This window comes from Pelobates fuscus, chromosome 13, assembly GCF_036172605.1.
Source record: "Pelobates fuscus isolate aPelFus1 chromosome 13, aPelFus1.pri, whole genome shotgun sequence".
Taxonomy (NCBI): Eukaryota; Metazoa; Chordata; class Amphibia; order Anura; family Pelobatidae; genus Pelobates; species Pelobates fuscus.
Window position 1 is genome coordinate 8214534 of NC_086329.1, and position 144179 is coordinate 8358712.

Below are 144179 nucleotides of genomic sequence, written 5' to 3' on the forward strand. Positions count from 1 at the left end.
GATTAATTTGGATTTATCTCCCGTTGGGAAGCCTCAGACAATGCCACAATGGTATCTACCAAGCCCATATCTATTCTATACCTCCCATACTCCTTTCAACCGATGGCAAAAATACTTTTGGTAGGAGGAATTGGCTGTACCAGCATTTTGTCTTTGAGCTTTTGGTCCTAAGCTCACAGGAAGGGTCTTTGTTCTTACTTAAAACAACTAGGGTCAGAGTCAGCGGTCAACTTTTCCAAATGATCTTTATTGGTAAAAGAATAAGATGTTGCTTGATTTTCTTTTTTATTTGCGCTGGCACTAGAACCCTTGCCGTTGTCACTTTTGGCAAATGAGAACATTCAGGTATTCCATTTAAATATAACCAATTACAAAATCTAAGCACCGGCTGGTCATCTACTCTCAACATAAGACCCCCTGTCTTATCTCCCGGAAGGAATTGGATTTACCATTGCTTCCTTACTAATTTTAGACAAAATTTGGATAAATCAGGAACAACCCTCACCTTTTCATTCCCCACTCAGTATATGTTACAAACGCTTATTGTCTTTTTACAACACTACCGTAGAAATCTGACTGCTATATGATATCCAACATTGTTGGATAACATTTATTATATAAGGGGTACATTTATTTAGTTGTATAATTGGAGGCAGCAGGTATAACTGGTGGCTTATCATAGGATGTGTTTTTTTTCTCCTGTTTACATCTTACGGTCTATTAAAACCTCTGTAAAGATTTTTTTTGAACTGTAAACATCATTGAAATAGGTGGTGCCACTATTTCCATAATATAAAATGTTTTAATCTTGTTTACTGTGCTATTTCATTTAACAGGTGCAGTCCATATAACCTCTAGTATAAGGCCATATAATAGGAGCCCGGTGTCAGATATATTATGACTTTATTACATGATATCACAGCCCTGGTCTTACTAGAGCTGAAAAGCTTTCCTAAGAGGAGAAGTAATGATTAGAATGGTGTCTGTGAAATGTCAGGTGTATAGAATGCAATGCTATGAACATCAAATAAGTATATCTGAACTAGGATTTTCAGTTCCCTTTAATTAGTTCATTAACAGGACTTCTGTTAACAAGCGTACGTTAGAAGAATTAACGGTAAGTTTACACAATCTGCAGCATGCATAAACAATTAAAATATATATATATATATATAAAAAAAAACAAGCAGCAGGGTCATTGTTATTTGACAGGTCAGGGGATTCAGCTGGGAGGGTGTTTGAATCGGTCCATGGCCTTTATAGAACCCCATTTGTGTCTCCAGCCTGGATCAGCCCCCTCCTAGCAACGCCCTGATACGCAGCATCTTAAAACACAAAAATCTTTCATATGAGACTTTACAAACTGCTCTGTAATTCACTGCTCATTTTTGCAGCCAATTTCTATTTAACAGAACAAAGTATTCTAACTAAGGCCTCGATGTAAGAAGCTTTCTAGATATAAAGCAATACACAGAAGTCATTTTTGTAGATAAATCATTTGGAAAGCTTATTAAATCGAGGCTGTAACTGATCCAGCAACAAAACTGATCCAGAATAGAGAAACAGCCACAGCTTCATGATTTTAAACACTTGTACAGTAACTACTTCTGAAACATTTGTTCTATGCAGTTCATCACTAGGATATAGTAACATAAATAACACCAGAGGCAATACAAATGGTAGTGTTTGGACAAAACAAAACTTTACAATCTTTTCTACAGTAACAATGTTTTAAATTAACGATTCAATCAAATAGATGGTGATACACCTCGGTAATTAGCTTATCCAATAAAAATGACAGTTTAAAAAGTGAACATTTCTTTAAAAACAAACACTATATATAGCATTCGCAATGGTGATAACCAAATGTAAGTTCCATCATGAAATGTCACTCTGGATTCCTGCTGTAATGCAGAGAGGCATGGTCTCAAGGTTTGTACCAACCTACAATATATGTTTGGACATTTATCTCACCGATGTTTACAGAGGAACTGTAGTGTCAGTAGGAAATACAAATGAATAAAAATAAAATACAAACAAAACCTCACAATATTTTTGTACTAGCATAAAATGTTTTGTGTGCTGCCACCTTGATCTATACGGATTTTGGCCAAGAAATTGTGTTATAGAGTTGGAGAATTTTTAAGATCACTATTCGAGGATCAACAAATGCGGAAACTATACTGTAGACCAAGGTACCTGTCAGACACTATGTGAGCCATTTTCAGACGACCATATAAAAGTATTAAAACACTTGGACCAGCTCATGGACCTCTGCCTCCCAGTGTACCATCATTGGATAACACAGCAGAAAATTCTTCACAGATGGCAAGTACGTACTCTTCACCATACTATTGAGAATGAGGGAACCCTAGATGGCTACACCCATCATTCCATTCTCAAAAAGTTCCTAAATGTAAAGGTTGAAAGTCCTATGCTATTTTTTCCTTTCTAAATAAACAAGTTGAATAGTTTTTAAAAAAAATAGAGGGCTATTCAAAAAAATATATAAAACCTTAACAGTAAGTAATTTGAATATGCACAGTGTGGCATTGAATGCAAATATAAAATATCCCAAGAATCCCTGCAAGCTACCCATGAACACACGCGCGCATATATCCTGAAATACAATTTGATGTGTGATGCAAATTACTTAAAAAAATAAATAAAATAAAAACTGAATTAAAAAGAAGAAAACACAGGGAATAGATTGAACAGTGGAGAGATGTCAACAAGTTGCCAACTGTAGGGAATTTCTCGGACAAAACAAAAAACTTAAGGGATTTAAAAAAAAAAAAAAAAAATGACACCTTACATTTGCTTATCAATATACCACATTTAACAGTTTAGGGAGCAAATGCCAGTAAATGAAAAATACTTTAAATTAATCATATATCTAAAACAATAGATATATGGACATTTGAAATGTTGAATGGAACATATAAATTGTTATGCGTATTGTATAAGAGAAATGTTCTTCTTTTGGATTGTAAATGTTTAGGCAGGGTAAAACGTTAGCTACTGGGTATTCAACTTTAACTCTTCAAAATGTCACAGTATTTTGTATAATGACGAATAAACGTATTAAGGACAGTAAGATAGTGCCACGTCTAAAGGGGTAATGTAATAAAATGTAATTTTGCCTCTCAATAAATTCATACTAACAACTCAGCTATATGGTATGGATGCAACATGTGGTGCAATTTTGTGCACAGTTTTAATTATGAAGGAGATTATGGAACTGGAAACAGTGAAGAGTAAATAAACGGAAATGGACAATTTGATTTTAAAAAAAAATATATAAGCTAAAAAGTTGCATTGGTTACATTAAGAAAGATGTAAAGCCACGTATATGATTACACTATATAACAAACAAAAAATAAACAAAGTAAACATAGGACGAGACAGTCATCCAATTAGATTGGGAAAAAATAAATTTTACCAACAGCAGAGGACAGGGTCCTCTGCATCAAATCCTTCTGAACATAGATATGTTTATTTCTTGAAATTCAGAAGAAGCCTAAAAAAAAAAAAATGGGTATAGAAAAAGTATTAAGGGATATAATCGTTCTTAAAAGTATTATGAAGATCTTGAGTTAAGCTGGGTTTGTTTGTTTTCTTTTGTATCAATAAATGATACAAACATGTATTAAAATAAATCTGATGGACTCGAGCCTCTTTTTCTGCCTATAATATATAGCATCATACGCAAGCTGTGAAGGCAGAGCTTGCCATGCAATGTATATCTCCTTGCATTGTACGGTATGTAATTATGTTTAACAGAAATATGTGCCATTACCATTAACGGAACCATGGCCTGTATGCATACACATACACAATATTAGAGCAATGAATCAGAGTCAGTTCCCAGAACTGCTAACGGATACGTATGTTTTACGTAACTTGCGTGCACACTGTGCTCTAGCTAAATTTCGTAATACTTAGAGAAAAGTGAATCATCATCAACCTGGCTGTCAGTTCCTCTTTAAATAAACAAGTAAACCTTGTAGGGCACTAGATTCTGATTTAAATGTCCAAACATAATGTGTAGTTTCGAGACCATTCTCTTGTAACAGTTAGTGTTTATAATACATTAACTTGCTCTTTCTTCACTGGTAAATATGTCTGCGATCCACCATTTACTCAGCGAAAGGCACAGCTTATTTCCTATGTTTGTAAAACAACATAACAAAACACGCGCTTACTTTTCATCAGCCACTCTGACAGGGCATACTGTGAAGGTAAAAGTATCGGCAGAACCGAACACCTTTGATAAAGGCTTGACTCGAATTTACATAATAACAAGGATATAAATACATCTTTACATAATTAAATAGTTTTTGTGCCTTTTCTTTCAATACTTACAGAGGTTTGTTTCCCAGCATATACGGCAGTATTTGGAGAAAAAAACATTAGTAACATTTTTGCCAACTGTATTGCCTATTCCAAACAGATGTTTAGAAATCTTAATGTGCTTTAGTTTACTTCATGCTGAAAGTAAATATTCAAAAGAGCACGTCATGAAATAAAATATGATTTGGTGCAAACGTGGGAAATAACATTCTACAAGTCCCATTGCTCGAAGAAATATTCGTTTAAAATGCTATTTGTGGTTTTGTTAACTGGAGTACTGACAAACAGCCCCATCATACACATCATCTGGCCAAGATGGAGGAGGAATCGGTTTTCAAGTAAATATAACTTCTAATATACCTAGCTGAAGGTGGCTTTATATCCCACACAATTAGTGTTAAAACGCAATGTGTGATTCCAAGAAAGTCAATGAAGATTACATGTGGCAGGGTAGCCAATTATGGATCCACACGCACATAGCAACACAGCTAGATTTTTAAATATTACATGGGTCATCCCACATCTTAAAAGATGTAAAATTAAAAAAAATATTAAAAACCACAGAGCACAAGAATAATTGGGTATGTAGTGAACATGTCCTCGTGGATGATTTATAACTGGGCCCCAATTCCTACAGGTACGTGTCTAATGGATCTTACAGGTAATCCAGCCCTGGGATTAATTATTGATATGTAGTGTTCAATTATGTTAGACTGTAATTCAAACAATGTTAATCCTATAAGCCTCTCGTTGCGGCTCATTAAAACTGCACTGTGAATGACTTTTCAATATTGTGTCACATTCAAAGAATGTCCAGTGACATTTAGACTGCAGGTACATTTTAGACTGCTGAGAACAAATTCGGGTGTTGTGTCTCAATGAGTTTCATAAATATCAAGTAAGTTTCAATATGAGAACCATTTTTTTCAGCGATGGCAGATGCCTAGCGATCAGTCGAGTGAGTAATTTTGTGTAGCTCTCTCTTCCTCAGCAGCTCAGCTTGCGAGATGCCGAATTTACCTGCGTGCTACAGCTTCTGAATCATCACTTGAAATTTACCTTCCAAAAAAAAAAAAAAAGAGGAAAAAAAATATTAGTTTTCTTTTCTTTTTTCTGCAATTCACAGTTTAGTAAGTACACATTCATGGACCTGTATATTCACCAACTTGGGACAAAAATTACTTTTTGTAGAAAAGCAGAATGTTTTTATACTGCTTGTATAAAAAAAAAAAAAAAATAGAGAAAAAAAAAAAAAACTATTCAAGATGAATACACAAAACTGCAGAACATGCTTGAAAACGAGACAAATTGTGATGCATTATCCTCGATAAAACATAATAAAAATAAATACTGTATAATTTTATCTTTGTAACTTAGCTTAAAGAGGAAATTAACAGGAAATCCAAAGAAAAGTCTACATATTGACAACTACAACAATATAAATAAAACTCGCATTCAAATTCAATGAAACGATTATGAATAACAGGAAATATTTTAGGTGAGCATAATGTTGGCACCAGAAATGCTTCAAGAGTAGATCGCGTAGATGTTTGAGATTAGAAGTCATTATTCAAATACAGGAACATTCCAGATTAAAATGTTAAGCTAAATTTAACGCCTTTTAAAAGAGACACTGAGCATAAATACCAACATAACTAAAGAGTGATATAGTGGTTACGTTATCTAGAGTCCAAGGTCGCCATCTCCCAGTTTTTCCTATATCTGTTTTTATTTGCCTCTTCAAACTTGGATGGTGATTACTGTATTGAAATAGGCTCCTCACAGAGCTAAAATGTTATTGCTGTAAAATGCGTGGGAAAAAATGTTTCCATGTTTATCACGTCCTGTGTGTCAGGACATCTCTTTCCCCAGTTTTAGGGCGTCAATAGCACCCCTTCACAGTCATATTGTTAATGTGAAATTTATGCTTTCACATTCTCAGTGACAATTGCACCCAGGACAGTGGTGACTGGCTGAGAGTGTTGGGGGTGGGTTTAGCCTATAAAATATAATTGAAAGATGAATTTTCCATATAATAGCTGATTTTGGATAACAAAATGCCATACAATTAGAGAGAGCTTTGCAGGGGTTTCCACATCAGGCAGGGGTGGGGAGGGGGTACTTGTCCACTATTGCCCTATGCTACAGACAACCATGGACTATTGTTAAGGGATCCTATAGTGCCAGGAAAACAAACCCGTTTCCCTGGCACTATAGGCTCTTGGAGAGCCCCCTCCCTCGGCGCTGAAGGGGTTAAAAAAAAAAAACCTTCAGACACTTACCTTAATTGAGCGCCGGGCTCCCTCGGCGCTGGTTACCTCTCCTCCCCTGCCGACGTCTGATCCCGAGTGGAGCCGGGCGCACGCGCATTCAAACCCGCCCACAGGAAGGCATTACTCAATGCTTTCCTATGGGGATCTTATTTGACGCTGGACTCCGTTTAAACTCGTGTAAATTGTGGAAGCGGCCTGTCAGGGAGAAACTGTTATGTTTTCAGCTGCAGGGTTAAAACTAGGGGCAACTGGCACCCACACCACTTCATTGATATGAAGTGTTCTGGGTGCTTATAGTAGTCCTTTAATTATAATTAGTAAATGAATTAATAAAACATGCTTTACTTACATGCGGGCATCGTAGATACTTCTGCTGTCACAATACTTTTAATTCCTAAATTAGACAATCCTCCTCTAATTAATCCACATGTAAATGCCAAGTACTGTGTGAAAGAAGAATTGGAATCGCAATTAGTATACAGAAAGGTAACCGGAAAGAGAAACAATATATAAATGAGCACGATACCCATACATAACATACTAAAACTGACATGCCTGGTACATGTGATAAGACATGGATACAAACATAACCAACACGGCAACTCATAGCACCCTTCCAACTCTTTATTTGTGGGATCTTCCAATCGCTCCCCAACCACCACCTTCCTGTCTCCACATTCTGTTAAAGCTGCACTCAATGTTCAGAGTACGGTTATGGTGCAAAGAGGCCACTAGAGTTGTCCTAGGTTTTTTTGTTAAAATGTAGCAGGTTGAAAAAAAAACAGGGCTGTCGAATAGATCATCCCCTATCTTCATTTACACTTCTGCATTACTGACAACCAACATCAAATCCATCCCATCTGGATGGCAGTGTATAGGGTGACAGTGATGGGCTAATCAGCCCTGTATAATATATTGTAATTGCTATGGTACCAGAAATCTACTGGAATGCACGTGTAAGCATTCTGGAAGAAATCTCAACATTCTCTGATACTCTTGTGAGTGCAGATATTATATGTATATACATGCACTCTCTCACTAGCTTTCACTAGCTAGGTTTTCATTAAGGTGGAAAAACGATAGAAAAACGAATAAGGTGCGCTGTACCTTTAAAAATATATAAATAATTAGTGCATAAATAATTTAAAGTGCAAGTGCAATGTGCAACACGTGAGGGTACCTTCAATAAGGATAAAACACACTTACAATAGCAGCTGGAACATATAGTTCAGTATGCCCTCAGGGTAATATATAAAACAAACACAGAAAGAAAAAATCATAGGGTAATATGCAATACCAGAGATAAAAGACTAGGATATATAGGAGTAACACTCACAATGGTAGAGCAGTGAAAGTCTGCTCTAACTTGAATGGCATGAGTCCTCTTTTCTCAGGACTCAGAGACCTTTAGGATCCATACAGCAGCAGATTCAACCTTTTAAAATAGGTTTATTGATAGACGTATGTATAAATCACAATTCACAGTGATATGCCTCTTACAGCCCGTACAGGAGATATCCCCAAAATAAAAAGCAGTCTCAGGAAACACAGTCCACACTTGCCGGTTTTCCTGCTCGATCGCCGCATACACAATACTTCCGGGTTTCGGAGAAATCACGTGGTAACGTCGTGCATGATGACGCGTTTCGCCCAATCGGCTTCCTCAGATCACGTTCTGGATACTGCTGCCATATCATTCTTATAACAGCCTCTATGGGCGTGTTTTAGTTAAAAGTCAATTTTTATTGGATATTGTTTAAAACCTACTTATGGATCAAATCAGTTTAAAGTCCGATCTTTAAAAGGGTATATCACCTAAACATCGTTATCAATATAGAAAAAAAATCTTTTTTATACAGAATCTCATGCATCTTATACACAGCTCTACTAAACAAATATTAAAACCACAATTCATATGCTCTTCTATTTTGAAAACATATTCAAATATATTGATATATAACTATAAAAATGTATAAAAATAAATAACCATTTATGATTATATAACTATTCTGGGCAACATTATACCGGTTTTACTAACTCATTAAAATATAAATATATTAGGTATATGTGTCCTGGAGATGATAGAACCCAGTATACAGACTGACATCCTACCTTAGAAAGAGAAATAAAACATTTATTATACAATCTTAATACCAACAAACCTATGTATACAAGCGTCTATAAAAGTTATAAAAAATTAAACAAGTCAAATTCAATATTAAGACCTTTTGGTTCTAAAGTGCTTAATTTGTGGACCCATTTCATCTCTTCTCTACCTATGTGTTGTATATGGTCACCTCCACGCCATGATTTTTTCACTTCTTGTATCCCTACAAAGGTTAATCCACTTGGATCTTTATTGTGACACCTTTTAAAATGTGCGGAGACACTGTGTAATTCAAATCCCTTACGTATGTTATTAATGTGTTCATAGATTCTCTTATGTAGTGGGCGTATCGTTCTACCTACATATTGTAGCCCACATGGACATATTAGTAGATAAATTATGTTCTTACTGAAGCACGTAATAAAATCCTTAATACTGAATTCATAGTCCGAATTTTTACTTTTAAATTTATTGATGCCTTTGAGGGTCCTATTTTTACTGCACTTACATCCTACACAGGTCTCATACAGAAGGTATATTGACGATTTGTTCTTTATATGGAGGGGTTCCCAAAGAGATTTGGAGATGTTTCTTAAAGATCTAAATATTAATACCTGGGAAATACAGCCAACTAGTAATTTTAGTAAGTCAGATATAAACTTCTTGGATCTGGAGATTTATATTGAGGATGGCCTTTTAAAAACCAAAAAATTTTTTAAGAAAGTGGATGCAAACAGCTACGTCCTATACAACAGTGGACACTGCACCCCGTGGCTTAATAATATTCCCAAAGGACAACTTCAACGAATTAGAAGAAATTGCACGGATAGGGATAAATTTGAGGAACAAGCCAAGGTTGTAATGGAGAAGTTCTCACAAAAAGAATACCCGAATGAATTGCTGCTAAAAGCCTATGAGGAAGTAAATAAATTGGACCAAGATACGCTACTTTTTAAAAACAGAAATGAAAAAGATAAGGACAAGACCCTCCAACCCCTAGTTTTAGATTTTAATAGAGATTCACATAAAATTAAATCTATTATAAATAAGCACTGGCACCTTCTAAAAAAAGATATAGAATTGAGAAACATTATTCCACAAAAACCTTTTATCACTTTTAGAGGTGCAACAAATCTGAGACAAATACTTACGTTTAATCATCCTAAAAAGGAAAGGCTAGACACGTTTTTAACAGCTAATAAAAAGGGTTTTTATTCATGTGGAACATGTGTAGGATGTAAGTGCAGTAAAAATAGGACCCTCAAAGGCATCAATAAATTTAAAAGTAAAAATTCGGACTATGAATTCAGTATTAAGGATTTTATTACGTGCTTCAGTAAGAACATAATTTATCTACTAATATGTCCATGTGGGCTACAATATGTAGGTAGAACGATACGCCCACTACATAAGAGAATCTATGAACACATTAATAACATACGTAAGGGATTTGAATTACACAGTGTCTCCGCACATTTTAAAAGGTGTCACAATAAAGATCCAAGTGGACTAACCTTTGTAGGGATACAAGAAGTGAAAAAATCATGGCGTGGAGGTGACCATATACAACACATAGGTAGAGAAGAGATGAAATGGGTCCACAAATTAAGCACTTTAGAACCAAAAGGTCTTAATATTGAATTTGACTTGTTTAATTTTTTATAACTTTTATAGACGCTTGTATACATAGGTTTGTTGGTATTAAGATTGTATAATAAATGTTTTATTTCTCTTTCTAAGGTAGGATGTCAGTCTGTATACTGGGTTCTATCATCTCCAGGACACATATACCTAATATATTTATATTTTAATGAGTTAGTAAAACCGGTATAATGTTGCCCAGAATAGTTATATAATCATAAATGGTTATTTATTTTTATACATTTTTATAGTTATATATCAATATATTTGAATATGTTTTCAAAATAGAAGAGCAAATGAATTGTGGTTTTAATATTTGTTTAGTAGAGCTGTGTATAAGATGCATGAGATTCTGTATAAAAAAGATTTTTTTTCTATATTGATAACGATGTTTAGGTGATATACCCTTTTAAAGATCGGACTTTAAACTGATTTGATCCATAAGTAGGTTTTAAACAATATCCAATAAAAATTGACTTTTAACTAAAACACGCCCATAGAGGCTGTTATAAGAATGATATGGCAGCAGTATCCAGAACGTGATCTGAGGAAGCCGATTGGGCGAAACGCGCCATCACGCACGACGTTACCACGTGATTTCTCCGAAACCCGGAAGTATTGTGTATGCGGCGATCGAGCAGGAAAACCGGCAAGTGTGGACTGTGTTTCCTGAGACTGCTTTTTATTTTGGGGATATCTCCTGTACGGGCTGTAAGAGGCATATCACTGTGAATTGTGATTTATACATACGTCTATCAATAAACCTATTTTAAAAGGTTGAATCTGCTGCTGTATGGATCCTAAAGGTCTCTGAGTCCTGAGAAAAGAGGACTCATGCCATTCAAGTTAGAGCAGACTTTCACTGTTCTACCATTGTGAGTGTTACTCCTATATATCCTAGTCTTTTATCTCTGGTATTGCATATTACCCTATGATTTTTTCTTTCTGTGTTTGTTTTATATATTACCCTGAGGGCATACTGAACTATATGTTCCAGCTGCTATTGTAAGTGTGTTTTATCCTTATTGAAGGTACCCTCACGTGTTGCACATTGCACTTTAAATTATTTATGCACTAATTATTTATATATTTTTAAAGGTACAGCGCACCTTATTCGTTTTTCTATTGTATGTTCAGTGATTTTGAGCTATTTTTCACTTTGAGGTGCAGCTTTTTAGTTATACATAGTGTTTCACTGATCTGAAAGTAGTCATATTATTACTTATATCACTTAGCGCCTTCTTTGCTTGTATATATATATTTCATTAAGGTGGGACTACATTATGGGGGGCCATTTAACCTGCACATTGTATGGACCCAATTCACTGATGACATCAGCATCCAGATATAAACTAAAAGAAGTGTGAAAATGAAATGTGTTTCTGGCAATTTTTGGGTGCTGAACAGCGATATTGAGCCCACAACTAAATGCTTAGCAAACTGGTCGTGTGGCAAGTCTAAACTAAACGTGACAAACTATCGACACAGAGCAAGCAACATATTGCCTGTTCCTACAATAATAAATCATACAAAGCATTCATAGCACATATATGCTAAGTTTTTCTATGTGCAGTATTAAGTGCAGTAGCTGCCTCACCCAAATACCTATGTTTAACAATAAAAAACATTGTCACTCGAGTAGATCCAACATTTATTTATAATAAGCAATTAGTATTTCCTAAAGAAACAATCTTTATGAAATATTCACATTGACAGAGTCTGAATTTCACTGAAATTGACAGAGTTGCTCTAAATCCACGCAGTGATTGCTCTGTTATGTAAACCTACTAATGTAAATATCTAATCAGCCAATCGGTGCATAAAAGCTGCAGACAAGGTCAAGAGAATCAGTTTTTGTTGACAGCAAACAATAGAACGAGGAAGTAATGTGATCTAAAGTACAGTGGAATGATTGTTGGTGCCAGGCATGGAGGTTTGAGTAAAACTGGCTCATCTTTTGGGCTTTTGATACACAGCAGTTTATAGAGAATAGTGTTAAAAAAAACAATATACATCCCAGCTGGCTCTAACATGACAATAGGGGATATGTGATCCGAAAACAAGAAAACGGTTAAAACTGGGGCAATCACAATGGAGGCCAATAGAATCAGCATGCAATACGCTCCCAAGATGTAGGTTTAGATATAAGTTGCGTTCTATGCCGGCACAGTTGAAATATGGATTCTTTCTTGTGGGTATTGAATTATACACATGTGCATGTACTAACCATTATTATTCTTAAACCACAACATAAAGTCATCCCATATATACAGCAAGGTTGTTGTTGTTTTTTTTGTTTTTGTTTTTAAAGACAACTATGCCTATGCACAAGCAATTAGCAAAATCATGATTGTTTATTGCTAATTGTGAGCCATGTGATTGTCATAGAATGTGGGAATAACCAGAGCGCACACTGTTACAAAGTCTGTTATTACATTTTACCTAAAGGCCATTCGTTAAAACACACACATTACCTTAGGTGCATGCTCCAAGTACTGCTTTCCTGCAGACATCTGCGTAATTAGACGGAATTTATTGTCCTGAAGCACATATATTCCCTTTACAATAAGACAGAAAAGAGTGATTAAATGTGCACACAAACAAACACATAACACAAGTTTATTGATATGTTTGATATAAACACACACATCGTACCGGTCAAATAATTGGGAATTCAGGTAAAAATAGCAATTTGCTGATCACTCAGTCATGGAAAAACTAAGTCAGGCCTTCATTGTCACAAAACACACGGCAAAAGTTAACAGGTGGATGAGGAACAAAACAGACACCCCAGGCAGCATTTTATTGGGGACAGTCTTATTCACTAAAGTCAGAATTCAAGGTGTACTCAAAATATATTCTCGGCTACTCTGGCCTTAAATTTGAAATTGCCTTTAAATTCTCACTTTAGAGCCCTGTCTGGATCCCTCATGTGTGACAGTGTGGCCGTCCCACCTTATAAAGATTAGCTGGAGAGGGTAAAGTATAAATGGTGTCACAAACCATGAAAAACAAATGTTACAGCTGCAACAACTATTGGAGGCAATCCCGATTTCTCACCTGATGGTTTGTTCTCAGGTTATCAATCTGCTTCTTGAACACAGTAGTCCAGAAATCTTTGCACACAAATTTCATGATATCCAATTCGTCCTTGAACCTTGCTGTATCCTTGGTAAATCTACAATAAAGCATTCAAAGCACAGTTTATTCTAGTTTCATTTCATACAAAGAGATATCGTCATAGTAGGGAGCCGACTCATTTACCAATTACCTGATATATAAAAGGCCTACTTCATCCTCCCTCATGGGACCTGACATCCCCAAATTCTTTATGTGGGTTCCCAAGGCCAACAGGCCAATTTCACGCATCAACTGCCCGGCTATTGCGAACTCTATGAAACTCTGGGATGCTACATCGCTTAAATACGGGTTCTCCACGCAGTCCTCTCCGTTAACTCCTTACCTACGAAACACAGCCTTCAGCCCGGGGCTAACAGCTAGGGATTTTAGGGGCATAGAGAGCACGGGAATCCAACGTCTATGTCAGATATACGAAGGAGGCTCGATAATTCAGTTTGAGGAACTAAAGACTAGGGCGACTTTGCGCCCCTCTGACTTCTTCCGGTATCTACAACTTAAGGACTTCGCTCAAACACCGGCGGTCCGGGCTATAGCATTAACACCGCCTACGTTCTTCGAGAACATGTGCCTTAAGGAGCAATTCCCGAAAGGCCTTATCACTGCCCTATACGCTCACTTAAGTACCTCCACTTCGGAGTGGGGAACACTCACCTATATAGCACAGTGGGAGGCCGACCTGGGCGAAGAGCTTGAGGGGGTGGACTGGCAGGACATCTGGGAGGCCGCTGCGACTTCATCGGTATGTGTCTCCATGCAGGAACAAGCTTACAAGACTATGTTTAGGTGGTACACCACTCCGGTTAAACTTCAAAGGATGCATAAAACACCCACAGACTTATGCTGGAAAGGTTGTGGCAATAAGGGAACATACATGCATATGTGGTGGGAATGCCCGATGATTCAGCAATTCTGGAAACAGATAGCAGAGTTACTGAAGACTATCTTTGATAGAGAGATCACTCTGGACCCATGGGTCTTCCTTCTGGCCAGGCCTATGGAAGGCTGGTCCAGAACGGAACAGCTACTAATTCACAAAGTAAATTTGGCCGCTAGACGGGCCCTAGCACAAATGTGGCTACAAAATACTACTCCCCCACTAAATGTTGTCCTACACAAGATTAAAGATACATTCCTAATGGACAAACTGACGGCCAAGGTCAGAGGCACGCAAGCGAAGTTTGAGAGGATTTGGGCTCCATGGATAGATAGCGGGGTGGGCGGTTGAGAGGGGGGGTGGGCTTGCCCCCATCCACCCCACCCCTCTCGACATGTCTGCACCGGTTGATGCTCCCAAATTTTTTTTTCTCCTGTATGGGACTATAGGGTCCCAACCGGGAAGATAGCAAGCTATACGATACCCCATCAATGTCACACACCTTTCAACCGTCAAAATATGGCTCACCCACTGCCCACGTGTACTGATACTTAACTGTTCAAAGGAGTTAACGGGTCCCGGCACCCCCCTTGCCCTCCCCCCCCTCCCCTAAACCCTTTCCCGATCCCCCTTACCGTCTCCCTCTCTCTCTTTGTTCCTATCGCTATTTTTTCACTATAGACTCCACATGGTCCCTATACCCCCGACTATCTGACGGCACAATCCTCACATTACCTCCACAGAGCTACTGCTGCCGGAAATTAATATGGTTAAACCGCACCCTTACTGAGGCTGCCTTCCACTTAAGGTGGGAGTGGGGAAGTATACTTAAATACCACAAGGCCCAACAGATGCTATCAACATGTCATCCTGGCTATCTCATATCAGGCGTTCGGACCAACCGAGTCTCTTTCTTTCCTCTTTTCTCGTTTTACATTTAATAAAAAATTAAGGTGGAGCACCCTGAACCTGGGTGGCACATTGGGGCGGTAGCACAATCTAGCACACCTAGCGCAACAGGTTGTGTTCTGTTACTATTGTACTCATATGCAACCTATATGTTTTTATGCCTGCCTTGAAGTGCTCCTAATGGTTTATATTGAAAATGTTACTGATGCATGTTATATTGTAACCTTATAATAAATAAAGAATTAAAAAAAAAAAAAAAGGCCTACTTCAGGTGGTGTGGGTTTTAAGGAGGACTAATGAACTATAGTATCAAGACCATCCCTTTGACGGAAAACGTAACATAAGGCAATAAAAGGGTGCATTGTGGGAGTAAAACACTCTAGGCTGGAAGCAACCTCTTCTGGGACTTTTTATTTTTATCTGGTACCCAGTTGATTATTTCTGAGGACATTATCTTGTTTTATCTGGTTTTTTTTTTTTTTTTTTTACTTTTGCCTATAGTGTTTTTATACTTTGGTTTTATATTAACCTATAAGATTGCCTGGCGCACCCTGCATTTTGTTTTTTCTGCATTTCAGGGTCTTTGAGGGAATGCCCTGCCTTATTATTTATATTCACTCTTTGTATGTTTTTTTACACCTCTGTAGATGATTGCTGTACTTCATTCACCTCTGGTACAGGATGTTTGTTTTAAATCAATGATAAAACCTGTAAAGTGACATCTAAACGGACAACATATTTAAAGCTTGTTACCCAGCCATTCTAACTGGGATCCACAGAAATAAGGGCACATTTGAGTCACATAATTCTAGTAAAATCCGACAATGCATTTTATAGTGACAGTGTTAATCCCTGGGTGTAACCTTGACAAGCAGCTTCTCTTTGTCAATGCAGTTTTGTTATTTTAGTGAAAAGGTCTTTCTGCTGTTATGAACACATCATACCCCCTAAAGAAGTGTCTCACCTTATAAAAGAGAAATCTGCATTTTTGTAAAGTTTTGGGGTTGATCCTCCCGCTGTCAGACAGCTGGGAATATGTTCTTCCAGATTGCTCTGCTCCTTATCGGGACACCCCATTGCCCCAAATATAAAAATACTCTACTGTATTCCTCATCTTAACATGTCTATCTACACTAAGTACCTATCTCTTATCACCAATATGATACAAGCCCTGTTTGTTTAGCCTGTTCACTTCCTACTTTAAAAATGTGTAGAGTAATAGCATGCCATGTCCAGATTTAACAGTTTGTGATTCGTGTTTGTTGCTGCTGTCGTGGCACTGCAAGTTTCAATGTATCTCACTATATGCACAACAATAATAAAGAATTAAAAAAAAAATAATATAATGTAACAAAAAGTTGGCAAACATTAAGATCACCTTACACAAACAAACACTTGATAATACTGCTGAGGAAAACGTACACAAAGTTGCTGTCCGATCCAGTGCACTAGGAGTAGATCAACAATAGGATACCTTAGCTTCCGGGTTTGTCAGGTTCTAAGTGCAGAAGAAAAGCTAAAACCAAACGTACCATAATCTGGCCCATAGCCAAGATTGGCATTCTCTCACAAAACCAAACGATAGATTTTGGGTTGTTCTACATACCTTTCTATTAATCCCTGTCCTACTCTAAATCCCATGTTCTCGAGTTTAGTTATGCATCTTCCATTTTCCTGAAGGAAAAAAAAAAAGTGTAAATATAAATATCTATTTTCAAAACGAATATAATTAAAAATAAAGAATATCATCAGGTGAGTAACCAACACAAGTAAAAACATTAACAAATAATTATATTTTAAAAGTATATTTCTACCAATCTAAAAATTGTTAACATAGAAACATAGAATGTGACGGCAGATAAGAACCATTCGGCCCATCTTGTCTGCCCAATTTTCTAAATACTTTCATTAGTCCCTGGCCTTATCTTATGGCTAGGATAGCCTTATGCCTATCCCACGCATGCTTAAGCTCCCTCACAGTGTTGACATCTACCACTTCAGCTGGAAGGCAATTCCATGCATCCACTACCCTCTCAGTAAAGTAATACTTCCTGATATTATTTTTAAACCTTTGCCCCTCTAATCTAAGACTATGTCCTCTTGTTGTGGTAGTTTTTCTTCTTTTAAATATAGTCCCCTCCTTTACTGTGCTTTTTATCCTTCTGAAGATACTGTCTCCAGTACTGCGTACAATACTCCGAGTAAGGTCTCACCAGTGTTCTGTACAATGACATGAGCACTTGTACACTGTTACGCTGTAGGCACTTTGACAAATTCACCTTATTGAAACCGTTATAGTGCCTTCAGTGCTGGCCACCCTGTCCTACCTTCCAAAACACTTTATTTCAATAATTAGAAGGCTTGGAAGCACAGCTTCAAGCTATGCCTCGAAACCCCCTGGGTATTAGATCTGGAAATGTTTCTTCCCGGCTCTCATACCGTAATATACCGTGGCGTCACGCATGCATGTGCAGTGTCATCATGGCCAGACATAGAGAATAATACAATGATTCTCTATGGAGGAAACCGACACTTCACAGTGAGCTCCTTGCATGCATCTACGTTTCCCAATACTCCTCCATTAGGAACAGTGGATTTGCGGTCATCTTGGATACACACCTCCAAGATGACGTAACTGGAGAAGGAGAAAAGGTGAGTTATTCATTTTTATCTTTTAACACATGGGGCGTAAATGAGAAGCGGCATCAAGGCTGTAGCACTATGAATACAGATGTATTCCTAATGCTACATTGTTCCATTAACACAAATAGTCTATATAATTTTACAGAACCCAGTAATTTTCAGTCTAGCTACTATAACTGAAATATACAGTTATAAATATCTGTATTTCTTATAATGCTTGTATTATCACTACAATTAAAGGGTTTCTCCAGTTCAGTGATTTCAAGTGGTCATGTGCCTGGAGACTGTATGTGCAACGTTTCCCCTTTGCTGCAGCAGTTGTATCTTCATGCAGAGTAATTGGATGTCATCCAATGTCAATTCTGTGCAAATTTCTCAGCCAATGAATGCGTAGCAGGATCAGCACCGGCTTCTGCAGAATCCAATTGTTGTAAACCATGCTTCAGACAATCCATGGCGCCCAGCACGACCAGGTCAGAGGGCAGACAATGGTAAAACAGCTTGCCCGATTACAGAGAAAAGGCACCAGTATTCTCCTACAATCATAACCATTACAACAGGCTGTAGTGGTTATGATGTTTGGATGAACCCTTTAAGCATGGTTTGGATATTTTAATGTGCACCAGTTAAAAAATAATAAATATATATTTGGTAGAGAGTCACCTGGAAAAATGTTGGCTGTAAACTACCTCTGCTTAGTGAGCCGGTCATGCAGCATGCTCAGTGCCACTGGTTGCGTATATCTACAGTGTAATAAATCTATTTGAACACAGATTGAGCCAAAACAAACACTATCTATACAAGAAGATAAATGTGTGCAAACATTAGACAGTAGCAGTAGTCTAACCATAAAAGGTGTAATTTAATACAACTGGTTTCTAGAAAGCAAATTGTATATTTGCATTCTGTTTTATTCCCTAACCAGCTGTCTATGATTCCCAGTATATGGGCATTATGAATACAGTATTTTTGCATTCTGTTGGTATTTATGTTATGCTACATTGGAGTCCTTATGTATTTGGCTTTTTTTTCCATTTTCAGTTAACGTGTTCGACAATAACAATAGTTCTGCTTTTACTTTGTATACACTTTTTATTCTCTAAAGACATTTAATTGTTTGAATTTTGTTTTATTTCTGCAAATCATAAACAAATAGACACAATTGTATTTTCAATGTTGCTTTGCCCACCAATCTATACCTAAAATGTCGGTGTTATCTTTAACCCCTTAAGGACCAAACTTCTAGAATAAAAGGGAATCATGACATGTCACACGTCATGTGTCCTTAAGGGGTTAAGGTACTAATAATTCTGGTTCCATACAATACAATGCCAATGTTATATAAATTATATATTAGTATTATTACTTCTGGCATTTAGGAAATGCCAACATATTCCGCAGCACTGTACAATCGGAGGAAGAGTCGGGGTCCTCTATTCTTTCCGCATTAGTTTGTCTATATTGTATGGTCCATCTTCCCCTGATTGTACAGCGCTGCAGAATATGTTGGTGGTTTCGAAATGCCAGTAATAATAATAAAGAATATATATATATTAGTATTATTATTACAGCCATTTAGGAAACCCCAACATATTCCGCAGCACTGTACATTCAGGGGAAGAGTCGGGGTCCTCTATTCTTTCTGCATTCGTTCATCTATATATTGTATGGTCTATCTTCCCTTGATTGTACAACGCTGCAGAATATGTTGGCGCTTTAGAAATGTCAGTAATAATAATAGTAAAAAAATATATGTGTATTATTATTACAGGCATTTAGGAAACGCCAACATTTTGCGCAACGCTGTACAATCAAGGGAAGAGTCGGGGTCCTCTATTATTTCTGTATTAGTTTGTCTATCTTCCCCTGCTTGTACAGCGCTGCAGAAAATTTTGGCGCTTTAGAAATGCCAGTAATAATTATAATAATATATATATTAGTATTATTATATCTGGCATTTAGGAAACGCCAACATATTCCGCAGTGCTGTACAATCGGGGGAGAGTCGGGGTCCTCTATTATTTCTGTATTAGTTTATTGTCTATCTTCCCCTGCTTGTACAGCGCTGCAGAATATGTTGGCGCTTTAGAAATGCCAGTAATAATAATATATATATATATATTAGTATTATTATTACAGGCATTGAGGAAACGCCAACATATTCCGCAGCGCTGTACAATCAGGGGAAGAGTTGGGGATCCTCTTTTCTTTCTGCATTAGTTTGTCTATCTGCCCCTGCTTGTACTGCGCTACGGACTATGTAGGCGCCTTAGAAATGCCAGTAATAATTATAATAATATATATATTAGTATTATTATATCTGGCATTTAGGAAACGCCAACATATTCCGCAGTGCTGTACAATCGGGGGAGAGTCGGGGTCCTCTATTATTTCTGTATTAGTTTATTGTCTATCTTCCCCTGCTTGTACAGCGCTGCAGAATATGTTGGCGCTTTAGAAATGCCAGTAATAATAATATATATATATTAGTATTATTATTACAGGCATTGAGGAAACGCCAACATATTCCGCAGCGCTGTACAATCAGGGGAAGAGTTGGGGATCCTCTTTTCTTTCTGCATTAGTTTGTCTATCTGCCCCTGCTTGTACTGCGCTGCGGACTATGTAGGCGCCTTAGAAATGCCAGTAATAATAATGTATTGATATCATTCGTTTTTTCTGCCAAGGCTCCTAGTGATGGCTTACACAGGAAGCTATCAGAGTGCAGGTAAGTGTCCCCACTTACCCCATCCCCCTGCTCGGGGCCCTTGTACACACAGGACACGATCTCATTGTGCAGCAGCAGGAAGAGAGCCTCGTCGGCCATGTCCTGCTTGTTCATGGCTCACTGCATGGCCGGCCCGGGCTAGCTGGCTACCTGACTGGCTCACTGTGCTAGTGCTCCGCTACGGCCACTGTCAGAACTCCACATCCTCCGCCACCACCCTGCGAGCTCACTTCCGCATCCGGCCGGGAGCGCGGTCACCATGGAAACGTGGCCCATCCGGTGGGCCGGGGAGCATGGTTACCATGGTTACCAGACCTTCAGCCTGGCTGTGATGGCTGCAGAGTGTCCTCTAATGATTATTAGGGGGACCTGCAGCTGGAGAGTCACTCACTGAAAGGGAACCTAGTAATAAAGATTGTCTGCAAGAGCAATAATAATAATAGGACTCAATGCAGGTTAAATTAATAAACAGGGCAGTTAACACAATACTGTTTATATCACAAACTAAAAGGATTTGCCAGGTCCCTGGCCAAAAATGGGTTAAACAATATGGCACAAATTCAAAAACTAATTCTTCATAACTCTCAGATTCACAGGAGAATCCCAGGTATTCCATGGATGCCAGGAACACACCGCGACCTACTGGAAAAATACAATAAAATTAATTATTCACCCCCATGATCACTAAATAATATTATACGGCACCCACCAGAAAATAAAAAAGTCCTAATAATAAAAGATAAAGCAGCGATTGCGGGACTTTTCTTGAATTATTAACCTATTCATGACCAAGTCACATGAAAAAAATAAAAATAAACGATAACCAGGTAACGGTTTTGTTTGTATTCTAGCAGGTATCTTTCAAACACCCTTCCCAACCATAACCACTTCTGACCCCCAAGATGCTAATTTCACTGTAGAAAAAAATGTGACGCACACCCGGAACAGGCATTTCTCAGCAAAGGTGCTGCGGTAGTGACCAAAATGTATACATAATACAGATTAAGGACTGGGCTACTTAAATCACCTATCTCTGCAAACAAATATGGTGATTCAGTTCCATCACATGGCCATATAGTGTTAAGCCCACCACTACTTCACAGTACCCCACTAATTCCAACATGGGAGACAAATTAAATAGTGCTAGTGCTCCAAAAGCTAAAGTCTATTTTAATAATAGATTTGTAAGCGCATTGTGAATAAATATATATATATAAATGCAAAATTAATCATAAAAATGTAAATGAAAAAAAAAATACAGTGTCGAAACTAATTCCACCATAATCACACAAGGCTTCAGTACGATAGAAATGCCTCCAATAATGCTCAAAATACAAAATACTCCATGCATTTTGGCGTATTCTTTGCAAATAGTATGCATTCATTGGGTACCATAATTGGAAAGTGTGAAAAGTAAAAAAAAAAAAAAAAAACATAGCCTCGATGTGCAACAGAGTCCCAGCATCCATATTAAATATTTAAAAAAAAAATATTAAATGGGTAGTATACTGATTTGGCACTATAACATCGAACACTAATTTAGGTTTAATTACAAATCTGATTTTCCACATAAAACATTTTTTTATGCTGAATGCGTGGACTATGGGACTTAGGTTCAGTTGTAATCGATTGCAGATGTTCTAAAGAAAATCATTCATGTGGTTTTCCAGTAGAGTGCCATTCAATTCTTCCGATAGCTCGGCAAGTTCTTTCGACTGTGAATATATCATAGAACGTCATTGATTCTTAAGGAGTTAAATATTCTTCGAAACTGATTCTACATTTTATTCATCTGAAGTGTGTGTGCGTATATAATTTGAAAAATATATATTTGTTCATTTTTATAATACTTTTTTAACTTTTTTGTACATTTTGCATAGTATTTTTGATTTACGGATTGTGAAGATTGTCACGCTACCAGGATTTTTGCATTGCTGTGTGTCCATGTACCAAAGCGACAGCGTGGCTATTTTTTTAGCATTAGGAGACATTTTTATATTACATTCATGTACACTTTTTGTTTATAAAAATTAGTAAAGGACAACTGTCACCTTGAGCCATATACATTCACCTTCGGTCATACCGTGTTTGGAAACCAACAGTTAGCGTCCATGGTTTTCTCTGTTTCTGTGCAGGGAGTGAAGCAGGGAAGACCATAGAGACTAACTGTCGGTTCCAAAAACTCTCTGACCCAAGGTGCATGTATATGGCTGATGGAACCTGACATATATTAAAGGTAGTTGTATACTTTTATTTAAAAAAAATCTTCTCCCTTTCTATACTTAATGCACAGATTATTTTTGAAGTGACAGCTGTCCCTTAAAGTTCGTTGACGCTTCACTGTCGTAACGACACAAGATGTCTATCCTAATGTTTCGTTACGCTGAGGCAGCACATTCTTGGTTTCCTTAGTGCAAGGGAAGGCAACCTTCGGCACTCAAGATGTTGTGGACTACATTGTTGCCTAGTAACACTTCTAGACGGCCACTAGTGGCACTGGCGTTTCGCGTCTCCGCGCTCTGCACAGAACGTTTGCCATAGGGATGCACTGATTCAATACATCTCAATGAGGGGATGCTGATTGGTGCAGTGTGGTTGCATTGGAGCATTGGATTGGCTGAGATCATCAAGACTGATGATCTCAGACAAGGAGGCAGAGTCAGCTGCGGCGTGAAAAGTTAGGTAAAATCACCTTTTAACTCCACAGACAGAGCGCTGGTCACCGAAACAGCTAGGTTAACACTAAACTGTTAGGAATACATGTTTGATCCTTTAATCTCAATGAAGTGGTCTGGGTGCAATGTTAAACATTACCACGTTTTAGATACAGCAATGTTTACATGTTTACATTGCGGGGCTAATCATACATCTGGTAGTCTTCCTAACAGCCACAAGATGGTGCCTCCGCTGCTGGAACCAAGTATTGGCGCTGGAAATTAGTTGAGTAAAATTTATTAAACCTGCAATTTTCAAAATACAATGGGTGGAAAAAGGTCACTATAATGTCAGAAAACATATTCCTGGGGAAAAAAATATATATTTTCTTGACTATAGGTTTCCTATAGTCATTGTTACATTTGTAGATTGGCTATCGTAGCCTTAAACATGTTGCAAGCTGTGCTGGGACATCAAGCATTATTGCTGCAAGTTCAAAAACAGGTTGAGTCCTTACAAAGGGGGCAGGGCCCTCCTGGGACCATAACCAGAACAGCAAGCTGAAATGGTTATGGTGCCTGCAGGATTCCTTTTAAATTAGAGAGACCCCAAAATATCGTACTTAAACATGACAAGGCTGTATGGTGAGACAGTAGCCTTGTAAGATTTTAAACTTAGCTATTTTGCGTGTGAGATGTTTCCGTGTACATTTTATATAAATTCAGATCTTCACAGCAATACCATGATTAAAAAACATGCATGTTCCTGGGGTCCTTCCCAAATTTGCCCCCCGACTATGGTCACAGTGTGGATCTTTCATTGTAAATTTTGACATTCACATTTCACTTCTCTATAATTTGCTTAATTTCACTAAGGGCATTATTTCAGATTAAAATAAGCTTAAATAATACTTTCTGGTTTATTCCTGGAGTCTTTAAATGAATACAATGGTCAATCTCCCCACACAATACATGTGCAAAGTGCTCAGTGTAATGACAATTTACATATTCTAATTAATCTAGATACAAAGAAAGTAAACAGTAAAAATATACTAAGTTATCAGCCGGAGGCCTTTCCTTCGTATTAACAATGAGTAATTATCCTGTGTACAGACAGTGACATGTTCTAGAGGGATCTTTTTATTTATTTTGTAATTGTTTATTTTCTTTGTTTGTTGGTATATTACTGTGTGTTAATTTAGAACTTTACAAGTGTTTGTGGGTGGCTGGGGGGGGGGAGTTAACTTTCTAATCTGCGTTTCTAAATTTTATGATAAAAACTGAGATGACATGATTTTATTTAAATGTTAGTCTCTTCCTTCTTTGATTAACACTTGTTGGACTATTTGTGTATTGTATTATTAGAAGAAACGAACTGACTGTTTATTAACTTTATTCTAAAACAAAAATGTGCATCATTTAATATGAGCAGCGGCCTTGGACTGTAACTCCCAGAAATCCTAAGCAAACTGGGACATATCTGTTTTGGTGCTGCCTTATAATTAAAGGAAACCATGAACACCTGTATAACGAAAAATGATGGCATTTCATGGTACTGGACACATTCAAAATATACGTAACCTTTGGTGTACAGAACCCTGAAATAGCATTCTTTCAGATAAAATACACTTTGGAGTTTTGTGAAATTATCCTGTATGCATTTTATTTATTTTGAACAAGGAGGAGGGCCCTTGCAGGTTTTTACATCATTTGAGTAGATTATATATATTAAAGGCACACACTAAGCACTGTAACCTTTATGGTGTAGTGGTTATGGTACGAGGAGTCCCCTGACGCAGTCCCACAGAATACTGTCAATGATATATTATATGTTGTAGCTGTTATATGTTGTAGCTGTTATATTATATTATATGTAATAGCTGTTATATTATATGTTACAGCTGTTATATTATATGTTATAGCTGTTATATGATATGTTATAGCTGTTATATAATATGTTATAGCTGTTATATAATATGTTATAGCTGTTATATTATATGTTATAGCTGTTATGATATGTTATAGCTGTTATTTGATATGTTATAGCTGTTATTTGATATGTTATAGCTGTTATTTGATATGTTATAGCTGTTATATTATATGTTATAGCTGTTATATGATATGTTATAGCTGTTATATTATATGTTATAGCTGTTATATGATATGTTATAGCTGTTATATGATATGTTATAGCTGTTATATGATATGTTATAGCTGTTATATGATGTTATAGCTGTTATATTATATGTTATAGCTGTTATTTGATATGTTATAGCTGTTATATTATATGTTATAGCTGTTATATGATATGTTATAGCTGTTATATGATATGTTATAGCTGTTATATAATATGTTATAGCTGTTATATTATATGTTATAGCTGTTATGATATGTTATAGCTGTTATTTGATATGTTATAGCTGTTATTTGATATGTTATAGCTGTTATATTATATGTTATAGCTGTTATATGATATGTTATAGCTGTTATATGATATGTTATAGCTGTTATATAATATGTTATAGCTGTTATATTATATGTTATAGCTGTTATGATATGTTATAGCTGTTATTTGATATGTTATAGCTGTTATTTGATATGTTATAGCTGTTATATGATATGTTATAGCTGTTATATAATATGTTATAGCTGTTATATAATATGTTATAGCTGTTATATTATATGTTATAGCTGTTATATGATATGTTATAGCTGTTATATGATATGTTATAGCTGTTATATGATATGTTATAGCTGTTATATTATATGTTATAGCTGTTATATGATATGTTATAGCTGTTATATTATATGTTATAGCTGTTATATGATATGTTATAGCTGTTATATTATATGTTATAGCTGTTATATGATATGTTATAGCTGTTATATGATATGTTATAGCTGTTATATAATATGTTATAGCTGTTATATGATATGTTATAGCTGTTATATTATATGTTATAGCTGTTATATGATATGTTATAGCTGTTATATTATATGTTATAGCTGTTATATGATATGTTATAGCTGTTATTTGATATGTTATAGCTGTTATATTATATGTTATAGCTGTTATATGATATGTTATAGCTGTTATATGATATGTTATAGCTGTTATATAATATGTTATAGCTGTTATATTATATGTTATAGCTGTTATGATATGTTATAGCTGTTATTTGATATGTTATAGCTGTTATTTGATATGTTATAGCTGTTATATGATATGTTATAGCTGTTATATAATATGTTATAGCTGTTATATTATATGTTATAGCTGTTATATTATATGTTATAGCTGTTATATTATATGTTATAGCTGTTATATGATATGTTATAGCTGTTATATTATATGTTATAGCTGTTATATGATATGTTATAGCTGTTATATTATATGTTATAGCTGTTTTATGATATGTTATAGCTGTTATATTATATGTTATAGCTGTTATATGATATGTTATAGCTGTTATATGATATGTTATAGCTGTTATATTATATGTTATAGCTGTTATATTATATTATATGTTATAGCTGTTATATTATATTATATGTTATAGCTGTTATATGATATGTTATAGCTGTTATATTATATGTTATAGTTGTTATATTATATGTTATAGCTGTTATATTATATTATATGTTATAGCTGTTATATTATATGTTATAGCTGTTATATGATATGTTATAGCTGTTATATGATATGTTATAGCTGTTATATTATATGTTATAGCTGTTATATTATATTATATGTTATAGCTGTTATATGATATGTTATAGCTGTTATATTATATGTTATAGCTGTTTTATGATATGTTATAGCTGTTATATTATATGTTATAGCTGTTATATTATATTATATGTTATAGCTGTTATATGATATGTTATAGCTGTTATATGATATGTTATAGCTGTTATATGATATGTTATAGCTGTTATATTATATGTTATAGCTGTTATTTGATATGTTATAGCTGTTATATGATATGTTATAGCTGTTATATGATATGTTACAGCTGTTATATTATATGTTATAGCTGTTATATTATATTATATGTTATAGCTGTTATATTATATGTTATAGCTGTTATATGATATGTTATAGCTGTTATATTATATGTTATAGCTGTTATTTGATATGTTATAGCTGTTATATTATATGTTATAGCTGTTATATTATATTATATGTTATAGCTGTTATATTATATTATATGTTATAGCTGTTATATTATATTATATGTTATAGCTGTTATATGATATGTTATAGCTGTTATATTATATGTTATAGCTGTTATATGATATGTTACAGCTGTTATATTATATTATATGTTATAGCTGTTATATTATATTATATGTTATAGCTGTTATATTATATGATATGTTATAGCTGTTATATGATATGTTATAGCTGTTATATGATATGTTACAGCTGTTATATGATATGTTATAGCTGTTATATTATATTATATGTTATAGCTGTTATATTATATGTTATAGCTGTTATATGATATGTTATAGCTGTTATATTATATGTTATAGCTGTTATTTGATATGTTATAGCTGTTATATTATATGTTATAGCTGTTATATTATATTATATGTTATAGCTGTTATATTATATGATATGTTATAGCTGTTATATTATATTATATGTTATAGCTGTTATATTATTTGTTATATGATATGTTATAGCTGTTATATTATTTGTTATATTATATGTTATAGCTGTTATATTATATTATATGTTATAGCTGTTATATTATTTGTTATATTATATGTTATAGCTGTTATATTATTTGTTATATGATATGTTATAGTTGTTATATTATATGATATGTTATAGCTGTTATATTATATTATATGTTATAGCTGTTATATTATATTATATGTTATAGCTGTTATATTATTTGTTATAGCTGTGAAATGATATAATCTGTATAATTAATTATTGGGAGCAGTAACAGTTGCTATGTCCCTGTATTGGTAACACTGTATCTGTATTATTCTATGGATCCCAGGCATTCTGTCAGTTAATTCCTTCCTGCACACACTCTATCAGTGAATTCCTTCCTACACTGCAGCACTCTCTGCCAGTTAGATTAGCATACATGACCACGCCCCCTGGCCCTGCCTCCCCGCTGATTGGTCGCCCCCTGGCCCTGCCTCCCCGCTGATTGGTCAGGCCGTTCAGTTTGTAGAGGACCCGCCGCTCCCAGGCGCCATTTCCCCACTGTGGCTGCCAGGAGAAGCAGAGCGCGTGTTGCCCTGTAACCCCGCCCCCTGACCCGGAAGTGATTCGGATTCTGCCAGAGCAGACAAGATGGCGGTCGCCGTGAGAACTCTGCAAGAACAGCTCGAAAAGGCCAAGGAGAGCCTGAAACACGTGGACGAAAACATCCGCAAGCTGACCGGCCGGGACCCCGGCGATAACCGGTGAGGAGAGCGGACACCGGGCCGCGACTGGGCACCTCCATCCGGGGAGGGAGACGGGGGGACCGCGTGCTCTCACAGTGAGACTAGGCCCCAGCCCCGAGCCAACAAAATGGGGGGAGACACCCAGACCGGGGAGACACGGGGAGACACCCAGACCAGGGGGAGACACCCAGACCGGGGAGACCAGGGGGAGACACCCAGACCGGGGAGACCAGGGGGAGACACCCAGACCGGGGAGACCAGGGGGAGGAGGGAGAGAGAGACCACGGAGGGCAATGTATGGAGACAGGGAGGGGGAGAGAAAGAGACCACGGAGGGCAATGTATGGAGACAGGGAGGGGGAGAGAAAGAGACCACGGAGGGCAATGTATGGAGACAGGGAGGGGGAGAGAGAGAGACCACGGAGGGCAATGTATGGAGACAGGGAGGGGGAGAGAAAGAGACCACGGAGGGCAATGTATGGAGACAGGGAGGGGGGGAGAGAGAGACCACGGAGGGCAATGTATGGAGACAGGGAGGGGGAGAGAAAGAGACCACGGAGGGCAATGTATGGAGACAGGGAGGGGGAGAGAGAGAGACCACGGAGGGCAATGTATGGAGACAGGGAGGGGGAGAGAGAGAGACCACGGAGGGCAATGTATGGAGACAGGGAGGGGGAGAGAGAGAGACCACGGAGGGCAATGTATGGAGACAGGGAGGGGGAGAGAAAGAGACCACGGAGGGCAATGTATGGAGACAGGGAGGGGGAAAGAGAGAGACCACGGAGGGCAATGTATGGAGACAGGGAGGGGGAGAGAAAGAGACCACGGAGGGCAATGTATGGAGACAGGGAGGGGGAGAGAAAGAGACCACGGAGGGCAATGTATGGAGACAGGGAGGGGGAGAGAAAGAGACCACGGAGGGCAATGTATGGAGACAGGGAGGGGGAGAGAAAGAGACCACGGAGGGCAATGTATGGAGACAGGGAGGGGGAGAGAAAGAGACCACGGAGGGCAATGTATGGAGACAGGGAGGGGGAGAGAAAGAGACCACGGAGGGCAATGTATGGAGACAGGGAGGGGGAGAGAAAGAGACCACGGAGGGCAATGTATGGAGACAGGGAGGGGGAGAGAAAGAGACCACGGAGGGCAATGTATGGAGACAGGGAGGGGGAGAGAAAGAGACCACGGAGGGCAATGTATGGAGACAGGGAGGGGGAGAGAAAGAGACCACGGAGGGCAATGTATGGAGACAGGGAGGGGGAGAGAAAGAGACCACGGAGGGCAATGTATGGAGACAGGGAGGGGGAGAGAAAGAGACCACGGAGGGCAATGTATGGAGACAGGGAGGGGGAGAGAAAGAGACCACGGAGGGCAATGTATGGAGACAGGGAGGGGGAGAGAAAGAGACCACGGAGGGCAATGTATGGAGACAGGGAGGGGGAGAGAAAGAGACCACGGAGGGCAATGTATGGAGACAGGGAGGGGGAGAGAAAGAGACCACGGAGGGCAATGTATGGAGACAGGGAGGGGGAGAGAAAGAGACCACGGAGGGCAATGTATGGAGACAGGGAGGGGGAGAGAAAGAGACCACGGAGGGCAATGTATGGAGACAGGGAGGGGGAGAGAGAAAGAGACCACGGGGGGCAATGTATGGAGACAGGGAGGGGGAGAGAAAGAGACCACGGAGGGCAATGTATGGAGACAGGGAGGGGGAGAGAAAGAGACCACGGAGGGCAATGTATGGAGACAGGGAGGGGGAGAGAAAGAGACCACGGAGGGCAATGTATGGAGACAGGGAGGGGGAGAGAAAGAGACCACGGAGGGCAATGTATGGAGACAGGGAGGGGGAGAGAGAAAGAGACCATGGGGGGGGGCAATGTATGGAGACAGGGAGGGAGAGAGAAGGAGACCACGGAGGGCAATGTGTGGAGACAGGGAGGGGGAGAGAGAAGGAGACCACGGAGGGCAATGTATGGAGACAGGGAGGGGGAGAGAAGGAGACCACGGAGGGCAATGTGTGGAGACAGGGAGGGGGAGAGAGAAAGAGACCACGGAGGGCAATGTGTGGAGACAGGGAGGGGGAGAGAGAAAGAGACCACGGAGGGCAATGTGTGGAGACAGGGAGGGGGAGAGAAAGAGACCACGGAGGGCAATGTATGGAGACAGGGAGGGGGAGAGAAAGAGACCACGGAGGGCAATGTATGGAGACAGGGAGGGGGAGAGAAAGAGACCACGGAGGGCAATGTATGGAGACAGGGAGGGGGAGAGAAAGAGACCACGGAGGGCAATGTATGGAGACAGGGAGGGGGAGAGAAAGAGACCACGGAGGGCAATGTATGGAGACAGGGAGGGGGAGAGAAAGAGACCACGGAGGGCAATGTATGGAGACAGGGAGGGGGAGAGAGAGACCACGGAGGGCAATGTATGGAGACAGGGAGGGGGAGAGAAAGAGACCACGGAGGGCAATGTATGGAGACAGGGAGGGGGAGAGAAAGAGACCACGGAGGGCAATGTATGGAGACAGGGAGGGGGAGAGAAAGAGACCACGGAGGGCAATGTATGGAGACAGGGAGGGGGAGAGAGAAAGAGACCATGGGGGGGGGCAATGTATGGAGACAGGGAGGGAGAGAGAAGGAGACCACGGAGGGCAATGTGTGGAGACAGGGAGGGGGAGAGAAGGAGACCACGGAGGGCAATGTGTGGAGACAGGGAGGGGGAGAGAGAAAGAGACCACGGAGGGCAATGTGTGGAGACAGGGAGGGGGAGAGAGAAAGAGACCACGGAGGGCAATGTGTGGAGACAGGGAGGGGGAGAGAAAGAGACCACGGAGGGCAATGTATGGAGACAGGGAGGGGGAGAGAAAGAGACCACGGAGGGCAATGTATGGAGACAGGGAGGGGGAGAGAGAAAGAGACCATGGGGGGGCAATGTATGGAGACCAGGAGTGAGATCATGAAACCTTGGAATGTGTTGGTCACTCCATTCAATCTAATTGTCGCTAATTGACCTTACTGTATATTTCTGAGCCATGGAGTGGAGGGTTGCAAGGCAGCTTTTTGTACAAAAAAAACCACGTGCACATCTGTGTTTCTATCAACTTAGTTGATGAGTAAATTTTGTTCTTATATGTATGGTTAATGTTTATCTGTTATTCTGTTTTAGGCTTGCACCAGCCAGGCGGTTGACGATCACTGGCCCTAACGCGATTGGAGGCAGAGGTCGTGGTGGCATTGTGCTAAGGTATTACTTAAAACTTTTTTTGTTGAATGTTTAACATACATCCAAAACCTCAGCCACCTCCTGTGACTTTAGATCTGACTGTGCATTGCTCAAGGTGACTCTGGCACCAATGCTTATTAAGGAGAGTTTATGATCCCTACTGTCATAGTTCTATCATTGCTGCCCATCTATCTGTATGCTCTCACTTGTTCCATATTTTTGGAGAAACTACAGGGAAGCCTAATGGCAGTGGCAACCCCCCATAAGTATGAGACGGGTAGAAATTTAAACATAGAAATTGGGAATCTGTGTTAGGGTGTAGGCTTGTTTAAAGCTCTGTGATCAGTGGATCTTTGCTCAGATTAGGATGTAAATATTAAAGTAAGTTGCCATTTTGCTCCATGTAACCACTTCTAAATTTTGTTTGTTTAGGCGTGGACTCTCGGATAGCGGAGGAGGACCCCCAGCTAAGCAGCGTGTTTTTGAAGGTGCACTCAGCAGGTATGTATTCATAAATAAAGCCCCAGAGACTGCTTAATTCAATATTGTACGTAAGAAAATGCATTACACAGGAAGTGGACCTATTTGTCTCATATTTCTATATTCTCCTTTGCAGGCTGGGCGGGGAGCGTCGGCAAAGGAGAGAGTCACGCCATGAGAGCGACGCTGAGGATGAAGATGATAAAAAGGTAAGTCGTATAAATGAATTGTAAGCTGCTGTACAGATTAGTCTCTACATGTGAAATGTGCTAAACTCTTCATCTTTGTTACAGCCAGCATTACAGTCCTCAGTTGTCGCTACCTCCAAAGAGCGTACACGCAGAGATCTTATACAGGATCAGACTATGGATGAAAAGGGCAAACAGAGGTATGCATATGTTAAAGGCTGTCTACCAAGCTGGTGTAGTACTTTCAACCTAACGGGTTGACTCATTTCTTCCTCAACACTTTTTTTTTTTTTTTTAATTCCCTGGGTTTTTTTTTTTGTTTTTACAGATTGCTTGATACAGTAGTAATGTTCTATATGCATGTATCATAGCTTCACTGGTGACAAAGAACCCTGATACTTTTAGATTGGACCAGATGGTTTTATGACCATACTCCCTTCCGACAGGAAATAGTTTTAGTCCAGTTACTCAAATTGGTTTAATTAGTGTCTCAATATGATTATACTTTTGTCCTACACAAATATCTTGTTTAGCAACAATATGTAAATGCTGCCCATTTGTTTTCTTTCATGTTTCTAGGAACCGTCGCATATTTGGTCTGTTAATGGGTACCCTTCAAAAGTTTAAGCAAGAATCCAATGTGGCAGATGAAAGGGTACGTACCTCCTACCTGTTAATATCAATTGATCCAATATTTGTTAAACACGTGTAACCATACATGTATGGCAGCAATGTTTCTTAAAGGGGAAAGAAATGCAGTTTGAGGTGTGTGTGTTTTTTTTTTTTTTTTGTTTTTCTTAAATTTAAGTTGGCCCTTCCCTAACCAAGGAGAGAAGCTCCAATCAGGAGCCTCACATTCTGGGTACTGGGTCCATTCTTGCCCATGAAACGTTGTCTAGTGGAATTTTATGGGAAAATGAATCCGCTGGGAACAGTTCTACTTCTCCTATAAATGGAACTCCTGTATAAATCTCAGCACAGATCTGATCACTTCGCAGTACTCATTCAGTCATTCATTAATTTACAGCAAAAACGACGTCTCGAAATTGAGCAGAAGCTTGAAGTACAGGCCGAAGAAGAAAAGAAACAGGTTGAAAATGAGAGGCGAGAGCTGTTTGAAGAAAGACGCGCCAAACAGACAGAGCTGCGACTACTTGAGCAGAAAGTTGAGCTGGCACATTTGGTGAGTGTATTCTAAAGCTGGCTTTGCAGTTCCTCGTTGTTCATGATGCGTTAAATGCTAAAGGTCTGCGCGTAGTATAATACACTAAACATAAGAAAGCTGTATTGCACGTTGAGGGATGTAAAACCATACAGGCATTTTTTTATGTTCAGATGGCTCAATGCTGGCGAATGTTTATATGTATGCTAACTGCAGCTCAATGGCAGCAGTCACAAACCCTTGGAGTTCACTCGCAACTTTACATGTAGGAGATCTAGTTGGTGTGATAAATTGCAAACACGTCTCACTGTGCGAAATATGCAATGATTTTTGGTGAAATTCACTCTGAAACATGGAGTCTGTGACATGATATGCAGAGAGGTTTTATAAATCATCCTTTGATTTTTTTTATTTATATCTTAAACTTAAATTACAATTATTACAAAGTGTATGTGGATAAAAGGTACCAGTTATCTTTGAAAAAAATGTTTTGTTTTTTTTTGGTTTTCCAGCAAGAAGAGTGGAATGAACACAACAAAAAACTCCTAAAATACATTAGAACTAGGACAAAGCCTCACCTGTTCTACATACCTGGCAAGATATGTCCACTGGCTCAAAAATTATGTGAGGAGTCGCAAAAAAAAATGAATGGTAAGTTCTTTACTAATATCTACTATGGGCCTCTTTTGGTTTGCACCTGTCAGGCCTCAAACAACTTATGCTCATTAGGTTGAGTCTACGATTTTATCTATTCATTATGCTAGCCATTTGGCTAGCATGAATAGATTCGGCAAAAAACCTATTTAAAAATGTTTATTTACCAGCTGTCAGTCAATGCCTTAGCATTGACTGACAAGGCAGAGCAGTAAAGACCTCCGACAGGAGGATCCTCTGCTCTTATCCCATAGCAAACACAGCCTGCGCACTTTAGTTGCTATGGAAACTTCCTAGCTGGTGCTTCTAGTACTGGCTTAAGAAGTTTTAGAACAGTGACATGTCCCTTTTGTTCCGACGTCGGCGTGCAGCAACAAGGCCAACGTGCGGACGTCACAGACTAGATTTGCTCTGCTTGGAGATGCAGTGCAAGTCAAAGAAGACTTCCGGAGTAGTTGAGGTCCACCGGGAAGTGGGTATTTCATGAAGAGTAACGCCTAAGAAGCAACGCTTAATCTGCCTGTGTACTATCCACAGCTTTAGTAGCATGTGATTGATTCATCAGTGGAGCTGTCACTTAATGGGTGGTTTTTTTTTTTTTTGGTTTTTTTTGGGGGGGGGGGGGGGGGTTAGGAAGTAGGTTTTTGTTTTTATCCGGCACCCTCTCGGGTAACATTTGTTTACATGGAAGCACCTGGGAAGAGATTTATCTGAACATCTCACTCTCTGTTGCCACCATCTTCTTTGACCTATCCTCACCTCCTGGCAGGTTTGTCTACCAGGACCAGCAGCGCTGGCATATATTCAGAATTGCTGGATTGTAAAACCAATGTGTATGGATAGTTGTACTAACTTATTGTGTTGGGATTCCAGGGAATTTATCGCGGTCTTGTTGCATGGCCCCCGTACCATTTTTGATAACTGAAGTGCTTAGAATTTCTACTAAGAATAGAGGAATTCTCTGACACTCGTGATCTGAAAAGGGGTAGATGTCTACTCATTGTTCATGCAATTTATTTTTATTTTCGTTTTGACTTGTTCGGTACAATAGATGTCATGTATCATAGCATAATTTATAAATATATGGCTATAATATATTTTTTTTTTCTTTCAACTTCAGCTATATTTGAAAGCAGATGTCTGGAATTTGCAGAGCAGTTAAACAAAATGGAAGCTAAGCCTAGGCGACATTCCATGAGAGACAAAGATCAAGAGAACAAGCAGGATGAAGAGAATGAAGAACAAGAGGATCGTGAAGATGGTAAGGTAGTTCGGCATGAGAAAGAGGTGGAGACAGGTAACCAGTCTAATGATATAGATATGGAGGACACCTTAGAGGAGGAGAAGGTTAATATTAGTGTTAGGGATGTAGAAATGGAACCGGAGACTAAGGTTGTAGAAGATAGTGAAGAATCCAAGCAGAGAGAGGAAAAGATTGAGGAAGAAGGTAGAGTTGTTGTGGAAGAGCCTCAAAGTATTCATGTTGAAGAAAAGGAAATTGAGGTGGAAGATGGGGAAGTAAAGGAAGAGGAGGAGCCCAGTGACCATAAGGAGATCATTGAGGATCAGAAGGCAGTTGAGGTCAGTCAGCCAGATGTGTTAGAAATAGCAGATGAAATGCATGAAATCGGGGACGCAGAAATTAGGGAGGTTGTAGATGATCAGACAGAAGATAAGCCCATCGTTAATAAAGAAATAGACGAGCTGAAGGAACCGGAACCTGAAGTACAAAGTGAATCGCCAGAGAAAATTGAAAAGGCTGTAGAACCAATATTAAACTTCCAACCACCAGACCATTATGAGACTCAGGCTCAGCGGGAGGCTCTCTTAATGGCAGAGGAAGGGCCAGTTGCTGAAAAAGAGGCTGCTGTGGTATCGTTAACTTTGACAGAGGCCCAAATAGAACAGGTGAAAGCTCCATCCACAGAGCAAAAAGAGAAAAGAAGCAGAGGTAGAGCTAGGAATAAAATGGACAAGAGCCGTAGTGCTAGTAGCAGCAGCAGTAGCTCTAGCAGCAGTTCCAGCTCCAGCAGCAGTGGGAGCAGTTCTAGCAGTAGCAGTAGCCAGAGTAGTTCAAGCAGTAGTAGCAGTAGTAGTGGGAGCAGCAGCAGGGACAGCAGTAGTAGCAGTAGCAGCAGCAGTGAAAGAAGTCGGAGCAGAGGCCGAGGGCATGTAAGAGACGAGAAACGCAGGAGGAGTGTCGAGCACAAGAGGAGAGATGCATCGGGTGTAGAGCGAAGTCACAAGTCTTCAAAAGTCAGTAGCAGAGACTCTAAAGGATCCAAGAACAAAAGTTCACGTTCTGACAGGAAGAGGACCGTTTCAGAGGGTAGTCGGTCAGGCAAAAGACCCTCGAGGAGTGAAAGAGACCGTAAATCAGACCGGAAAGACAAAAGGCGTTGACCAGTTTTCATGCCTATTTGCAACTGAAGAGTAATAAATTGCCCCTTTTACAAAGACATGATGCTGCCTTAACAGTTGCATGAGTTGTTGTTTTGGAAAGCACACAAACTTTAAAAAAATATTATTTTTTATTTTTTTTTGCATCATTTTATAATGGGCTGTTTATCAAATCAATGTAAGCAGCAACAACTCGAAATAAAACAGTTAAGGATTTCACAAATCTATGCCTCTTCTTTGTTAGGCCTCTATGAATTGAATTGCTACTTAAGTGTTATTTGATTATATAAACCTTTTCCCCTGCCTGTGGTCATACTTGTATTTTTTTTTTTAATCCTACTAATCCTTCTGCTAAAACATTTTATTGATTTTGTTTTTTACCACATGAATCCTTAGCACCTAGTTAAGTAAAAGTAAATGTTTCAAGATTAACTTTGGTTTACCTTTAAGTCATGGCATTTTCCAGATGAAAATATACTAGTTTTTTTGTTTGTTTTGGGGTTTTTTTCTATATAAAGTGTACATACAATTTTTATTTTTTAACAATTTAGCAAATATTGTCGATTAGTCTAGAGAGAGGGAAAACAATGTCCCTGGTATAAGCCAGAATATTTTTGTTAATATTGTATGGTTTTATATATAATTTTTTTTTGTTGTTGGTATTACCGACTTAAACTGTTGGCCTGTACTTTATGTGGTAATAAAAAAACATTGACAATTATTTGCTGTGTTGATGTGGTGTCCATAAGTTAATGCCTTTTCTTCAACTGAACTGGTCGTGGCATGGAGTAATTACAGTGTTCACTTGGACGTTGTTTGTGTGTTTTTTTTTTTTTTTGTTTTTTTTTTTTTCTCCATTTCTTCATCAAAAGCTGTCAATTGACATGCTGATTCTTTATATCAACAGCCAATTCTTCACAACTTGGAATATTTCTAATTTTTTTGTCATAACAAACCAAATATCCACTAGCGACTGGCTATTAAGTCAAAATGCAGCCTTGGTGTGTATGCAATGGCTTTCAGTGGCCTGGCTAGTAGCAAAGGACTAAGAATTTCTGTTTCTCTTATTTTCTTTGGTTATAGAGTTACATTTGCAATGTCAACCACCCTTCATGTATAGAAATACTTTAAATCAACAGCAGCCCTGATTGTCGATGTAAATCCTGTAAAACATCAAACATGTAAAAAAGGATTTTGTTAGCGACTGTTTTTTCCACCATAGGGCATATTCTATGTAGCGTGCAATGGAGAGGTCTCTGCACCATAACAGTGGTGCACACTGTCTTTCTATAATGTTTTTGTTTATCTTTATTTTGCTCTTCCCTCTTTACTTTCATTGGCTTACAAATGTCATTTATTTGAAGTCTTACTAGAGAGATTGGGATAATTCGAGTCCAACTGACTTACTAGTGTTTAATTGACCGATATAAATCACAATTTTAAAGTCTTATTTAACTAAAACGAGTGCCTTCAACCTATTCCACAAACACATTGACTTCAGGGCTACTTTTTCAGGTGGAAAATCACTGCTTTAAAATCACCAGTTATTTTCATTTTGTATAGATCAAACGTTGCACTTGCTGAAGTTTGAAACCAGTTTTCTACTGTTAAAAATAGTGCTTAGTATATTTGATGTGTGGGTGTTTACATAAATCTATGCAAAAACATTTTACCTCATTTTAATAAACACAAAGTCTGTGCAGGCTTTCTATGGTGGGTTAAAGGTTTGACAGTCTCGATATGGGCTGAACCTAAGGTTTGTGTTGCAATGCCCCTAACATGCAAATCGTAGATTATACACATTTATTCCATCATATGGACAAACAGCTAGTGCAGAGTTGATGTATTTTTAGATAGAAGTATAAATCTGCCAGGTTAGTACAAGCTTTTCTAGCGCTTGTATGATCAGGACAAGCCCACTGGATACTTGGGATGCAGTATTCTGCGGTATTTAACAATCCATGTCTTTACTCTGGAGTCTCAAAAGGTTGCCCCTGTCACCAGCTTTGCTTGTTTCATTATTTTTAGCTGAGAGCAATTTGTCTGTCTTAGAAATAGAAGTCCTCACATGGCCATACTCTTAGCACAGGAAGGCTTTATTTTTTATTTTTTTCTACAAATAGATTTTGGGGTGCAATCTCCATCCTTTTATACAGCGTTCTATACTTACACAGGCTACAACATTATATAAATTATAAAGTAACAATTGGACTGGGTCAACTAGTGGACGAGAAACAAACTCGCTGTGGATGGACATTTTGTATGTCTGGTGTCTGCTTGTGTTACCAAATCATTATTAGACAAAAACCTCAGTAGATGGTTACAAAAGGCTTTGAGTCTCATGCCCAGTCTAAATGGAGTGTACTGGTAATGGCAGAAGGAGCTGTAATTTGGGATATTGTGATTATTTGTGTTGAGACCAAATTATCACTAAGCCTTTAAAAAGATGAGTCTTAAAGGAGGGAATTAGACATGATGAGATTGCATTACTACATATAATGGGAGACGTGCAGTACTGTTCTAGATACATTGTTCTAGATATAATGTTACACATATAATCTACACATACAGTATTATATATAGTTACACATGATATATACACTGTACAGTTCTAGATACATTGTTACACATATAATGCGTACAGTTCTAGATATTATGTTACACATACAGTTTTATATAGTGTTATACATGATATATACACTGTACCGTTCTAGATACATTGTTACACATAATACACTGTACCATTCTAGATACATTGTTACAGACACAAAGTACCATTATAGATACATTATTATGTATATAATATATAAAAACAATATCAGATATAAATAGGTAAAGTTCTTAATAAAGCATCTTGTATAAATAAATCCAAAGCTGTCTTGAGATGGGAGCTAGATTTGGATTTTTCTACACCTTTACAGACCTGGCATTATGCTTGATGCCTAACTAGAATGGCCAAGCACTGCATTAATTTACATGAGCAATATTTGAAAGTAGTCCAAAGATGTTATATGGTCCCTGACAGGCTCTCAAAAATGTATTCCACTCAAGTGAATCAATGCTGGAGATGTCAAAATCTAATAGGTTCTCACATACATATCTGGTGGTACTGTACTAAACTTTTCTCTCTTAAAGGGGATTTTCTTATTCCACATTGATCTACCGTCATCTGATAAAACCAAGAAATATCTCTATATTAATATTTTTGCAGCAGCAAAAATCTGCTTAGCCAGATATTGGAGAAATTCAGCTATTCCAACATGGGCTGATATACAAACAGAAATAAACTTTCAATGTAATGCAGAAAAGCATTAAAAAAAAAAAGAGATACAAAGTCAACTCTGCTATATAAGAATATTTGGGACCCTTGGAAACTATCGTAATCAAGTTTTACCCTGTGAGCTTGAGTAGAAACCACATAATACGAAATCCTCCCTTCCCCGCCCACCGGCCTCCAGCAGCAATTATTAGCTTTAAACTATTTTTTTTTAATTTATTTTGTCTTTAGATGTAATTACGACAAAAGAAATGTTATACCCTTAAGTTAAGTGATTGGATGTGACTCCCCGTTCTATTCCTGAATTACTGTTTATTATTTAATTATCTTTTTTTTTTTGAGATAATGAACTGCATATTAACAATGGTTATTGAATATTACTACAGTCATTTGTCTTTAGGGGCTTTGTATGCTACCTATACATCAATTATATGTTGTTTTATGAGTTTTATAAATCTGTAGAAAACCTAAATAAAGGATAATATATAATAATAAAAAAAAAGTATAGACTCCAATACCCAATGCCTGTACAAAAAGAGAGAGCGACAGACTCCTTCCCCTCACACCGATTGCTAGCTGGTAAATTAAATAGATTACATACTAAAATAACAGCATGGTGGTTTGTATAAAGATTAGAATATAGCTGCTGCATCATCCCTTAATTAACTGCTGCCCACTGCTCTAAACTGTTTCGACTAATAATGGCTCTTCCAGGGTAAACAAGTCTAAGTATAACGGTGGTTTAAATATCCCACCCTCAGCTCCGATTGGATGTTAAAGGGACACTCCAGGCACCCAGACCACTTTTGCCCATTGGAGTGGTCTGGGTGCCAACTCCTACTACCCTTATCTCTGCAAGTGTAATTATTGCAGTTTTTTTTATAAACTGCAATAATTACCTTGCAGGGTTAACTCCACCTCTAGTGGCTGTCTACTAGACAGCCACTAGAGGGCACTTCCGTGTCTATAGCACAGATTTTCTGTGCTAGAGCATTATTGGACGTCCTCAAGCTGTGTGAGAACCTCCAGCGTCACTGAATTCCCCATAGGAAAGCATTGAAAAGCATTGCTGCGCATGCGCATTAGGTCTCCCCGGACGGCGGGTGGGATCAGTCTCGCGGGACATTGGCGGGGGTCTCAGGTAAGTGACTGAAGGGGTTTTCACCCCTTCAGCAACCGGGGATTGGGAGGGAGAGGGGACCTGCAGTGCCAGGAAAACGGATTGTTTTCTTGGCACTGGAGAGTCCCTTTAATTCCACCAACCGGACTGAAGGTCAAAGATGACGTAAGTAATGTTTATTAACCATTTGTAATTAAGGTGATCTTAAGTAAATTAGTGTCATTAAATGACTTGCAATTCTCTTAGTAAAAGGAAAGGAGGTTAAAAGTTAGCGCTAATATTTGTTTGTGTGTGAAAAATGCAAAAAACTAATTTGAATGCCAATTTTGGCCAGTGTTTGTGACTAAAGTGGCTACTAAAAAAGACTGGAGATACCCCATTTGCAATGCCTTGGGTTGTCTACTTTTGCAAATGGTATGCCATCATGGGGGTAATTCTCATTCCTGGGCTACCATACGGTCTCAAAGGCAACGTAACCAATCTGGTGAATTTCAATGTGAAAAAACTGAAGCACAAGGTTTATGTTTGACTCTAACTTTTGAAAACACCATAAAACCTGTACATGGGGGGTACTGTTATACTCGGGAGACTTCACTGAACACAAATATTAGTGTTTCAAAACAGTAAAACATATCACAACAAATTATATTGTCAGTGTAAGGGCAGTTTGTGTGTGAAAAAAAAAAAAAAAAAGAATTTTTACTGATTTCTTTGTTGGAATACATTTTACTGTTTTGAAACACTAATATGTGTACTGCAAAACAGTACCCCCCCCCCAAGTACAGGTTTTAGGGTGTCTTGGAAAGTTACAGGGTTAAATATAGCACTAGCAAATTACATTCTCTGGACCTTCTGCCAGAGAATAGGAGGGAAAAAAAAGTCATTTTAGTGAAGGTTCCTCTTTAAATCCCGATTTACTGTAACCAGATTCTATGTCCATGTCATAACCTCCTGAGACCCAGCCCAGTCACTTGTGTCCTCTGTATTAGACATTTTGTTCACATGCATCTCCTGTTATTCTTTTGAGCTGCTCTGTCAATCCCTGCTGTATTGTAAAGAGGACATCCTGGGATTTCCATTCATATGTCATGGGATGCTGGGACCTTTCTAGGTAGGAAATCACAAAATAAGAAATTGGAAGACAATTGGTTCTGAAGAGGATAGTGTTTCCTTGACAATAGTAAATTCTAGCAGATTTCCGTGTCATAAGACTGCAGCACTGTAGACCCCCCATATGTAGGAAGAATATGTGATTTATGCCACCCGAATGTGTTTTTCTATTATACATAGTGTTGCAGTCATGGCAGGATTTCATAACTGATTGAAACAATGACTCACAGAATAAGATTTCATTTTATGTATTATGTACCACACCCATATCATACAGCCCCGTGCTACTTAATCAGTGGGTTCATTCTGCTATGCAACCGGTGTTTGTTTGTACAAGAGATCGAACAGTGGGACTAATAAGTTATACATTTTGTACGTTAAACAAACTCCATTAGACCAATTACTGTAACAGTCTAGTTCTAACATTTGTAAAAAGATTGCCAACAGCACTTTACAAATGCCAGTAATAAATAATAGTAAAACACATGAACAAACTATACAGAGAAATCACCTAGAACTTCGGTTAATCCTTAGTTTAAATTTATATTAAAGATTTGAAAACGGCATCAAAATTCAGTTCAGACAAGACAAACATAGCAAACAAGGAGGATATATAGTATAAAGAAGTGTCGATTTTTTTATTTATATATATATATATATATATATATATATATTTCTTTGATTGAGGCAATGGCATTAAAGAATACATTACGGAGAGAATGGCGTCATAGCAGATAAACACGTCATGCACGCGGTAAAATAAAAGACAAAGAAATCGAGCTAGTCAAACTCAACCTACTCAGGCTAAACGAACTAGCGCGGACAGCAGTGAGCGTCCTATCTGAGCAGCACAGAGAGCTATCTAGACAAGATAATAACTGTGGAAATGTTACGTTAATTCACAAGAGGAATTCAAAGACATCGTCCCACTATCAACACTGCATACCGCGATGAAAAGACGGACAAACCAGTCGCTATACACTTTCTGTCAATGGGTCATCATCTCCCGTCTTTCCGTTTCAATGCCACTGATTATGTTCCCCCTTTACCCCATGGGGGTGACAGGTCTAAAATATTGCTGCAACGTGAGGCATACTGGATGAACCATTTAAATACGGTATCCCCCAATGGCTTGAATGAAAACACAATATTCTCCATGTTTCTAGAATTATGCATTCAGAGTATTCACATTTTTTTGTTTAACCTTAGTATAGATTTGCTTAATCAAGAAGTTTTTTACAAGATAAGACAGAAATAGTGTTTGTGCATGAATCCCTCACATGCTATAGTATATTTTGTATTTTTTTCTTACTTCATTCATTGTTACTGTATCAATGTGTCACTTTTTTCGCAGTAACTTTATATATGTCCAAGATACACCTTAATAGGTTGTTATTCGTCTCCTTAGCTTATATAAAGCATGCATTTTTTCTTGATTTTCTTGTTTTATTTATTGTTACTGTGCCAACGCGGTACTTTTTTCCTACTCTATATACGTTCTAAGTAGGTGGCTTTGCTTGGGAACATACATGTGAATTCATTTTTGTAACCTTTACTAAAGATGTGTTTTTTCTTGTTACTATATCAAGGTGACACTTTGTTTCATTAAGTCTTTATATGTCCTTAGCACACTGTTATTGGTGGTGGTAATGCTTGGGCACACATATCTGAATTCATTCTTTATTGATATTAAGCATGCATGTCTCCTGCTCTGTAAATATTAAATATCATTTGGACAATTGCTATTTTTTAGGCCGCCAGAACCACTCAGTGATGTTCATTGGGACTGAATTGATTATTATCCTTATTAAGTCCATTTTCATTAATTTTGGTACCTTGAGGACTTCTTACATTTTTTACACTTTGAGATACACAGGTTTTTAAGTTAACGATTGGTTTGTAGTACACATTATAGCCTCAGAGTTATCTTTTCAATCCTCCAGCCCGGAAGAGCTAGTCAATCCTCATAATTTCACTCATGGGTGCTTGGTTGCTCAGCACTACTGTTGCTTAGTTACCCTAACATCCACGGTAGAGACGTTACGGAGTGACGTCACACGTGGTCTCCACTCACTTCCGGGTTCACGATCGGGTGGTGGCGAGTCACTGCACTTTTGATTGGTAAGTGTTCATTTGTAATATGTATATATTTGCACAGTTTAATAATTGTATGTTCTGATCTTGAAAAAGACCTTATAAAGGTTGAAACGGCGATCATTGGAACTATGTAATTTGCACAATAAATCAAGTTTAATTTTCAAATCCAGGAGTGCACCTCTCATTTTTCTGGATATACACATACATATACACGCGGCATGTGTGTTTGTGCTTTAGGGTGCACACCCTAATGCAATGGGCTGCGCTCGCCTATGACAGTAAAGTTATAGATACATTGTTACACATAGAATAGACATATACAGTACAGTTATAGATACATTTGTATGCATATGGTACAGTTATAGATAAATTGTTGCACATATAATAGACATGTACAGTACAGTTATAGATACATTGTTACACATAGACACATACTGTACAGTTATAGGTACATTGTTACACATACAATACACATACAGTACAGTTATAGATACATTGTTACACATATAGCAGACAGATACAATACAGTTATAGATACATTGTTACACATACAATAGACACATACAGTACAGTTATAGATACATTGTTACACATATAGTAGACAGATACAATACAGTTATAGATACATTGTTACACATATAATATACACATACAGTACAGTTATAGATACATTGTTACACATATAACAGACACATACAGCACAGTTATAGATACATTGTTACACACATAATATACACATACAGTAGTTATAGATACATTGTTACACATATAATAGACACCTACAGTACAGTTATAGATACATTGTTACACATACAATAGACACATACAGTACAGTTATAGATACATTGTTACACATATAGTAGACAGATACAATACAGTTATAGATACAGTGTTACACATATAATATACACATACAGTGCAGTTATAGATACATTGTTACACATATAACAGACACATACAGCACAGTTATAGATACATTGTTACACACATAATATACACATACAGTAGTTATAGATACATTGTTACACATATAATAGACACCTACAGTACAGTTATAGATACATTGTTACACATATAATAGACACATACAGTACAGTTATAGATACATTGTTACACACATAATGTACGGCACTTGCTAAATCCAGCACCTTCCAGGAGTAAACTCTCAATTTTCATGTAATAATTCTGGATGGCAAAACAGAGGTAAAAATACCAGATTAAATGTTTTGGCTACTTGTATCTTTGAATTCTCACTTTAGTAGATAACCCTGAGTATGTTATCTCAGGCCGACCCACAGACCTGCAAACTTAACGTAAAATTAGCCAAGTGTTTGAGATTATCGTACTTTTCCTTTCTTGCCCGTCCAGCTGGGTTTGTTAATTAATTCATGTAACTTTCACCCTATAACTATTCATTGTTTTGTTTATTAATAGTATGTGATGACAGTCTAACTAATGAGAGATCTATCTACATGTGTCCTGTAAACAGGTTCGGCTTGCAGGAGACGGATTACCTAAATGTATTTTGGTTTTATTTAACTGTCGAACAATAAACAAAGCACATTTTTTTCTTCTAAAATGTGTGTTCCTGCCCTAAAAAGAATGTGGGAGAAGCAGGCTGCTTGTAGCAGGCCTTGTATTGAGAGTAGGGGTGTGTGTTGCTGCTCAGGTTTTGTCAGGGGTGTGGTGATTTTGGGCGTTTAGCCATCAGCTCTCAGAGCAGCCTTTATAACAAGCTGTAGCAGTAACTGCTAACATTTTCTGGTTACCCCTCAGTCTCCTGATTGTGATACGAGGCCTTCTGTAAGTATATCTTTTATTATTAAACCTTCTTTGGTTAGTTCCCAAAAATGACAGTGTTAATAACTTGTTTGTATGTATTCATAGTTATTTGTTTATATTTTATAAAATATTTTACCAGGAAAGATACATTGAGATTTCTCTCGTTTTCAAGTATGTCCTGTGTCCACAAAACATTGCATTGATACAATAGGATACAATAAAATACAAAAAACAATATTAATAGACAATATATAGAAAATTTGACATAGAACATGTAGGATATATATATATTACTGTTTTATATTCCTGCTTACAGCTTGTTTTGTAACTCTGTGTGTCCCTATAAGTCTGCGTTCTCTCCCTGTTGGTGTTGCAATGTTTAGGCCGCAATAGCAGAGTTAAATAAAATGTTTCCAGTTTGTGTGTTTGTCCGTCTGTAACAGGATCACTGAATAACTAGGTAGTATCCTGACTGGCCTAATGAATAAACCCATTGTGGCAGCAAGCGCTTATTAAACCTCTATTTTCTCCAAGTTACCTGTAAACAAGGGCTGAGATGTGTGGGACTTGGTGTTCTTATTTATAAAATCGTAACTAGGGAACTATATTACACAAAAAAAAAATAATTCACTTTATTAAAATCCCATCTGTATACCATCAATCTAGCTACTACTCCCTGCTAATTGTAAAACCCATAATTTGAGATCTTGCTGCTAGATGGTTCAACCTAGCTCAGAGGATTCTACCTGGCTCTAGAGATATTAACCCTCTCACTGCATGTTGGGTGCAGAGGGAGATATTAACCCTCTCGCTGCATGTTGGGTACAGAGTGTCAGATTGCAGGTTCCATTCTCCTATAAGTAATACATAGAGAAGGGCAGTGTTTACAGATATACGCAATGACTGTATTCCTATGAGAACCCATCCAGTACCGAGTCTACCATCAGCAGCTGTTTGAATAATACTCGATACAGCTCAGCCTTTCTATGCGATTTTTCTCTTTTTTTTTTTTTTTTTTTTTTTCTTTTTTATTCTTTATTTTTGTAGTGCACATAGATATTACAGGCAGGCATGAGGTGCCCCGAAAGCAGTCCTCAGGCATTTTCCTTGCGCAACATGCGGGACAAAAGATTAACAGGCAAAATTTTTTTATATTTTATGCAGCTTGAGTTAGGCTTTTAAAAATGGGTATGTATTGTAATAAGGCTTGGTAAATGTTCATGCTAGTCTATAGATGTTACAGGTTATGCATGCATATAATTTTTTTTTTTTTTTTTTTTTAATTCTTTATTTTTGTTGTGCACAAAATCAACAAGTAGCCTTGGTGCGCCACAACAGCGACATCAGGGTAAGATAGCAGTCATTTGTATTACATGTTGTGGCATTCGTTGAACAGGCACATTTTTAAGGATATATTTTAACAAAGATTAACATTTTAGTTTTCAGTGAAGAAAAGTTATACAGATAGGCTAATCATATGTCGCCTCAACATGGGCACGGATCACTAAACATATTTCAAGCCGTAAATGACACATGAGGAGCATGCACTTTTTCGTAAGATATGTGTAAACAGGCTTCAACCCTCTAGATGTTAGGTGGGGGAAAGCTTCCATGTATTGGGTTTTTTAGATTTGAGTTATATAGATAGCAAGCTTAACTTTACAGTGTAGCCCCTTTAAAATGGGCTTGTAGCTGGGCTTAATGAGTCATCTAGGGAGTTAGACAGGGTTTAAAGGCCCAGTGAGTACAGGCTGTGGATTAACATCTCAAAGAATAAACATAAGTAACCCCAACATGCAAGGCAGAAGTTATGAGTGGCATACATTTTCCTCTATACAGGAGGGATTCAGGAGACCTTATTATGATACAATAAAATAAAAGAGGGAAGCATAAGTATACTGGGCTTCTGGTCACACATTTAACTGATTAAAACTGAATAAACTGGGTAAACTTTTGTTGCCTCCGGGTAACGAGAGTCTCTGCATTATGTGCAGGGGCACAGGCTGTGAGCCGTGTAACGTGTCAGTCTAGGCTGCTTCAGCCAATGCCTGTTTTGGAGGCCTTTTCTGCATACCTGGGGCGGTGTCGTTCATGCCTAGTTGCTTGGAGCGGTGTCATCCCCGTTGTGTAGGGCACCTGAGGGGGTCGTGGCTTCACCGATCTCCTCTGCTTACTAGCTTTGCATGAGGGAGGTGAGCGTTGAGCTCTCCTGTGGCCTGCATCCGGGCGGTGAAGGTGGAAGAGGTTCAGTGGGTGCTGTCTCTGCCTCCGCAGTTGCGCCCGGCCCCAGCATGTAGTAGGGAGCGGTTCCTGTGGGGTCCTCCCCGCTTGCTTTGATGGCAGGCTGGGTTTGGCTGGGTTGTTGTTGACACCATCGGCTGGGTTGATTGCGTATGGTTGCGGTTCCTCAGGGGGCCTTGTTTCTTTCTGCGCCTTTTACGGGCTCTGATTGCCAGAGGGAGTGTGCGCCCGCATTGGGGACGTATCAGCAACACCTTGGGATGGGTGATCTTTTCGAGAGTGGGGTTTGTCCCATCTCTCCTATTGCCTTTACACTTCTTGCCAGCTGAGGGTTCTGTGAGTGGGGACTGCAGTAGGGCCTCCAGACTGCCCTGAACATGCGCTCGTACCTGAGTTCCGTGTCCCTTCTGATCTCGCACCTAGTGGTGTGTGGGCCGGCCGCCATTTTGTTTTCCCCGCATGTGGCCTCCGGACTCCGTGGTCCTGACTCTTGGGTATGGCTTGTCTGGCTGATCGTGTGAGGGAGGACCGGGATATCCCCCGCCGGTCCAGAGGGGGGGGAACGAGGGCTCTGAGTCTGCTTTTCCAGTGTTTTGGGCATCAGGAGAGCGGCCGCCTCTCCCGCGCCCGCCATGCCAGCGTGCCTCATCAGTGCATCGGGCTCCGATCGGGTCGGGTGTCGCTTGTGGGGTATCATTTTGTTTGCCCCGATTTCCCCCTTCACTTGGTGGCTGTAGCTTGGCGTTTTGGTGCAGTTTCAGCAGCTTAAAGTCGCTTTTACAGCAGCTGGCAGCAGGAGCTGGTAAGGATTGCTGCCGCTCAGCTCTGCGGTCCGGCCCCGCCCCCATGCATGCATATTATGAGAGCTGTATAAACATGTTGGTACAGTTTGGTATAGTAAATGGTCAGGCTAGATTTCAATTAGTCGCTTTAATACTGTTATTAGTCGATTTAATACTATCATGCTTTGATACTATAGCGGTGTAGTTAAACATACTTCTTGTCTGACTAGGCATAGAATGTGTAATTGAATGTTGTGCTAAACTTAACCTAGATATTTAGTAGCTGGAAGGCAAAGGCAATAAAACAGAGGGAGCATCAGCATTTGAGATTGCCCTGCAGCTTTTCCACCCCCAATTGGACTCCATGCCAGCAAGGTGACGTTCTGTGGATGCACATTTAGAGTCCTTTCTTTGGTCGTGAAGGAGTTTTAATTTTGGAGAGGGACAAAAGGTCTGGAGACTGTTATGTTAATTCTAGTCCCGTTAAGTGGCAGAGTAGTATGGCCCTTTATGGTTGACCTGTGATCCAGTCGGGTGCCTGTCTTCGGCGGCAGACCAGTCGGCTGTTGTTGCAGATCCTTCTGTTTCTGCCCCCATGTGATGATCTGGGCGGTGTGGTAGGTAAGGCCAGTGCGCTATGGCAGTGGCCCACTCCGTGTTTTATGGCTTTGGGCTCGATCGGTTTAGCGCAGCTCCGCCATAGCCTGGCTTGTGGGGTCACGGCTTGTACTTGCTTGTTCCCTTGCAGTCCGCATCAGCAATCTGCCCGTGTGAAGTCAGGAGAGGTGGGTGTGCCATTCGGCCTTTGATCGTGGGTGGCTTGTCATGCCGTCTCTGCCATTTTAGAAGCGGCCTCTTTGCACTGTGTCCACTCTGCTGGTGCTTTGAGTGCCGTTGTTGCTGCACTCTGATGGGCTGCGGGGTGGGGACCAGGATCACCCCCGCCGGTCCAGAGGGGGGGGGGTAACAGGGCCGGATCCGTCTAGCCTCGTGCTTCTGCCTTGCCGCTGGCGGGCAGGAAAGCCGAGCAGCGGCCGCCCACCCCACTCACCGCCCCTCCGAGGGACTAAAACTTCCCAGCAAGCCTCTCCTCGGGACCAGGGTGGCTTCATGCACTGGGTCACAGCTACCAGTCTTTGGATGAGTATGTAGGTAGTTTTTAAATTGCCAAAACTGGAGAGTATCTCAGGAGCTACTCCATTGTGCGTCCGTTCGGCATGGCTGTCCGGCCCCGCCCCCCTCTATGCGATTTCCACTAATGGGGAGAGCAATTCCGCAGCTCCCTGCCAGTGTCTGGCGCCTGACACCATAGTATATGCATGCGCTGGCGGAACTAATGTAGAGCGGGACCTGGTGCATGTGGTTTAATTATCTTGTTTTGACCGCCATGAGCGACCAAAATAGTCCCAACTGCTGTGCATCTCCCATGATGCTTTGTAAGCCAGAGCTGTATATGTGTGAACAGATTATTGTAATTGTACCCTGTGTGAATTGGGATGCGTGACTGTATGAGCGTCTCTGGCTGGGATGCGTGACTGTATGAGCGTCTCTGGCTGGGATGCGTGACTGTATGAGCGTCTCTGGCTGGGATGCGTGACTGTATGAGCGTCCCGTGTTTGTACTGTCGCCATTTTAATGCAGTGTTGTGTTTATATGTTTTTGAATGCAGGGGTGTGTTTGTGTATCGTATTGACATTTTGATTGTTGGAATGTATGGAGAGAGAGATCCATATATTTCTCTCTCCTTACATCCCAAGAGTCACAATTGGCATTTTATTTTTATTTTTTTTAAGCCATACATTTTGGGTGGCTTCCCTGGCATTTAGTGGGATCTGGCTGAGGCTGATTGGGGCTGGTCCGGCTTCCTAGCCCTCACCACGCTGCTCTTTGTAACCTGGGCTTTCTTCCTCCTAGAACTGCAAATCTACCAGGATTAAAGGGCTTCAGTGTCCAACCAGGCCCCTGGTCAGGTTTCCAATCAGGTGACATTGTGAGTGACAACCGATGATGCTCCCTGCAGTTTGTGTGCCGGGGTGTAGCTGCGTGGCCGGTAGTTTTTCTGCTGTCTGCATGCACCCTGGGCTACGAATATCTTTCATGGACACAATTGTCCCCAGTGTCCTGCTTCCCTTCTTGTTCTTGTATAGAACATGTTACCTGCCAAACCTAGAAATTCTACTCCTTGATCGAAGGCTTGTGGCCAACTCAAATTTCCTGCCATCAAATACATTTCAAGATTGAGCCAGAATCGGTTTATTTTAATGTTTTGGTTTTTTTTTTGTATTACAGCATATTTTGTCATTAAAATGTTTTTACTTGGATTGTTTGATAGGGGATACATTGTATAGAATGACTTGCAGGAAGTTGGAATTTTGGGTGGTTGCAGTAATCTCATTCATCTGGGCTGTGTATAAATCACCCTGCTTCCCTGTACAGTGATCACACATAGATTATTCATTAAACTGTAAAATAAAATATGAAATGTTAAACTAAACTGTGAATATTAATAAATGCAAATCTAACAGGAGCCTGGTCGCGCTGTTATTCAGTGTCCAACCCTGGTCAGAATTTCCCATCAGGTGGTAATAAAAGGTATACAGCTTTGTATTTCTAGCGCTATAGTATCCCATCACTATACTTACCTCTCCTGGCAGTGTTAGGGTTAATAAACCCTTACTGTAGTTGCCCGATTTTTAAAACGCCAATCTCCTGCGGTGCTGGGTCAGCCCCCTCCGAAGTAACCCGACAGGGCGTGCTAACTACTGCAATGCTTTCCAATGGAGAGTTGTCTGACACTGGATGTCCTTGTGCAGAGCATGACCAAAAGTTGCCTAGCCACCAGGATGTGTCTCTAGTGGCCCCTGTATGCATGCACCACAGGCAGGCCCAGACTGGCCAGTGGGCCGCGATGGCCATGGACCGAGGCCGGCAGGGGAGATCATAGTATCTCCCCTGCCGACCCATGCAGAGCCGGCGCTGCTGTGGGACTTCATGGGCCGGTGGGGAGATCAAAGATCTCCCTCACCCACCCACAGGCATTGATATGTGGCAGGAGGGACCCGTTACTGCGGCAACGCTCAGGTCTCGTGAGACTCGTCACTAAGACCACCAAGAATGACCGCACTGTGCACACTACATTCCTTATAAGCAAACACATACAACATTCTCTGAACACACACTGTGTACATCCCCTAGCCACACATAGTACACCACAAATGAAATCGACCTATTTACACAATACCACACCACAATCGGCTCACGCTACACACAAGCATGCACCATACAAGTTGAAAGCAACCGGCTAGTGTGTGCTGAATCCTAATTCCGTGCTTATTTCCGGATTGGTCATAATATAATTTATACCTTTTTTATAATGTTTCTTACTTTCCCTGACTTTGTATAAAACCAGGTTTGGAGTCCCATTTGTTTTTGAGACTCCAGTAGTTAATTTATTATTTCTAATGTAATTTATCACTGAAAGCTACACCTTCCCCTGAGGCTCAGTAATCTACCCAGCAAGTCACTTTGTAAAAACAAAACCGCACAAACCAGTTTACATTTGCAAATTCTCAAATACTTTGCATTTCTTTTTCAAAGAAAGGTAGGCAGGGCACCCCCACGCATATCGCTGCCTCGTTATCACTCTCTCTGTAGGATTTTTTTTCTGGTGACCCAGCAGACACCATTTAAAAAGGCGGCACTAACAGTAAGTGCAAAAATCCAATTTATTGTGTTTATGGAGATAATGCTTTGCATCAATGTACGTGTTCTGCAGTGATCTCTGCAGAAACCCAAAAAATTGACTAATTCGTGATGGTGACTGACTGTTTGCACACGGTCATCGTACCACGCCAGTCTTGATTATTGTCATATTTGCACGGTCATTATGCAGGAGCATCTTCAATAATTCTCCTCTGCCATAACAGTACGAGACTCCGGGGATTACACAGTAACAGTTCATTTAATGGTTTCAGTGTGATGTGAAATGGGGAGCCTTGGCCTATGGTGGACGTATGTAACTATCTGCGGTGTTCGTAATGGCCGCTAAATTACCTGGCACAAGGGCGTTTAAACCGGTGTTCGTACTGCACTTGTCACAATAGCGTGGCTGTCACTTTGTGCTGGGAGGATGGAGGTCAGCGGGGAATTGTCTGCAGCTCATAAAACTACTTCATATGACGACTGTGTGTGTCTACGTTTGAAGTGACTTTTTTTTTTTCCTTAAATCTAAACCAGTATCAGAACTTATACGACAAAACAAGGAAACCTTGTGCATTTGTCACATGTGGTTGTCTTTGGTAAATAATTGATACTCTATACCCTACCCCCCCCCCCCCCCCCCCAATCTTCGTGTCCTGAGAAGTAGGATGGGGTAGATCCCACCAGATTACTGTCTGATCAGCCTGGTGTGAATGCTAGGCCGCCTGTCCATCATGCTGGGAGCTCTGTTTCAGCTCTTTCTAGCGCTCTCGCTACACTACTTGAGGATAAATCCCCGAAGTTGGTCCAACATCTAAAAATCAGGACTTTCCCACCAAAATCAGGGTGGTGGGCACACCTTATACTGTTTCTAAATCAATAAAATGCTTCAATTGACACACACTCTGCTTCATCTTAAACCTCTGCTGAGTCATTTTTCGTCAGCTGGATAAAATGCTTCAGTTGACGTGAAACCTCGTGGTAGTGCAGTCATCCTATTACATGGTATTCAAGTCCTGGAAGGTGGAGGCTGTGACGGTGTATAGGCTGAATGCCTCACCGCACACACACCCCAGTCTCTGGCTTTTACAGGACAGACCATGCTCCCACTCTGCAAAAAAAAGTGTGTGTGTGTGTCCATAACCCCTTCAGTCCAAGCTTTGGCAAATCCCAACCAAAAAGTTCTAAGATCCACTAAATATCTACACAGCCACCACACTCCAGATATTCCTTTTACTGCCATAGAAACAAACCGTATAATACCACTAACACACCCGCTCAAATTCCAAATCCCTGTATTAAACCTAAATAAAACTCAGTGTGTGTGTGTGTGTGTGTAGCATGCAATTAAAATTTGTAATCCTCCATATTGTTATTGCAGTGAGGAAATGCCGTAAGCTTGCATGAATAAGCAGTTTTCAGTGTAATGTCAATCCACGGATAATATGATAATGTCCACAGAAATGTATTCTTTAGTAACTTTAATCACTTGTAAAACCGAAGACCAACTTAGTGTAAAAACACTTACAATGGGTATAGAGAATAGAATACTCCCAAACAAACAGAGAAGAAGCGGGTAAATGGGTCCCAAAGACCAAATTAAATGGTGAGGGTAATGTCCACCCTGCTTCAGGTCGTGTGTGTGTTCTCCCCTCTAAATTCAGATATTTGTGGTAACTGAATTTTATTTTCTTCCTTTTTGCAGAAAATGTCAGACGATTTTTCGGTAAGTTATCAATTTAATTTTCTTTCTACCTGTCCTGTGCTAACCTTTTCCTGCAGTCTTCAAATACAATAACCTTTTCTATTTCCTTAAAATACAAATAAAAGAAGCTTGGTTTATCCCCTTAAGGACAGACGACGGATATATTCCGTCATGATTCCCTTTTATTCCAGAAGTTGTGTCATTAAGGGGTTAAACTATTACCCTTGTCTTTAGTGTCTTCAAGATTTTTCTTCCAGATGAAAAGGAAGATTCTCCCGCCCACCCCCTCCTCCATCTTATTTAATTTTATTTATTTACTATTCTACACTACCACCCCCATACGCCCCATTATCTTTCATTTTATTTATTCCCCAATGATCTCTCCTGACGCTGGCTAACTGACCACATTAAGTGAAAGCCAATGTTTCCAGATCAGCTTGGGACATGCTAGTGAAATCTCATTTCATCCAGTTTGTCCATACCATTATAAATCCATATTTACTGGCATGATATTACAAAACCGTGGTAAATGCATGTAGGGGCCACATCACCGTAATACCATCAATGTAACAGCAGAACCTATCTTTCACACACCCTCAAGTCAATCCGATGGATATGTTTTAAAGTTCACAGGATAATCACTGGAAAATGGAAACCAATTTCTGATCATTATCAGTTGTGCATGCTCCGCATGGAGGTGCTGAACATTCCCATCGAGGTACTGATTCAATGCATCTCTTTGAGGAGATATTAATTGGTGTACTGCATGCACAATAGCCTCATAATTCTCTTCTATGGGAAAACATTGGATGACATTTAAGATTAAACCTTTTTATTTTAAAGTTTGTTTTCCCATAACCGAGAAGGGGGGACTAGAAACCTGAATAGCCGGCGCTATAGTGTCCGGTATAAATGTTTGTATTCGTGAAGCTATAATGTTCCTTTTTACAAGCCTTCCAAATGATTAAATTTGGTTAGAAAAACCTTCCAAATTTGTCTATAAAAGTCCACGTTAAAGTCTATGGGAGATTTTTCTCCCAGTATTGAAATGCTTGGAAAGTTCATTAAAGACCACATGACCAGAAAATGCACGGATTATATTCTGCTGTACAAACAAAATATTTCCCTTGTGTATGTGCAGTACTCAATCTCTGGTGCTATTTTGGTTCATCTGCATAGCTGATCTGTAAACGATTGCATGGACAATACGTATCTAAGCTGAAACACCACATGATGAATTTCATTCCATCTGAACAAACTTTAAAAATGTGTTTTTTGTTTTGTTGAATCCTTCACATTGGCCACCTGACTTTCTTTCTCCATTAGTTAACAGATGCCGTATCGGGCCAAAGTCAAGCCCCAACCCAGCAATCTGGTGGGCAATCCTGGCCAGGTGCCCCTTGGGAGGGCCAGAACCCAGCAGCTGGCCAGCAGTACCCAGGGTATCCTGGTGCCCCAGGAGGCCAGCAGTACCCAGGTGCCCCAGGAGGCCAGCAGTACCCAGGGTTTCCTGGTGCCCCAGGAGGCCAGCAGTACCCAGGGTTTCCTGGTGCCCCAGGAGGCCAGCAGTACCCAGGGTTTCCTGGTGCCCCAGGAGGCCAGCAGTACCCAGGGTTTCCTGGTGCCCCAGGAGGCCAGCAGTACCCAGGGTATCCTGGCGCCCCAGGGGCCCCATCTAGTGGACCAAGTGCACCAGGTCAGCAACTCCCTGGACCAGGCCAGCAATTCCCAGGATTCCCTGGACCAGGCCAGCAATTCCCAGGTGCTCCCACTCCGGGAGTCACACCCAGCGCTCCTGGATATCCGGCACCTACTGGACCTGTGGTGAGTCTGTTTTTAAATTAGTTAAATCCGACATCGGCAACCTATTTGAAGTTAAATGAAAGTGAGAACCAGCAGATCTGTTCAGTTTGACTTATTTCTTTAAAATAAGCTCAAAGATTTCCATCTCAGCAGCATTCTGTAACCAGTCTTATGCAATGGAGATGAGTCCCGGGATTTTTCTTTACACATTGTCGTAGTAGGGGAACAGGAATGCTGGTGGGAATGAGATTTTCCTTTTTTTTTTTTTTTTTTTCCTATCCCCCTTATTTAAAAAAAAAAAAATGTAGAATGTATTTATTTTTATATTTTAAACTTCCCCTAGGAGGTTAGGTACTAAAGTAAGAAATTTAAGGTAAAGGTCCCATTTAATTCATGGCTGACTTGGCAAATTTAACCTGTTCGACAGCTTTAACCTTTCAATTCACTTTAAATTCCCAGCAATTCTCCCTTTAGTAAATAATGTGGGGTGAATGGGCCAGCATTGCTGTATAATACAGTGATCAATTAGTTTAATCTTGATGGTGCTTGGTGAAGGTAGCAGGCCTTGTCCTGACTTCTCAGACTCTGAGTAAGACGTTGAGTGCTGATAGTGTTACGAATGAAGGGTGCGTTTCCCTGAGTGATCTCAGAACAATCGCTGATTTAACCCCTTAAGGACCAAACTTCTGGAATAGAAGGGAATCATGACATGTCATGTGTCCTTAAGGGGTTAAGGAGCAGGTCCTGAAAGCTCTGTTCGGGGGCTCACCTCACCTGGCTAATTATAGCACCAAGGAAAAACTGCATGGGGAGCGTCCAAATAAAACACCTAGCAAGCCAACATGATGGCCTATGAAGTGCTGAATGAATCGCTGGAAACGTAGACTTTTTGTTTTGTATTCAATATGTCTGAAATACTGACTGCAATCCAATGATGTATTTTTTTTTTTTCCTTTTTGCAGAGAGTGCCTTATAATATAGCTTTGCCTGCAGGAGTTGTCCCTCGCCTCTTAGTAACCATTCAAGGCAGTGTTAACCCAAACGCAAAAAGGTAAAACTAGGAACCCCATTTTAATGCTGTCTCTGTATACTGCAGTGTGATCTGATGTGCACAATTTGAAGTATGTATATGTACTTTTAGATTTTATTTTGTTTTGTTGGTTTTCCCAGCAACTTCTAAAAACAGAGGGAGTCCTAAAACCTAGTTCACAACACTTTGACACCATTCCATCCATGACAGAGGTCTTGCATAGCATGTTCGAGTCAGACTTACAGTACCGGGGAACAGCTGAAATTAATAGATGGCCCAACATAATTTTAACCTTGGGTAAACCCTCTGGGAATTTATTGAGACACAACTTGGGTGTATGAGTGTGTATTGGCCAAATATGGTTTTAATGTAGGACATATGTAATAGTGTGCCTACATGTTCGTACCTTCTCCAGCATGTATTAGTAGGAGAGAGGCTAATTTAATAATTTGGAAGGAGTAAGGTACCATCTATATATGCGTTTAATGGGTTTCTAAAAGCGCCACAGACTACGTTGTGCTCCGTAGCGCTTATAGAAACCCATGCCACTTCAATAGTAAATTTCACATTCTATTCTCTTTTCCTCTGTCATATAGTCCAATTTTGGACCAGGTTCCCTAGCAAAATAAGCACAGCACATTGAAATGGTTTGTCTACGGTCAGGATCTGAGAGCTATATCTTTTCTAGATTAGACTGGCTTATTTGACATTCTCCAAGATCCCTATCCGAGACGTTAAAGTGTTCACTAAGCAAATTTACCATTTGTCTATGCATCAGGGCAACAGAAGTGTCCAGGCCAAATTTGGCCTATAACTGGTCAAAAAATAAAGGAATTGCACAAAAATAAATCCTTAATATGTACGACAGTGGGAAAGCCAATATTTCACATCTAAGTCAGGTAATGCAGATCTCGACACTGATCAGGGGCTGGCTCTGGACTAGGTAGTGGAAGGGTTAATCTTGGTGTATGACACTATCCAAGCCTTAATAGTGGCTTTGGTGGTTGGATACATGTTCTCCATCTGTGGCCCAAGAGCAGACTTTAATGGAGTAAGGTAAACTCTTGGCACCCTCAATCTCCATCCACAAAGGACTAGCATGCTCCATATTACATTTTAAGGGCTGCAGCCGCATTGGTTGCCAAATAATCATGAATTAAGTTTGGTAAACCAACCTTCACAAACCTGAGTTTTTGCAAAAAACGTAAATTTGATTCTCCAAGGGTGTGCTGTTTTTGTTTTTTTTCCAAATGAATCTTATTTTCTATGAATACATTTTGTAGAACTTGATCCTGTATGTTTGTTTGTTCCTTAATAGAATTATTTTTTTTTAATATGTAACTTTTTATTTCTGCTTTTAAGATTTAACTTTGACTTCAAAAAAGGCCATGATATCGCTTTCCATTTTAATCCACGGTTTGATGAGCGACCCTGGGTTATTGTCAGAAATTCAATGATTGGTCCCAAATGGGGAGATGAAGAAAGGGCTCAGGCAAAGTTCCCATTTAATACCGGCCAACCATTCACGGTAAACCTCGCTTGCAAATGTTTTCTTTTAACATCCTTTTCTCCCCCTTTTTTACTATACATCCCTTGACTTGGCTGCAATTTCAGTGAAATTCCAACACAGTCAAAATGATTACATAGATGATATCTTTATAAAATCATATTCTGCTCCCGATCTGCTGAACATCTTTGTCACAGTCTTCTAAAGTAATAGCTTGTAGACAGTATAAACTTTTAAATGGTCTATTTTGTCTCCCTCGTGTCTTCAGATTAAAGTGCTTTGTGAACCAGACCAGTACACCGTGAAAGTAAATAACGAGGACATCTGTAAATACCGACACAGAGTGAGAGAACTGAATCAGATCAAAGATCTGAGCGTCTCTGGTGATATTACACTGTCTGATATCTCATTTGCAATTGTTTAATTCTGGCCTGGGCATGCAGTCACGTTGATTGATATCTTTAACTGGGTACCGTTAAAGAAAAATGTTTGTATTTGGTGTTAAAATGCATTGTATACTCTAACAAATCTTTACATAAACGTCTGGATCGCCTACAAATCAATAAGGCTAATAAAATTTATCCAGCATATGACGTGTTGTGTTTTTTTTTTTTCCCCACCTAAAACAAAGTTTGTAAAATATCCTGCTTTCCACACTTGTCTTGGCAAAAAAAAAGTAATTCAACAACTTGTTAGCTATAGCATAAAGAAAGAATGTACATAGCTTAGTTTCTGCATGGTTTTTCTTTGTGGGCATCACATTTTGGTTGGCAATAGCTGCAGCTATAGTATCTGCAGCCTTCACAAACCATCTTTCTTCCCGGTATTGTCTGTCTGTTAATGTCCAATCACAGACTTCCACGTGCAGTTGAACAGTCTTTGCCTCTTGAGTTTAGAACCATCTGATGGGAAAAAGGCTCATCTCTAATGTGTCCGTGTTGAGATTGCTACTTTTTATAAGAGGAACATACCAAACACACGACTTAAAGTGGCACTGTCATGCCGAATCCCGTTTTTTTTTTTTTTAACCCCCCTCCCGCCTCCACTACATCCAATCGACCCCCTAGTCACCCCCAAATGCCCCTAAGCCCCCCACATTACCTCTTTTTAATACTTTATCTTCTGCCCCGATCTTTATTCAGGGCGCCGCCATCTTTGTGTGGGTAGGTGAAGTCCCTGTGGGACACGTCATCTACCCACACTACACAGACTGTGAGATTCCCGCACATGCCCAGTGAAACACCTGGACATGCGAACGGGAATTTCATCTATTCATTCATTCATCAGACAGACGAATGAATGAATAGAAAAAATCAGACGAACAAACTAACACTGTGTATCAGTGTTAGTTTGTTCGTTCAGTTTATTACAAGGAGGGAGCTACCGGCGTGCAGCTCCCTCCTTGTAATATGTAACTATAGAAGCGGCAGGGAGCAGTGCTCCTCGCCACTTCCTAAGCCCCCCCATGTCCCCCCTCACTCTATGGGGGTCAATATGACCCCCATAATATGACAAGGGAGATTAAAATCTCCCCAATACCCCTACTCGCTATACCGCGAGTAGGGGTATGTCCACTAAACAGTGAGCCTGTGGCTGCTCACTGTAAAAAAAAAAAAAAAATGGTAATAAGGGGGGGACCTACTGTCCCCCCGGCCCCCACCCCTGCGCGGTGGGTGGGGGCCCTAATAAAACAATAAGGGGGGGGGTGAGGACCTTCTGTCCTCCCCCCGGCCCCCACCCCTGAGCGGTGGGTGGGGGCCCTAATAAAAACAATAAGGGGGGGGACCTATTGTCCTCCCCCCCTGGCCCCCACCCCTGCGCGGTGGGTGGGGGCCCTAATAAAACAATAAGGGGGGGGGGACCTATTGTCCTCCCCCCCTGGCCCCCACCCCTGCGCGGTGGGTGGTGGCCCTAATAAAACAATAAGGGGGGGGACCTATTGTCCTCCCCCCCTGGCCCCCACCCCTGCGCGGTGGGTGGGGGCCCTAATAAAACAATAAGGGGGGGACCTACTGTCCTCCCCCCCCGGCCCCCACCCCTGAGCGGTGGGTGGGGGCCCTAATAAAACAATAAGGGGGGGGGGGACCTATTGTCCTCCCCCCCTGGCCCCCACCCCTGCGCGGTGGGTGGGGGCCCTAATAAAACAATAAGGGGGGGGACCTACTGTCCTCCCCCCTGGCTCCCACCCTTGCGCGGTGGGTGGGGGCCCTAAATGACCCCCCCCCCCATCAAGGTGACTAGGGGTCCCAAGCCCCTAGTCACCCCCCACCCAAAACATTCTATCCCCTACCTACCCCCCTCACCCTAAAAATAGTGAGGGGGGAATAAAATAACTAACCTGTAAAAAAAAAAAATTTAAACTTACCATTTGACGTCTTCTTTTTTCTAAATTCTTCTTACTTCAGCCCCCCAAAAGGCCAAATAAAAATCCATAAACCCGTCGCACTTTAAAAAAAAACAAAAAAAAAAAACGAGCGCAAACAAAAATTAATCCATCTTCACCCATGGAGGGCACGCCGCGTACTGAGCTCCGCAGGGCGGGTCAAGGCTTATAAAGCCTTGCCCCGCCCTGCAATTAGGCTTAGAACACAATGATTGGTTGGTTTAAGGGGGTGGGGGGCCGGGGGGGAGGACAGTAGGTCCCCCCCCCCCCTTATTGTTTTATTAGGGCCCCCACCCACCGCGCAGGGGTGGGGGCCGGGGGGGGGGGACAGTAGGTCCCCCCCCCCCAATCTTTAACCCCCGCGCAGGGGAGGGGGGGTGTTTATTAGTTTTTTTTTTTTTTGTTTTTTTACAGTGAGCAGCCACAGGCTGCTCACTGCTTACTAGACATGCCCCTACTCGCGGTATAGCGAGTAGGGGCATATTATTTACTAATACTAAGTAATCTTTACTTAGTATTAGTAAAGTTGGCTGAAAGACCAATTCAGGTCTTTCAGCCTTTTAGTAGATAGCTCCCTGATACCGTGGGAATTAGGGAGTTATCTACTAAGCGGCTGCAAGATGCAGCCACAGCAATGAATAGGATCGGAGTTTCATTCATTAGAATGAAATTCCGATACAAACAAAGTACCGAATTGCCTCCTAACACCAATGGAGAATTCTGTTAGGATGCAATTCGGCAGTTTTGCCGGCGTTCTGTCTAAGTGACAGGACGTTTGGCAATACTGACAGGAAGCATTGTGGGAACAGGGAGGAAAGCTAGGGATCATGGGAAAATTGCTCTGACCAGCGGAAATGAAGCACACTTTGCTCCTCCGCTGGTCAGAGCTGGTCAAGCGGAGGAATCCCATAAGACAAAGAGTCCCTACTTTGTCTTATGGTTTTAAAGAAAACTAAAGAAGACAGGAAGAAAAGAATAACAGATCCCGAGAGAGGGGGAGAAGAGGAAGAGATTGAGGAAAGGTAAGTTCGGCATGACAGTGCCGCTTTAAGCTTGTTGAGTGCTTTTAAGATTCCATCCTGCCCTCAGACAGGGTTTCCAGTACACTCTTGGAACAAGAGGCCAAACAGAAGGTTTCGATTAGTGGGGTTCAGTGACTGCTGTGCACGTGCTTTCTTTGAGAAGCATTTGATTGGCAGAGATAAGTATAGTGCCTTGTTGGTGAGTGTGTATATTCTCATACTCAAATGAATGTGTAATGTTTGGACCGCCCTCAGACGTGTTCTGCTGGTGTTTAATGTCTTCCAGCTGAAGTGGTAGAGGTTAACACAGTGAGGGAGTTTAAGCATGCGTGGGATAGGCATAAGGCTATCCTAACTATAAGATAATGCCAGGGACTAATGAAAGTATTTAGAAAATTGGGCAGACTAGATGGGCTGAATGGTTCTTATCTGCCGTCACACTCTGTCTTCTAGTTAGTGCGGTATTTCAAACGTATCCACTAAATGCAGAAGTGAATCAAGTTGAAAACTAAATGGCTGACTTGTTTAAACAAGTCAGCCATCTTGCTCTACACCCGAATAAAGCAATCAGTCAAGGAGTTGCCTGTGGAGTCTTGCTCTATGCCCCAAGTAAGTGATCTGTCAAAACAAATCTTAATTTGGGAAAAACTAATAAATACATTTTGGCCAAAACTGGCAATCTTACTGAATTGCAAAATGTAGCAAGTTTTGTAACTTGGTAAAGTCCATACGGGGTCATCTGGGGTGAAGTACAAAGTAGCCAAAATGGAAGCAAAAGCTGAAGGCTTCAAGGTCAGCCTTTTATTTTTATTTTTTTAAGACCCCCAACTTCTCACTTTAGTGGCAAACCCTGATTGTATCCTGTGATTTGAGCTGGATCCTCACTCATTTTATAGTGCCATCTAGTGGGCAAAATGTCCAACAGTAACTAAATGAAAAATAAAGGAGTTTCTCTTGTTTCTCCATAATGGAGCATGGTTCATCACTACAGATTATCAGATCTGTTCCACTAATCGTGTTCCATATAGCCTGAATTACATCCTGTTTTCTGCCTTATACCCCAGCCCCATTGTTGCATGTATTCAGGATCTTACAGGAACACTATAGTCACCTAAAATTACTTTAGCTAAATAAAGCAGCAATCATAGCCAGGGGAGGTGTGGCTAGGGCTGCACAAACAGAAACAAAGTGATTTAACTCCTAAATGGCAGAGGATTGAGCAGTGAGGCTGCAGGGGCATGTTCTATACACCAAAACTGCTTCATTAAGCTAAAGTTGTTCAGGTGACTATAGTGTCCCTTTTTAATTTTCAATAAACTTCAATTAGAATTACAAAGGGTTGAAACATTTCAAACTTTTTAAAGGGACACTATAGTCCCCAGAACAACTACAGCTTATTGATTTGGTTCTGGTGAGTAGAATCATTACCTTCAGGCTTTTTGCTGTAAACACTGTCTTTTAAGAGAAAATGCAGTGTTTACATTACAGCCTAGTGATAACTTCACTGGCCACTCCTCAGATGGCTGTTAGAGATCCTTCCTGGGTCATGGCTGCCTAAATGCATCCAAACATTCAGTATCTCCTCCCTCTGCATGCAGACACTGAACTTTCCTCAGATTCATTGATTCAATGTATCTCTGAGGAAATGCTGATTGACCAGGGCGGTGTTTGAATCATGCTGGCTCTGCCCCTGATCTGCCTCAGCCAATCCTATGGGGAAGCACTGTGATTGGATCAGGCCACCACTTCTGATGATGTCAGCAGACTGCTTGTTTTTCTGAGTCTAACAGCATGCAGAGGTACAGGTTCAATACCATATGACTTACTATATTTAGGGAGGCATGATGGGTTTTAACACTATATAGGGTCAGGAATACCAGTTTGTGTTCCTGACCCTATAGTGCTCCTTTAAGCTCCACTTTTACCAACCACACAATTTCTGCCTTGTCAGTGAATATCAATACATTTTATTTAGGAGGGAGTTCAACAGTGCCCAGATCCCCATTCTACAGAATCCTATGAAATAATACTTGTCTGCATCCAAATAGTTTATCAGGGTAAATGTAGCAATGTTTGTGTATAATATAGGGTATACATAAGGTCATCTTTATACATGAGTCAATACACTATCCAGACATTGTTTGTCTTAACGTTTTTTTTAAGGTCTGTAAAGTTACCAAGACCCCTAAAGCACTCCTATAGAACCGGTAATAACTAAATGTGAATACCTTTAAAATAACTAGTCACCAGGCTATTGCCTGGATAGCGTCAGTAAGCAAAATACAACAGCACGCAGTTTGTAAGATACATATGTCTTGCTCCAAACTGTATTAACACATTTAGTGAGCAGTTTCATTTTGAAAGAAATGTAAAAGTTAAAACAATGTCAAGGGGTTAAAAGCTATAAAAATGTAACAAGTCCATATTTTCAGATTTTCTATAAAAAAAAAAGCTCTGTACAAATCTCATGCACCATCAGCAACTCTTCAGTTTTGAAGCGGAGAAAACATTATCAGGTCACTTGGAACCACATCGAACTTCAATGGAGCATGGTGCACCTGTGAACAGAGACAGTTATTGAAAAACTTAACCCTGGGTTTCAAAAAAATGAAACTAAACTTGATCCAGTGGTAACTAATCGTGCACAAGGATTAAGGTGAAAATTTAATCTCATTTAGTACTAAAATGGCAAAGTTTATGGTCACCTGCTGCATCAAAGCAAACAGTGTGGTAGGTAGCATTGTCAGTTGCTTAATACAGAATCAAACACAGAAACCCAATAGGTTTGCCTTCATGCAGTTGGTGAGTTTACATTCTAACCTCTCCAATACCAGAATCGTGTTTTGCAGTATGAAGTCTAGCCATAAATACTCACCCACATTTATACTCTAGCTAGTATTACCAGCCTGTAGCATTTAATGTAAGTTTGCTGAGAACGGAAACTCATCCGCTGCTTTAAAACCATACAGGAGGTTTCAATAGGTCATATTATTCCAACAGTCAGGAGAGAATGAAAGGACTTTTTTTACAGCAAGCACTAAATTAGCAGTCAGATTTGTACTGGCTAAAATCATTTCCCAAAAAAAAAAAAAAATATATATTTTTTTACCTGTCTGCAAAGCAATTTTGCTTTACATTTTCAGTCAAAATGTTCAGTAGGGAAGTTAACAGCCATTTTTTTTAATGGTTTGGTTACAGTGGACTGATTTTGGTTTATCAGAATTGGGACAGGTGGAAACTCATACCCAATTAAACCAACCTGCTGGATACCCCGACAGTAAGGCGGTATATGGGGATCAACATCCAATAAAAAGACCCTCCACAAAGCAGAATTAAAAGACCTCTTAATAGAAAGAGGAACTCTCAAAACTAGACCATGTGTAATAACCAAAAATCTATCAGTGGGCTGCAGGTCTCAGATGGGCTTTAACAAAATAAGGAACCAAAAAAAAAAAAAAAAAAAAGTGTAAATTACAAACATAAGAAGCAGGGGACCACTGCAGACATGCATAGATCTTCTCTACCTAGAGTCTCAATATGGTTACTGCTCTGCCAGTTCTTTCTAACCTTACAATTATGAGAGGTCACTAGCATATTAGCCCACTTTGTGTCTCCGAAGGTGCTCAGACAATTCATATTTGTATTATAGCATTATAGATGTAATCAGTGTTTAAAAAGCAGAAACACTGCACATACAAACTCCAGCCACCATGACCACTTCAAATCCCTGAAGTGATCATGGTGTTTGGAGTAACCCTTTAAAGCCTAGAACAGATTGACGGACCAATAGTTTGATCCTCTACTGGTCAGTTTACAGTTGTCATAGTAAAAACTTTTTTTTTTTTTTTTTTTTTTTAGAGAGAATTTATAAAACTTAGAGTTCGAATAATTAAGACAGGTTGGTTAGACCTCTCCCACAGTATCCCTGAAGCTAGCTTATATAAAAGTTTTACAGTAATGGGTACTCAATGGCAAAAGGTTCCTTTTTAGAGGATTCCAGACAAGAGTCAGCAGCATTACTGGTACTGTTCTATTTTAGTAACAGACGGTTTTGCTAGATTTATTTTTTTTGAACAGGACTTTATTTCCAAATATTTCATATATATTTAAAATCCTTTATTGCAGTAACAAGGTGGGTTTTAATACACAGAAAAATACCCCAAAATCTTACAGCTGATTTCTACCAATTTCAATGACTGCAGCTTACCAAGAAGTCAAATGTTTCATCAGTCTCGCATTCTAAAAAGAAAAAAAAAAAATAGAAAAAAATATCAAATTTAGACAAAGTTCTAGTCAAATTTAGCAAATCTCTATAGATTTTAAATGCTACCCCTTACTATACTGCTAAAGAGTAGTAGAAAATGAATTATGTAAATCCTTTCCTCCCCAGTGTTAAAGTGTATTGAAAGCAGACAAACCTTCAGTTAATGGCTTTGCCAGTAAAACAGAAGATGCATTTTGTTTTGGGGTGAAGACCTCATCTTCTATTGGAGAGTACGTGAGAATTGGAGCCAAGTACGTCTCACGTTGCCTGCAATTTAAAGGCGTTGTGTCCTCAGAACTAGTTGATTGGTCACATTCTAAAAAGCAAGCCTCTGATGGAACCAAACATTTTACAAGATTTACTTCTAATTTTTCGGGTTGTGCCACACTGCAGAAAGAGAACAAAAAAAAAAAAAGTTAAATAACGTTTCAAGTTGTCCAAGTAAGGTTTGACTACAATCCCAGTTAAGTTTCTAAACGGTACAGTAGACCCAATGATATCCTTGGTAAACAGATTCTGGTTAAGAGCTATATGAACTCACAAAATTCCCCACTGATCAGATTTGGGATCTCAGGAGCTTGTGGCTCTCACCGAGCAGAAGTGGTGGTGATGAGCATATGTTCTAAAAATGGTTAGACTACTTACAATGGAGGGGCGCCAGTGCAATCCAGCGCACTGTGAAAGTTATGGTGCTTGGAATGTTCCTTAAATGTTGCATCACAATATGCACTTTGAAACACAGTCTATTCAACTTTTAAGCAGTTAAAAAAATAAAATTAGAAAATATTGAATAGCTGTAAGGGCAAATAATCTCATCTTTAGGGGACAATATCTAAATCAATATATCTAGGTTAGATTGGATAACGAAAGTTCTAGCAAGGATTCCCAGTGCAGGTTCGGAGTACCCGCATTAAATCTTGCACCACAGGTGTGCTTCCAGGACCTGGTTGAGAACCACTAATATATTGTATAACTGATACAACTGGTATAATAATAATATAATATGCCACAATTACCCAACTTCCTCAGCATTTTCAAAAAGCACTTTTCCGACTGGAGATTTACCACCACATTGCAATGTTGCACCATTCTCGGAGAAGCTTTTTAAAAGAGGATTTATAGCAGTCTTCGGTGTAGCGGATGTCTGGAATGACCTGCGGCTTGCTCTTGCATCTGTAGTAGAAAAAAAAAATTAAAAAAAAATAAAATAAAAATCACACCTCTTAAAAATATGATCATAAACCCCTCCATTAGCTATATTTTCAATTCTACATGAAATAAAGCAGAGTATAAAAAAAATAAAAGCCAAACGTGAGAGAAAGGGGAATGATGGATCTACCAACCGTTAGGCAGTTTTGCTGGGCTCTCAACGCGGAAGAATCCTGCGTCAAAAACCACCTGATCCACTTGTGTGGGTAGTTCTGAAGGTAACGCCTCCGAAATGGGCTCTACGGATTTCAATTTGTTTTTCATGGCGGCTTTGATAGCAGCCAGACGACTCCGAGCTGCAGACCTCCCGTTGTCACCTTGACTTTCCTTAACTGACGAAGCTGGGACAATTTTCTTCTAAAAAAAATTAAATAAAATAGATTGTGGTTTACGAGATTGCAAATGGTATTTAGGGAATGCGTTATTTGGAGACATACAATTCTAATTCATGCAGAGCTGGGTAGAAGTTACAGTGATTACGTACTTTTAGAATTTTTTTGGTCTGGACTTTGTTTTGTTGCCACGAGTTCTCCTCCAGCTTTTCGAGATTTGAAAACTTTTTCAGCACATCTTCAATCTAGAGGGATGAACAGTGAAGGAACTATCTCAGCTTGATGACCATTAAAATAAATAAATAAATAAATAAATCCACATATTTGTTTCCAGAATACGAACAGAGGAGGATTAAGAATAAAATAAAAAAAATAAAAAAATATACTAAAGAAACAGCACATACTGCTCAGCGACAATGATGACTGAACCTTAAATATCCCAACCTGTATGGAATGTCCGGCTTATTCTGCGTTTGCAGCAATGTACAGCCACACATTCATTAAAGGGACAAGCATGTATTCTGAATGCTAGAGTACTATAACCAATTTCATATCTGGGCCCCACCAATTTGTAGGAGGGAGAATACATACTTGGCCTCGATCATCTCGGCCAAAGCATAGGGAGGCTACTAGCCCATGCGCAGCAGTTGCCACGCTGAGCGAATCAGCATCTCCCTCATTGACTCAATGTGTATCTATGGCAAAGCGTGGAGACGCCGAACATCGGTCCTGCAATCTAAATCAGGAAGTCTGAGCGACAGCAACTAGAGGTAGCGGTGTAAACAGCCATTTCTCAGAAAAAGACGTGTTAACACTGCTGTGTGTGCAGGGACATAATTTATGGGCCGCAATCATCACATTAAACTGAAGCAGTTTTGGTGCCTAGAATTTCCCTTTAAGGGACACGGAGCACCAAAGCCATTTTATCTGAATAAAGATAGTCTTAAGAATCTATACATTTACATATTTTGAATAAGGGAATTCCTTAGTTTAGACGACTGGGATATTCTATTGGTGCAAGAGTGAAAAACTGAACAGACTCCAGGCACCATAACAACGTATCATCACTGAAGTGGTCACGGTGCTTGGCGAAACCTTATAAAGCTAATGTATCTTGGCGATTTCAGGTAGCAGACTCACTAAAAAAAAGGTTCTTAACAAATACGGAGTTCCTTAGTGGACTGGACTCCTCTCCGCGGCCACATAACCTTGTAATATAGGAATGGGTAGGAGTGTCCCATAAGGCAATGTTCAGAGTAAGAAACCACAAACAATTATATATAGATGGGAATAATAGGCAAAGCAACCTGAAGGCTACTCTAGGTGTACTTACCTGAAAATAGACCATATCCCAAAACCCATCCAGATCTGTACACGTGGTCTCCTTTTCACCACGCTTGAATTCACAGTTATCCACAAGTCCTTCAAACTGCTTAAAACGCTCAGACATTAGCAGTCTAGATTGCCCCACAGTGGTGCGGATCAGATCCTTTGCTTCATTAAAACAAACACAGTAGCAAGTAAGACATGCATAGAAATGTATGTATAGCTATAGTTAGAATGGATCTCCTGAGCAAGGCTCTCCTTATCTCGTCAGGGGAAGAAATAACTTTTCACCAGGAATACGGTAATATAAGTGTGATGAGTTTTAGGACTAGCTGGTTTAACTCTGAAATTGGGTTTACAAGCAGAGCTAGAACAAAAGATTTAGGCATACCAGAATAACGTTTTCTGTGGTAGTCCGATAATAGCAAAACCCCACTGGGGCTGACAATCAACCAATTATCTCAGGGTATTCTAACCAGTAAAATAAAAATGCAGAAAAGGTATCTGCCAACAGATTCCCAACATCTCAGTAATTTTATACCAACAGCTACAGCTATTTTAAAACTGCTTCCGCTAATGACACAAGTGTTCCAGGTTTGTTTATAGATCAGTTTTTCCCCACATAAAATATCAGAATGTGTTTACTATATCCTAGATCAAACTATTTATCCCACAATGCCTTGATGGACAGGGGTGTTCTCCTATAGAATCCTGTTGTGGGAGAGCTATCTCCAGCTGGAAGACCCCACATAAATAAATTAATTCAATATATTACCTACATGATTATTAATAGTGGGTTAAAATGAATGCACACTCTTTAATATATAAAAAGACACCCTTTACATTATAGCCATGTAATAAGTGAACCAAAATAGATTTTTACCTTCCTCTGGAATATCGTTCTCTATTTTTCCTTCCCATTGTGAGATAAGCAACGTTAGCCTCTGGATCTGTGACTTTAGAGTGTCTCTGGAGGAGGAGAGAAAGGTTACTGGGAGATTCACAGCTCATATGGACTGGTCTATGAACCACCGCTGTATTCCCTTAAACTATAAACTATCAATACAGTGCTTGAAATGAAGATTGGCAGCTACAGTGCTAAAAGTCAAATTAACTAGAACACTCCAAGCACGCATTGAAAGCTTATAAACACAAAATAAACACACCGGTTTCCTTGCACAGTAACAGATTTATGGATCTGAAAGATATAACAACCCTTTCAGCAAACTGATATCTGGGAACTCCATGAGTACTAAACGACCCATTCATGGTGTCAAAGGAAGGAATCCCTTAGTGCAGTGGTTCCTAAACCTATCCTCATGGCCCACCAACAGTCACCCCCACCCCCCCCTTCATATATTTTCTTCCCCATTCTTCCATGTCGTGGATGTAGTGTGTGTGTTGAATACATTGTGTGGATGTATAGGGGATGCAGTGTGTATAGTGGATAAAGTAGTGCATGTGTAGTGCATGTAGTGCATGTGTAGTGCATGTGTAGTGCATGTAGTGTTGATAAGTGCTGTGGGTGAGCAGTTTAAAGTAAAGCGAGTTTAGCCCCACACCTCTTACCTGTGGGCTGGGAGGACAGTGTGTAGGGAGGTGACATTGTGGGGGGCAGTGTGTAGGAAGGTGACAGTACTAGGGGGCACACTCATTGACAGGCACACACAAAGTCTCACTGATTTAAAATACACATTCACTGACAGACAAACACTCAATGACAAACTGACTCTTACTGATGTGACAGACACATTCTCTCACACACACACACACAAATTACTAATATTATTTCAATTTGTCCATCCAGCCTTCGTAACTTTGGGAGACCTGGAGTGGATCTGTACCTGCGGTCCACTGGGGCAGCTGTAATCCTCCTGCTCTGCAACCTTGCGTGCCATCTAGTGATGCAGGGAGCCGGAATATGACGTCATATTCCGGCATCAGTAGATGGCACGCAAGGGAGCAGAGCAGGAGGATTACCGCTCCCTCGCGGCCTCTGATGTGCTCACAGCCACCCGCCTCAGGGGTCCATAAACTGTGTCCTCCATGACAGGAGGAAGCACCAGGGATGTCCATGCGGTAGTTTTGGGATAGATACAGCCAGGGCTGGCCTGAGGCCTTTAGGAGCCCTGTGCAAAAAAAAAAAAAAAAAAAAACACACACGCAAAGTTACCTCTGTCCATTATGGGCTGGTAAGGAGAAGTAGAGGCAGTGCAACTCATGGAGATGTTGGGGAAGCAGGGACTCCTTCCTGCTTCCCCCTTTCCTGTGCAGCAGTTACCCCCTATCGGCACGTCTTCTGGGCGATTTAGCTCTGCCCCAGCCACAGGTAAGCCCCACCCACGCCACAATATGTTTTATTTTTATATTCCCAGGCTAGCCTGATCTTTGTGAGCTGTGCTTGCATACCCCTTGATACATTTAGTCCTGCATTTGTGGGGGCACAAGGGGCCATGGCCCCCTCTGCCCCACCCCCTAGCGATGCCACTGGCACTGGCCTGCACTGACCTGAAGTAAGTCACATCATGCTGTTGCTCATCTGCTGGGGAGGGTAAAGAACCGGCGCAGACATTGTCTGCCTGTGAATGGGTTCGCTCGTTTAATTCAGGTTCATGTACTGCGGTCTCAGTTTCTAGAAGAAGAAATATACCGTTAATCTACACGGAAAGCAGGCTTATCCATCGGTCTCCCAGCTCAGGCCATTGACTTTACCTTGGTGTGAAGGATTGACTGGGGTTCTGATAACAGGCTCGAGATTTTGTTTAATAGGGGTAAAACGTTCTAAAATGTTCCCTTCATTTTCTTGTTTTGGGAATGGAATATTATTCCTATAATGTTGTGAGGAAAAAAAAAAAAGTTAAAACACAAATCTGGAGACACTTTATTTTATACTAGAACAAATCCCTCAAAGGGGGCTTTAAATACCATTAAAGTAAAAACACAGTTACATTCAATTTCAGTTAATTCCTCTGCAGAGTGAAAAACAGTGTTGGGGATAAATCTGCCATCGATCCATTCAGTTCTTTTGCATCTCCACTAGCACCAATCTTTTCAAATTTCACTGGTAAAGTTGACATTTACGTAGCTGAACCAGTCCCTCATGGTGACTCCCATCCTCTTCAATTACCGATACTTTAGCTGCCAGCTGGGGGAGGACTATTTTTTGTTAATAGATGTTCCTTTATTAGAATTCTGCCTTTGTCTGATCTAAGAATTACAGCACTGAAGATACTTCGTACTGTGTTTTATACACATTGTTGCTAAATTGGTCTTAATTGTTGAAGCAGAAAAAGACAAATTTTAAGCGGTCATGTTCATGCCTGGGAGTAGTGTGGTTAGTGACACCTTTCAAATTATAAACTTGATAGATTCTACAAAGCTGAGCAGTAGAACTTTTGTAACTACACGAGGAAAGTTACGCGTTTATAGAATTTACCGTATATACTCGAGTATAAGCCGACCCGAATATAAGTCGAGGCCCCTAATTTTACCCCAAAAAACTGGGAAAACTTATTGACTCGAGTATAAGACTAGGGTGGGAAATGCAGCAGCTGCTGGTAAATTTCTAAATAAAATTAGATCCTTAAAAAATTATATTAATTGAATATTTATTTACAGTGTGTGTGTATGTATATGAGTGCAGTGCGTGTATATGAGTGCAGTGCGTGTATATGAGTGCAGTGCGTGTATATGAGTGCAGTGCGTGTATATGAGTGCAGTGCGTGTATATGAGTGCAGTGCGTGTATATGAGTGCAGTGCGTGTATGAGTGCAGTGCGTGTGTATGAGTGCAGTGCGTGTGTATGAGTGCAGTGCGTGTGTATGAATGCAGTGCGTGTGTATGAATGCAGTGCGTGTGTATGAATGCAGTGCGTGTGTATGAATGCAGTGCGTGTGTATGAATGCAGTGCGTGTGTATGAATGCAGTGCGTGTATGAATGCTGTGCGTGTATGAATGCTGTGCGTGTATGAATGCTGTGCGTGTATGAATGCTGTGCGTGTATGAATGCTGTGCGTGTATGAATGCTGTGCGTGTATGAATGCTGTGCGTGTATGAATGCTGTGCGTGTATGAATGCAGTGCGTGTATGAGTGCAGTGCGTGTGTATGAGTGCAGTGCGTGTGTATGAGTGCAGTGCGTGTGTATGAGTGCAGTGCGTGTGTATGAGTGCAGTGCGTGTGTATGAGTGCAGTGCGTGTGTATGAGTGCAGTGCGTGTGTATGAGTGCAGTGTGTGTGTATGAGTGCAGTGCGTGTGTGTGTATGAGTGCAGTGTGTGTGTGTGTATGAGTGCAGTGTGTGTGTGTGTATGAGTGCAGTGTGTGTGTGTATGAGTGCAGTGTGTGTGTGTATGAGTGCAGTGTGTGTGTGTATGAGTGCAGTGTGTGTGTGTATGAGTGCAGTGTGTGTGTGTATGAGTGCAGTGTGTGTGTGTATGAGTGCAGTGTGTGTGTGTATGAGTGCAGTGTGTGTGTGTATGAGTGCAGTGTGTGTGTATGAGTGCAGTGTGTGTGTATGAGTGCAGTGTGTGTGTATGAGTGCAGTGTGTGTGTATGAGTGCAGTGTGTGTGTATGAGTGCAGTGTGTGTGTATGAGTGCAGTGTGTGTGTATGAATGCAGTGTGTGTGTGTATGAATGCAGTGTGTGTGTGTATGAATGCAGTGTGTGTGTATGAATGCAGTGTGTGTGTATGAATGCAGTGTGTGTGTATGAATGCAGTGTGTGTGTATGAATGCAGTGTGTGTGTATGAATGCAGTGTGTGTGTATGAATGCAGTGTGTGTGTATGAATGCAGTGTGTGTGTATGAATGCAGTGTGTGTGTATGAATGCAGTGTGTGTGTATGAATGCAGTGTGTGTGTATGAGTGCAGTGTGTGTGTATGAGAATGCTGTGTGTATGAGTGCAGTGTGTGTGTATGAATGCAGTGTGTGTATGTGTGTGTGTAATGCAGAGTGTGATGCAGAGCCTTGGTGCGGGGTGTGCATTTTTATTTTTTAATTATTATTTTAATATTTTTTTTGTTTCATTACATTTTTTCATTATTATTATTTTTTTATTTTATTATTATTTTTATTTTATTATTATTATTTTTTTTATTATTATTAATATATATAAAAAAAAATTCGTCCCCCCTCCCTGCTTGCTAGCTGGCCAGGGAGGGGGGCTCTCCTTCCCTGGTGGTCCAGTGGATGGGCACTGTGTAGGAGGGGGCTGTGGGGGCTGCAGAGAGATGTTACTTACCTTTCCTGCAGCTCCTGTCAGCTCTCTCCTCCTCCGCCGGTCCGTTCAGCACCTCGGTCAGCTCCCAGTGTAAATCTCGCGAGAGCCGCGGCTCTTGCGAGATTTACACTGTGAGCTGACAGAAGAGCTGAACGGACCGGCGGAGTAGGAGAGAGCTGACAGGAGCTGCAGGAAAGGTAAGTAACATCTCTCTGCAGCCCCCACAGCCCCCAGTCTGTATTATGGCAATGCAAATTGCCATAATACAGACAATTGACTCGAGTATAAGCCGAGTTGGGGTTTTTCAGCACAAAAAATGTGCTGAAAAACTCGGCTTATACTCGAGTATATACGGTAGGTTGAAGAAGAAATCAATGGGCAGATTTTAAGCAAGGTTCTGTTTAAATTCCCCATAATTGTATCAGTTAGTTACAAAAATTAGGGGTAAATTTGGTAATTTAAACAGAACCTTGCTTAAAATCTGCCCATTGATTTCTTCTTCTTCAGCCTAAATGCTATAGTTACAAAAATCCCAAAGAAGGCAAACCCACAGGTAGGAGAACAAAACAGCGGCACCTGGATATTGAGATCCAGCAAGAAAGAATATATATATATATATATATATATATATATATATATATATATATATATATATATATATATATATATATATATAAAAAAGATTTGGAACAAATGGAAGGGAACACTGAAAGAATAAGACAGGGCAGCTTTAAAATTAGTTACCTTTCAGAAGGGATTGGGCTCCATGCGAAGCGAGAGGTCAGAAATCTATTTGCTCTGCACGGCGTCATAGGTTGCAACTTGTAGTCCGGCAAACCAGCCAATGGTCGAAACATAAAGTCATCTGGTGCAAATGATTGTATTCTTTCACGTGCTGCTGGGCCTTTTTCTTCCGTAGATTTATTTTTAAGTACCCCATCTGATTTCTGCTCTTTGTTAGATGGGGCAACAATCTGACATTTTTAAGAATAAAGCAAGTGGTTGAATGTCTTCATACAACAGAGCACAGATATATTGAATAGGAGACAGGTGATCAGACATGTTCCAGTAAAGGTTAGCATTGCAATAATAATACAAAAAAAAAAAAAATGTATGTCAAATATACCTCATGTTCAACTTTGTTTCCTGGAGGCTTGAGGACTTTAACACCCTTTTTCTGAGGTTTTGCAACAGTAACTATTAGAAGTAAAAAAAAAAATATATATATATATATATATAAGATTTAGACTCACGAACCAGCAATCCCATATTTGTAATAATTTCCTGCACACAAACTGCTCTGTGCAGTTCTTTACAAACTGGAAATTGGAACAACCCCCCACACTAAAAAAATAAAAATAAAAATATCAAAATCAAAAACAGTTGTAAACATTAGGAATAGAGAGCCAAATCGTATGAATCCTCAAACTGTTTAGTTTAGAATTGACAGAGAAACTATACATTTTAAGCCAATTTCCGATTTGGGCAATTTGATAAACATCGATTTGTGGTGAAATGAAAGATGAAGTTGGGTAAACTCAGCAAAAGACGACTTGGGGGAAAGAATTATATTGAACGCAGTTAATGAACTGTGGTGAATAACTCCTCAAACAAATGTCAGTTCCTTGTGTTTAGAAGCCAGTGGGTTCCAATCTTCTGCATGTTTTACCCCCGTCAATATCAGAAGTATAATCTTCAAATAAATCCAAGTAAGAAAAAACAGAATTCTTCACACAAAGTGCTGCTTTAAATCCAAAACCATCGCGCCATTTATTCATGACTCACTTGCCACATTGCAGGTATTTTGCAAGAGTTAAACCCCAGCCCTCACAATAAAAATTGCCTTTGGTGATCCCAAATATTCTCGTTTCTTTACTTACCATTTGTGTCCCTCTGTAGAACCTTTGATGCTGTTGCTCTTGTCAGTCTTCCTGGAAGAACATCTAGAAAGATTAGAGAAAGATGGATTATGGAGAAAGGGTCTCCGCTGCCAATTATAGCCAATGTGCTCCATGCTCTGCATAAGTTACGTTAACTACAAACTCGTCATAATTACTTAGTTAAAGCATACCCTGGTTTTCTTTTTCAGAATTTGTGGTGGGATTTCCTTTTGCACATCCTCTGCTTTTGGGCTCTACGATTCTGCTGCTGTCCTACGAAAGAAAAGAACCAAACACATTTTCTCTGTTACGCTTTTTGAGGGACTGGGTAACCATGAAAAAATAAATAAATAAATTATCGGTTTAAAGAGGAAGAGGACATACCATGACTGGTTGGCGTCGGGTCGTCTTGTTAACGGCAAGTTCAGTTTTGGCAGCAGATCTCGTCACTCTAGAAGTTACAGTACTAGACTGTGGGAGGAGGAAGGGGGAGAACAAAATAAATAAAATATACCTCTATATATCAGTTATACTTCAGTAGAGAATAAAAATATTTTATTCAAACAGCGTATATCAGTATGAGAGTAAACCATGCGTTAGGCTTTCCAGAGATTGTGGGGGGTTTAGTGTAATTTACGAGGTCCATTATGATTACATATGAAATGTTCTCCTAGATACAACCTTCCTGATTGATTGACCGAATGTAACCTGCAAACAAACTGCACAAACAGTTCTCCTTATATGCCCAGCCGCAATACCGAATACCTTTTCTTTCGGTTTGATTTTGGTTCCATCCAGAGAATCAGGAAGTGAAGAGAATAGGTCTTCATGTTTATAAATGCCACATTTGAACGGGGCTTTACGGGCTTTTTGTCTTTGTTCTTTTAACTTTCGGAGAAGTTTCTCCTCCTTGTATCGCTCCAGCTTCTCTCGCTGCTGGTTAACCAGTTGCTCTTTGACCATGGTGAGATCTGCAGAAAAAGAAAAAGTAGGGTGGCTAGTGCTTATACAGAGAGAAATGTAAATACACAAATGGCATGGTATGGCACTAGCTATAAAATAGCAAGGGGGGTGGGGGGGAAAGAGAAAATCCTTCAGATTGTGGTTTGTTTGGGCAGGGCCCTCGTCACCTACCATTTACATGTGCCATATATGTTTTGTTATAATTAAAAGGTTTGCCTTGTTTCCTATGCAGTATATGTTGGGACTATACATTTTACCATTACAATTATTTACAAACACCATTAACAAGAAACCAGTGAGCAGCTACGCAAGGAGAGGAGTAGGTGTGATGCGAGACTCACCATTTTTATGTTCATGGACTTTTGTGGAAGAAGTCTCCAAATCTTCCTCCAGCAGTATAGAATGGTAAAGCTTATGATCAGAGATGTTCTCGTCTCTCACTGTGAGGCCTCTAGTCTTCCTGAACTCCTTGTATCGATTCTCCTTCTGAGTGATGGATTTACGCCGAACAATCTTCGCCTTCAGGGCTTCTAGGCTTAGATCCTTTTTGTATCTATTGGTAAATTTAGATCCGACATCCATTTTCGCCGTATCTAAATCAGGAGAAAGGTCTTTTATTGTCACCATTTGCATAGTGATAAAGATGGATAATATGGACATATACATTTAATACTTTAAAATAAAAACACTGGCTTTAGACTAAGCAAGGCACGGGATAAGTAGAATAATTAACAACCGATAACGCCAGGGACAGATCACAATGAGAACATCCAGGATACCCATTAGGAGATGACCAGGGGTTCTCTGCGGCGCTCCATCCCACTGCTAATCAAATTAGGATTGCAGTAAAACTTGCTGTAAACGTGCCATGCAAAGTGTTAATAGTGCAGTTCAATAAGAACAAACTCCAGCTTATTTGGCTGCATTTTCGCTGTATGTATTTATTCATTGTGGATGTCCACTGGGGTGGAGGAAACGCCATGGACATATTTTATTTATTTTACATAATTTTTTTTATTATTTTGTACACATTTAATCCTCTTGGAAGAAATGCAAGATTTTTCATCAATTTTTCAGCTCTGGACTCGAATTGGTGGAAGGAGGCACCAAACTTCTATATTTTCTTTGAGTATTTCTCGAGCGCAGGTTTGTGTCTCGCTGTACTTCACTATATAGTTTATTGTATCCCTTTACAGATGCATAGCTGAATCACAAATACTGTGTGTATCTTGTTGGTAGTACCAAGGTATAGATGGCAAGTTCTACTTTAGTACCAAGACAGATAGATAAGAGCGCAGGGATCTGTCACCCGCATACCCATAATCCGTTAATCCCACCCACCAGGGGTCACGTTGACCCCTATAACCCCATCCAGCCAGGGATGTATTTACCACAAGGCATTTGCCTAGGGCAGCACTTTCAGGGGGGCGCCAAAAAAATGCCACCCCAAGCTCACAGACAAATGGCTTGTTTGACATGTTCTGGGGGGGGTTATAGGGGTCACCCAGTCTCTCTCTCTCACTCTCTCACTCCGGGGGAGGACACTCAGTCAGTCAGTCAGTCAGTCAGTCAGTCAGTCAGTCAGTCAGTCAGTCAGTCAGTCTCTCTCTCACTCCGGGGGAGGACACTCAGTCAGTCAGTCAGTCAGTCAGTCAGTCAGTCTCTCTCTCACTCCGGGGGAGGACACTCAGTCAGTCAGTCAGTCAGTCAGTCAGTCAGTCTCTCTCTCACTCCGGGGGAGGACACTCAGTCAGTCAGTCAGTCAGTCAGTCAGTCAGTCAGTCAGTCAGTCAGTCAGTCAGTCAGTCAGTCAGTCAGTCAGTCAGTCAGTCAGTCAGTCAGTCAGTCAGTCAGTCAGTCAGTCAGTCAGTCAGTCAGTCTCTCTCTCTCACTCCGGGGGAGGACACTCAGTCAGTCAGTCAGTCAGTCAGTCAGTCAGTCAGTCAGTCTCTCTCTCTCACTCCGGGGGAGGACACTCAGTCAGTCAGTCAGTCAGTCAGTCAGTCAGTCAGTCAGTCAGTCAGTCAGTCAGTCAGTCTCTCTCTCTCACTCCGGGGGAGGACACTCAGTCAGTCAGTCAGTCAGTCAGTCAGTCAGTCAGTCAGTCAGTCAGTCAGTCTCTCTCTCTCACTCCGGGGGAGGACACTCAGTCAGTCAGTCAGTCAGTCAGTCAGTCAGTCAGTCAGTCAGTCAGTCAGTCAGTCAGTCAGTCAGTCAGTCAGTCAGTCAGTCAGTCAGTCAGTCAGTCTCTCTCTCTCACTCCGGGGGAGGACACTCAGTCAGTCAGTCAGTCAGTCAGTCAGTCAGTCAGTCAGTCAGTCAGTCAGTCAGTCAGTCAGTCAGTCAGTCAGTCAGTCAGTCAGTCAGTCAGTCAGTCAGTCAGTCAGTCAGTCAGTCACTCTCTCTCACTCCGGGGGAGGACACTCAGTCAGTCAGTCAGTCACTCTCTCTCACTCCGGGGGAGGACACTCAGTCAGTCAGTCAGTCACTCTCTCTCACTCCGGGGGAGGACACTCAGTCAGTCAGTCAGTCACTCTCTCTCACTCCGGGGGAGGACACTCAGTCAGTCAGTCAGTCACTCTCTCTCACTCCGGGGGAGGACACTCAGTCAGTCAGTCAGTCACTCTCTCTCACTCCGGGGGAGGACACTCAGTCAGTCACTCTCTCTCACTCCGGGGGAGGACACTCAGTCAGTCACTCTCTCTCACTCCGGGGGAGGACACTCAGTCAGTCAGTCTCTCTCACTCCGGGGGAGGACACTCAGTCAGTCAGTCTCTCTCACTCCGGGGGAGGACACTCAGTCAGTCACTCTCTCTCACTCCGGGGGAGGACACTCAGTCAGTCACTCTCTCTCACTCCGGGGGAGGACACTCAGTCAGTCACTCTCTCTCACTCCGGGGGAGGACACTCAGTCAGTCACTCTCTCTCACTCCGGGGGAGGACACTCAGTCAGTCACTCTCTCTCACTCCGGGGGAGGACACTCAGTCAGTCACTCTCTCTCACTCCGGGGGAGGACACTCAGTCAGTCACTCACTCTCTCTCACTCCGGGGGAGGACACTCAGTCAGTCACTCACTCTCTCTCACTCCGGGGGAGGACACTCAGTCAGTCACTCTCTCTCACTCCGGGGGAGGACACTCAGTCAGTCACTCTCTCTCACTCCGGGGGAGGACACTCAGTCAGTCACTCTCTCTCACTCCGGGGGAGGACACTCAGTCAGTCACTCTCTCTCACTCCGGGGGAGGACACTCAGTCAGTCACTCACTCTCTCTCACTCCGGGGGAGGACACTCAGTCAGTCACTCTCTCTCACTCCGGGGGAGGACACTCAGTCAGTCACTCTCTCTCACTCCGGGGGAGGACACTCAGTCAGTCACTCTCTCTCACTCCGGGGGAGGACACTCAGTCAGTCACTCTCTCTCACTCCGGGGGAGGACACTCAGTCAGTCACTCTCTCTCACTCCGGGGGAGGACACTCAGTCAGTCACTCTCTCTCACTCCGGGGGAGGACACTCAGTCAGTCACTCTCTCTCACTCCGGGGGAGGACACTCAGTCAGTCAGTCACTCTCACTCCGGGGGAGGACACTCAGTCAGTCAGTCACTCTCACTCCGGGGGAGGACACTCAGTCAGTCAGTCACTCTCACTCCGGGGGAGGACACTCAGTCAGTCAGTCACTCTCACTCCGGGGGAGGACACTCAGTCAGTCAGTCACTCTCACTCCGGGGGAGGACACTCAGTCAGTCAGTCACTCTCACTCCGGGGGAGGACACTCAGTCAGTCAGTCACTCTCACTCCGGGGGAGGACACTCAGTCAGTCAGTCACTCTCACTCCGGGGGAGGACACTCAGTCAGTCAGTCACTCTCACTCCGGGGGAGGACACTCAGTCAGTCAGTCACTCTCACTCCGGGGGAGGACACTCAGTCAGTCAGTCTCTCTCACTCCGGGGGAGGACACTCAGTCAGTCAGTCTCTCTCACTCCGGGGGAGGACACTCAGTCAGTCAGTCTCACTCCGGGGGAGGACACTCAGTCAGTCAGTCTCTCTCACTCCGGGGGAGGACACTCAGTCAGTCAGTCACTCTCACTCCGGGGGAGGACACTCAGTCAGTCAGTCACTCTCACTCCGGGGGAGGACACTCAGTCAGTCAGTCACTCTCACTCCGGGGGAGGACACTCAGTCAGTCAGTCACTCTCACTCCGGGGGAGGACACTCAGTCAGTCAGTCACTCTCACTCCGGGGGAGGACACTCAGTCAGTCAGTCACTCTCACTCCGGGGGAGGACACTCAGTCAGTCAGTCACTCTCACTCCGGGGGAGGACACTCAGTCAGTCACTCTCTCTCACTCCGGGGGAGGACACTCAGTCAGTCAGTCACTCTCACTCCGGGGGAGGACACTCAGTCAGTCAGTCACTCTCACTCCGGGGGAGGACACTCAGTCAGTCAGTCACTCTCACTCCGGGGGAGGACACTCAGTCAGTCAGTCACTCTCACTCCGGGGGAGGACACTCAGTCAGTCAGTCACTCTCACTCCGGGGGAGGACACTCAGTCAGTCAGTCACTCTCACTCCGGGGGAGGACACTCAGTCAGTCAGTCACTCTCACTCCGGGGGAGGACACTCAGTCAGTCAGTCACTCTCACTCCGGGGGAGGACACTCAGTCAGTCAGTCTCTCTCACTCCGGGGGAGGACACTCAGTCAGTCAGTCTCTCTCACTCCGGGGGAGGACACTCAGTCAGTCAGTCTCTCTCACTCCGGGGGAGGACACTCAGTCAGTCAGTCTCTCTCACTCCGGGGGAGGACACTCAGTCAGTCAGTCTCTCTCACTCCGGGGGAGGACACTCAGTCAGTCAGTCTCTCTCACTCCGGGGGAGGACACTCAGTCAGTCAGTCTCTCTCACTCCGGGGGAGGACACTCAGTCAGTCAGTCTCTCTCACTCCGGGGGAGGACACTCAGTCAGTCAGTCTCTCTCACTCCGGGGGAGGACACTCAGTCAGTCAGTCTCTCTCACTCCGGGGGAGGACACTCAGTCAGTCAGTCTCTCTCACTCCGGGGGAGGACACTCAGTCAGTCAGTCTCTCTCACTCCGGGGGAGGACACTCAGTCAGTCAGTCTCTCTCACTCCGGGGGAGGACACTCAGTCAGTCAGTCTCTCTCACTCCGGGGGAGGACACTCAGTCAGTCAGTCTCTCTCACTCCGGGGGAGGACACTCAGTCAGTCAGTCTCTCTCACTCCGGGGGAGGACACTCAGTCAGTCAGTCTCTCTCACTCCGGGGGAGGACACTCAGTCAGTCAGTCTCTCTCACTCCGGGGGAGGACACTCAGTCAGTCAGTCTCTCTCACTCCGGGGGAGGACACTCAGTCAGTCAGTCTCTCTCACTCCGGGGGAGGACACTCAGTCAGTCAGTCTCTCTCACTCCGGGGGAGGACACTCAGTCAGTCAGTCTCTCTCACTCCGGGGGAGGACACTCAGTCAGTCAGTCTCTCTCACTCCGGGGGAGGACACTCAGTCAGTCAGTCTCTCTCACTCCGGGGGAGGACACTCAGTCAGTCAGTCTCTCTCACTCCGGGGGAGGACACTCAGTCAGTCAGTCTCTCTCACTCCGGGGGAGGACACTCAGTCAGTCAGTCTCTCTCACTCCGGGGGAGGACACTCAGTCAGTCAGTCTCTCTCACTCCGGGGGAGGACACTCAGTCAGTCAGTCTCTCTCACTCCGGGGGAGGACACTCAGTCAGTCAGTCTCTCTCACTCCGGGGGAGGACACTCAGTCAGTCAGTCTCTCTCACTCCGGGGGAGGACACTCAGTCAGTCAGTCTCTCTCACTCCGGGGGAGGACACTCAGTCAGTCAGTCTCTCTCACTCCGGGGGAGGACACTCAGTCAGTCAGTCTCTCTCACTCCGGGGGAGGACACCCAGTCAGTCAGTCTCTCTCACTCCGGGGGAGGACACCCAGTCAGTCAGTCTCTCTCACTCCGGGGGAGGACACCCAGTCAGTCAGTCTCTCTCACTCCGGGGGAGGACACCCAGTCAGTCAGTCTCTCTCACTCCGGGGGAGGACACCCAGTCAGTCAGTCTCTCTCACTCCGGGGGAGGACACCCAGTCAGTCAGTCTCTCTCACTCCGGGGGAGGACACCCAGTCAGTCAGTCTCTCTCACTCCGGGGGAGGACACCCAGTCAGTCAGTCTCTCTCACTCCGGGGGAGGACACCCAGTCAGTCAGTCTCTCTCACTCCGGGGGAGGACACCCAGTCAGTCAGTCTCTCTCACTCCGGGGGAGGACACCCAGTCAGTCAGTCTCTCTCACTCCGGGGGAGGACACTCAGTCAGTCAGTCTCTCTCACTCCGGGGGAGGACACTCAGTCAGTCAGTCTCTCTCACTCCGGGGGAGGACACTCAGTCAGTCAGTCTCTCTCACTCCGGGGGAGGACACTCAGTCAGTCAGTCTCTCTCACTCCGGGGGAGGACACTCAGTCAGTCAGTCTCTCTCACTCCGGGGGAGGACACTCAGTCAGTCAGTCTCTCTCACTCCGGGGGAGGACACTCAGTCAGTCAGTCTCTCTCACTCCGGGGGAGGACACTCAGTCAGTCAGTCTCTCTCACTCCGGGGGAGGACACTCAGTCAGTCAGTCTCTCTCACTCCGGGGGAGGACACTCAGTCAGTCAGTCTCTCTCACTCCGGGGGAGGACACTCAGTCAGTCAGTCTCTCTCACTCCGGGGGAGGACACTCAGTCAGTCAGTCTCTCTCACTCCGGGGGAGGACACTCAGTCAGTCAGTCTCTCTCACTCCGGGGGAGGACACTCAGTCAGTCAGTCTCTCTCACTCCGGGGGAGGACACTCAGTCAGTCAGTCTCTCTCACTCCGGGGGAGGACACTCAGTCAGTCAGTCTCTCTCACTCCGGGGGAGGACACTCAGTCAGTCAGTCTCTCTCACTCCGGGGGAGGACACTCAGTCAGTCAGTCTCTCTCACTCCGGGGGAGGACACTCAGTCAGTCAGTCTCTCTCACTCCGGGGGAGGACACTCAGTCAGTCAGTCTCTCTCACTCCGGGGGAGGACACTCAGTCAGTCAGTCTCTCTCACTCCGGGGGAGGACACTCAGTCAGTCAGTCTCTCTCACTCCGGGGGAGGACACTCAGTCAGTCAGTCTCTCTCACTCCGGGGGAGGACACTCAGTCAGTCAGTCTCTCTCACTCCGGGGGAGGACACTCAGTCAGTCAGTCTCTCTCACTCCGGGGGAGGACACTCAGTCAGTCAGTCTCTCTCACTCCGGGGGAGGACACTCAGTCAGTCAGTCTCTCTCACTCCGGGGGAGGACACTCAGTCAGTCAGTCTCTCTCACTCCGGGGGAGGACACTCAGTCAGTCAGTCTCTCTCACTCCGGGGGAGGACACTCAGTCAGTCAGTCTCTCTCACTCCGGGGGAGGACACTCAGTCAGTCAGTCTCTCTCACTCCGGGGGAGGACACTCAGTCAGTCAGTCTCTCACTCCGGGGAGGACACTCAGTCACTCACACTCCGGGGAGGACACACTCACTCACTCACTCAGGGGAGTATAGCTCCGGGTACCTCCCGCCGTGCCCCATTAATGCTGGGATGGCCGGTACTTACCTCACAAGATGCAGATTTCGCTGTAAGTGTCCCCAGGTAACTCACCGCCCGCTCAGCAGGTTTAAACTGCCGGAAGCTAGCGCTGATTGGCTGATTGTCAGAGCGGTTATTGGCCAATCAGCTTCCACTGGAGCCGCAAACACCGGAAGTAGCGCACAGTACGCGGAGTGCTAAACACAAGAGACTTCAAACGCGGAATGAAGAGGGGGCGGCCATTATTGTGGAGACCGCACTCACCTCATTGTAATTTTAATTTTTTTCTTGTATTTTTGGATTGCTACTCGACCCTGGCCTGAGTCTTCTTAACCCTCAGGGACAGATAACTGTGCACATTCAAAACAAACAAACCTGAATTTCAGCTTTAATCCCCCCCCCCCCCCCAAATTATAGCCACCACAACCACTACAGCTCAAAGGGACACAGAGACTACCATAACAACTTAATGTAATGGGGAGCTACTGAATGAGTGCGTCAGCTGACCGCTCTAAGCCAATCAGCGCTGTGCGCTTCCTGACACTAGGTTAGAAACGCTGCATGCCGCCGTATAGATCAATACTGGGGCTGACCTTTGGGGTTAAACCGCAGACGTCACAGGTCCCACATGCTGAATGCGGCTCCTCGACACCCACAAATCACAGACAACATCCCAGAAATTACACCATTCAACATACATGATAGATTGTGTGTGTGTGTGTGATTTCCGGGATATTGTATGTGATTCGCACCCTACGCTCTACCCCGATACTCGCTAAACAGGGGCCCAGTCCGGTGCAGTGGCCCTTTAACAGCCTACCGACCCCTGTGATATCAGCCGGCAGGGAGGGAGCGACTGCTTCCCTGCTTCCCATAGAGCTGTCTGGGAGGAATGGAGGGTGGAGGAGGCTGGATGCAGCTGCTGTACAGCGAGCATGGAGGCAGAAGAGAGGCTGGAGTGAGCTGCAACTGCATGCTCACTCCCATCAGCCTCAGCCAGGACCAGAACTCCACACAAGCCACCCTCCTGGACACAAAGGTAAGCTAACAGGAGGGTGGCTGCAAATGTATAAAGTATGACATGTCTGCGTGTCACGTGTGTGTATCTGTGTGTATGTCAACGTGTGTGTATCTGTATTTTGCAAAAAGGTAATGATGTGTGACTATAGGACGACGCGCGATCCTGCGGTCCGTGTGACTATAGGACGGCGCGCGATCCTGCGGTCCGTGTGACTATAGGATGACGCGCGATCCTGCGGTCCGTGTGACTATGGGACGCAGCGCGATCCCTCCGTCCGTGTGACTATGGGACGCGGCGCGATCCCTCCGTCCGTGTGACTATGGGACGCGGCGCGATCCCTCCGTCCGTGTGATTATGGGACGCGGCGCGATCCCTCCGTCCGTGTGACTATGGGACGCGACGCAATCCCTCCGTCCGTGTGACTATGGGACAAAGCGCGATCCCTCCGTCCGTGTAAATATAGGACGCGGTGCGATCCCTCCGTTCGTGTGACTATGGGACGAGGCGCGATCCCTCCGTTCGTGTGACTATGGGACGCGGCGCGATCCCTCCGTCCGTGTGACTATGGGACAAAGCGCGATCCCTCCGTCCGTGTAAATATAGGACGCGGTGCGATCCCTCCGTTCGTGTGACTATGGGACGAGGCGCAATCCGTCAGTTCGTGTGACTATGGGACGAGGAGTGATCCCTCTGTCCGTGTGACTATGGGATGAGGCGCGATACCTCCGTCCGTTTGACTATGGGACGAGGCGCGATCCCTCCGTCCGTGTGACTATGGGACGAGGCGCGATCCCTCCGTCCGTGTGACTATGGGACGAGGCGCGATCCCTCCGTCCGTGTGACTATGGGACGAGGCGCGATCCCTCCGTCCGTGTGACTATGGGACGCCGCGCGATCCCTCCGTCCGTGTGACTATGGGACGAGGCGCGATCCCTCCGTCCGTGAGACTATGGGACGAGGCGCGATCCCTCCGTCCGTGAGACTATGGGACGAGGCGCGATCCCTCCGTCTGTGTGACTATGGGACGAGGCGCGATCCCTCCGTCCGTGTGACTATGGGACGCCGCGCGATCCCTCCGTCCGTGTGACTATGGGACGCCGCGCGATCCCTCCGTCCGTGTGACTATGGGACGCCGCGCGATCCCTCCGTCCGTGTGACTATGGGACGCCGCGCGATCCCTCCGTCCGTGTGACTATGGGACGCCGCGCGATCCCTCCGTCCGTGTGACTATGGGACGCCGCGCGATCCCTCCGTCCGTGTGACTATGGGACGCGGCGAGATCCCTCCGTCCGTGTGACTATGGGACGACGCGAGATCCCTCCGTCCGTGTGACTATGGGACGCGGCGCGATCCCTCCGTCCGTGTGACTATGGGACGCGGCGCGATCCCTCCGTCCGTGTGACTATGGGACGCGGCGCGATCCCTCCGTCCGTGTGACTATGGGACGCGGCGCGATCCCTCCGTCCGTGTGACTATGGGACGCGGCGCGATCCCTCCGTCCGTGTGACTATGGGACGCGGCGCGATCCCTCCGTCCGTGTGACTATGGGACGAGGCGCGATCCCTCCGTCCGTGTGACTATGGGACGAGGCGCGATCCCTCCGTCCGTGTGACTATGGGACGCCGCACGATCCCTCCGTCCGTGTGACTATGGGACGAGGCGCGATCCCTCCGTCCGTGTGACTATGGGACGCCGCGCGATCCCTCCGTCCGTGTGACTATGGGACGCCGCGCGATCCCTCCGTCCGTGTGACTATGGGACGCCGCGCGATCCCTCCGTCCGTGTGACTATGGGACGCCGCGCGATCCCTCCGTCCGTGTGACTATGGGACGCCGCGCGATCCCTCCGTCCGTGTGACTATGGGACGCCGCGCGATCCCTCCGTCCGTGTGACTATGGGACGCCGCGCGATCCCTCCGTCCGTGTGACTATGGGACGCCGCGCGATCCCTCCGTCCGTGTGACTATGGGACGCCGCGCGATCCCTCCGTCCGTGTGACTATGGGACGCCGCGCGATCCCTCCGTCCGTGTGACTATGGGACGCCGCGCGATCCCTCCGTCCGTGTGACTATGGGACGCCGCGCGATCCCTCCGTCCGTGTGACTATGGGACGCCGCGAGATCCCTCCGTCCGTGTGACTATGGGACGCCGCGCGATCCCTCCGTCCGTGTGACTATGGGACGAGGCGCGATCCCTCCGTCCGTGTGACTATGGGACGCGGCGCGATCCCTCCGTCCGTGTGACTATGGGACGCCGCGCGATCCCTCCGTCCGTGTGACTATGGGACGAGGCGCGATCCCTCCGTCCGTGTGACTATGGGACGCCGCGCGATCCCTCCATCCGTGTGACTATGGGACGAGGCGCGATCCCTCCGTCCGTGTGACTATGGGACGCCGCGCGATCCCTCCGTCCGTGTGACTATGGGACGCCGCGCGATCCCTCCGTCCGTGTGACTATGGGACGCGGCGCGATCCCTCCGTCCGTGTGACTATGGGACGCAGCGCGATCCCTCCGTCCGTGTGACTATGGGACGAGGCGCGATCCCTCCGTCCGTGTGACTATGGGACGAGGCGCGATCCCTCCGTCCGTGTGACTATGGGACGCCGCGCGATCCCTCCATCCGTGTGACTATGGGACGAGGCGCGATCCCTCCGTCCGTGTGACTATGGGACGCCGCGCGATCCCTCCGTCCGTGTGACTATGGGACGCCGCGCGATCCCTCCGTCCGTGTGACTATGGGACGAGGCGCGATCCCTCCGTCCGTGTGACTATGGGACGAGGCGCGATCCCTCCGTCCGTGTGACTATGGGACGCCGCGCGATCCCTCCGTCCGTGTGACTATGGGACGCCGCGCGATCCCTCCGTCCGTGTGACTATGGGACGAGGCGCGATCCCTCCGTCCGTGTGACTATGGGACGAGGCGCGATCCCTCCGTCCGTGTGACTATGGGACGCCGCGCGATCCCTCCGTCCGTGTGACTATGGGACGAGGCGCGATCCCTCCGTCCGTGTGACTATGGGACGAGGCGTGATCCCTCCGTCCGTGTGACTATGGGACGCCGCGCGATCCCTCCATCCGTGTGACTATGGGACGAGGCGCGATCCCTCCGTCCGTGTGACTATGGGACGAGGCGCGATCCCTCCGTCCGTGTGACTATGGGACGAGGCGCGATCCCTCCGTCCGTGTGACTATGGGACGCCGCGCGATCCCTCCGTCCGTGTGACTATGGGACGCCGCGCGATCCCTCCGTCCGTGTGACTATGGGACGAGGCGCGATCCCTCCGTCCGTGTGACTATGGGACGAGGCGCGATCCCTCCGTCCGTGTGACTATGGGACGAGGCGCGATCCCTCCGTCCGTGTGACTATGGGACGAGGCGCGATCCCTCCGTCCGTGTGACTATGGGACGAGGCGCGATCCCTCCGTCCGTGTGACTATGGGACGCCGCGCGATCCCTCCATCCGTGTGACTATGGGACGAGGCGCGATCCCTCCGTCCGTGTGACTATGGGACGAGGCGCGATCCCTCCGTCCGTGTGACTATGGGACGAGGCGCGATCCCTCCGTCCGTGTGACTATGGGACGCCGCGCGATCCCTCCATCCGTGTGACTATGGGACGAGGCGCGATCCCTCCGTCCGTGTGACTATGGGACGAGGCGCGATCCCTCCGTCCGTGTGACTATGGGACGAGGTGCGATCCCTCCGTCCGTGTAAATATGGGACGAGGCGCGATCCCTCCGTCCGTGAGACTATGGGACGCCGCGCGATCCCTCCATCCGTGTGACTATGGGACGAGGCGCGATCCCTCCGTCCGTGTGACTATGGGACGAGGCGCGATCCCTCCGTCCGTGTGACTATGGGACGAGGTGCGATCCCTCCGTCCGTGTAAATATGGGACGCCGCGCGATCCCTCCGTCCGTGTGACTATGGGACGAGGCGCGATCCCTCCGTCCGTGTGACTATGGGACGAGGCGGTCCGTGTTAATATGTAGAGATGCGCGCTCCCGCTGTCCGTGTTAATATGTAGGGATGCGCGCTCCCGCTGTCTGTGAGACTATGTGCCGATGCGCGCTCCCGCTGCGCGTGTTAATATGTAGCGATGCGCGCTCCCGCTGCGCGTGTTAATATGTAGAGATGCGCGCTCCCGCTGTCCGTGTTACTATGTAGGGATGCGCGCTCCCGCTGTCCGTGTTACTATGTAGGGATGCGCGCTCCCGCTGCGCGTGTTAATATGTAGAGATGCGCGCTCCCGCTGTCCGTGTTAATATGTAGGGATGCGCGCTCCCGCTGTCTGTGAGACTATGTGCCGCTGCGCGCTCCCGCTGCGCGTGTTAATATGTAGCGATGCGCGCTCCCGCTGCGCGTGTTAATATGTAGAGATGCGCGCTCTCGCTGTCCGTGTTACTATGTAGGGATGCGCGCTCCCGCTGTCCGTGTTAATATGTAGGGATGCGCGCTCCCGCTGTCTGTGAGACTATGTGCCGCTGCGCGCTCCCGCTGCGCGTGTTAATATGTAGCGATGCGCGCTCCCGCTGCGCGTGTTAATATGTAGAGATGCGCGCTCCCGCTGCGCGTGTTAATATGTAGAGATGCGCGCTCCCGCTGCGCGTGTTAATATGTAGAGATGCGCGCTCTCGCTGTCCGTGTTACTATGTAGGGATGCGCGCTCCCGCTGTCCGTGTTACTATGTAGGGATGCGCGCTCCCGCTGTCCGTGTTACTATGTAAGGGTGAGACTATGTGCCGATGCGCGCTCCCGCCCGGTTCCCGTGCACGCGCTCCCCGCCAGGTAGACTGTGAGCAGCAGATGATGGAGGGGGCGGGCCCTCCGAGGTGATTGATAGATATCGGCAGCCATAGGACGCAGCGGAATCCTGGCTGTGATGACGTCACTGTACTCTCCGCCTCATTCCTGTGGTGTCGGCGCTCGGGCGGGCGGTATTGGTGTCGGGGTGCGGGCGGGCGCACTCCGTGTAACGGAGACCGGCGGCGGCACAGCGCGCTCGGACACCCGGCCGGGGGATCCTGCAGACACGGTGAGCGGGGGGGGAGCAGGGCTCAGTGCGATCCGGGGAGATAGGCCGCAGCCACCAGCTATCCTGAGCTAAGGCCCCGGCTGGAGAGGGGGGGGGGACCCGGGCTGGGCCTAGCTGGGAGACCGGGGAGGAGGGGGGGGAGAATATTATTATTATACAGGGACTGCTGATTAATACAGAGCCCCCCCCAATAATCATATTATACAGAGCCCCCCAATAATCATATTATACAGAGCCCCCCCAATAATCATATTATACAGAGCCCCCCCCAGTAATCATATTATACAGAGCCCCCCCCCAGTAATCATATTATACAGAGCCCCCCCCAATAATCATATTATACAGAGCCCCCCCCCAATAATCATATTATACAGAGCCCCCCCCCAATAATCATATTATACAGAGCCCCCCCAATAATCATATTATACAGAGCCCCCCCAATAATCATATTATACAGAGCCCCCCCAATAATCATATTATACAGAGCCCCCCCAATAATCATATTATACAGAGCCCCCCCAATAATCATATTATACAGAGCCCCCCCAATAATCATATTATACAGAGCCCCCCCAATAATCATATTATACAGAGCCCCCCCAATAATCATATTATACAGAGCCCCCCCAATAATCATATTATACAGAGCCCCCCCAATAATCATATTATACAGAGCCCCCCCAATAATCATATTATACAGAGCCCCCCCAATAATCATATTATACAGAGCCCCCCAATAATCATATTATACAGAGCCCCCCAATAATCATATTCTACAGAGCCCCCCCAATAATCATATTCTACAGAGCCCCCCCAATAATCATATTCTACAGAGCCCCCCCAATAATCATATTCTACAGAGCCCCCCCAATAATCATATTCTACAGAGCCCCCCCAATAATCATATTATACAGAGCCCCCCCAATAATCATATTATACAGAGCCCCCCCAATAATCATATTATACAGAGCCCCCCCAATAATCATATTCTACAGAGCCCCCCCAATAATCATATTCTACAGAGCCCCCCCAATAATCATATTCTACAGAGCCCCCCCAATAATCATATTCTACAGAGCCCCCCCAATAATCATATTCTACAGAGCCCCCCCAATAATCATATTCTACAGAGCCCCCCCAATAATCATATTCTACAGAGCCCCCCCAATAATCATATTATACAGAGCCCCCCCAATAATCATATTATACAGAGCCCCCCCAATAATCATATTATACAGAGCCCCCCCAATAATCATATTATACAGAGCCCCCCCAATAATCATATACAGAGCCCCCCCAATAATCATATTATACAGAGCCCCCCCAATAATCATATTATACAGAGCCCCCCCCAATAATCATATTATACAGAGCCCCCCCCCAGTAATCATATTATACAGAGCCCCCCCCCAGTAATCATATTATACAGAGCCCCCCCCAGTAATCATATTATACAGAGCCCCCCCCCAATAATCATATTATACAGAGCCCCCCCAATAATCATATTATACAGAGCCCCCCCAATAATCATATTATACAGAGCCCCCCCAATAATCATATTATACAGAGCCCCCCCAATAATCATATTATACAGAGACCCCCCAATAATCATATTATACAGAGACCCCCCAATAATCATATTATACAGAGCCCCCCCAATAATCATATTATACAGAGCCCCCCCAATAATCCTATTCTAGAGCCCCCCCAATAATCATATTATACAGAGACCCCCCAATAATCATATTATACAGAGACCCCCCAATAATCATATTATACAGAGACCCCCCAATAATCATATTATACAGAGACCCCCCAATAATCATATTATACAGAGACCCCCCAATAATCATATTATACAGAGACCCCCCAATAATCATATTATACAGAGACCCCCCAATAATCATATTATACAGAGCCCCCCCAATAATCCTATTCTAGAGCCCCTCCAATAATCCTATTCTAGAGCCCCCCCAATAATCCTATTCTACAGAGCCCCCCCCAATAATAATCATACAATGAACACCCAGATAATCACATAATCATCATATAAAGAGACCCCGATAATCATCATATAAAGAGACCCCGATAATCATCATATAAAGAGACCCCGATAATCATCATATAAAGAGACCCCGATAATCATCATATAATTAACAAATACAGAGCCAATAATGATCACAATAAACATAGATAAACATTATTACAACTCCCTAATGGAATTGTATTCTCAAAATGTCATAATATTTCAATCACCAGTTTAGTGAATATCCCTATTAATGAGATTTATTAGATTTCTTGTTTACGTTCTGGGAAACGCTTTACTTGTGAAAAATCTAAAACGTTTACTAGTTTGTCGTGATATTGCAACATACTCTCCAGGTGACAAAATATTTTTCCTATATTTCAAACAATATCTGTGTTACTGGAGTCCTAATGTTGTCAAAATGAAAAAGGTGTTTCTAGCAGGATGAGATGGGACTTTGCATATAACTTTATTTTTTTTGTGTGTGTGTGTTTTTTTTTTCTTCCTGTAGTTTTTGTGGCTGTTTACATTTTATTTTATCATAAATATTGCTAAATGTCATGGGAGAGATTTATCAAACTGTTGAAACATACCAAAAATGGAACCTTCTCCAATTGAATGCATCTGGTTTCTATGGTGACTGCATCACTTTTCTAACACTACTGCTAAATAAATCTTTTTTTTTTATTTTTTTTTATTTTAACTTGGAGCTAAGGATATAATTATTCTGTCTCCAAAGACCAAATGGCAAAGCCATGTTACTGTTATGCTTGTTTCTATTCCACTTTCTGAGCGAATCCTAGTTTAACCGTTCCTCAAGCATTGAAAATATAGTGCATCATAAACAGAACTTTATATATTCATTGCGTGTTATCTTCTCACCTCCTCTTCAGTGTCGCCATGATTAGAGGTCTGTGGATATTGCTCTGTTGTATAATCCAGTCCCACATTGTTACTGTCCATCTCAGAGACAATTGGAAATATTTCCCGGAGCTGGGACAATCTACTGCCATGACACCAGCGCTCTTGGTTCATTGCTTGTTTGCCATAACAAATTGACATGAGTTACAAGTCCGTGCATATGTCCATAAACTCATTGATCCGGCTGACAACGAAACAAAATCTTTTATTTTTTTTTCTTGGATGATATGATTTCTCATTTGCTTCATGATTTGGATTTAAATTTACCAGCAATTTGTCCAAACAAATACGGCCAAATAATCATGTCTGGTAACGACATTCCTATTTACTACCATTTAAAGGGACACTAATCACCAGAATAACTACAGCTTATTGAATGTGTTCTGGTGAGTAGAATCATTACATTCAGGCTTTTTGCTGTAAACACTGTCTTTTCAGAGATAATGCAGTGTTTACATTACAGCCTAGTGATAACTTCACTGGCCACTCCTCAGATGGCTGTTAGAGATCCTTCCTGGGTCATGGCTGCCTAAAATGCATCCAAACTTTCAGTATCTCCTCCCTCTGCATGCAGACACTGAACTTTCCTCATAGAGATTCATTGATTCAATTCATCTCTATGAGGAGATGCTGATTGGCCAGGGCTGTGTTTGAATCATGCTGGCTCTGCCCCTGATCTGCCTCTTTGTCAGTCTCAGCCAATCCTATGGGGAAGCATTATGATTGGATCAGGCTACCACATGTCAGCAGACTGCTTGTTTTTCCTGAGTCTCAGCATGCAGAGTTACAGCTTCAGGCTTGAATACAGTAAGATTTTGCTATATCTATGGAGGCATGAGGGGCCCAGGGGGGCTAGATGGTGGTTTTAACACTATAGGGTCAGGAATACATGTTTGTGTTCCTGACCCTATAGTGCTCCTTAGGGTTAGAATTTTATCACATTATATTGGAACACTCCGCACACCATTACCATGGCAGCGTGCTGTAGTAGTTATGGTGAGTCCCTCCCAGAGGAAGCAGTCACACTGTTTAGAGCAGGGGTGGGGGGGTTTAGGTGGGTTCTGCAGAAAACGCCTGGTGAGCCTCGATGGCTGCAGACCAAGGCCGGCAGGGGGGATCGTTTCATGAAGAGCCAGCCTTGCTGTGAGATCTCACTCACCGTCAGCAGACAGCTTGTTTTTCTGAGGCAAACAACATGCAGATTTACAGCTTCAGGCTTGAATACAAGTAAGATTTTACTATATTTAGAGAGGCATAAGGGGGACAAGGTGACTAGATGGGGGTTTTAACCCTATAGGGTCAGGAATACATGTTTGTGTTCCTGACCCTATAGTGCTCCTTGACAAAAAATGCGTTTTTTTTTTATAGAGGAATAGCACTTTTTGCTGTGTTTTTAATGTCTATATTTTTTTTTGTGTGCACTTTAAATTAATCTGCCTTATTGGTTTATATGTTTCTCACTAAGCTTTGGACTACTATTTGCATTTTTCACAAATTTTTGTGTAATGAAAATCTAGAAACAAGTGATACGAGAGTCGGAAATCCAAGAAGAAGCAAAAACCATTATAGTGCGAACTAAATATTTTTATTAACTTAAAGTGACTGTCCCTTCCAAGGCTCTTTGTCTATTTGGCACTGCGCATGGGGTGCCGTGGCCAAGGTGCGGCAGATGGAAGTTAGACTTACCTGACCATCTTTGTTCTTCAGCTCTTGGTGTTTGATCTGCCAGAGCCTGCAAAGATTAGGTCTTGTGATGAACAAGATGTTGCTCGTTCCCCACAGTTGTCACTGCCGTGAAACCTGACCACGCGCAATGGCCGAAGCTCAGCCTTTTAAAAAGTTTTGTCCGTTTGAAGCTCTAACATACTGTGGACTAGCTCCTACTTTCTTATATATTTTTAGTGCTTTTGAATTTCAATTAAATTTTTTACTCCTTATGAGCATTTCATAAAGATTTTATGTTTACAAAATGCTCAAAAATGTTTTTCCTGACTGAGCGGCTTTAAAATCCGTGCACACTGGCACGTTAGTGGGTATTTAGTCTTCGTAAATGTTTGGAAACATGTTCCAGCATGTGATGCTCACTCTGTTTGCAGAGGTAATATAAGCTAGCCCTCAGTCTTGGCTTGCAGTGTATTCTACGTTATTAGATAATACTATATGTGATCTAGTTTATTTACACCTTTTGATTAGCGGATGCATATGTATTAAAACGTATTGGCGACTTTTCTTCACCGTTTTGTGGGATAAGGATTTTATATATATATGTGTGTGTGTGTGTGTGTGTGTGTGTGTATATATATGTGTGTGTATATATATGTGTGTGTATATATGTATATTATTATTTTTTTATTTTTATTTTTTCTCTTTGCATGTGGGCTCAAAACTGTAAAATTGTGTATATTATATAAATAGTATTCTGTTTGTATTGCTGTGATATTTTACATAGAGAACATGCTTTTTGAGTTTTATCAGCGCTAGTTCAATTGTTCCTGTAATGCAAACCCTACACAAGGATATTATACTTTATCATTGAAATAGTAACTGCTTGTAGCCTGACATTGTCTTGCAGTGTTAAGGTAATATTTAAATTCCCAATCCATAGCTCAGTCGACTGTCTGGATTTAAACTTAAAAGAGGCGCTGTTATTCCCTTAGAAGTACCATGTTTGTTGTTTACTGGTGTGAATGATTTCACCAGAGGTAAATAAAAGGAGCAACATACCTCTGGGAAGGAATCCAGGCTCACGATGTGTTGCCTTAAAAAGGGTACTCCATCCAAAAAATAAAGCACCATTTTTGAATGGATTAAGCCTTGCTGGCTGGCATAGTGGTCCAGTTCTTCTCAAGAGAGGGACAAGTCACCATTGCTCACTGCCTGCAGTATGGGCTGATTTCCAAACTGGAACACAGCACATAGACTCCAAATGCCATAACCACTTCAAATCACTAAATTGATCATGGTGCTTGGAGTAATCTTTTAATGCCCGTATGCATGAAACCCAACTCTCCTTTAAGATGTATCTAAACTCTCATGGTAATTTTACACCTTATAACGGTCCAAAAATGTGAATCAATTCTCATGGTTAACCACTGTTTAGCCAAACGTTGTCATACACTTTATTTGGAATTGCATTCGCTTCCAAGACGGGTACATTCCTAGAGTTCAGCATATCTACACACATATCCTAGCGCTCTTGGGAATTGTAGGCTCTGACATAGATAATAGTTTATTTATAAAATGGCAACATATTCTTTGTCACTCTACAGCTGTTAAACAAAACGCAAGTACTTGATGAAAAATTCAGGCGTCAGACCAAGAGGTCACAAGGATCCTGTTAAAACAAGCTGACGGTATAATGAGTTTGTCAAGCGAGCTTGTGCGTATCCTTTTTAGTTTTTATTAGGAAAGCCTTGTGCACATCCCACGCGTTCTCTTAATGTATGGTTTGGCTCTTTGCGTGTGTGTGTACCATGTGCATTAAAATTCCTCCAAAATGCTATGTGATATCCACTTATAACTGCACCCATTCAGTCCCTCGCACGAAGAAGGAACAGATTTTACCAGTGTGCTATGGTGTAAACATACTTCTGGATATGCTAATCATTCCCTGTGAGTTCCAGAGTGCTTTAATGTAGGGTGTTCTTTTGTATTTTGTGGATTTCTACGTATTGTCTTGTAAGGTCTGTTGGTCGTTGAAGATTTTCAGTATTTCTGGAAGCCACCCGAATGATTTGATTGTCACAGCTTTACAGACGGACAACTTGTCCTAGCCAATGGGAGACGGCACACAAGTCTTCCCGTGTGGAATGGGTTTAAAGATTAACCATAGAAGGCTGTTTAAATTGTCTTTAGTTATGTAGAAAAACTTGGTTAATCCGTATTAGAATCTCTCTTTTGGGGTGATTCCTTTAAAATACTGGGAGCGCAGAGTTTGTTCTTTAGATTATAAGCTTGTTCCAGTATGTCAATCAGGCTTTGTTCGAATTAACGTTTGTTTTGGTTTCCTATTGTATAACGCTACGGACTATGTTGGCGCTTTGTAAATAATTGTAATTCTTTGTTTGCATTTGAATACCATGAACATAGTTAGTTGAAGGGGGGTGACAATCAATGTACTTTTGTGTACACACAGTATGTGGGATGCTGTGACAGAATTCTATGAGCAATGTGTACTGTTGTTAAATTTTGGTGTTTTGGTCTATCGAACGCATTTGCCTATTCTATATTGTATTAGTTTGTCATTTCAGTTATGTATTCCATATAAATGTGGAAAAGTTAAATGTAAAATTCTTCAGATTCTCACTCGTCCACATCGATGAGTGGAAAATCTCTGGTCTGCCATTACCACCCCATACTGCCGGTTATACAACTGATCTCTGGACCAGAGTGGCATTAAACAAAGGGCCCCACACTGAGCTCTGTACGGATTGCACGGCCAATGTTCTGCACGAGTTATTCAAGGAGTTTACAAATGTTGAAAAACAAAATAAGGCGCATGCAGCCTTGATTGATTGAGGTCTGTGCTGGAGGTGATCTTGAGACATGACAGGAATAGGAAGTATGAGTTTTACGAAATCTTAAATTGCAGAAACGTTAAACTGTCACTACAAAGCTTCTGGTGCAGACTGTAATCTGCACCAGTCTCACTGCCAACAGTGGCTTGTAACTGCAGCAATTTCCAAAAATCGCTGTAACGAGAATGGTGCCATCTGGCCACCATGGCACAAAGACGACGACTTTGTTCACTTTCTTTTTCCATATCTAGGACAGACCGCTGAGAAACCAGAGCTGCCTGCTATAGCCAGGTTATGTGAAATATTCTGGGATGTACAGGAGATCATCTTCCTGCATTATCGTTGGTCAACATAAAGGGACGGTTTATTACAGTTGTCCCAGATGGAGGCTGGTAGATTGGGATTCTAAGTGGTTATGGTCAATTCAAGGCAAAGTTTTCATCTCCCTGGAAAACAGAGCATCCAGATTTATTTGTTTCAGTGGATGTTTAAGGAAGGGCAGACCATGCTTTAAATGGTTTGACGACTTTGGTGATGCTATAGACTTGTATCACCATAATTATGACCATGAGCTGTAGTGCTCATGGTCCCCTTTTAAAGTACTTGAGCAGTGTCTAATACCCTAACTCAACTGTATTGGAGTGAAATTGATGGATTGGCGAATAGCAAAGTCAATAGTTTGTTTCTGGTAATTCTTTAACAATTTGTCTGCCATGCTAGCAGGCTGCTTATAGGATTTTAAAGGACCACTTCGTAGACACCTCAGCTTGCTTTATGGGTGAGGACTATTCCTTTAGAGGGCACTTAATAAAAGCACAGATTTATATGGTTAAATAATGAAACAACCAAGGTTTGATTCCGGTTTTTGTTAGCTAGCCTGAGCTAGTGGAGTTAACAGGCATGCTCTACTCAAATGCTCCTTCTCAGATCAGTGTTCATTCTAAACGCTGTGTGGTGTGCGCATGTGCAAGCACGAAGGAATGGTTTCCAAGGCTTGTCAGTGACAATGAAAAATCTACTAAATGTTTTGTAATTTTTATTTATTTTTTTGATAAGTGTGGAGTGTTCCTTTTAAGGTTTCATTCCTCACTTTTAACTTGTCAAAATGTGCATTCCCTGTATGTTTCCAGAGCTGGAGACAAATCGTAAGTAGTAATGGCCGGAGTTGGCTTAGAATTTGTCAGTGTTGCTTAGGAAACCATGTTATGTGCAGACTTTTTATTTGATCTTTAACCCGATGTGTATAGAATGTTTCTGTTACTACACACCCAAAGTAGAAGGGTCAAACGTTCCTTTGGATCTTGTGTATCTTAACCACACCTAAAATAGGTTTATCTCCTCTCTTACCATTTACTGTAACTTTCGTTATATAGTGTGGTTTCACCACACCCTGCTGTTTTTATGATGCCCTCTAAAATTCGCTTGTTTGTAATTCACTTGTTTTTATATGGGGATATTAACGTTAATTGTCTATTCTGGCAGTGGAAAAAGAGAGCGTGCTGAATTATTGTCCTGCAAACATTATTTAAAGCAAACCTGTCTCTTGAGTAGAAGTTGCAGAGAAGGGAGCAGATTAGGAGACATAGTTGCCTTTAGCTGTTACTCCTCAGTGATCCCTAACATCTGCTCCTGGTGACATCTTCCAACATTGTACCTTTTAACGCATGCATTCAAGTAAAAATGGAGATCTATGAAGGGACCTGCGAGTCAACGGGATCTTCCATTGGTAACCTTGCACATTTGCAGTAAGGTTCCTTGGTATCTGCCGCACAAGATGGCTGAGACTCTTTGAATTATACTACTTTGTGTCTTGTAATAGACAAACTTTGATCACACACCTGACTTCAATCAATAGTTATAGTTCTACAACGAAAATCGATTTTCTCTGATTTCCATTTTCCTGCCTTCCCTCACTTCTGTGTATGGCTTTGTTTTTGTTTGTTTGTTTTTTTCTTTATTGAAAAACAAAAAAAGTCCATGAATTGGAGATCCTAGAATTATTATTTTTTTCCTACTCTTGGCGTGTTACATCGAGAATTGCCCATGACTTTGTCCTTTTAAAACAGAACATCTACAGTATTACAAATAGATTGTAACTTTATCTCTAAATTAATATCCATGCCCTTTTTTAAACCTTTTGTTTTTTTTAAAACATTTTTGTTTTATTTTTTGTGCCTCTGTTTTCCAGTTGCATTATTTACCACAACAGCAGGTGTATAAACCCTTCCCTCCTCTTCGATGTCCATTTTCTAATCTTCAATGCAAGAGGAAAGTCTGCGTTTGCACGGCTCAGTTTTTCCTATATCCTATTAGCATATTCCAAGATTATTTAATGGGGTCTCCACCCATTTTATTTGGCCCTGGAAATCTCGCTGGTTGTGCTCCAATTCTCTGTGTATGTTCTTTGGCAGACTTTGTACATCCCAGTAAAGATTACAGGGACATAGTCTACGGCAGATTCTTGCTAAAACAATCAAGTTCTTCTAAAACAGAAATCTCTCTCCTGTGAAGGTTTGTTTTTTTCCCACCCTTTTTCAGTTACGCCGTGAGCAAACGTTTTATTAGTTTGTACTCTGATGTTTGCTTTCAGTACTGCCATCTTCTCTCTGGCTAACTTGCTTGCTGAGAATATATTTAAAGCACTCCTCACTATTTGATTATCGTTCACATACAAAATGTCCATCTTTGGAGTGCACCTCCAGGCTCAGACCTCAGTGGGATTGATTAAATGTTTTCAGCCACTGACTGGTTGAAGACTTACATCGAAGGCTTGAATGTGAGTTGAGTGAAGATGACTTTGATTTCCAGCATCTGCTTTAAAGACACCCGTAGCCTATCCACCCTCTGCTATACTGAGATCTTTTAAGAAAAGTATACATTGATCAAACTTGTTTTGAAATTAATATTTTACGTCCTTTGTAAAAGTACATGGCAATAAGATGTGGCATATTTTGTTCTTTATTGGGATGCAGCAAAGTTTTAATAAAATTTTAAAAAGAAAAAGCAATAAATGGTTTTTCTGAAGACACCAAAAAGTGCTTATTATAAACACCGCTCAGCAGTGAAGGCGTTAAGACGGAGTATTCTGTGACCGACCTAATGCAAAGTCTACAGGGTGTGTGTTTGCTCTGTTAGGACTGATAAGGCATGGTTCTACAGAAATGAAACAGTACTTTTTCTAAAGGGACAATATATAGAGAGCTAGGGATACAAGTGTTTGTAATGTGGTCCCCGCCCCCCATTGTGTGAGGGTGGGAAGAATGAGTTCTACTTACCTTTCAGCCCTTGCCACGCTAATCTTTATCCTGCCCCATCACCTCTTTGGCGGAGATCACCATTGTAGACGTTTTCCACCAATCCAATGTCCGCCAAACTACAACACACCATGGTATGGCGTTCCATATAATTAAGCAAGTCTGTGTTGTGGTTAATGCTACACACACAACCTAGGTAAACAATGGTTATCTTACTTTCTGGATAAAGGCGTATTACCGGGCCTTAAAGTGGCTGGACTTAATGCAGAGTAGTACCAGACAAGCCGAGGTCAGGAAGACAGGCCGTAGGATAAAAAAGAGAACTAGCCAAATAAGGACAATAGATACAAGGGTCAGATAAGCCAAAGATATACAAGGATAACGCGCTCTTGGAAAACCATCAAATGGAAACCACGATAGGGTACAGTACAAAACAAAATGATTTTATAGCTTTAAGTGCGCAGCCATCGGTCACTTTGACCCATGTGAAGGCAGAACACGTGTTCACGTCCCGCTCTTGACTTGTGCCGTGACAGTCTTTTTTTTTTTTTTATAGAACTGCTAATCTAGTGTTAATCTGACTCGCAAGGTTTAGTAGACCTACCTCAAATGGCAAGCCAGAAAGGTACAGCTATGGAACCTGATCAACATGATATATTTAAAATACAGATTAGGGAACAGCAAAAGAAAAATAAATAAAAACGCAGTTAAAGATTTACAAGGCTACTTAAATCCCTATCTCGGCAAACGGATGGAGATTCAGTTCCACCAAATGGCCATATTGTGTTAATCTCACCAGTACTTCACAGTAACCCAATATCGGTGGAAGATTAACATATTTATTGCTTACACTGCTTCCAGAGGAATCGGGTCTGGCTTCTACAATGGGGGGAAAAAAAGGGGAATTGGGGCACACCTATGGTACAGGAAATGTAGCTCTGACAAAAGGCAGTGTTTTCTTCAAACTATTTTTTTTTTTTGGATGTAGTGACGCTTTAAGCTACTTACAGCTATGTCTAGCCTATTTCATGAACGTGATCTTTAAAGTTCTTTTTGAGCATACATAAGTATTATTTTGCTTCTGGTTGAGCAAGAGATTTCTCTTCCATACTGTTAATTGAAAATAAAGGTTATACATAGATTTTCTAGGCTCGCTACCCATTCTCATTTATAGACACACCTACATTTTCTTTGAAATGGTTTTGGCCTCCTCATTGCAGTCTAATCTTCGGAGATTACAATCACATTTAATGTCATAACAGCATACCACTTCCTTGAGTACGGTCTGTTCAGCTTCTCATGGTAATACACCTACGTCCTCTTGTACTCTGCTTCTTTGTATAACATATTCCACTTATAACATTAACATTCTTCAATCATGAATGATCATCAGAGGTACAAGTGCCAAGCGTGTTGTAGGTATGAGAACATGTAGATGTGGCACCTGTGGAATTAAAGTAATTAGCATGGTATGCTCTGACTGTATGTGACTCATTTACAAAACTTTTAGCGGACTTGTTTTTTGAGGGGGGAGTTCTTAGTTGTGTTTGTTGTATTTTTTTGTAGAGCACAAATATATTTTATAATGGTTAAATCATAGGTACGTGTAAATAGGACTAGTTAGATAAATGGTAAGCAAAAAATAACACGTTGTTACATGTTGTTGTGTGGAGAGGAATTTAATAGGTAAAGGCTTCTATAATGACGTTGATTGTTAAGGATTCCCTAAGGGCTAGTCTAAGCACCATAACGCTACATGACAATTTTAATCTAAGGCACACACCAGTGTGAGGGAAGAAACTGATCGGTAACAAGTGGTCACAAATGGGGATAGGTAAGGGCTTTCTAAAAGTAATGTATGCCTGCTGCCCCAGTAAGGAAGGACACTGCAATCCGTGGGGCACTGCTTCATTCCAGATTTAGTAAACGTATTGTGTATATTTAGATATCAATTCTACAACCTTCTCTTCTATATACTGTGTTAGGTGGAGGTGTGTTGTGTTTGTGTTGAGAAATGATATTGTCGCATTTTAATTATGGTAATTAAACATTTAATGGTTGCATACTTAAAGCAAATGACCACATATTGGCACATTGGGCAAGATGTTTAATATTTGAAATGATTAGAAATGTTTTGGGATCAACAGAAAACTTGTTAAAACATTTATTTTTTTTGTTGTAAAAGTAACTTACGTTGTTTCCTCCCCCCCCCCCCCCCCCCCCCCCCCTCCCTTTAGAAAAACTGTTGGGCCGTGCCATGTGCAGAACTGGAGTCAACATGGACTGGCTGTGACGATACACCTTGGAAGCAGGCAGTTAGGATGTCTTCCTGCAGAGTTGGTCTCCACAGGGAACCATTGAAATCCTCCTCCTTTGCGTACCAACATGTTAAGCGGTAAGAGATGCGAGGAATTATACATCGTTACGGCCACACAGCGCAATTACAATATCATACTATATGGGTTTGTGTTTTGTGTGTGGTTTTTTTTTTTGGCAAGTTGATATTTGGGATTATAGTGAAGCATATCTCCTTATAAAGCTGTGTAATATTAAGATCAGAATATACTATTTTTGCCACCAGGATTTATTGTAAAGCTATTCATATTTTTCTTTGTAATATATTGTTCTGGAAAAGTACAGATAAATGGCAGATATGTAATTTCCTAGGCGCCAGGTCGACTAAATATTTTGGCGACAAAATATTTTGCCCTGGCGCCTGGGATTGGTCAATCCGTTCCCCCCCCCCTCCTCATGTCTCAATCCCCATGCAGCTCTGTGTGCCGGGAGGAAGTGAAGAACTTTAATTACAACCTTCCGCAGGTAAAGACTGCTCTGCTCCCCGCCCTTTACCCGGCGTGACCTCAGCGCCGGGAGGAAGTTATTACAGTTCCCTTAGCTTCCTCCCGGCGCACAGAGAGCTGTAAAGACAGGAGGAGATGGAAGGAGGGAGTTTGGAACAGCGGCTGCCTACACCAATTAGCCGCAGCCAGCCCCACTAACCAGATGTCACCTGCTCCTAAGCCCAAATGGTAGGAGGGTGGATAAAAATGTATTTTTCCTTTTTGTGTGTGTGTGTGTATTTCAGTGCATCAATAAAAAAATTATTATAGCATGTGTATGTTTAGGTCACCAGTCTCCCCCCTGCACATTGTGAACTAAGATAGGAGACACTTTAGTGGCCATCTGAGTGACCGCTACTAGAGGTGTTACTAGGCAGCAATGTTAAAAACTGCCTTACCTCTGAAAAGGTAGCGTTTACATTGAAAAGTCTGCAGGGACAGGCTATTTACACCAGAGCCATTACATTAATCTGTAGTGGTTCTGGTGACTAGTAGTGTTGCTATAAGAATTGTATTTGGGAGGGGAAGGGGGAGAGGACTGGCTCCTAACTGTTTTAAGAGTGGGGATGTTGGGTTGGAGAACTGCTGACCTCTCTAAGCAAATCAGCGGCACCCCTGCCTGTTGCTGCTTAAGCCTTCTGTTACCTAGGATTTCAGAAAGTGGAAGGGCAGGGGGCCAGAGCAATGCAGCACTGGAGCACAAACTTTGGTGTTAAATCGTTTGTGAACAGTTTAACCCCTAAATGTGAATCTGTGCCAGGGACCACCTTAAGAGCTTCATGTGGATGTTATGATGCCTAAACTAAGCTACTTTTTTTTTATTTTTTATTAAACCTAATTCTTTAGCTAGGAGGAACCCATACATGTTTAATAACACACTAGTCATGCACTTTCTAAATATTTAGTCTTTATCCAAATTATTTGTATATGATTACGTATTCTGCTTGATCTAAATTTGTGTCTCTGCTGTCAGAATGTGTGCTAATTCCGGTCAATGCCTAATTTTTTTTTAAATTTATTTTTTTGCAGGCTTCTTGGAATGCATCTGAAACCATACCATAAGCTGCAGAAAAAAGAATCTTTTCTAGAGACACGATCAAATCGAGGCATGCATCTCAACAATCAGAATTCTGTAAAGGAAGAAACGTGTAAAGGCGCTACAAAGAATTGTTTGCCATCTAATGATAATCCATCTCGACTACCACTTGGTGCAATCTCCCAGAATACAATCCAGTGCAATACAGTGGGGTTGACTCCAAACAGTTTTGAGGTTCAAACAAAGAACGTTCAGTCCCAGACAATACACCACGGCGATACCGGGGAAGGCCCATTGGATATATGTGCAATTATCAAACCTGGGAACACAAAGGAGAAGGTCGCTTTCTTTGCAGCACATCATTACAGCAACATTAGAAACAGTTCAATGAAAATGAAGTGTACTGCGGACATGAACGGCAGAGCCGCTAAAAGGCGGAAAAAATCTGTTGATCTCAAACGTGTAAAGAACCAACTGGAAAAGATGCAGGAATCACAGAAGTGTTTTCTGTCTGACGCTCACCCAAACGGTGTTGAAAATTGTTCAATGAACTATGTTGCAAGCAGTGATGGGATTCTTCCGGATAAACCTCTTTCTGTGATAGAAATGGTAGCTTTCCTAGAACGAAGAGCAAGTGCATTACTTTCAGATTGTGCGAAACCTTTCAACAACAACAACCATACTTCAAGGCTTCCTGGAACATCTAAATGTTCTCTCCCAGTTTCTGTTTCACTCATGTCTCCTGATAAAGACAACGTGGAAAAGGATGATCAGCCAGAATCTGTGTGTGTTTTGGAAATGGTTGCAAAACTTGAGTCTGAGTGTTTGAGGCACCAGAATGTACGAGAGTCGGGTGGGCTTTCACGGAGCAACAGTTTCCGCAGAAATGTTGGGAGGATGTTGCTTGCAAGTGGTTCTCAACTGGACTCGAATAGCTCTCAGAAGGTATCTTCTATATCGGCTGAGACGGTGGAAAACGTAGAGGCTTCTGCCAATGTCCCGCATAATAAAACTAGTTTTCTAGTTAAATCATGGGCAAACTGTCCTCAAGCTAAGGCCCAAGAAACACAATCCCTGTCTACTGTGGAAGACTTGTATGTAGCAAATGTGGACTTTGACCTGGTGAGGGAAACCTGTCTGCAATTTAGAAGTAGGGGGGATATTTCAATAACCGTGGAACCTTGTACATATTCTCTGCATATAAAAGCAGTTGAATGTGTAGCAGAGAGCACAAACGTGAACGATTGTGCTGTTGATGATGATGAAAGCTTTGATGGGTTTCCCGCCGCAGCTGTAAATTCTGGCGATATATTGATGCATACATTGCCAGAATGTGAAATCAGATGCACACAAGATAAAGCGTTAACTTTGTCATGTGACTCGTGTCCAGGGACTTTATTTTTTCAGCACGATCAAAATCATGCTCACGTTAAAGTAAACTCTGAATTAAAAACACAGATGGAGGTCCAAAAGAAAACCGCTTTTAGTAATGCTCTGTGCATACAGAATAGCTCACTGATTGCACAATATGCGGTTTCTATATCATCGCTTGGAAGTGTATCTCAGGTACTTGACACTTCTATAAAAAGACAGGTGTCTCATAATTTTCTGGAGACCCGCTTTAAAATCCAACAGCTCCTGGAGCCTCAGCAATACATGATATTCTTGCCTCACCACATTATAGTGAAGATATTTCATTATCTCCCCACGAGGACACTGGCAGCTCTGAAATGCACTTCATGTTATTTCAAATTTATTATTGAACATTATGACATTCGACCGTGTGATTCACTGTGGGTTCGAGACCCACGCTATAAAGATGATCCATGCAAGCAGTGCAAGAAAAAGTATGCAAAGGGGGATGTCTCATTATGCTGGTGGCACCCCAAACCTTACTGCCAAGCTTTACCGTACGGGCCCGGGTTTTGGATGTGCTGTCATGTGTCTCCTAAAGACAGTCGTGGTTGCAAAGTTGGCCTTCATGACAATCGCTGGGTGCCAGCTTGCCACAGCTTTAACAGAACCATTTGTAAGAAATCTGAATCGGAGGAAGACTAATGTTGGTTGTGATGTTTTGTTATGTAGAGGATAAATTTCATGCCCTGTATTGTTTACATTGTACATAATCATATTCACAGGGTTGAAAAAAAAAAAAACTGTACACAATTTAACACAAGAGCCTTTATCCTCACTTTAACTGGAGATGAACTTTTATGTAAATAACGTATAATAGATATATAAATATATGATCTATCGCTAGCTGATGCAGCATAATCTTCAATGCAGCTATGGTAGTTTTGTGGCTACGTGTGCGAATGTGTGATGGTGTGTTTTTTTTTGTTTTGTTTATTAATGTCTTGTTAATCCTTAGTGTGTCAGAAGTGTTCAGAGTAAAGCTTTGCATTGTACACACACCCCTGGCACGCCCAAGGATCAAATCTGTATATCTTGTAGAATGTTTCTAAAAAGGAAAATAAATATATAGGGCTCGAAGCATTTAAAAGATTGTTTTAACTGGACAAAAAATATAATCAGACTAGCACAAGTGTCTGAAATACTGTGACAAGTGGATAAATGGGGTGACTTATTGTGTAGTGCGTAAGGAGGAAATTGTCTGTTTAAATAAAAATGTGCATCCTAAAAAAAAAATCTCCTTGTTTGGTATTAAAAAAAAAAATATATAACTTTAAAACGAACCCTGTCTTTAGCACTTTTATTATAATTATGGAGGTTTTTGGAGCAGGGTATTATATTTTAGAATATATGCTTTTAAGAAGGCTGTGCAGTCCTTTTGAATATAAATGTTGATTACCAGTTAATCGCAACCTGAAATTTTAAGCCATGCTTCATCAGATGCATTCTGGTAGTTTTGGTACCTTGGGCAAACGCCGATGAAAACACAATGGCAGACCTAACTGATCTTAAATTTAACTGTTTTATTTCTTTGTTGGTGGGGGGAGAAAATAACAAACAAATGCACAGAGAATGATTAAGATCCTTGCTGATTATTGTACATGCACCCCAATCTTCTCATTGCAATCATGATTTGATATTTTATTCTATAAATGAGATGCTGTTTGTGTATATGCCATTAGTAAATCTAAATTGGAAGACTGCTTGTCTGGTTTAGTCAACGTATCAATTAGTTGTGTGAAAACAGTGATTTAACTAGTCATCTATTTCCTTTTCGAAACTGGTCACATTGAGAGTAAGCCAGGCAAGTTATTTGAGTGTCCTCGTATGCTCTGGACTAAAAGCAACCCACTTTATTTATTTATTTTTTTACAGCGACCAAATTAGGCTCCAGATCACTACAGATGAAACGGCTTAATCTTTACAGTAAGACGTAAAAAAAAATTAAAGCAAACTCTGGAGCACAGAAATTTTACAGGAATGTAATTAAGTCTGTAGATACTCCCTTTGATCTCCTAAACATTTTAACCTATCCCCAAAAAAGCACGTCTGTCTTTGCTGTGAATGAGAATAGCCAAAGGGTGTACTTCAGAGCTAAAAAAAAAAATGAATGATTTAAGACCGAAGCAAATGGGTTATATCTGTAGGACAAACTCAGATAAGAAGCATGCTGAAAATACACTGGGTGCAATATTTTTATACTGAACCACAGTACTTTACTGGAGTATATTTAGGGCTGCTAAGTTCAACACCTTGCATGACTATAGCCTCCACATTTGATGGTGTATGCAGCCAAAATTGTATTTCAGATTACAGATGAGTTTGTTAGATACTATATAGTCCCAGGAATACAAAGCTGTATTCCTGGCACTATAACTCCCTCTGCCTCCTCCCAGTCCGTGAAGGGCTAAAAAGCCTTTCTTTACTTACCTTATCCCAACACCGATGCCACTCTCCACTGGGTTGCGGCTCACCTCATCCTCTGTTCTGAGGCTATAGGGAACAATCTGGGGCATGAGGACGTACAGCATCAGATACGGAACCAAAGCTCCACTTGGATGCAGGAAGTGCCCCCAGTGGCTGGCTGACGGCCACTAAATGGCAGACTTGATCCTGCAATGTAAACATGGCAGTTTCTCTGAAACTGCAATAGGGACACTACTACCCAGACCACTTCAATTACCTGAAGTGGCCTGGGTGCCTAGTGTCCCTTTAAGATGGTGTGTGATATTCTATAATCACTTTTTTCTGATAGTAGGCAAAAAAATTCATTGCTTTATTAACAGTGCATGTGCAAATTCAAATACATGTCTAAACAAGGAATATGCATGTAGAGTAGCTACTTGATCACCCTTTTTGTGTTGATGTATGGTTTTCATGTAACTTACCCTATAAATCATATTGTGTTTAGCAAACAAGGTCAAACTACAAAAGCAGCTGTGTGCTATAATGGAGAAGTGGTAAAACGTTGGGTAACACTAGCTTTGGCTACAGCTGAGGGAATACATTTAACATCAGATACTTCCAGCAAGCAAGCAAGCACTGGACTTCTGGAAAAGTGACAAACCTCTGTAAATATGTCAATAACTGGATCCCATTTGATATTGGATAAGTATTTATTGCAAATGTAGCTCTCCGTTAATGTTGAATTGGAAGTGTCAACATTTAAAGTAAACATTTAGTAACTGTAAATAATGTATATATGCAAATCTTTTTAAATATATATATATATATATATATATAAAACTGACCTGTTTAACCCTATTACAAACTGAAAGACGCCAAGGGGTCTAAAACCAAACCGATCTTTTATGTTCTGCAAACAGTTGGATAATATTTCTAACACGTGACATTAGCAGAGAACATGGCTAAGTAGTGGTTTTGTTTTCTTATCTTTGTCCTCCAAATATTACCCGTTTAATAAAGTGCCATTGAGAAGAAACGTGAATCTCGTCTTTGCATGAATTATTTAACAGTTGCTTGTCTGGACCTAGAATGCTATATTTATGGATCCATGACTTATGGTAACATCTTAACCTGCTTTGTGCCAGATCAGTCTGATGGGTGGACTGGAGTGACGTCATAAAATGGCTCCACGCTTCCCCAGGTTGACAAACAAGGCACCAGGTCAAATTCCCCCAAGAACCTCTATTTTACTAAATAAGTCAAGCCACACATCTTACTTTCTAGCTCTCCCATCGTGACGTGCGCATTCAGTAATGGTCTGCCATACATTGAATAATGTGGAAGGATTGCAGACGCGTCGCAGCGAGCACCATGCATGCGTCTACGTTCCCCATTTATTTTTTTTAAATAACCCCGGTAGAGTAGCTGAAATGAATACAGATTTAGTCTGTAGCCTTCTAACCCCACCCAGACTGTGTGTGTGCAATCAGACTTCCCAATGCGCAGTCTTTGCAAGGCAGGTGCTCTGGTCCTCTTGTGTTTATCTCCACTGAACTAAAAGCAGGAAATCAGAACCAGTATCTGACAGCTGTAAATTGAGAAGGGGAAAAAAACAAAAACCAATACCTAAACCTTCATTTTACCTTCACTTATTTCAACAAGCTAGAATGGCTAGAGCAGGTCTAGAGTGTTCCTTTAAAAAGGCAGATACTTTAATAGTTAATTTGCCTGTCACATACAATATGATGAATTCGTAACGAAACCGGCAAAGCACTCTAGACCATTAAGCTATTATGCAATATTCAAAATCAACTTAGGAGTAAATCAGGCATTAATAAAAGCACTTATGCATTCTAAGAAGATATACTGGCTTAAATGATTAGCTGTATTTAATTTATTTTTACATACCCAGTTTTGCATAGTTTTTGTAAAGTAAAAAAAAAAAAGTCTGCATTTTGAAGCATTCTGTATTTTAAACTTTTATCCGCAGTAATAGCAAGAAATGTACAAATCTAGGCAGCGCAGGTTATTTTCTTTGGGATATTACTAAGTGCAGCAGTGCCTAGCGGATGAAGTTCAAGTAAAATATAGCAGGAATTCTGTAACAATCTTAAAGGGACACTATAGTCACTGGAACAGCTTTAGCTTAATGAAGCAGTTTTGGTGTATTGAACATGCCCCTGCAGCCTCACTGCTCAATCCTCTGCCATTTAGGCGTTAAATCCCTTTGTTTATGAACCCTAGTCACACCTCCCTGCATGTGACTTGCACAGCCTTCCATAAACACTTCCTGTAAAGAGAGCCCTATTTAGGCTTTCTTTATTGCAAGTTCTGTTTAATTAAGATTTTCTTACCCCCTGCTATGTTAAGAGCTTGCTACACCCTGTAAGAGCCTCCTGTATGTGATTAAAGTTCAATTTAGAGATTGAGATACAATTATTTAAGGTAAATTGCATCTGTTTGAAAGTGAAACCAGTTTTTTTTTTTCCATGCAGGTTCTGTCAATCATAGCCAGGGGAGGTGTGGCTAGGGCTGCATAAACAGAAAAAAAGTGATTTAACTCCTAAATAACAATGAATTAAGCAGTGAAATTGCAGGGGAATGATCTATATACTAAAACTGCTTTATTTAGCTAAAGTAATTTAGGTGACTATAGTGTTCCTTTAACAGCCATCAATGTTCTGGTGGCAATTTGTGCAACCACCAAGAAAATGGAAAATGAGCTTTCATCAATGCTGGTTATGTTGAAAGGTCAGACACTTGCAATTGTATAACCCCTTACTTAACATTATCCCACTAATAATCAGATCGCTCACGTATTGGACTAGTTCATTACACCATTTACTTACTGGCAGCCGCTGAAAGGGAGAGGTTATTTAAAACTCTCCCACCTCATGCCAACATTCTTATCTGCGCTCAGCAGTTGAAGCAACCAGAACCAGTATCCCCTTTGCAGATTGGCACAAAGGGGGTGGTGGTGGCAGCACCCAAAGCTAGTGTCCAGGGAGGAGGAGGGAGGAGGAGGGAGGGCATACACGGAGGCTATTAGGGCAAGGACAAATGGGGTAGAGAGAGAGAGTCAGGAAAGAAATATTGCATTCCGAATCACACTTACAACACTGAAAATGATCTCTCTACATTGTGTTCACACCCATATACAGCACTCAAATAAGGGAGCTAAACACCTTGCTGCTGATCGGTTACGCATGTCTGCAAGGACCTTTTTCTTTACTGTGAAATGTTTGAGAAACACATACATATTTCAAAGTACAAAACTTTATTTTTTTGAGGATGGTTTCCCTTTGAGTCACTGGGCCAGTGTAAGCATTCTAATCTAGGAGTTAAATGCATCTCAAAACAAATATTAACAATTCATAAAAAACAAAACAAACATGTTTGTTAAATACCCCTTTGCTCAGTGTGATTCCCACTATACAGTGTTTAACTGGCACACAGAATAAATGCTGTTTGATGAAGACACAATCCCTCTACGATATTACATTGTAGCAGCTAGTATTGCTCACACTTTGACCCAAGTGAATACAATTCCCCACACGTCTGAATTACATTAAAACATTTATTTAGGGGTGTCCAAGATCTAGATTGCTTTGTAATCAATAAGAGCCCCAGCTCCTGGCTTTGGATTATGGGAATTGTAGTCAGCTTGAGGACTAAGCCATAATCCAACAGGAAGAAAAGAAGGAACTGAAGCTCCTCTTATCTGTCAAAAATCATTCTGTTTGTTACAGGAAATCGCTCCAACTAAATGACATTGCAGGTATTCTTAGTAACCTGAAAGGAGTGCAGTCATTGCTTTCTATGACAGAGCTTGTATGGGAGCAGCAGGAATCAAGAGTAAAAAATACTGTAACCACTGATTTGTAGTAATGTTTCATTCATAAAATATATTTACATACCATTCACGGAGCAAGTGCTGAACTACATCTCCAAAGAACCTCCTGACTAACAGGGGACCCAGACAGAAGAAATGGAAAGTTCAGTATTGGCAGACACAGCTCAGATATTTCCCTGAAACCTTTAGAAATGGCAGCCAAGGAACAAACTCGGGGAATTTTAAGATTTAATTCTAACTTATTATGGAAAGTCTGCACTTCAAGTATACTGGGTCTGATCCATTCTGCTTTATGACTATGCATTAGTGAATTCATTTTGCAGCTAAAAGTACATAAAATGTCTCCCTTTTAAAATGATATCCATTCCCGTCCTGTAACAAAGATTAAACTTCTGTTTTCCCACACACGCCTTGTTGCTTAAATATAGTAAACCGTTTGACAGTTGGCATCCAGCATTTACAAAGCTAGAGCCAAGTTAAGAGGTTTAGTCCACACTATACCTTTTAAACCACAAATGGCCGTGTGCTATGCTCCCCCCCCCCCCCCCCCCCCCCCCCCCCCTCAGACCTTTATTTTAACCCCTTAAGGACCAAACTTCTGGAATAAAAGGGAATCATGACATGTCACACATGTCATTAAGGGGTTAAAAGCACAATGCACTATCCTCTTCCATGTATGTGGCCTACAAAGCACACAAAAACATAAAACAAATTCCCTAGGAGATAATTGCTCAATACACAGTACATATTAAAATTAAAGTACCTGCTTAACGCACCAACTCCACCGCTGTTGGGATAGGAGGGAGAGCGGAATTACATTCCCCTCCCTTCTTGTATTTGTTACAAGGTGCATCACGGAATTTAATATTTAAGACTAGGCAGAAACGACCTGTAGAATTCATGCAGTTCTAACTCCATTATGGGAAACAAAAATATACCTTTTTTTTCTTTCCGCAGCATAAAAAGATCATTTCATATAAACTTTGTTTATTTTCCACTATTCAGTCCACTTATCTAGTTTGGTAAGGAGGTGCGGCCCCTTAGTGTCAGCGATGTCCAGTGTAAGCTTTAAACCAAGACGTGACAGACGCAGCTGCTGATGAGATCATGCCCCCGGCGGTGCTGCTGCCAATCGGCTGTGACAGGAGCGTGCTCTGACTCTCCATTAACTCCACAGTTTGCGAAGGGATCTCACAAAACTTTGGACTTGGCAGATTTTCCCAGTCAGTTCCCAAATCAGTCTCTTCGTCACTGATGTGTTCTTCTCCACTTTCGTCTGTTTCACCAGCTCCACTGGGATCTACGATCTCCATAGAGTCTTCTAAATCTGCAGTTATTTCGAAGGGCCCAGACCTGCAAAGGTTAGAAATGGATATTTTTAGACTCTCTCACCAACCCCAGGATTACGGTTTTAAGACAACATTCCACATTCCACCATTTTAACCACTGTGCAAAAAAATAAAAAGGTTTCAATTTGTCAGACATTCCCTCCCTCCCCAGAATTTATGGCAGCTTTGCATTAATGGTCACACGCCGTATGACTGCACTGGACACATACAGCACGATGTACATCTGATAAAGAATGGTCTAGCATTGTGATCACTCTATTGGGACACTCACACTGAAGCGGATTTTAAAGCGACACTATTCCTTTCCGTGTGCCCCTTATATTAAATAATGAGTGTTCCTTTGAGATATAAGTTAAATATATCATTTATTTTAAATTCATGTATAATAAAATTTGTATTTCAATATAATTATTTGGTTATCATTCTGACTCCCCATTCTGGCACCTTTAGACAATTTGTAAAGGTATATGTGCGATAAATTGCAACCATTTGTTGCTTTTCGAAACGGTGTATACTTTCTACCTGCAGCATTTTCTGAGGGAAGATTTTGAAAACACAATTACAATAAAAATAAATCCACATAAACCCACACAGACAAAGAAATGGTCCATTTTAGGATACAATATGGGTCTTCCACCCTTCCTTCCATTTCTAGTCTAGTCTCCATTGTGTTCTCCTCTTCCCATGACGTCTGCAGTTTGTCCTTCTGTGGGATTTATTTTTCTGATGCAATTTGGGTAAATTACCATGGCTACAGAAATAGAACCTTGCTTAAATTTGGCTTCATTGCCAAACATTGTCAAAGATAGAGGGTGGAAGAGAAAACTCATCCTGACCTTTAGAATATGACTGGATTTTTCAGCCATATCGACGCACCTTGGGTCAGAGCGGATCTCTATGACAGTGCAGTGACATCATCTCACTCTATAAACATCACATTCAAATACTGTGTAACCCAAGGTGTACGTCTATGGCTGAAGGATCCAGTCAAATACTAAAAGTATAAAAACAAAATATTTTTTTTATTATAAAAAATTTGGGGGAAATAAAGGAATGGGATTATTTTTTTTTAAAACTTTGCAAAGTGACCGTGCGTATGTGTAATGAATATTCCTGCACAGATTGCAGTCTTACCGCCCAAGGTTTGCACTCTCTGCGCTGACCAAATACATGAGATTCCTGAGGGTATGCAATGGATGGAGAAGATCTAGATCCACGTGCTGTCAAGAAAAAAAACGAAAATGCACCTTTATAGCCGTCATCACAGATAGCAGACACACAGAGTATGGAGTTAATGCCAGACTCCCACAAGGTTCCCCTGACATTTATACTACATTCCTTCTTTGTACTTCCAACAGCTAGTTATTGACACTGAAGAAAATGTGCTTAGCAGCACCCTTTAACCCCTTAAGGACACATGACATGTGTGACATGTCATGATTCCCTTTTATTCCAGAAGTTTGGTCCTTAAGGGGTTAAACAAACCTCTAATCCAGGCATAGGCAACCTTCGGCACTCCAGATGTTTTGGACTACACCTACCATGATGCTTTGCTTGCATTTTGGGTGTGAGAGCATTATGGGGGAGGTAGTCCACAACATCTGGAGTGCCGAAGGTTGCCAATCCATGCTCTACTCCATGAAAGCCATCAGCAAGTTGTGTTGGCTATCAAAACGGAGAGACACGCATTTTCTGATCTATACAAGTAGAATGACTGCATTCACTCAATGCCTAGTACGGTAGCATATGCTAGATATTCCGAGTGAATGTATTGTGACAGGCATCCGCGAAAAGGATCAACAACAAACAGCGAAAATGACAAGTGGTAAAAATCAGACAAAACTATGTAACATTTAAAAAAAAAAAACACACACTTCCAAAATAAAATGCCAGATCAAACATCTAGAGCCAATAGCTATCCGCACCTGGGGTTTCTGAACCACAACCCCTGTGAGCCGAAGCAGTTATCCTGCTGCATGCTCTGAGAATGGAGAGAGGTAAAACAGACTGATTCCAAAGAGGTTGGAACACAGAATATTACCTATATAGACCGTCAAAGGAAGGAGGTAACGCTTTAACTACACCAAGTTTTAATTAGAGAGAAGGACAATCCAGTAACTGGAGTCAACTGCTATCAGCTTACATTGGATCCAAAAGTATAGAACTGTATTAACAGACTATATTAGCGGCTATCACTGTGGACTTTTACTGTTTAATGAATATAAATGCACATTCATACAGGTCTATATCCAGCATAACTGTATGCAATTGCAATATTGTGGACTTCTATTTATACATTTTGATAATACTGAACCCTTAGGGGAATATTGCCATCTGCTCATTAGGTTGTTAAGGAGGTGATTACCAGCACCATACATTAATATTTACTTCTGTATTTTTGTTTTCCAACATATTTTATTATTCCTCCATTACTCTTGGGCATCCAGTTAGATTTTTAGCTAACTTCACCTTTGGTGTGAAGCACGCCTGCCTTTCCCTGTTACAGTCACGGAGGATTTTCAATGAGACGTCTCCGACTAGTGTTATACCCGCACAGACAAAGTCTGTGTCAGGAGAAGAGAGAGGGGCTTGCAAAGGCTGCAAACTTTCATTCAAGATTTCTTTAAGGGAATAGATAATAAAATCGTAAAAAAAAACATCTTCCTTTAAAATGTGTAAAAAAAAACAAAAAAAACAAAAACACCAATATTATTATTTGAGCCTAAAATTTTACAGTTCACTTTCAGCTCCCGACAATTCTAACTTTTGTAAATGATTTACACCTGTGCTCCAGCTCACGGTGTTGCATTAATCTCCAGGGTTCCGTGAATGGATTATAAAACATGCCGCAATATAGAATACAAACATTCCTAAAGTAAAGTCGGGACGACCACCTACCTGAGAAAAACAGAGATAGAGGATATTGGAATTTAGTTTAATTACAGAGCGATTAAACTTCCATCTGTTCATATTCTGACCACAAAACTCACTGAGCAGGGAAGAAAAAGAATGTTTGTAAAATATAGAAATATAATACACAACGAATCGTCAATAGTTATATCAAGAATATAAAACAAATGCAATTATCTTCACAAACTAGACTGGACAGATATTCATATAATCTTGACAATGCACACATCATGAAACAAGGTTAAAGTTATTTTGCAATAAAACTATTATTGGGAGGTCTGTTAGGTAAAGGATTTTTATAATCACTGAAGAGCTGTAGTTTTTCACTCCTAAACTGGTAAATGTAGATTTTATCTAGATTTATGATATTAATAAAACGGTCATTCCACTACATGCCAAAACAAACAAACAGAAAAACCACTACCTACATATAATATAACATATTACACAGACCAACAGAAATTCGGAGCAGAGGACAGACTATCAAAAGAAGTGCTGATAAATATATAGAGGGGGGAAGGTTGGATCAGCATTAAGATCAAAGAAATCCACATCTATTGGTAAAAATAGGTCTTTTAGTCTATTGTCTCCAGATGTCAGGGTCCCACAGTTATTATTATTATTATTATTTTATTATTTATATAGTGCCAACAAATTCCGTAGCGCTGTACAATGGGTGGACTAACAGACACATAATCAGACCACTGGACGTACAGGAACAGAGGGGGTTGAGGGCCCTGCTCAATGAGCTTACATGCTAGAGGGAGTGGGGTATAGTGACACAAACGGGTTAAAGTAGGGGAATTAAATAGTTTGTTAGAGAAGGGTTTATTGAGTGCTTGGTAGGTCATTTTTGACAGTTGCAGGAAAGGAGTCATGGGGTGGGGGATGAGAAGCCTGCTGACAGTTTAATTGATACGCTTTAACGAAGAAGTGAGTTTTCAAAGATTTTTTGAAGGAGTGGAGGCTGGGTGAAAGTCTGATTGAGGAGGGAAGGGAGTTCCACAGAATAGGTGCAGCCCTAGAGAAGTCTTGAAGGCGAGCGTCAGAGGTGGGGATCCGGGCAGAGGATAGGCGTAGGTCTTGGGATGAGCGCAGGGGTCTCGACGGGACATACTTGTGTATGAGGGAGGATAGGTATGTTGGAGCAGCATTATGTAGGGATTTGTAAGCAAGTGCCAGAATTTTGAATTGGGCCCTATATCTAACTGGAAGCCAATGCAGGGACTGACAGAGCGTGGAGGCGTGGGAGGTGCGACCGGACAGGAAAATAAGCCTTGCAGCCGCATTCATTACAGATTGCAGCGGTGCAAGCTGGGAACATGTAAGACCGGTTAGAAGGGGTTTGCAGTAGTCGAGGCGAGAGAGAACAACAGCATGAACCAATATCTTAGCCGCGTCTGGCGTTAGATATGGGCGGATGCGCGCTATGTTCTTGAGTTGGAAGCGACAGGATTTGACTATCGATTGGACATGGGGAATAAAAGAGAGGTCAGAATCGAAAAGAACCCCTAGGCAGCGAGCCTGCGAGGTAGAGGTGATAGTAGCGCCGTTGACTTGGATGGAGACAACAGGAGTAGCAGCACTTGAGGGAGGAAAAACTAGAAGTTCTGTTTTGGACAGGTTGAGTTTAAGGAAGTGAGCAGCCATCCAGTTGGAAATTGCAGAGAGGCAGTCAGAAACACGAGTCAAGGTGGGCGGAGAGAGATCAGGGGAGGACAGGTAGATTTGCGTATCATCTGCATATAAATGATATTGGAAACCAAAGGAGCTGATGAGTTTACCAAGGGAGGCAGTATAGATGGAGAACAATAGGGGGCCGAGGACAGATCCTTGGGGGACGCCGACAGAGAGGGGTTGGTGAGAAGAGGCAGAACCAGAGAAATAAACACTGAAAGAGCGCTGGGAGAGGTAGGAGGAGCACCAGGAGAGAGCAGTATCCCGTAGACCAAAGTTACGAAGAATGTGAAGAAGCTGTTGATGATCAACAGTGTCAAATGCGGCAGAAAGATCAAGGAGGATTAGGATAGAGTATTGGCCGTGAGATTTAGCAGCAATTAAGTCGTTGGATACTTTGGTCACAGCAGTTTCGACAGAGTGACCAGCGCGGAATCCAGACTGAAGGGGGTCAAGCAGAGAGTTGGATTCGAGAAAGTCTGTCAATCTGGCGTACACAACTCTCTCGAGGATCTTGGAGGCAAATGGGAGTAGTGAGATAGGGCGGTAGTTGGATGGGGAGTTGGGATCAAGGTTGGGCTTTTTCAGAATCGGGGTTACGGTTGCATGTTTGAAGGGTGAGGGAAATGTGCCAGAGGAAAGGGAGAGATTGAAAATGCTAGCGAGAGGAAGAGCAAGAAAGGGAGACAAAGTGCGGATGAGATGCGAGGGAATAGGATCGAGAGAGCAGGTGGTGGGGCGGGAGGACAGGAGCAGTGCAGAAACCTCTTGTGCTGTAGCAGGTGAAAATGTGCATAGGGTGGCAGGGGGAGTGGGGTTGGGTGATATAATGATAGGGGAAGGAGAGAGATTAGAGATCTCTTTCCTGATTGTAGAGATCTTCTCAGTGAAATGAGATGCAAAGTTTGTGGCGGACAAGGTGGTGGAAGGAGGGGTAGTCACAGGGCGAAGAAGAGCATCAAAAGTGTGAAACAGGTGTTTGGGTTGATGGGACAGTGTGCTTATGAGGGTTTTGAAGTAGTTTACTTTTGCAGAGGAAAGAGCCATGCTGTAGGAGCGCAGCATAAATTTATAGTGGACAAAGTCAGATGCAGAGTGAGACTTTCTCCAGCAGCGTTCAGCAGTTCTGGAACATTTTTGGAGGTAACGGGTCAGCTTAGTGTGCCAGGGTTGTAGTTGGGGGCGCTTGCTGCGTTTAACTGTAGGAGGTGCCATGATGTCAAGTTGAGAGGAGAGAGTGGAGTTGTAGAGTGAGGTTGCAGAGTTAGGGCAGTTGAGATTTGAGATGGGTAAAAGGAGTGTTTGGAGTGTGGTGGAGAAGTGCTGGAGATCGAGGGAGTTGAGGTTTCTGCGAGGTTGGAGAGTTGAAGGTGTAGAGATTTTGGTGTGAGGTATGCAGATGTTAAATGTTAGCAGATGGTGGTCAGACAAAGGCAATGGATCAGTGGAGAGATCAGAGGTGGTACACAGATTGGTGAAGATGAGGTCAAGAGTGTTTCCTGCGGTGTGAGTTGCGGAGGAGGAAATCTGTGTGAGTCCAAAGGAGGAGGTTACAGAGAGCAGACGGGAGGCATCAGGGCAGTTGAGCTTGTTGATAGGGATATTGAAGTCCCCAAGTATGAGAGAGGGAGTGCTAGAGGAAAGAAAATGGGGTAACCAGGAGGAAAAGTGTTCTATAAATACTTGCCTATTATGGAGTTTCCTGGGCAGGTTGACATTTAATATATGTGACAATATGTGGACGAGCTGAGTTGCGTAGCACAATGCAGCACTTATTGTGTAGGCAGGATTACTGTGCTCCATGTCTACAGATAAACAAAACAAAAAGCAGTCAGGTTACCAACTGTAAACAGAAAGACTGATATTATTGGCCAAACTTTTGAGGTTTAAAAGAACACCCAGGGACCATAGCCTGCTGTAGTGGTTATGGTGCCAGGTGTGCCTGTGGCGCCCCCTCCAGGGTAATTAGATAAACTGAGTAAGAAAAGTACTACTGGGTGACTGCCAATGCCTTCCTTGCAGCCAGAATCACCAGCTCTAGTAGAGGCAGAATGTTTTGACTACGTACATTGGGAGGGCGCCAGCAGGCTGTAATGGTTATGCTGCTCGGAATGTTCCTGTCATTGAGAGCCTGTGGGAATTAAACACTATGCAGGGTTACTGGACCTACAGATAAATGTTCCTATATATCACCACACAATGGAAACCCACTGGGAAGGTTTTATCATGGTGTGTGACCCCTCCCGTGGTTGGGATTGGCTACTAACATGAAGCGTTGATTGCACTCATTGTCTGTACCCAACGCACACAACACCCTGCTCATTAAACGGAAATGGGTACAGAGGTACAGTTTCCAGGTACGTACTTTGTGAATAATACACATACTGGCAGAAATGTTAGCTATACACTTTTCAACACCTAGAACAACTTTGATATTTTGTAATATGTGCTTATACAGCTACCACCAATGACAAGGTTTCATAGCACCAGCACATAACTTACCAGGCCCTTGCGTTGTTTTCTTTTCCTCCACCCAGTTATAATACACAGAGTAATCGCCATTATTGGGCAGAGTAATCCAGGGTCCGGCAATACTAATGCTGGTATCACCATTTTGGTCATCACATACCCATCGTCCTGAAAGGTAAGTGGTTCTTCTGGCTTCGGCCAGCTTGCTCACGGTGCTAGAGGTCATTGCATTGTCACTTTCTGATGAATTTACATCAGCGGGATCCCTGGTTATAAAAACACAGTGTTAGAAACATATTGTCTGGACGGTGCTGAACTATAAGACATTTTGTATACGAACATTTATTATATATACTTTCATTAAAAACTCAAGGTGACAGATTTCTATTGCCACACACTTTTTTGCTATAGGTCTATGCTATAGGTCTATGCTATAGGTCTATGCTATAGGTCTATGCTATAGGTCTATGCTATAGGTCTATGCTATAGGTCTATGCTATAGGTCTATGCTATAGGTCTATGCTATAGGTCTATGCTATAGGTCTATGCTATAGGTCTATGCTATATGTCTATGCTATATGTCTATGCTATATGTCTATGCTATATGTCTATGCTATATGTCTATGCTATATGTCTATGCTATATGTCTATGCTATATGTCTATGCTATATGTCTATGCTATATGTCTATGCTATATGTCTATGCTATATGTCTATGCTATATGTCTATGCTATATGTCTATGCTATATGTCTATGCTATATGTCTATGCTATATGTCTATGCTATATGTCTATGCTATATGTCTATGCTATATGTCTATGCTATATGTCTATGCTATATGTCTATGTTCTCTTATGTTATTACCGAAGTGGCATAACTGCAAAGCCTGTTATTCTATGCACAACAATAAATAAAGAAATATGGTCTATGCTATAGGTCTATAGGCTATAGGTCTATAGGCTATAGGTCTATAGGCTATAGGTCTATAGGCTATAGGTCTATAGGCTATATGTCTATAGGCTATATGTCTATAGGCTATATGTCTATAGGCTATATGTCTATATGCTATATGTCTATGCTATATGTCTATGCTATATGTCTATGCTATATGTCTATGCTATATGTCTATGCTATATGTCTATGCTATATGTCTATGCTATATGTCTATGCTATATGTCTATGCTATATGTCTATGCTATATGTCTATGCTATATGTCTATGCTATATGTCTATGCTATATGTCTATGCTATATGTCTATGCTATATGTCTATGCTATATGTCTATGCTATATGTCTATGTTCTCTTATGTTATTACCGAAGTGGCATAACTGCAAAGCCTGTTATTCTATGCACAACAATAAATAAAGAATGATAAAACACAAGGTTAGCCTACAAGACTCTCACTCCCATTACACACAAACCGGACACACTGCTGTAACTGTACAGCATCACACACACACACACAATCACTGCATCACACACACACACACACAATCACTGCATCACACACACACACACAATCACTGCATCACACACACACACACAATCACTGCATCACACACACACACACAATCACTGCATCACACACACACACACAATCACTGCATCACACACACACACACAATCACTGCATCACACACACACACACACAATCACTGCATCACACACACACACACACAATCACTGCATCACACACACACAATCACTGCATCACACACACACACACACAATCACTGCATCACACACACACAATCACTGCATCACACACACACACACACAATCACTGCATCACACACACACACACACAATCACTGCATCACACACACACACACAATCACTGCATCACACACACACACACAATCACTGCATCACACACACACACACAATCACTGCATCACACACACACACACACACACAATCACTGCATCACACACACACACACAATCACTGCATCACACACACACACACAATCACTGCATCACACACACACACACACAATCACTGCATCACACACACACACACACAATCACTGCATCACACACACACACACACAATCACTGCATCACACACACACACACAATCACTGCATCACACACACACACAATCACTGCATCACACACACACACACAATCACTGCATCACACACACACACAATCACTGCATCACACACACACACACAATCACTGCATCACACACACACACAATCACTGCATCACACACACACACAATCACTGCATCACACACACACACACAATCACTGCATCACACACACACACAATCACTGCATCACACACACACACACACAATCACTGCATCACACACACACACAATCACTGCATCACACACACACACAATCACTGCATCACACACACACACACACAATCACTGCATCACACACACACACACAATCACTGCATCACACACACACACACAATCACTGCATCACACACACACACAATCACTGCATCACACACACACACAATCACTGCATCACACACACACACAATCACTGCATCACACACACACAATCACTGCATCACACACACACAATCACTGCATCACACACACACAATCACTGCATCACACACACACAATCACTGCATCACAGGGCTCCTGTAAGTCGGCTAACACATCGAACAGACACAATGGGTTGTTTACTAAAGTTAGAAATCAAAATTAATTTCAAATGTAAGACCAGAGTAGCTGCTCTGAAAGCATAGCTGGCTGATCGTGGTCAGACCATGCACAGTGATGAGAGGCAGCTTTAGCTGTTGTGAGTGCAATGGTTTTTGTCAAACCAAATGGAAAATGATGTTTAGTAGTTCTTATGGTGCACGGGATGCCTTCTAGGTTATCTCTTTTTTTTCATGCAAACAAAATATTTTATTTAGATTTGCTACAAATTACAGGTACTGACATACATTTGGATTAAATGACATGCCAATAATTAAAGGCACACCCACATTCCAAATAGCAAAGTAGCAGGTTAAATGGTAAATCTGAGAACTCTGGCGCAGTGCTTTGTTTTACCTGCCTCAGGCCAGCTCAAAATATGCTTTAAGGACACTGACTTAAGGCTGCGATAGGAGGAGTAAAGTCAGTTATTTTTGCTTTAAAAATAAAAAGGAAGGAGTCAAACAGGAGGAGTTAAAACCCCTTCAGCAGCTTACCGTATTCCAGCGCCGGGCTCCCCCGGCTGACGTTAGCGGAGCCAAATGTGCATGCGCGGCAAGTGCCGCGAGCGCATTCAAAGTGTCCATAGGACAGCGCCTGCAGACCTGTGATGAGCTGAAAATAAGGAGAGTTTTAACCTATTCTGAGGGGGCCAAGGGGGGGAAGCCACCTAAATGGTGGGTTTTCACTGTAGGGTCAGGAATACATGTTTGTGTTCCTGACCGTATAGTGTGCCTTTAAGCAAGGCTTCAAAGAAATGTGCCTTAAGATTCGGATTAAGGTAAAAAGAAAAAATGTAGGTCTTGGAAAAGTGTTGCCTTCGTGTAAAAAAAAAAAAAAAAAAAAAAAAAAAGAGAAAAGGGTTGGTAGATTTTTCTCTGCAACAAACATACTTTTCCTGCAAATGCTTTTAACTGCAGTCTCCCAGTCACATGGCATGAAACACTGAAAAAACTAACCGAGTCTGGGTTTCAAAATATAAGATCTCCCAGTCAGGTTCTACAACAGTCTCATACTGGACGTCAGTGGAACAGGTTACATATTCCACATTTCAATCAGCTATTTAATACGGTACTTTGTTACGATTGGGACATGTTTCCTGGAATACATCACCATGCACTGGTTTTGTAACTCCACCAACATGCACATGGCATCCCTAAATCTCAGAAAAACAATAGTTTCAACACAAGAAAACAATGATGTGCAAATTGAGAATACCTTGTAACATTGTTTACTTCCCCAATAGGGAATATAACAGACGTTAATTCGAGAATGTACGACCTCCGTAGACTGGCCAGCTCCACGTGCCTACTCATCAAAACATGGTTCCTCTTTTCGACCATTTCACTGAGCTTGTTTGTCCTCCTCTGTATTTTGTCCTTCTTCTCCTGATGCCACTGGGCCCTCCGATAAAGCTTTTGATTGTCGTCTTTGAATTTAAGTAGCAACTCTGAATCTAAAGCAAACATTAATGGTAACTTTATATAAAAAAAAAAATAAAAAAATATCAACACATATCCAAAACTTTTAACAGTATAATAGAAAAAGAAAAAAAGACTATATTTTGGATTATACTATAGTCACAAAACCAACTTTAGCGTAATGGAGCAGTTTTGTGTATAGGTCCTGTTTCTGCAGTCTGCCATTTAGGAGTTAAACCACTTGTTTCTGTTTATGCAGCCCTTGTCACACCTCCAATAGCTGTGACTGACACAGCCTGCAGGAAAACAAAATGGTTTTATTTTCAATGTACTACGTAACATACTTTAAAAGTTTGTATTTCCAACTATGTAAATTGAGCTACAATCACACACACAGGAGACTCCTGCAGGGACTAGCAAGTTATTAACAGAACAGGAGATAAGCAATTCTAAATGAAACAGAATTTGCAATAAAGGAAGTGTAAACATTAGATGACTGTTTACAGGAAGTGTTCAGGATGGCTGTGTAAGTTAATGCCAGAGGAGGTGTGCCTAGGGCTGCATAAACAAAGCGATTTAGCTCCTAAATTGCAGAGAATTGAGCAGTGAGACTGCCGGCGCATAATCTGATTACCAAAATGGTTTAATTAAGCTAAAAGTTGTTTTGGTGACTATAGTGTGTTTTTAAGTACATAGAGATAAAGCTCATTATTTATTAAAAAAGTAAAACCAATATCGAGCAGTGTCTTGATCTTGCTTTATTATAACATCTGGATGATTCTAAAAAACAAAGCAACACCTTCTTAAAAAGGCCATTAAAAAACTACACTAATCCCGGAGGTAAACGACTGGAAACGAATATTTATTTTTTGCCTATATTAGTGGATTAGTAACTACATAACTACAGATCACTTATCACTCAATGTATCCAGAATCTGAATTCAGATTTGTGAAGTTAATGCATTCTTGGTTACATATATAAATATATAGTACACACACACACAATCCAATACACTTTACCCACTCTTTGCTATCTCTTCATTTCCATTCCAAATGCTTTGTTTCAGTTGTTCAATCCTTATTTTGCAAGACATTATCTTCCATTTCTGAAGGAGAGAGAAAGTAAAATTAATCGGAGAAGTTGCAGATCACCATAAAAGTGTATGCATCCTGTATGGGTTCTAACGGTTTAACATGCACTCCAAGAGTTGTAATGTTTTAGATCCATGGTACACTCCAAAACACAAAAATCTAAGGGGCACAAAAGGGACAGTATATTATACAAATATAACACCTATATATTTGCCCAATGGATACTGTTGAAGCACAGGAATAGTGGATAAAGTCCTACTCATGCGGACCATTGTGTCTTTTCTGGGTGATATAAAGAAAAATCCTAACAGATAACATCTTGTATACAGTAACGAAACCTCAACAATTTCAGGATTTTGTAAAAGACTCAAAATAAAAAGGAACAAGTCTAAAATCTGCACCTGGAGGGACTGCCTACTGCCACAATCTCCTAATCTGCAGTGCCCTGCAACCCTCACCTACTTTAGGTTATCAATAGTCTACATGCAAAATATCCCCTACATTAACAAAGATTATCCAAGAAGACCTAAGGTGGGGATATACAGGAACGCCAACTTATATAATACGTCGGCCAAGGTTTATGGGAGTAATGATCGGCCAATCTGCTTCCCCCTGAACTAGACAGATGGGCTCCCACATGTTAAAGGGCCGTCTGTCAACAGCGGAGGGGAGTTATTTAAGCACTCTCAGTAATTCACTGCCTTCCACAATGTGCTAAATTTACACTAATGTGTGAGACTACTTTATGCATAAACCAACCAACTCTCTTCCCCCAAATATTGTGACAAAAATAAATAGGGTACAGCACCTGGAGCATGACCAGTAGTATTTATTGTAAAAATAAAAGCATGGATTGAATCCCTCCAGGGTCCTAAATTTTGAAAGACAGATATTGCTTATAGCTGTGGACACAGGCCCCAACAAGCTCATAAAAAATAAAATTAACAGCTGACTGTACTGTAAAATATCTAATATTTTGGAATCTGATCCACCACAATATTCCCCTTAATAGTCACAAAGAGTAGGCTAAGAATATATCTTAAAGTGTCACTCTAAAACTTTAACCACTGCGTCCTGCTAGTTAATTTGATTGTAAGCTTGTGGGTGCCGTTTCATGGTTCTGTGTCACGCCATAAAAGAGCAGTCTGACTAAATCCGGGGATCCCGTGGCATGACATGCCCCCTGGTTTGCCATATTGTTGGTCAGGAATTTACTACAAATTTCATCCATAACTGAATGGCAGTGGCACCATCTGACGTGCTCTTTTGATTTTCTTTTACTCGATTAAATGTTCTTTTAAGAATGTAGTAGGAGTAAAGTAGTTTTACAAATTGCTTTGTATGGATTTATATATCTAACTCTCTATATCTATTCTTTTCATTTCTGTGAACTATAGACATTAGGGATCGACCGATTATCGGTCTGGCCGATATTCAGTATTTTCGGCAATTTCGGTATCTGCCAATAGAGATACTGATATTGCCGATAATACATAGCAGGACCGCCAGGCCCATTACAAGTCTGGCGGTCCTGGGAGGGCCCGCAGCAAGTGCTTACTTACCTTCCCAGCAGCTCCCTTCAGCTCCCTGTGTAAATCTCGCGAGTCCCGCGGCCATGGCTGGCCGCGAGATTTAAACAGGGAGCTGAAGGGAAGGTAAGTAAGCACTTGCTGTGGGCCCCCTCTGTACTTTCCATGCTTGTGGACCACCAGGGAATTATCGGTTCACAGATTATCGGTATTGGCTCTAAAAAACAACAACAAAAAAACAAACAAAAAAAAAAAAATGTCGATCCCTAATAGACATATTTAGAAAAACTGTTCACTGCACAATTAATTCAATCTATCAAGAGGACACTTACCAGTTTATCAGCAAACAATTTGCCTTCTATAGCTTTTACCAACCTAAAAAACAAAAACAAAAAAAAGGAGAACAGCTGTAAGATTCATTGTAGCTTTAAGTTGGATTTCTTAATAAAAAAAAAATAAAAAAAAGGAAGTTTCATGCATTAAGAAGAGAGCAATCCATAGATGACTGGGGGGCCTGGGGCTGCAGAATATTTCATAGTCTCTTAGAAGTGGCAACCAATGACAATTCAGGCCACCATCGCAGCCTCGTCCCTGTACAGACATCTTGCACGCTTAGCACCATGATGTTAAATGAATGAGGCATTACTCCCTCTGCCACCAGTCAGCCCCTCCCTCCCCATACTATGTGTCCTCCCACACTACATCCCTATCCCACCCCACACTATGTGCCCTGCACACACACACACACTACATCCCTATCCCACCCACACGGAGTCACTATCAATAAAGACCTTATTTAAATATTGTTTTGATTAAAATAATTTTTGTATCAGGACAAGTAGATTGGGCAAACGCATTAATAGTCCCTGGACAAGTAGTTTTTTTAATATCCACACCCCTGACATTGTACCTGTGCTTTAGGAAGGAAAAGGGACGTGAACTTACTGTTTCTGGAAATTTAACTGGGACTCCCGTAGATGACTTAATCTCTCTCGCTTGTCTGAAAACCTGAAACAGAACAGAATTATTTAACAGTTAGACTCAGACCTAGGGTATTATCAAAACATATTAATAGTAAATATATATATTTGAAAGTAGTTTTAAATGTTGCTGTATTCACATAAGACAACAAAAAGATAAGTACCTGCCCAAAGTTTCATTCACTCTTGAAAGTGTGGACTGAAACGCTGACAGGTACATTTCTTTCTTGTTGCTTTATGTGAATAAAGCAACATTTAAAGAGTTCTTTTTTTGGGAGAATATAATATATATATATATATAATATACACCACCAGTCAAGACCCAAGGTGCAGACTGTGCAAAGAGACCTCTGAGACAGTCCAGCACCTGGTAACCGGATGCAAGATGTTAGCAGGAACAACATACACGGAGAGACACAACCAAGTTGCTGCGATTGTATACTGAAACATTTGCACAGAATATGATTGGACCTGCTTAAGTCCAGATGGGAGATACCACAAAGGGCAGTTAAGAATGAAAGGGTTAAGATCCTGTGGGACTTAAAGATCCAGACAGACAAGCAAGTGCTGGCCAACCATACCGACATTGTGCTGGTAGACAGGGAACGGAAGACTGCAGTCGTGGTGGATGTGGCAATACCCAGTGACTATAACATCATCAGGAAGATGGAACATGAGAAGGTGGACAAATACCAAGGACTGATAGAGCTAGAAAGGATGTGGAAAGCACAGCCAGTAGTAGTCCCAGTTGTGATAGGAGCAATCAGGGCTGTGACTCCCAAGTTGGGGGCAGAGTTTTTAACAGGTTGCAGGTGGAACAGCTAAGATACTACGCAGACCCCTCAAACTCCCAGGCCTCTGGTAGAGGACCCGAGAAGGAGGAATAAACATACCACCCAGCAGGGGTGAGAATATCTACACACACATACATATATAAAATGTCTACTGGACTAATACGGATAATCCAATTATATATATATATATATATATATTAATATTAGACTTCTAAATTCCCAATCGCAGGACAGAGCTTATAACAATGATTGACAGGGAGCCAAGATGAGGCGACCAGTTGCAGGATAAAGCTGTATAGATTTAAATTAAATTACATTTTTCACAGTTCTCCAATATAAATAATTTAATTCACTCTAGTGAGAATTGTCAAGAATTTGAAGTGAATTTCATATTTTATATCAAAATAACGTAACTGGAAACTTAGCGACTAGGTTCACTTTGAATTCCTGACAATTGTCAGTTTAGTAAATAAGTGATATTTGTTAAATATAGAGAGAAGTTATCTTAATATTGCACATCCCGGGCAGTGACAATCCCTTTAATACTATGCTATATATGTACAGATGTGCATGCACACATGGTCCTCAGACACAAGAATGTTTATGTAGAGCTTTGGTTTTCAGCTAAGTGAACTCTTTATTTTTGTTGTTACATTAAGAATACTACTGAATGTTTGCTATACTAGGGAGGGTTACAGGAAATTCTGATGTCATGGAATGAGGCTCAACCGGGCGAGCAGAACAAGATTCTCAATCATTAAAGTGTGCATCACTTTCTGTATAGGTGCCAGCCAAGGGGCGGCTCTAAACACACTGAACAATTCAAATCCTTTAGTGGGGTAGTGTAAAAACATTTAGCAAATAAACAGCAGAAATACATTAAAACAAAGTAATAAAAACACACACACTTCCTCCCATACAACTATCAACAATAACCTAACACTGCACTGAAGGATAAAAAAAATAAATAAATACTATATATATATATATTTTCCTTCTTCTACATATTTGGATGACAGATAAGGCTTTATTCAGTTTATTCAGGTAACCTGTATGTAAATCATTCATTAAGTATGAATAGTAAAACTACATTTTACATAGTTTGTGTACAGGTACAAATGAATGTATATTAGCACATTTTTAAAAGTTATTGTGAATATACCGAAAGGAGGGAATTGTGCGAGTATCCCCAAGTGGGACAAGTCACATCTGAGAGGGGCAGGAGAAAGGCAAGACTGAGTGTAAAATAACCCAACAGTTATGGAGTTCCGAAAACAAACACTACAAAATCAAAACAAAGCACAAATAAATCAATAACTTCAGGAGCCGGTATTTGTTAAGGCGATCCTATCTAAGCAGGTTCACGTCAAAGTAAAGGCATTTTATGTCAAAAGTATTCCCAGAAAAGCGGTAGTAGGGAGTATGAGAGATTAGAGGCAGCCTTTAAAAGTGCCCAAAACTATATTGGCAAACAATATATCTAATGCATAAATATGTAGTGAAACATCATTCATCAATAAATATAACATAAAATCTATCTTTGCGCTGCCATCTGAACACCCTGCCCATTTTGGGACAAGTTTGGGAAGTCTTCTAATTTGTCAAAACGCTACATTGATAGGAAATCCCTGACAACGTCAGCATGTTCTAAACCGTGACTGTTCTCAGACACGTTTGTGTATGACCCACAGCTTGTCACATATTATACATAACAGTCAGACACTTCAAGGATCCCTTTATTAAATTCCAGCTCTCCCCTATCCTGTATGCCATATCTGGACTGTAAGAAATGTTGCAAATATGATATGTGCCCCAAGTTTACCTTCTGTAGAAAGCCCGTTTAAGTATCTACAAATACAAAGGTAAACATAGGACCACGCTTGGTGATGAAGATTGTACCTTTAGTTATAAATAACCCCATAATGGTGGTTATTAGCCAAAGCTCTGCAGGTAAGGACAGAAAATTGATTATTGGCTGGCTGTGGAGAAGCTCTGTCATACTGGTACCAGGAAGAAGGCAAGCACTGGCTAAGGACATACACACAATAATGCTCATTCACAAACAGCTGTGTAACTCTATCCATGTTGTTATAAAGGTCCCACTAAGGCTAGAAAGACATCAGCTGGCTGATAACCAAAACCCCTTAGGAGCTGTTTGCACACAATGGGGATCTCCTTGGTGGAGTAGAAGAGGGAATGACATAAGATATTTAATGGTTGTATCTGGAAGTGAAAATTCACCTTTTTCTAAAAATTTCCTTTTCCATGTTTTTGCGTTTTTAAAAAAAAATTGTAAAATTAAGTTACTTTCAAAATAAACTGTGTGCATTTATTTATAAATGTATTCACTTTATATCATTAGGGTACTTCTCCCTCAACCGCATGCAACAGTTCAAGTTCGAATACCACAATTTGTAATACTGTATCTCTGACTTACAGCTAACTGCAGTTAGTATATAAGTAGGAGATCTTTATCTGGTCTATATCTGACAGATCACACAACTAAGCCTGTATCTTGTGGCACAGTGGTAAGCAATACATTGCTGAACATACTAAACAATCCTAATAAGGTTACAATTCACACGCCACCCAAATACCACAATAACCTGAAGTAAAGATTTCAGATATATTATGTGATATATTTCACCCCCCCCCCACCCCCCGCCCAAAGTTGATCTATTAACCCTATTTCATAAATAATGAATATATCTCCCTTTAAAAGAACCGTTAAAGGAACACTTCAGGCACCCAGACTACTTCTGCCCATTGGAGTGGTCTGGGTGCAAACTCCCACTACTCTTAACCCTGTAAGTGTAATTACTGCAGTTTTTATAAACTGCAATAATTACCTTGCAAGGTTAACTCCACCTCTAGTGGCTGTCTAGAGGGCACTTCCTGGAAACTGATACCGGAGAAACTGACGGTAGCCAAGCACAGAGAGATGGACACAGGTTTCTTCAGGAAGGAAGAGATTCTTTATTCGGTTCACCGATCGGGACTCAGAGGGACTAATGTCACCAAAATACAACAAGTTCTGAGCCCCGGACAATAGTGCAGGCTCCTTATATAGGCACATAACTCCTCCCATATTAAGCTCCACCCGCACATTCTCTTGACCAATCAATACAAATAAGAATTAACTTCCTGCTTGACCGCATGGCCTGTCCAGCACAATGGAGGAGGGGAATACTACATCCTGTATTCTTGCACATGCTCCGTACACTACTGATCGTATCTTGCCACGTGCAACTAACTGATCGATACGTCAGCATATGCACGTACACATGCCGTGGTAATCTCGGCCTACTAAATTTATTTTTACCGAGATTCCACCACAAAACCTGTGCTAGAGCGTCACTGGACGTCCTCACGCTATGTGAGGACCTCCAGCGTCGCTCATTTCCCCATAGGAACAAACAACAAATATTTCCCATAGGAAAGCATTTGAATGCTTTCCTAAGGGGAGCTCTAATGCATTGCCGCGCATGCGCATTAGGTCTCCCCACGCATGCGCATTAGGTCTAATGCATTGCTGCGCATTAGGTCTCCCCGGCTGGTGGGCGGGATCAGTCTCTCCCACCGGCCGACGCAATCAAAGGAAGGAGCAGAGGCGTAGGAAGAAGCAGCAAAGTGGAAAATCGTTGCTGCCTCTGGTAAGTTACTGAAGAGTGTTATGGGTAAATGCAAATATTACAAGTTTTAGAATGAAATGTCATCTCCAATGACTGTGCACTTACGTCTTAGTATAAACAACAGATAAGCTTATCAGACTTTAAGATGCCATCTTGAACTAAGTCAGGAAAATGTCCATGACGTATGCACCCTTTAGTTATGGCCTTGCATGTTTGCCAAATTAAGGGAGGTCCTAAAATGAATAAAGTAAAAAAAAGTAACTTTTTCATATATGAACTACAGTCACCGTAAAATGACGACACCTAAGGTATAATAAATAGGTGTACTTTTTAAATGTTAAGACACAGAGGAGAGACTTGGAGACAGACGCTGCTCCATCTTAAAATGACTGAGAGGCTGACATGATGACATGTTCAGAAAGGGTATGTTAACCTATTAATGATATTTGCAAGCATTTAATTTTCATATAATAAATATCTAAAAGACAAAACTATTGCTTCCAAGACAATCCTTATTTTATATTGTATTCTCAATTATTTATATATGTTAAATAGAGGATCTCTTACTAACTATATAAAATTATGGCTAAGATATCTGTATGGTTAGCCCTACTAAGTTCGACGCTTTAAGACATTATAGTGGTAAATAAGGGAACCGCCAGCGGTTACAAGAGCAACCGGGGATTGGGGGTGGGAGGGAGAGGGAACCTGCAGTGCCAGGAAAACGGATTGTTTTCCTGGCACTGGAGTTTCCCTTTAAGGCTGAGCGTGGAAATTGGCCCATTCAAATGTTTCTGTATGAGAAGCATTTAACTGGACCTCAGAGAAGGCAGCAGTGACGACAGATGAGGCCTGGATGGAGAGCTACACCTGGGACTGGAGTCCAGGGAGGAGTATTGGTACAATTTCAGGACTCAACAGTAGCCAAAGGTCTTCCATGTTTACTTCAAATAATAGTAAGCCTTTTTCATAAACGGACACTCCAGGCACCCAGACCACTTCTACCCATTGGAGTAGTCTGGGCGCCAACTGCCAACTTTTTAAAACTGCAAAAATTTCCTTGCAGGGTTAAGTCCTCTAGTGGCTGTCTATCAGACAGCCACTAGAGGGGCTTCTGTGTTCTTAAACGACGCTGGACGTTCTCACACTCTGCATTAGGACCTCCAGCGTCGCTGCAATCCCCATAGGAAAACATTGAATAATGCTTTCCTATGGGGAAGCCTAATGCACACCCGGCCATTGCCGCGCATGCACTTTAGTCTCCCCCGTCGGCTGAAAGCGGGGGAGGAGCCTGACCCAGCACCGAGGGACATAGGGGCTGGATTCACGTAAGTTAATGAAGGGGATTTAACCCCTTCAGCAACATGAGATGGGAGTGGGAGGGGCATATGTTTCCCTGGCACTGGAGAGTCCCTTTAAGCTTTCTATGGGTTGTTCACATTTTTAAAAGAAAATTGCCAAAGAGCTTGCAAACAATGTTAATTCTAGCAGGAATCCCTAAAACAATGTTTAGATTGTGGAGTTCTGAGTGCTTTAATTTTGTTTTTGAAGTTTGACCTAAAAGATATTTTGGCACTTTTCTTTTTTAAAGCACCAAAGATATGCGCAATCTGCTCTTTTAAGAGGTAGTTGTTTTTTTTTGTTTGTTTTTTTAAAGAGGCTTCAAAAACCAATGTCGATTTTGTTTATCTGATGGATTATAAAGGAGACCTTTTTATTTGCTTGGATAAGATGTCAGAGATGATGAATTCTACAAATTGTAAAATCGCAACCCTTAAATTATTTAAAGTAAAGAAAAGCCAAGATTTTCAGAACAATTTTGGATGTAGAGACAAGCTGTACACACCTTTAACAATGAAAGTCTACATATTTGTTGGGCTAAGGTAACATCCCCAGGACGTACTTAAAAAAACCAGAGTAATCTGAATGTACCTTTCCTGGTCAAATACTTTGTTATTATTTAAAATGTACATATCTCAATTCCTGCATGCGGTTTATAAGTACATGCTACAGTATGATGAAATGTAATGGTCAATTTTTTTAAGTAAGCAGTGCAGTTATACATACAGGAAATATTCAACCCTTAGGTCACACAAGTTCTAGGGTCATTAACCTCCGAGTATTGTATATGTAAGTTTACTATTTTTAAAAGGTTCTGGAGAAATATTACATCTATTTCTGTGTACAAAATTACCCAGGAGACTAAAAATAAAGCAATACTAAGGCAGAAGGAATTATATTTCAGGAAGTAATAGAAAGAGGAGGCCACGTGCAGAATCTATTATCTAAACAACGAGAGCTTAACCCTCAATCTATGACTATGACTATTAAATCTATGACTGTCAGGGAAACATCTTCTGTAAAAACAAATATTAAATAGAAAACCTGGGGTACAGGTTTGAACACATTTTGGTCATGTATGTGTAAATTTAATTGGTATGAATGGTGACCATCTCTCTATAGACCGAGAAAGCCCTCCTCCCACTGCAAGAACGGTGACCATCTCAAAATACAGAGAAAGCCCCCCAGGAAGGGAATGGTAACCATCTCTCTATATGCTAAGAGACCCCCCAGGAAGGGAACGGTGACCATCTCTCTAAATACTGAGAAATCCCCCCCAGAAAGGGAACGGTGACCATCTCTCTATATACTGAGAAAGCCCCCCAGGGTTGGAGAGGTGACCATCTCTCTATAAAAGCCCCCCCAAGGTAGGAGAGGTGACCATCTCTCTATAAAAGCCCCCCCCAGGGTAGGAGAGGTGGCCATCTCTCTATAAAAGCCCCCCCAGGGTAGGAGAGGTGGCCATCTCTCTATAAAAGCCCCCCCAGGGTAGGAGAGGTGGCCATCTCTCTATAAAAGCCCCCCCAGGGTAGGAGAGGTGACCATCTCTCTATAAAAGCCCCCCCAGGGTAGGAGAGGTGACCATCTCTCTATAAAAGCCCCCCCCCAGGGTAGGAGAGGTGACCATCTCTCTATAAAAGCCCCCCCCCAGGGTAGGAGAGGTGACCATCTCTCTATAAAAGCCGTGGATGCTGGGAGTGGCAGTCCTGGCTGCCTGCGGATGCTGGGGGTGGCAGTCCTGGCTGCCTGCGGGTGCTGGGGGTGGCAGTCCTGGCTGCCTGCGGGTGCTGGGGGTGGCAGTCCTGGCTGCCTGCGGGTGCTGGGGGTGGCAGTCCTGGCTGCCTGCGGGTGCTGGGGGTGGCAGTCCTGGCTGCCTGCGGGTGCTGGGGGTGGCAGTCCTGGCTGCCTGCGGGTGCTGGGGGTGGCAGTCCTGGCTGCCTGCGGGTGCTGGGGGTGGCAGTCCTGGCTGCCTGCGGGTGCTGGGGGTGGCAGTCCTGGCTGCCTGCGGGTGCTGGGGGTGGCAGTCCTGGCTGCCTGCGGGTGCTGGGGGTGGCAGTCCTGGCTGCCTGCGGGTGCTGGGGGTGGCAGTCCTGGCTGCCTGCGGGTGCTGGGGGTGGCAGTCCTGGCTGCCTGCGGGTGCTGGGGGTGGCAGTCCTGGCTGCCTGCGGGTGCTGGGGGTGGCAGTCCTGGCTGCCTGCGGGTGCTGGGGGTGGCAGTCCTGGCTGCCTGCGGGTGCTGGGGGTGGCAGTCCTGGCTGCCTGCGGGTGCTGGGGGTGGCAGTCCTGGCTGCCTGCGGGTGCTGGGGGTGGCAGTCCTGGCTGCCTGCGGGTGCTGGGGGTGGCAGTCCTGGCTGCCTGCGGGTGCTGGGGGTGGCAGTCCTGGCTGCCTGCGGGTGCTGGGGGTGGCAGTCCTGGCTGCCTGCGGGTGCTGGGGGTGGCAGTCCTGGCTGCCTGCGGGTGCTGGGGGTGGCAGTCCTGGCTGCCTGCGGGTGCTGGGGGTGGCAGTCCTGGCTGCCTGCGGGTGCTGGGGGTGGCAGTCCTGGCTGCCTGCGGGTGCTGGGGGTGGCAGTCCTGGCTGCCTGCGGGTGCTGGGGGTGGCAGTCCTGGCTGCCTGCGGGTGCTGGGGGTGGCAGTCCTGGCTGCCTGCGGGTGCTGGGGGTGGCAGTCCTGGCTGCCTGCGGGTGCTGGGGGTGGCAGTCCTGGCTGCCTGCGGGTGCTGGGGGTGGCAGTCCTGGCTGCCTGCGGGTGCTGGGGGTGGCAGTCCTGGCTGCCTGCGGGTGCTGGGGGTGGCAGTCCTGGCTGCCTGCGGGTGCTGGGGGTGGCAGTCCGGTTACCTCTCTCCGTCCCGGCCGTCGATGTACACGAAGTCCCCGCTCCGGACGCACTTGGCGCAGGTGAGGCGGCGGCGGGTGGTGTTACAGAGCGGGCAGCGCTCCACCGCCACATACAGCCCCTCCGCGTCCTCCGGGTCCTCCGGCAGCTCCAGCGGCTCCGCGGGCCGCACGCGGGCCGCCACCACCAGCTCCTGCCAGGTAACGGCCACCTTCCCACTGGGAGACGCCATGACACTTCTTCTCATCGGCTGTCACGTGGGGCTTTGTTTTCGAAGAACTGCACGACGGGAAAGGGGCGGGGCCACAGCTGGAGCCATGGATACGGAGCAGCCAAGAAAGGGGCGGAGTCACAGCCATGGATAGAGCCCGAGAAAGGGGCGGGGCTACAGCTGGGTTGGGGTCACAGCCATGGATACACAGAGACTGGAAAAGGGGCGGGGTCACAGCCATGGATGCTCAGAGACCGAGAAAGGGGCGGGGTCACAGCCATGGATACACAGAGACTGGGAAAGGGGCGGGGCCACAGCTGGAGCCATGGAAAAGGGGCGGGGTCACAGCTGGAGCCATGGATAAGGGGCGGGGTCACAGCTGTAGCCATGCAGTGTTTACATTACAGCCTAGTGATAACTTCTCTGGCCACTCCTCAGATGGCTGTTAGAGAGCTTTCCTGGGTCATGGCTGCCTAAAATGCATCCAAACATTCAGTGTCTCCTCCCTCTGCATGCAGACACTGAACTTTCCTCATAGAGATTCATTGATTCAATTCATTTCTATGAGGAGATGCTGATTGGCCAGGGCTGTGTTTGAATCATGCTGGCTCTGCCCCTGATCTGCCTCTTTGTCAGTCTCAGCCAATCCTATGGGGAAGCACTGTGATTAGATCAGGCTATCACATGTCAGCAGACTGCTTGTTTTTCTGAGTCTAACAGCATGCAGATTTACAGCTTCAGGCTTGAATACAGTAAGATTTTGCTATATTTATGGAGGGATGAGGGGCCCAGGGGTGCTAGATGGTTTTAACACTATAGGGTCATGTTTGTACATGTTTGTGTTCCTGACCCTATAGTGCTCCTTAAGATTAGAATTTTATCACATTATATTGGAACACTCCGCACACCATTACACACAATTGAGATCCCGTGCAGTAATTCAATCATTGTTGCAGGAATCTACCTCCCACCTAGCTCCCCTGTGCACTCCCTTTCTGACATAGCCCATCTCCTTAGTGAAACCTTGGCTCAAAACCCAAAAAGTGAAATGTTGGTCTTTGGAGATTTTAATATTGATTGGCTGAATCCTAAAAATAATTGTTCTTGCACGCTGTTTAAGACTTTGCAGCTAACGCAATTAATCTCCTCCCCAACTCGCATAAACATTAAAAGCCTTAACCATACCCTGCTAGATTGGATTCTCTCCACTTCTCCTGATAGAATCCAGGAGGCCGGTGTTCTCCCAAATACTTTCAGTGATCACTGTTTAGTGTACTGTGTGCGCAAAATAAAGGCTATTAAATCCTCTCCCAAGGTTAAAATAACTAGGTCCTTCAAAAAATTTAATCTTGAATCCTTTCTAAAGGACATCAAGAACCTCCCATGGCACAGATTAAACATTATCCCAGATCTAGACTGTGCTGTTGAATTCTTTCAGTCTGAACTCCTACAAATTTGGAATCTGCGTGCCCCGCTGCGTAAGGTGAGGGTAAAAGGGGCACATATGAACTGGATCACAGCTGACCTCATCCAAATGTACCAGTTTCGGGATTCTTTGTGGTCAAAGTTTAAGCGTACTGGCTCTATGAATGATCACTGTGCGTATAGACAATGGCGAAATATATGCACAAAACAAACAAAATTGGCCAAGGCCCAATATTTCTAAGAAAATCTAAACAATAACATCTCAAACCCTAGAAACGTTTGGAAAGTCATAAATAAACTACAAACTCCCCCAATCCACTCCCAACCCTCCACTGTCAAAGTGGATAACCAAACCCTGAAACTTCACTTAGATGTAGCAAATGCCTTTAACAATTATTTTGTCAGATGCTCTACTGCCCTGATTGCCAAGCTAATAAATGGCACACATCCTGAAACTACAAATGTGGATCAGGTCTCACTAAATTTGCCCAATATAGACAAGTTCATTTTTAGACCTGTACCTGTTAGTGTCATTTAAAAACATCTTAATAATCTAAAAATGAAAAACCAGTCTGGACCTGACCAAATCCCAGCAATGCTGTTGAAGCTCAGTGCGCCGGCAATTGCTAAACCCGTTGCAACTCTAATTAACGAATCCTTGGTGTCTGGATACTTACCCAAACTTTGGAAGACTGCGAGAGTAGTGCCTATCCATAAAAGTGGTGACCCTACTTTGGTTTCTAACTATCGCCCTATATCATTGCTCCCGGTATTGTGAAAAATCTTAGAAAAATGTGTCCATACGCAACTATGTGAGTATTACCAATAATCAAACTATCTGACCCCTGATCAATCGAGCTTTCGCCAGAATCACTCCACTACAACTGCCCTCTTAAAAGTTTGCAATGACATCCAAACTGGCATGGAACAAGGAGACCTAACTGGAGCTATTTTCCTTGATTTTGCTAAGGCCTTTGACACAGTAGACCACGCCATTCTACTGCACAAACTCAAAAACTCAGGTATTGGTGATCATTCGCTAAACTGGTTTCGATCGTATGTATCGGATCGCTCGCAATATGTGTCCATTTCTGACAGCGACACCCTCCCTCTCCCAGTCACGTGTGGTGTTCCCCAAGGTTCCATTCTCGGCCCCTCTCTGAGATAGAGGAACTAATCCGGGAAGCACTGGAATATGAAATGGCCTTAATCACAGAGCCGCATTTCCTAGAAACTCTGGACAGCTTCCAACTCCTTTTGTCAGAGCCGGTTCAGGTGGAGACACCCCCATCACCACTGGACATCACCGATCAAGGAGAAGCATATGCCAACATGGGGAAGATGGAGATAACTGAGTGTCATGTCTGACAATTACATGTCCTTTCCCCCCTTACATTAACTATGACATCCATTTCTATCCTCACCATTAATGTTAGGAGTGTTAAGGATAAGTTGCGTAGACATGATCTGCTAAGATACCTAGCTTTTTAGAATTGTAATGTCTTCATGTTGCAGGAATGTTCTCTCTCTCTCTCCAAGTCCTATCGCCACCTGGTGAGGGACTGGACCCATGGCTCTTCCTTCTGGTCTGGAGGGAACAAGTGCAGGTCTGCGGGTACCGCTGTCCTAATTCGTGGGGGGACTTTTCACGGTGGCCTTTGTCCGAGAGCTTGTCTGTGGTGGACTCTTAGTGGTGGTCGGCTCCTGGGCAGGGGAATGGTCAGGTCTATCACTGTGTATGCATCGCCCCAAAATGGACACCGTGTGGAACTTCTCCAGACCCTGCGGGCCCAGCTTTCTAAAATCAGAACAGTCATGATGGGAGATGATGTTAACTGTCCGATGAAGGAAGGGGGATTCAGCTCACAGAATGCAGACAAGCTGAATGTAAACTCCAAAGAATCCATGTTCAAAATGCAATAATGAGGCAAAACGGTGGTTCTTTAACTCATTTGCATATGCCCACCCAGAATCCCTTGCAGTATTAACATCACTGCAAATGTAAGATTTCCGTGGGAAAGGCAAGTTGGGTGGCTTGGCTGGTGTTTAACAATGTATTGACTATGCATTTTAGAGAGTTTTGTACCAAAATAGTCCTCCAGGTGGCGCCACAGCAAGAAAAAAGGAAGTTGGGTGCAAAAAAAAAAAATATTAAGAATTCATTTTTGTGATAATAGAAATGAATTTACATATAACATGACAGCTTTGAATTATAGCAGTTAAGGAGATCTCCGATTCAAATTATTCTCCAGAGGCAATATGAGAATGTTGGGTCATCGTGGAAATAAAGAAATTTAAAAAAATATGAAAAAAAAGTAACATGGATAGACCTAGATAGATATACACAGATAGAGATACATTCATTGGAAAACGAAAGTACACCCTCTTTGAGTTCTATGGTTTTATATATCAGGACATAACAATCATCTGCTTCTTCGCAGGTCTTCAGGTTAGGTAACTAGAACCTCAGATTAACAACCACACATGACATATTATACCGTGTAATCACTTAACAAAAATAAAGCTAAAACCATGTGTGAATAACTATGTACACCTTATGCTTCTATAGCTTGTAGAGCCACCTTTAGCAGCAATAACTTGCAGTAATATTTTTCCATCTCTCCCATCATTGTGGAGGGATTTTGGCCCACTCTTCTTTACAACTTTGCTTCGTTCGTTGAGGTTTGCTGGCATTTGTTTATGCGCGGCTCTGTCTATAGTCCCGCCACAGCATTTCAATCGGGTTGAGGTCTGGACTTTGATTGGGCCATTGCAACACCTTGATTCTTTTTCAGTCATTCTGTTGTAGATTTGCTGGTGTATTTGGGATAATTGTCCTGTTGCATGACCTAATTTCAGCCAAGCTTTAGCTGTTGGACAGATGGACTCACATTTGACTCTAGAAAACTTTGGGATACAGAGAAATTTATGGTCGACTCAATGATGGCAAGGTCGCCAAGTCATGTTACTGCAAAACAAGCCCGAATCATCGCCCTCCACCACCGTGCTTGACAGTTGGTAGAAGGGGTTTGTGCTGATGTGCTGTGTTTGGTTTTTGCCTAACGTGGCGCTGTGCATTATGGCCAGACATCTCAACTTTGTTCTCGTCTGTCCAAAGGACTTTATTCCAGAAGTCTTTTTTTTCTCAGATGCAACTTTACAAACCTAAGCTGTACTGCCATTTTCTTTTTAGAGAGAAGAGGCTTTCTCCTCACAACCTGTCCAAACGAACCATACTTGTTCAGTCTGTTTCTAATTGTTCTGTCATGACCTTTAACATGCTTTGTATTGATACAATACAAATCTCCAAACGGACCAATAAGCGCTACAGGGCCACACGCAGGCCCCTGAGCATGGACCAGGTCCCTTTTGAAACTACTACCTATATACCCCTTATGGTAGCCCTGACTATACTCACCAGAACCACTGCAGCTAGTGTGTTACTCTGACAATCCGTCACTCAGACAGCCACTAGGAGGACCTCATGTGTTCAGTCCTGCAAAGATTACAGGACCAACGTTCAGCGTCTCCACTGTCTACATATAGACACTGAATGGACCAAATGTAAGTTGATCCAGCATGGGTGCCTGGGGGGACCAGAGTAAGTATACCTTCCTTTAGAAGAATATAATCTCGACGAGGTGGCATGCCTTCTAGAGGGAGTAGCAAGCAGGGCTGCCATCAGTGGGTGCAGCGAGGGATCGCTGATCCCAGGTGCCATGTTCTAGGGGGTGCCGCTGCCAGAGAAGGATGCCATAATCTCCAGCTCTGATCAGGCCCTCTTCCTTGAGCCAGCAAGCAGATAAGAAGAGCTCTCTGGTGGACCACCAGCAGCCAACCGGACCACCATGGGATGAATTATTGCCCCCTGCCTGCACAGAAGGTAAGCAGGAGGAGGCCAAAGCAAAATATACCAAATGCATTATTAGTCTGTGTTGGGAGACTCTGTTTAACACAACCTCCCCACCTACTGTTATTCTCTCCTTGTGACACTTGCCACCCTACCAGTCACTTACCACCGTTCTCCCTGACACACACCCTTTTACAACACAAACACAAACCCTGTCACAACTAACCCCATCATGTGTGTGTGCGTGTGTAGCAATGTATACATTACACAAAAATGCACACCTCCATTCAAAAGTTAACATTCTCACCCACATATTCCATACAAAAATATGCTTACATTTCAAACACTACAATGATGGGTAAATTGTAGATCCCAGGCTAGTAAAGGATTGTGGACTCATACAACAGATCGGGGTCTACATTTTAGCGACTGGATGGCTGCCCCTAAAAAAATTATTTTTTTTCAAAATCTTGCCCGTGCGTGCCCTGGGCAACTAGTATT

The 144179-nt window shown here is 42.2% G+C and overlaps 6 protein-coding genes across 9 annotated transcripts; 3 read left to right on the top strand and 3 right to left on the bottom strand.

Annotated features, from left to right (window-relative positions):
- Positions 1–3520: 3520 nt before the first annotated feature.
- On the bottom strand, positions 3521–20893 carry TRAPPC6B (trafficking protein particle complex subunit 6B). Its single transcript, XM_063440169.1, has 6 exons — positions 20688–20893; positions 16905–16972; positions 13435–13552; positions 12849–12932; positions 6976–7069; positions 3521–5412 (listed from the first exon to the last, which is right to left on the bottom strand). The coding sequence occupies exons 1-6, from the start codon at positions 20781–20783 to the stop codon at positions 5381–5383; spliced, it is 492 nt and encodes a 163-aa protein (XP_063296239.1). The 5' UTR covers positions 20784–20893; the 3' UTR covers positions 3521–5380.
- A 7645-nt stretch (positions 20894–28538) lies between these two features.
- On the top strand, positions 28539–37063 carry PNN (pinin, desmosome associated protein). The gene is made up of 9 exons (XM_063438994.1): positions 28539–28756; positions 31900–31977; positions 32389–32457; positions 32573–32645; positions 32730–32824; positions 33204–33279; positions 33652–33807; positions 34299–34437; positions 35561–37063. The coding sequence occupies exons 1-9, from the start codon at positions 28644–28646 to the stop codon at positions 36841–36843; spliced, it is 2082 nt and encodes a 693-aa protein (XP_063295064.1). The 5' UTR covers positions 28539–28643; the 3' UTR covers positions 36844–37063.
- A 9080-nt stretch (positions 37064–46143) lies between these two features.
- LGALS3 (galectin 3) lies at positions 46144–59467 on the top strand. 2 transcript variants are annotated; one of them, XM_063439420.1, is made up of 7 exons: positions 46145–46247; positions 54654–54674; positions 55980–56130; positions 56194–56477; positions 57419–57507; positions 58849–59014; positions 59262–59467. In XM_063439420.1, exons 2-7 carry the CDS (start codon positions 54657–54659, stop codon positions 59415–59417), a joined length of 864 nt encoding a protein of 287 aa, XP_063295490.1. In that variant the 5' UTR covers positions 46145–46247; positions 54654–54656; the 3' UTR covers positions 59418–59467. The 2 variants fall into 2 exon arrangements, with proteins under 2 accessions (XP_063295489.1, XP_063295490.1); XM_063439419.1 differs by having other exon boundaries at positions 46144–46247; positions 55980–56477.
- Positions 59468–64557: 5090 nt separating this feature from the next.
- On the bottom strand, positions 64558–85316 carry DLGAP5 (DLG associated protein 5). The gene is made up of 18 exons (XM_063440264.1): positions 85201–85316; positions 77933–78184; positions 77394–77599; positions 77013–77099; positions 76820–76901; positions 76629–76691; positions 75875–75945; positions 75493–75722; positions 72242–72357; positions 72038–72161; positions 70413–70498; positions 69537–69697; positions 68356–68448; positions 68006–68228; positions 67679–67835; positions 66817–67049; positions 66606–66637; positions 64558–64956 (listed from the first exon to the last, which is right to left on the bottom strand). Exons 2-18 carry the CDS (start codon positions 78171–78173, stop codon positions 64885–64887), a joined length of 2277 nt encoding a protein of 758 aa, XP_063296334.1. The 5' UTR covers positions 78174–78184; positions 85201–85316; the 3' UTR covers positions 64558–64884.
- Positions 85317–86067: 751 nt separating this feature from the next.
- Positions 86068–108517, top strand: FBXO34 (F-box protein 34). Of its 2 annotated transcripts, none has more exons than XM_063439075.1 (3): positions 86068–86212; positions 104183–104340; positions 105815–108517. In XM_063439075.1, the coding sequence occupies exons 1-3, from the start codon at positions 86087–86089 to the stop codon at positions 107877–107879; spliced, it is 2349 nt and encodes a 782-aa protein (XP_063295145.1). In that variant the 5' UTR covers positions 86068–86086; the 3' UTR covers positions 107880–108517. The 2 variants fall into 2 exon arrangements, with proteins under 2 accessions (XP_063295145.1, XP_063295146.1); XM_063439076.1 differs by lacking the exon at positions 86068–86212 and adding an exon at positions 91109–91227.
- A 5620-nt stretch (positions 108518–114137) lies between these two features.
- Positions 114138–138466, bottom strand: ATG14 (autophagy related 14). 2 transcript variants are annotated; one of them, XM_063440250.1, is made up of 10 exons: positions 138195–138466; positions 129560–129622; positions 128947–128989; positions 127018–127099; positions 125791–126028; positions 121932–122164; positions 121117–121234; positions 117741–117831; positions 115977–116062; positions 114138–114846 (listed from the first exon to the last, which is right to left on the bottom strand). In XM_063440250.1, the coding sequence occupies exons 1-10, from the start codon at positions 138437–138439 to the stop codon at positions 114540–114542; spliced, it is 1506 nt and encodes a 501-aa protein (XP_063296320.1). In that variant the 5' UTR covers positions 138440–138466; the 3' UTR covers positions 114138–114539. The 2 variants fall into 2 exon arrangements, with proteins under 2 accessions (XP_063296320.1, XP_063296321.1); XM_063440251.1 differs by having other exon boundaries at positions 117741–117827; positions 121113–121234.
- Positions 138467–144179: the final 5713 nt, after the last annotated feature.

Bases quoted from the DNA above. Each gene is read 5' to 3' on its own strand.
- FBXO34 (XM_063439075.1), top strand. From the start codon at position 86,087: ATGCAGCTGCTGTACAGCGAGCATGGAGGCAGAAGAGAGGCTGGAGTG. The intron at 86,213-104,182 runs GTAAGCTAACAG...CCCTCCCTTTAG, and splicing joins CCACCCTCCTGGACACAAAG to AAAAACTGTTGGGCCGTGCC. The intron at 104,341-105,814 runs GTAAGAGATGCG...ATTTTTTTGCAG, and splicing joins GCGTACCAACATGTTAAGCG to GCTTCTTGGAATGCATCTGA.
- PNN (XM_063438994.1), top strand. From the start codon at position 28,644: ATGGCGGTCGCCGTGAGAACTCTGCAAGAACAGCTCGAAAAGGCCAAG. The intron at 32,825-33,203 runs GTATGCATATGT...TCATGTTTCTAG, and splicing joins GATGAAAAGGGCAAACAGAG to GAACCGTCGCATATTTGGTC. The intron at 33,808-34,298 runs GTGAGTGTATTC...TTGGTTTTCCAG, and splicing joins AAGTTGAGCTGGCACATTTG to CAAGAAGAGTGGAATGAACA.
- DLGAP5 (XM_063440264.1), bottom strand. From the start codon at position 78,173: ATGGATGTCGGATCTAAATTTACCAATAGATACAAAAAGGATCTAAGC. The intron at 70,499-72,037 runs GTCAGTGCAGGC...CTCCTCCTCCAG, and splicing joins CATGATGTGACTTACTTCAG to AGACACTCTAAAGTCACAGA. The intron at 67,050-67,678 runs GTAATTGTGGCA...CTCTTTCTGCAG, and splicing joins GAAAATGCTGAGGAAGTTGG to TGTGGCACAACCCGAAAAAT.
- ATG14 (XM_063440250.1), bottom strand. From the start codon at position 138,439: ATGAGAAGAAGTGTCATGGCGTCTCCCAGTGGGAAGGTGGCCGTTACC. The intron at 126,029-127,017 runs GTGGGTAAAGTG...TGTTTGCTTTAG, and splicing joins AAATGAAGAGATAGCAAAGA to ATTCAGAGTTGCTACTTAAA. The intron at 117,832-121,116 runs GCAAGTATTTAT...TTCCCTGCTCAG, and splicing joins CCCAGGAAACTCCATAATAG to TGAGTTTTGTGGTCAGAATA.
- LGALS3 (XM_063439419.1), top strand. The intron at 56,478-57,418 runs GTGAGTCTGTTT...TCCTTTTTGCAG, and splicing joins CGGCACCTACTGGACCTGTG to AGAGTGCCTTATAATATAGC. The intron at 57,508-58,848 runs GTAAAACTAGGA...TCTGCTTTTAAG, and splicing joins GTTAACCCAAACGCAAAAAG to ATTTAACTTTGACTTCAAAA.
- TRAPPC6B (XM_063440169.1), bottom strand. From the start codon at position 20,783: ATGAACAAGCAGGACATGGCCGACGAGGCTCTCTTCCTGCTGCTGCAC. The intron at 16,973-20,687 runs GTAAGTGGGGAC...TTTTTCCTTCAG, and splicing joins GCCCCGAGCAGGGGGATGGG to GAAAATGGAAGATGCATAAC. The intron at 13,553-16,904 runs GTATGTAGAACA...GCTTTATTGTAG, and splicing joins GGACAGGGATTAATAGAAAG to ATTTACCAAGGATACAGCAA.